Genomic DNA, 143,924 nt, shown 5'->3' on the forward strand with positions numbered 1-143,924 from the left:
AATTTTAACATTTCTGCCTTTTTTATAATTTTTAGTTTGGTTCCTAAATTGGAAAAAAAAAAAAAAATAATAAACGAGTGAACCATAAAAAGAGGGAGGGATGCCCCCTTGACCCCCCCCCCGAATCGCCGCCACAATTTTTAACTGTTCCACTAATGTTTATTGAAAGAAAACAAGAACTCCTAAAGTATTGTATAATTATCAAAAATTATAAACTGATAAAAATAACTTCCAGTTAAAACAAATTAATAACAAGGTTTTAAATTATTTTGCCAGCACTTTTTTTAAGTGTAGCTTTGAACCAAAAAAGTAAAAAAAAAAAAGAAAAAAAGAAAGAAACTTAAGAACCCCGCATTTTTTATTTCTCAAATGTCTATAACTTATGGGGTTCAGTAGAATATTTCGCATAAGAAGAGATTTTTCAACTATTTAATATCAGCATTCAAGAGTAGCTTCTAAACGGTAGCTTCAGAATGATTCGATAATACTGTGCAGAGTGTTGCCAACTTATTTTGTAAAATAAAGAGTAGAAAACCGATATTTTAGCTCTACCAGAGCAGAATGCGGCATTATTCTGCCATGGGCAGGTAAAGGGCAGTAACTGCAAATCTTTTTTTTTTTTTTTTTTTTTTGCCATCAATTGTACGTTTGTTTTATTGGACACAAGCTTCTTGTTTGGTTTCCTCTGAAAAAGACCTGTAATCCTATATTTACCAACAAACAAAAATACAAAACGAGTTTCTTCAACTATCGCAAAAACCCATTTTTGTAGATACTGCCGTTTACCTGCCCACGGCAGTATTCTCTTTGCAGTACATAAACTAAAGTTGGAACAATACAGAATGAAGCATTGGGTTTACGACAGTTTCTCTTGGAGTCAAGTGTTCTAAAAAATGTGAAATTGTGCAAAGCTAACCCCATAGTTTGCAAGTTACAGTCAATAACAGCACACACTCGTGTTCCAGGAGACCCCAAACTTTGCATTTCATTTGGATGTGCTTGAATTTATTTTACGGATGTTTTCGAAATTTAAATTTTGTCTTCAGTTTTATTTTATCTTTACTCTTCGTCACATTTTATGTCGGCAGCCTTGTCAAGTGATCAGAGAAGTCTGATTACGGACGGTCTTGGGTTCCAATCCCGGCTCGGGCGTGGATGTACATTCTCTCTCCTGTCCCTGTGAATGTACTGTTATGCTGTGAATGGTTACCTACCCTATAAACTAGTCTTAGGGTATGTTTGTACTTTTGGAGTCGGACTTTACAAAAAATAAAGAAAAAATGAAGTGGCGCACCCCTAATTGCCAGCCTAGCTGTCACAAGACAACAGCAACGTATTTTACATTTTGTAAGGTTTCTCTTGATTCAAGTCGTGAATTTAAAGCTTTTTTTCACCATATTCTTGTCATTACTTTAGACATAAATAATTACACCAGATATAAGTTGTTCTTTTAATTGCAATCTCATCGCAACACGATAGATCTGTAATTGCATGACTTAAATGTGCCAGTAGAAAACGAGCGATTCTCTGAATGTTTTAAGATCAATTCTTTTTATGTTATCGATAGTGAAAATGATTATTTGTTTCTAATTCTAGATCTGTTTCTGTCTAAAGAATCAATGAGAAGTAGGTTTCGCAAAAAGGAAATTTATAGTTCTTTTAAGACAATAAGTGGCTCATGATAGATTCTTTCGTTTCTTTCTTTCTTTCTTTTTTTTTTTTTCAATTATTGCACGAATGCTTTATTACGGTCGTCTTTAAACTGAATCTTTGCAATGGAGAGACATAATTAATTAGAATGCTTTAAATGTAGTAATGAGACTCAAATTAAAAGTTAATAATTTTGTTAAGTTAAGTTAATTCTGTATATATTTCAAGAATACAATTACAGAGTAAAATAATGCCTTGGCAAATACCAATTGCATAAGTTCACAATTTTACTACCGAAAGATTAACTGCAAGGCCGCTGAAACTTATTTATACGTACAATGTTTTCTTGAGTGAAAGTCGTATTCTTTCTTTCGATTTCTTTGTTTTTTTTTTTTTTTTTGCAAAGTTGTTGAACTTGGAACAGTAAATTTATTCCTATAATCACTATGTATAACAAAACTTGTGGTACCTATACATATAATAAAAGGCGGAACGCATTATAATGGCGATAAAAAGTCTCAAATTTTCCCGGCAATCAAAATCTTTCCGAATACAATAAGAGAACTATTACTGAGGCGGAAACTTGGTCCCTTATTATATTCAAAAAATGAAATGAAAAAAGAAAAATTAAAGAAATGCCATGACAGTAATGTTCGTCTTACAGTTTTGACAAAGACTCTCATTGCGTAAATGCTGTATGTTGTCTTATATTATTATCTTTTTTTCGAAGAATATATACTGGGAGCTGAAATTTAGCACGGAATTAGGTAGTCATTTATACATAACAGAAATAGCACGCTTTAACAGTTGCAATACCAACATTTTTTTTTTCACATAAGACACTTAATCGACTTATTACATCATACGATGAGCATTTTGAAGACGGTTTTGATCTAAAAGCAGAAAGTTTCAACTCTTTATTTCATGAATGCAAACAGCAAAAATAATTAGTAGGATGTTTCGGAAGAAATACCAATGTTAAAATATGAAAAATAAATAATAAATAAAATTAATTTCAATGCTGTCGTCTTGTGTTTAAATCATGCTTTTCGCAATCACGGATTGCGATAGGACCCTACTCGATGGGCTTATTGTCTGTAAACGGCTCCTGTCTCCCATTGGACAACTTCGGAACGGCGGCCATCTTATGTCCAAAGATGCTCACTCCCCGTAGACCATAATGCATCTTCTGCCCCAAATATCACTGTACATTGTATCAAAAAACTGGAAGTTAGTTATGATATTATGAAATGCAATGTGCAGATCGCAAATATCCGTTTGTTTTTCATCTTAATGAACAAGTTTTTGAGAAACTTTTTTTTCTTTGTAAGCGCTATGACGATACGAAACGATTTGTGCCGCTCAGTCCGTTTAATGAAAATACGAGAAGAAAAAAAATCAGTCTATTCTTTGAAGATTTCATGTCCTATATTCCGTGGAAAAGCTAAAAATTCACACGGCGCAGCATTTCGAGCTGACAGCACTTGGACTAAACATGGCGGTGATCGGCGCGCCGTTGTCCAATCTCTCCGTATATAGGATCTCTACCCTCTACCCAGAAGGAGTGGATTCCGGTGGACAGTGCTGCAGGGCCGTAGAGAGCCAAGGCAGGCCCCTTGTCAGTTATATCGCCAGGTCCCCATAAGAAAGAAAAAAAAAGAAGAAAAAGAAAATAAATGGAGGGAAAGAGGGGAAAAAAGAGGGAGGGGGAGAAGAAAATAAAAGGAAAAAAAAGAAGAAAAAAATGGGGGGGGGGGGACTTCTTACTAGAAAACAATTAACTCTATTTTAAGTGCCACAACATCAAAAGAGTAAATTTTACTTAATCTTTGCGTTTTCTCTTATTCGGAGTGTCCCCCCCCCCCCCTTTTCTTTCTTCCTTTTTTGAGCAATCACGATTGCTTATTGCTTTCATTTGACTGTTTTTGGCGTGCTATCATTTTATTTCCCACCGGCGCCACCCTCTGCCAGCACCACCCGTCGGCCGGCCTCACGATGCTGCCCTCTAGCGAAAACCGTCTCCAGGCTGCGTCCATATCCTACACATACATGCATACATACACGCACCTACACACACACAAACACATACACAAAAACCACCATACACTCGCATACCCCTACACACATACACAAACACATACACACACGCATACATACAAACACCTACACATACACACAACTACCCACACATTCATGCCTGCACACAGACACAAACACATATGCTTACATACATATACACATACCCCGCCCCCACGCACACAAACACTCATACACACAACTACCCACACACTCATGCCTGCACACAGACACAAACACACATGCCTACACACATACTCATACCCCCCCCCCCCCACACACACACTCGTGATTGCGAAAAACATAATTTGAATTCATGATGACAAAACACAAATTAATTTTTTTTTTTTTTTTGAGCAATCACGATTGCTTATTGTTCTCATTTGACAGTCCTTGACGTTGGGATTATTTTTCAGCTTGGGCCAGCAGCAACACCGCCCACCGGCGCGGCGGCGGCACGGCTGCTCTGTTCCTGAGCACTGTCCCCCGGAATCCACTTCTGCTGGGTGGTGGCGTCCATGTCCTTCACACGCATGCTCATACACACTCGCCAACGCGTGAGCGCCTTTACACACATACACAGGCCTACGTGCACACACTTAAGCCTACACACACACAACTATACACACATAACCACCCAGGAGGAGGGACATGCTTGGGGGGCGGAGCCATTTCTAGAAACAATAACTCTAATGAGTAGGGTCTTGTCGCAACTCGTGATTGCGAAAAACATAATTTGAATTCCAAGTTTCAGAATTCAAATTAGATTTTTTTTTCTTTTTTCTTCTTTCTTTCTTTCTTTTATTTGTGTCAGTATCACCGGGTCCCTAGTTTTCCGACTAGGCTGACAGGGCTAGCAGTGCTGCTGGTGGAGGCCCAGGACCACAGGAGTAGCACCTGCAGGGCGGACCTGCTCACAGATGATCCGGTCCCAAAAATTGTAGGAAAAGAAAAGAGAAAGCCATTCTCCGCCAAATCGTAGAAACCCAACCGAAAACCAAGAAAAGAGAAAAGCGTTCCAAGAAAATTATTTTGTTTATTCCAAGAAAAAAAATAATAATTTGTTTCAGCTACATACGTATAGTTCAACGATCTTGTAGGAAATATCGATGCCATATTTTCTTAAATCCATTGCAGAATTTTTTTTTTCTTCCACATACTCTTTTCTTATAGAAGACAAACACTGGAATAAACCAACTTCGTTGGAAGTAATGGGCAAATCATGGATAGCTCTCACAATCGTTTACAAGACTACATAATGCATAAAACATGGGAGTTACTAAATCGGTAATCAATCAAAGCGGTCATTCCAAATGCTATCGGATACTGTAAAGGAGGAATGCTCAAATATATTGCTATAAGGGAATTTGTATGTAAGTAATCATCTGTGAGAAACTGCTGGACAAATTTCTTTGAAGAAGAAGTGTAACGACTCTCAAACGATGAGCAATTCATTTTCTGCTCTGTTCAACCGTTTCGTAACTCTGGCCAGTATCAGGAAAAGAAATTAAGAAGTAAAGTAAGATACGCTTTCAGAACTGAATTTCTTTCTTTTTTTTTTCATCTGATCAATGGTCAGTCTGAAGCAAAACAGAAACTTAGGGATGTAAAACTGCTTTTTTTTCTGATGCCATGCAACGTTTCTTAATTCGTTTAATAAGTGAAACCCTTTTTAGTGTCCACTTTTATCGTGGCACCCATGTTTTTTCCCCCAATAGTATAATTGGAAAGCAATGTTCTGAAAATGGTTTATTTGCTAAGGAAACAAAAATTATCTTTAATACTCGTACATGCAATGCACCGACAGCCCGGTTACCCATCCAGAGACTACAGTTTCGACCCTGTTAAAGACTCATCAATCTGGATCAGGGCATAACCGAGCTAGAGCGAGACCCGGCTAGAGGCAGATGTCATCTCATTGAAGCTGGGAGTTCCAACAAACTAGTAGATGAAGTAAATTTATCTCACCAGCAAGAGCCGCAGACATGATGCGGTTTAACTCGTAAATTGAATTTTAATTTTGTTGATCTTTAACAAAATAATTTCTTAAAAAGTTTTTAAACATGTCATCTTAAACATAATTTTTAACTTCAAATTTTGATAAGATGAGGGGTATTTACACTTAATATAAGGGTTAATGAATGAAAGCTGATTTCTCATGTCGGGTCTAGCAAGACTGTTGTGGTATTGATTTTCTGTTGACCCATTAGTTTAAAATTCCGTTTCGTGCTGATATAGATTATTCTTCAAAAAGTAACTTTTCTGTCACACGCCTTTTACAGTAAAAACTTTAAGGGACAATTCATTCAACGATGCTTTTTAATTTCATCAAAAATGTATCCATTTAAACCTTCCAACAATTTTTTAATAAGATTTTTTATTTTAGTACATTTTTGGTCCACAACATGTGATTTCTCACCTCCGTGGCATGTCACACACCTTCTGTGACTGTTTATGTTGCTTAATAATGTGTTTAATTAAAAGTATATAACTATTTATTTATTATTTCTTTCACAAGTATCTCAAATACTAATTGTTTAAGCATATTTAATTTTTTAATAGTGTGTTAAAACACAATATTAAAAAATTAAATTTTTTAATATTGTTCGTTTTAGTAGGATCAGGAGTCATATCACACAATTTATTCTCATCTCCGTTACCTAAACACAAAATGCAATTCCTCATTAACACGTGGCAATAATGACATCAAATTTTATTTTCCATGATACAAGGGAGCCCCTTCATTTATTTTTTGCCATAAAGAGGTTGTGAGATTTTTGTCAAAAAACAAGAAGATAGATTTTGTTTTGAAAACTTAGTGTGGTTATTGTGACTTCTAACCTCCATGAACTTGAATTTCAGGGATTTAAATTGATGTACAAAAAAAAAGGAGTGAACATGTTTTCATATGCTTAACATCTGCAGGTTGTAGCAAAGAAGAAAAAAAAAATGTTTCTCCCAAAAAGTATTCATTTAGGCCTATATTAATGGAAAATTCCTCACCTCCGTGACAGATCTTATCAATGTCATTATTTCTGAGGTGAAAATAAATGATGAAGGGGGAAAACATCAATCTTAGGCATTCTACCAAAATTATTAATTGCCAGTATATTCTCAAATTTACTAAATACTATTTTTTAACACACATTTGAACTAAAAGGATAACTACTAATTAAGCCTTACTTTTATTCAGAGAGTTTAATATTAGATTCCCACTTATCATCAAAATAGCTCATTGAACCAATCAACAAAATTACTAATTTGATATTAAATTGGCCTCGATTTTTAAACATTTAAAGTTTTTTTCTTTCTTTTTAATTTCCGTCAACAAGGCATTTATATATATATATATATATATATATATATATTTTATTTATAAGTAAAATAATTGAAACTTAGCTGGACCATTGTTTAAGGTTGCTTCTGGTAGGTAACACTTTCATGTAAGAATGAAAAAAAAAGAAAACAAAAGATTTCGAAATTGAAAAATATTTGCATTCAAAAAGTTACATTTTCTGGAGAATGACCCATATGTTGTTGCAAATGGTAGACAACAAAATACCACTTTTCATGACAATTGTGAAGTACATTTATCGTTTAAACTGCACCAGAATTCCACTAAAGGAAACAATTAAAATTTACGCTGCAAGGACGAATCAAATATTATTTCGATAAAAGTTTTGTTCCCTTGTACTATTGTAATTGAAAATCGTTCGTTGACGATCAGTTTTCAATCCACAGTTGAGACAGTGAGAAGCAAAGGGATGTTAGTGGACATTTTCAAGTTTAGAGTAAAACGTGCTTAAAGTTCTAATCCCAGATAGGCTCTCATTGGAAAGGTTTTATAAATCATCATGATGTATGACATCAACTACCGGGTTACTGGTACTATCTCTTTCACCAAAACAGAGAAGAGAGTGTTTCAGATAAAATATTCTACTCAAAAAAAAAAAAATAATAATTTGAATTTTGTCATCTTGAATTCAAATTATGTTTTTCGCAATCACGAGTGTGTGTTTGTATGTGTGTGTGTGTGGGGGGGTATGTGTATGTGTGTAGGCATGTGTGCTTGTGTCTGTGTGCAGTCATGAGTGTGTGGGTAGTTGTGTGTATGAGTGTTTGTGTGCGTGGGGGCGGGGTATGTGTATGTGTGTGTAAGCATATGTGTTTGTGTCTGTGTGCAGGCATGAATGTGTGGGCAGTTGTGTGTATTTGTGTGTATGTGTAGGTGTCTGTATGCACGCGTGTGTGTATGTGTGTAGGGGTATGTGTGTGTATGGTGGTGTTTGTGTATGTGTTTGTGTGTGTGTTGGTGCGTGTATGTATGCGTGTGTGTGTAGGATATGGACGCAACCCGGAGACGGTTTTCGCTAGAGGAGCAGCATCGTGAGGCCGGCCGACGCGACGGGTGGTGCTGGCAGAGGGTGGTGCCGCGCCGGTGGGAAAAATGATAGCACGCCAAAAACAGTCAAATGAAAGCAATAAGCAATCGTGATTGCTCAAAAAAAAAAAAAAAAAAACACAAGAGTGACTTTGGTTACTCAGAAAATTTTGGTTTACCTCCCATTTCGCCGACACTAAAATTCTTTCCCCCTCTCTCTGAGAAGTCCCCCAAAATAGGAGAAAGTAATGAGTTACTCTCCCGGTTCACCGACATTATTTTTAAGAAAATGAGAAATGAAATAAATAATTAAATATATTTATTATTATAAAGATAATTTTATACTGTATATAATGATTTTACAGTCGGATATAATGTAAATACGAAAACAAATCCTTAATAACTTGACATAGTACTGATATCTTTAATTCTATTTGATTTTACTAGACGGCTCAGTATTTTACTGTATTTTGTACCATTTTTTCGGAGGGAGTTTAGTATTTTTTGTTTCAAAATCTGGCAACTCTTAAAAACGAGCTCGTATCAACACACCTGTAATACTAAAAAGGGCAGTTAATGATTAATATAGTTGATCTTCCGCAATATTTACATGTCTGTCTGAAAATATGATATTTATATCCGTTAACAAAAAGAAAAATAAATAAATTAAAAGACACACATCACTTAAAATAAGAAAAAATATTTTCGGCTCTTTTGTCGACGCAATATCCCTAACCCCTAACCCAAAATCCCTAAACATTTCAAAAAGTAATATTGAAAAAGAAAAACAAAGGAAGATGGAAATTTCGTGTCGAAGAAAAGTAAATATATATAGAAAAAGCACCACATTTTTTTTTTTGGAAAAAATAGTTTTATGTTTTCTGGTTGTTTTGCATTCATTAAGCAGGGCTACCAAATACCGTTTTAGAACAGAAGATTTTGTTTAATTTTCAGAAATTTTAAGCAGTATTAAGGACGTTTTCTGGATTATAATTGGACACTAGATGCTACCAAAAGAAGTTTTATGAAACAACGAACGACAAATTTATTCAATAACTTGTTCGCATGAGTAAGTACGCACGGGAGCAGAAAGCACCGATAAGCTTACAAATTGTCATTTTTCACCATAATTCCAAGCATAATCAGTAGTCATAAAGAATTGTAGAAAATTTTTATTACAGTTTTGTGCTGCTAAAAATATTTGGTTTTACTTTCTGCCTCACACAGTAGTAGAGTAGGTGGTTATGTTGTCAGGATGCGTAAAAATTACTTAGAAGTTTGATATTTACGAAAAGTATTTTCAAAGGTGATTATAAATACTTGAATACTTGGAATTAGTTTACTTTAACATAAATCAAAATTTACGTAAATTTAAATTAAAAGAAAAATAGCTAGCAAAGGAACGAAAATAAATCGATAATTTGTTGTCAGATATATTTTTGTTGATGAGACACGTTAAATAAATCTCTCTCTCTCTCTTTTCTTTCTTTCTTTTTTTTTTTGAAGTCATGCATATTTTTAATGGTTTTGTGACTTTGATAACTCTTCTGGTTAATCGTACCTATTCTTGAGAGTTGGAGACCTTTCAGCTTAAAAATTAAAATAGGAAATACCAACGTTTTTGCACTAAGTTGTAGATTACTGTAGACACGTGTTTCGGCGTTACAAGAAACGCCTTTTTCATTGCAAAAGAAATGAGCTTATGGATGAAAATATATCTGACAAAGGAGTATAATCTGTGAAGTATGTGCGGGATAAAGAGATTAAATTAGAAAAAAAACATGACGGGGGGGGGGGTCCAAAAAAGAAGTTGACGTTTTATTCTAATGTAAAGAATAAATATTTAATTTACTAATTTTTTTCTTGCACATTACACAGTCCTTAATTATCCTCTCCTTCACTATGTACTTGAGTGGATGTTTTAATGTAAAGTTAGTATTTTTAATAGTGCACAACAGATTGAAATGAGTACCTATGTATTTAAAAAAATCTTATGTAACTTAAGTTTTTTTTTCTAATTAATTTCTATCCCAAAAGTTTAAACAAAATTCTTTACAATTTTCTTTGTTCTTTCTTTTTCTAAATCGTATTTTAAATTTTCATCTGTACTTTTTTCATCCCTTTCATTTTAACGTTCCTCAAAATTTGTATCTTTATCGTTATTTTTTTTTTTTATAAATTTTTATGCAATGCAACAAAACGTATATCTTGCAAAGTAAAACCTTGTCAATCAGTACAGATCGAACAGTTTAAAACTGTTCCAGAATCAAATGGAAAACATTATTTTAAACGTATTTCCTGCACCCAACTAATCTTATGAAGTGTAATTACAGGGCTCTAAAGCTTAACATGTGCGATGACTTCATACTGAAGAGAAAAAAAGACTGCCATTTGCCGTTTTTGCAATGCATAAATCGATTTTTTCTGCCAATATTTTTAATTATCAAAATTTAACTACGAATTATACGCGCGAAAAAACTTTGTGGTAGGGGAGTGTGGGGTAAAGTCCTATCGCAAGTCCTGATCTCGGAAAACATAATTTGAATTCAAGACGTCAGAATTCAAATGGCTGCTGGATGTTTTAAATTTATTTTAGTTATTAATTCACTGTAAAAAAATTTCGCAACGTTACTGAGTATTTTCATGTAACGTTTCAGGATTTCAATGGTTTTTATCCACTTTTTGGAAATATCAAGTATCTTTGTCAAAAAGTTTCCTGAATTGCTACAAGTTGCAGGAATGCAGACTTTTCACTGTTGTGAAAAATATTTTTAGCTCCCAGTTTAAAGATTAACAGAGAGTATTTATAGGGTGTATCGGCTTCAGTTCAGCTGCGGCTCGTCCATGCTGATTAAACTGAGCGAATAAATATGGACTACGTAGCTTTGCAAGAATTGCAACCAAGTGAGATGCTTGATACGTACTTGCAATTCTGGCTTAGCTTTGGCCATGGCTGCAATACTGTTTTTGGAACGGTCTTGATAAACCAGGAAGGAGCCAAGCTGTTATATTATCTCTACTAAGTTGACTCTAATGTTACAGAGACACGACTGGCTTTAAACGAGAAGATTTCTGGATTTTTCAGGAAGGTTACTGAAATTCAGTGAAAAACGTTCCTGGTTTTTGTGCGATATGTTACTGGCAGAAATTGGGCACATCAGCTGCCTATTATTTTTCAGGAATGTTTCTGAATCGTATTTACAGTGTTTATTTTTATTACATGTATTATTATTATTATTAATGGCTAACTCCATTTGCCACATTTTTGAAGCAAAACAATACGTAACGCAAAATATATGTTGTGCAAGCGATCTTTTGCCCTGGAATATTGTATTTTGTAACCGGAATTTCATGGTATAATTGAATTCTCGAAATACATTTTGAATGATGTTTAAATATTTATTTAAAATAAGGTAATTGACTGACATTTTAAAAACAATTACGTCTGTTTACCATGCTTTTAACAATTCTTTTTAAATCGTCAAAATTGTATGTTAAGAATGTAATTATACCATTGAGCTTAGCCGAAACAATACAATATTCCACGGGAAAAGATTGTTTTTACAATGTATATTTTGCGTTAAATATTACGAAATACTTTTTTTTTTTTTTTTTTGCTTCCAAAATGTTAGTCCGTTACCCGTGGAATTATCCTCTTATTATTATTATTATTATTATTATTATTATTATTATTATTATTATTATTATTATTATTATATTATTATTATAATTTAAAGATTTGATACTATTGCCGCGGATGGGCGATATTTTGACTAATTTTTCTGCTTTAAAACAGAATCAGACTATATGACAGGTCGACTCTTTCGCGAGTAAACTAGTAAACGCAGCATAATTTTAGCAGTTTTTACAAAACTTGACTCACTTGAAATAAAATAGTGGTTTAGTTGAGGCGATCAAACCATTTGAATCGTCATTCGAGTAATGGAAACCCTGCGCTAAATGTCCGACTCCTTTTCCTGGCAACCCTGTTCCAATGATGCGGCTGGAAAATGATGTCAAAAACGAGGCGCTTTCAAATGCTAACGCCGCTCTTCGAAGAAAGGGGATAACCACGAGACAGACAAAAAAAGCTGGAACTCACCTTCTTTTTTCCGATTTTGATGAGGCTTTTCGCTCACAATCAGGGATGGATGAGCTGATGAATATTCTTCTGCAAAGAAATAATAATAGCATAGAATGGGGATTTCAACTTGCTGTAGACTCGGAGAATCAATTGGTCATTGACAGAGTAAGTGAGCTTTTCCTTTAATTCATTTTTTTCATCATTAATCTGATAAACTGATAAGCGCTATCAACAGTCCACTTCCGTTGAAATTTATGAATAGCCACTGAATTTTTCTTTTCTCTCTCTCTTTCTTTTTTTTTTTCATTTCCCGCAAAGCGTTAATCAGACACACACACTCCATGCTTTCTCGGTTTCATAAAATATTCTACTTACAAGATTTGTGTAGCCAATTCGCACGGTATATATGAACACAATACACTTTTGAAAATATTAAAAGTGCCCTGGTTTTGTCCTGGTATTTTTGTAATATTGTGTCCTGATTTATTTTAAAGTCACTACGAAGTCTGCTTTTTGTAGTCACTTTTACAATATTTACTTTTTATAAGAACCGTTTCTTCATCGAATTGGAGAGACGGTTCTTTTTTAAGATGATAAAGAAATGAAGGGGATGCTGCTGTCATACGATTCTGATTTTGATCCTTATATACATAATAGCGAATGATCGCGCAACGCTCCTGACGTCACAACAATGAAACTCGCACCACGACATGATAATTTGAAAATATTTTTCGGCTATGTTTTACATGGCAGGGAAATGCTCTATTTTGACAAGGTTGAACTGAATCCGGTAACTTAAATGTTTTACTGGTAAGACTGTCATTATAGGAAAGTTGTCAAGAATAAATGCTATGTACTGGAGTTTAGGGTTTATCCACTGGAGTTAAGATTAAAATTTCCATTGTAAATATATCTCCTAACTGGCAATTCCTTCGTTCAAACAAAGAAGCAATTTTCACCCGTCTTATCTTGACGGGCGATTTTCTAGTAATAAACTAAAAGTCGACCATTACTGTTTTGTAAAAATTCAGGGGGGGGGGGATTTCATTTGGGGAATCAGGTAAGGGCAATCACCCCGGCCGCCCGTTAGAAACAATGTACGTGTTTGCATCTAGTCATCTAGTACTCAGCTGATTTTCCCGGTGATACGTTTTGAGCCTAATTGAAATAATTGTTTTTTTATTGCCAAAATAATGCAAATTGGTTTCTTTTGGTGAGTACCTAGAAACATCATTTTCCTAACTACAGCACTGGTAAAAGGAAATAACCGACGTTTTTAAACTTCTCTGCACAAAGGTAACTATTTTATTTTTTACAGCACTGGTGTTGAGTACATACTCAACTCATTGACCTCCTCTTCCCTGGAAAAGTGAAATTCCGAGCCTACGAACGATACAAATTTTTCATAAATGATCTCAGAAACAAACCTCGCCATCATTTTCTAGAAAAATTGTAATCGATTGATTTACTTTTTCATAAGATAAAGTACTGATATCTTCTGCTTTTAGAAGCTAAACTCGGTTATCGACATTGAGTATTCCTTCTCAAATAAAAGTTAGTATCCCAATCTTTTATTAACATTGCGCATATTTATAAAAATATTTGCATTTTTTGTAGAGGAAAATTTATTAATTTGTCTTGTAAAAATCACTGAAGGCAAGCACCTTATTGTCGAAAGAGTATAAAAAGGTGAACGAGACCTTGTTCCACACAATTTTTAACTTGACTAGAGATGATCTCGAAGGTAGTAACTACTTTTTATTCATTTTTGTGAATAAATTTTGATTATTTTGCTTGCTATGTAAAAATTGTTAGTATTTTTAAAATTATTTTGCATGTTTTTCATTTTAATTGGAAACTAATTTTTTTTTAAATGTACAAGAAAATCGCCCGTCAAGATATGACGGGTGAAAATTGCTACTACATTTGAACGATGCTCTTTCCTGTTTGGTGATATTTTGATAGATGAGATTTTAATCATAACTTCAGTGGATGAACCCTAAACTCCAGTAGATAGTGTTCATTGTTGACCCTTTTTTCGTTTCTTTAGTAACACAGTTCTTTTCAGCTGAAATGACAGTTTTACCAGTAAAACAGTTCAGTTACCGGATCCAGTTCTGCCTTGTCACAATCAAGTCTTTCCCTGTATGTTAGAAATTATCAAAACATTTTTTCAAATTATCATGCCGTGGCACGAGTTTCATTGTTGATGACGTCAGGAGCGTTACTAGATTATTGGCCAAATAGGATTTTATGAGTGTATGTTGTTATAAGGGAATATACGCTTTTGGGTGCAGCCATTTTGGGTAACTTCAAATTTTTAAACATAGTTGATATTTTTAAAAGAATTCGATGGTCCAGTACTGAGCTTTTCTAGTAAGGTTACAAAATAAGGTTCTGATTCTTTTTCAAAAATAAAAGTTGGCTACATTGTACACAATTGATGGCATCAATTCTGATTATACTTTGAAAGTTATTTTTGAAGTTGTTGAAATTTCTGTTCCTACGTCGTAATAGTCTATGCAATATTAAAAGTGATAAAAATCTTAAGAGGTTGTGAAGTACAATAGGGGAGTTTTTAAACATTTTGAAATTTTATTTTTCTGCTGTAAATTGGAATACTTTTATTAAAATAATTTATTTTGCATTTCATTTCTGACGTGGCTCAAAGTGGCCATAAATGGCCGGATGACTTTGAATTAGGTTAATAATTCGTTTTATATGCTTTTATTATTATTTCTAAATTTTGCATAAATATACGGCACTTGGGGGTTTTTCTTCCGTTTCATACCAAAAAACCACAATAAAACTATTGAAATGAGTGGGGGAGTTTAAAGTACAGAAACGGTGACATAAATTTAATCTGAATGACTGTACGCTATTCGTCGCCGACTAAACATATTCTAATTAATTACATTTTTTCTGGTATACTAATGATCGTCTTCAACAAACCACTTCCGCTGAACTCAAAGAACCACAAAACTTGTTTCCCTTTCCTTTCTCGCAAAGTATTGGATTTACACACATGTGCTCTTATCTTAGAGTGCTTAGAAAATTAAAATTTGAGATAGTTGTCGACCTAAAAACGAAACGTTATAACGAGCGCCAAGGGAACAGATATTTACTCGTTATAACCGATTGCTCGTAAAAATGGGCTCATGAAAAAAATCATAAACATTTATTCCTGCTTGCTTTGTTGTTTTTATACTTCTGTATGGTACCAAAGAGGTTGGTTATTTGCTTTTAATTGTCCTGGTTGTCTCTTTCATGTTGTTGTTTTCGAGGAACGCGTAGCACAAAAAACGTCGTCATTTGCATCCATGTCTTCAAAATAGTTTGAAGTTTTTTTGCACTTCAGAAGCCATTGAATATGTCAGTTGAACTTCAAATTCTTTACTATTGTTGCTATCGTAGTCGCTTTTTTTTTTAAATATGCATTAGCTTGATTTTAAGCTACAATATCCTCCCCCGGAAGCATGTCTGAGAAAAGATAACATTCGCTTCAACAAGCATACATAATTTTTAAATGCTCCTCTACTCCACGAATTTCAAAAAAAAAAAAAAAAAAAATGTGCCGTGTCATCACATGTTCTTACCGTTATTTATGTCTTATCTCAAACTTTCAATTTAATTCACAATAATAATGAAATTTTTCCAAAAATAGAAAAAAAAAAAAAAAAAAAACTGTCTGAGGTGGAAATTTACAGAAATTTTATACAAAAATATTGCTCGCTTTAAGCGGGGTTTGCTCGTTAAAAGTGAGTTATGTTTTCATACACTTAACATTGTACCAACCAAAACTTTTTGATTTCCTCGCTAAATCCAAGTTCTCGTTAAAACAGGGCTCGTTATGACGAAGTTCGACTGTATTTAAAAACAGTATTTTTGATTTTGCTTGTAAACACGTCCAATAAAATAACGCAATCACATGGGATTAACTTGTGTTAGAGATAGTGCTACAATGTTTTCAATTCCTGAAATACTCGTTGACATTTTTTAGAGGAGTGATTTTGAAAGAGTGAAATGCATCAAAACTGTGAAGAAAGATCACACTTGTAATCAATTCCATAAGACTAACTTTCTAAACGCGACACGGAAGGTGGTAAAGAAAAAAAAATGTATTATTTTGATTTTTTAATCTTTAGAATGGTTTAACTTAGAAAAATTTAAAAAGTTCAAATGCAATGTTTTTAAAATTCAAATTGCTTATCCCTCCCTTATCTACGATGCTAATTTTTTATTTAAGGGGAGTCAACTCCCTGTATAAGTGTAATGTTAAATTGATAAACTATATGTACCTTTTTCTCAAAAAGTTTTAATGATGGAAAATTTTTTAATAACACAATGGAACAATTTTTATTTTCAAAGGCTGTCTAAGAGTCTAATGAAGCGAAGTTTTAAGGCAATTCTGTTTATTTCATAATTTATTAAATTTTAGCGAATAGTCACTTTTAAAATGAAGAATTAAGAAGAAAAAAGAATGTTTTTGACCACAAAAACATTTTTGTAGGAAAAGGTGTGTGAGTCTTTAAAGCAAAAGTTCAACTTCAGTACAATTATGAACATATGAAGAAAATGTGATAAAAATTTCAAAGTGATATGTAAAGAAGTTTTCTAGTAAAAGGAACGTGAGTTTTTTAAATTCACGTTTTGAAAATATTGCGTTTCGCACATTTTAATACATTCTTCCCCCATCAATATTTAAACTGAGTTACTTTTACTCCACACAGGAATTAGGTGTCGCTTGAAAGCTCTTGATTTGAATATTTTGAACTTAAAACTGAAAATTTTTTTTAAGGGTTCCAACTTCCTTTAAAATACAAAACGTAGAAATTCGCTTGACTCAATTTTTGATGCGTATTCTCTGTAATCGATTTGCATGGATGTGATGTTTTTTTTTGTTATAGTTTTGTTCTTTATTACTGAAATTTTAAAATTTGGATTAAAATACCAAATGATGTAAGATCGGATCATACATCACTTGCCCCTGTCTAAAAAGGGGCAATTGTGAATAATCTACCCTTCAAACAATCGACGACTTGACACAGAACGATGGGATTGAAGTAACTTTCAATCTGTTATTGAAGTCAGCTGAAGAAACTGCATTCTATGAAAAAGCGGTCAAGTTACAGATATTTCTAGAAATGCAGTAAAACCAACATCCAAGATAATCCAAAGAAAAGAGTTTACCACAAATCCCTCTCTCAAACATTTCTTCACCACTGGAAACACTACGAAGGATTATTTTTATCCCATTTTTTCTGCTAAGTCATTAATGCCTGTTGTGTCTGCAGAGTCCAGAGACCTTCCCGCTCACCCCTGGTTTCTAAAAATAAAACTACAGCCCTGTATCCAGTTGAACCCCAACAGAATGAGTGCTTTCCGTAAGTTTTATCTTCGTCTTGAAATCGGGTTCTGTTTTTTCGGGGGATAATGATAGCCATTTATGGTGAGGTCTTTGTAACATAATCCTTCTCTCGACTCAGGATGCTTGCTGCATTTTAAAACTTGGATTTATATCTTCTCAGAATATTATTCAAAGCGCTACTGTTTAGCATAAAACTGTTTGCTGGAGTATTTGCAACTGAAGATTTTTATAGCACTTGAAGTCCAGCCACAGTTCATTGCTTCTTATTTATTCGTGGAGTAAAAGATATCCATCCTTTAAATAATTACGGTTAGCGTCATTTTGGGTAATCTTAAACTATGCGGGTTAATTTTTCGCCACTTCACATTTTTATTATATACGAACAAACGAACAAGGGGGGGGGGGGGGGCACCGTTGGCCCGGGCCCGAGCCTGAAGGGGACCCGAGATTTTTAAAGTGAGGGGTGAAATATATGTAGGGACGTAGGGGTGAACAATATGCATAAAAGTCATTTGTGACGGGTCCAAAATTTCGGTGCACGCCCCTGATACCAATTGCGTCGCCCGGCGTTACACGGTCTACATCGAAAATAAAAGTTGTGTCAAGTGATGCATGTTCAACAATCAGGCTTAAATTTAAAAAAAAAAAGGAAAAAGTAACATTTCCCCCGATGGTAGGTCACTGTGACCTCCCGAAAATTTTCTTATTTGGAAGATTTTGTTTGACGACTCGGAAAATTTGGAGACATAATTACAATTTTTAAGTGACTGAATCTAACTTTTCATCAGATGTACGTATGTGTGCATACAGGTATTTTATCATTCGGAAAAATTTGGTGTTCCATTCGGCATACATGAGAATCCGCCCTCCCTCCCAAATTTAAGTTTGGGGCTTCCCTGAAAACTGATAGGGTGTGATAAGAATTTCACACGAAAATTTGCTTTGCATAATATGTAGTTTTTGTAGCTACTCTGAACTATCAAGTACGCCTTACCCACTAATAAGTGAATAAATCTATAGATTCTCTGTTGGCTTGCGTGCAAGCGACTTTAGAAACATATCAACTTCAGTCGCAGAAAAAAATAAATAAACATCAGTTAAGGGAAGCCGCTGTTTCTTTTCAGATTTCAAGTTACGCCTGTGATAAGTGACACTACCAATCTGTGCGAGGAACAGAATCCTATCGAAATCAGTTCTAAATTATGTAACGCAATTCGGCGCCTCGCTCAAGAGCACCCCGATGATGGACACAGCTGGAATTTTCGACTTATTTAAGCTAATTATTGAACGGGCTAGGCTTTCGTTTCACGTTAGGCTTTCGTTTCACGTTTAAATGACTGCATTTAAGATCGAGCTCTGATTTCACGGAAAATAAAATAGTTTAAAAAATTTCGGGCATTGCAATTACCGTGTTCTTCACTCAGTATGCATTATGCAATTTATAGATTATAGACTAGAGTTCCTGACTCTAGGGTTGGCAAGCATCCCGGATACATAGGGAAGTTTTTAGACATTGTTCCGCATTTAGGACGGAATTATTTTTTCCGTCCCTAATAGATATTTTACGCATTGGAAGTTTGAAAATAAGCTCAAAAATTTAACAAATAATTTCACGCTTTGTGGGGGAAGGGGTTTTTGGAAATTATGAGTTTCTAACAAGGAGAGGGAGGGGTTCTAAGAAGTGTGACATCACTAATTCTTTAGGAGAATGAATATGAAAAATATATGACAAGAGGAGGGGGGGGGGGAAATGATGTGGGACACTTAGTGAGAACAAAAGGAGAGGGGTCAAAACTTTTGAAAAGAAAGTGTGACATAATTTATGGACCGCCCCTGAGTGAATTTTAACGCTTTGTATTTTAAATAAAAATTAGGATGTGCAAAATATTGCATTTGAATATTTTTTAAAAATATATTTAAATTAAAAGTAGCGAAAGTTCTGAATGCTAAAATGAAACCAGTGCACGTTTTTTGAAAGCTGTTTTTTTTTTTTTTTTTTAAAAGAAGGCATTGATCGTTGTCATACTATTCTTCACTGTGTTCGTTTAACTTTTCCAGACTGAATTTCATCCCTCTAAAAAAATGTCAAGGAGAATTTTCACGCCTTGAAGGGAGAGAGGGGGGACCCAGATATATCCATGATTCCGGAGAACTACGATACGGGATGGCAAAAGTTTCGTATTGTTGTCCAGAGAAATGGTTTACCCCGAGTTTCGCCGACTTTTTAAATTTCCTCCCTCCTTAATGTATCAAAACATATGAATGAAGCTAAAAAACAAAGGGGAGGAAATTTCGTGTTGGCGAAACTGGGGGGGGGGGGGGGCACCAAAGAAGTAGGGTAGACCGGGGCACGTTTACGCAGTGCCCTTTTTAAAAAACGAGTTGTGACTGGAGAGCCAACAGTCATCCCAGATTGATGCTGCTCCCTAGCAAATATTCTCACAAGAGTTTGAGCATCAGTCGAGCTTCTGTTCAGCATGCGGGTAGGAAAACCAGTTTTCTAAAAGGTTGAGTAAATGTTGTATTGAAAGTTTTGAAGCTTTTTGTAAAATAAATAGTACTTAGTTAAGGACAAATAAATATGTGAAAATTAGCAGAATTTATCCTTTTTTTGAGAATTGTATTTGTATGGACAGAAAAGTAATTACATTTTGTTGCACGTTAAAAATAAATCCAAACTTGCCGACGGGGCACGTTTACGCATTTTCATCGGGACACATTTACGCACGTTTTTACTGTGTCTTACTACTCTGTCTTACTTTTAAACGGGTCCCGGACGCTGTTTTCGCTCTGCACTGTCTCAAACCTTTAGTATTTTCTGGTTATTTAGTTTTGAAAATCACCATTCATTTTTAATTAAGTAACAGATTCGTATCGTATAGCTTACAATCATATAGTGTTGTATTCATGCCTGATCAGCTTTAACTTTATACAATATTCAGCCTGTAATATATTTTCTTTATTTTAAAGACGGTAAGACATTACGTTCAAAACACTAACAGAACCACGTTAGATGTTAAAATAATGAAAAGGCTAATCTATAATCCAAGTATTTCTCACAGTAAACCTTCCACATCGTCACATATGGATCACCCCAACTAAGACCATTTGAAAGAATAGGACCAAAGCTTAGGAACCAGGAAAGGAAAAAAAGAAAAAAAGAGGATGCTTTCCATCCTAAGTGATACTCCGGTTAAAGAAGCCCTCAGACAAGAGCAGTTATAGAAGCTACAAAGAAAAAATCATAATGGGCAGAACAAAGCAAAAAGAAGAAATTACTTTAAAATTTACAAGTTTCTATTGGAACAGAACTAGAAGAGAGCAAAGACAAAAGTATAAAACCAAAACCTGCGACAGGGAAAAAGTTGGTACACTCTGTAAAAATGAAATTAGCGAACAATTCTGTTTATGATGTAGAAAATTGTGCTTACATCTATTTTTTGAAAGCACACAACCAATCGAAAAAAAGACAAGACAGGGTTCAATGTCTTAGATGTCAAAACGAAGTCCCATGACAAGTATGCGAAAAGAAATACTGTTACGAGTTCAGTGCAACTTCAAACTTTCTTTAAATGACGACACAGTTATTGAGAAAACAAAGGAGATTTATTTACAACTATGTACAAGAAATATCGTTAGCAACTGCTAAATTAACCATAGCAATTAGGCAAATATCAATTAACACCGTAAACTCAACGGTCACACACGTATTTACATCAAAATACTGAAAAGTACAGCGCAAAGGCTAATACACACTTCCAGTGGACCGCTGAAAACGAGACTTCACAGTTAGAAAGCAAACTGACTGACTCTCCTCCATTCACAAGACGCCCGGCGTTTTATACCAGCAAAGAAAGATCCAGAAATTCCTACAACGTTCTACGAATTTCTCATATTTTCTTTTTATTCCATTCACAGATCTTATCATTCAGAAATGGGGGGCCCATGTACTTCATTCGAATGTAAGGGGCTTGTATATTTAGTACAAGAAACTATTTACAGGTTACGTTACTAAGATAATTTTAGATGAAAGATAATGGCATAAACGCCAAATTTAGCCAGATTACAACAAATTAATCATGTAAATAATTACTATTTGCAGAATTTGTATCAATACTTTATTTTTGATAGTAAAATCTAACAGTGATGAAGAAGATGACTAAATAGTGTCTGTTTTTAATTAGCAGTAAGCCTTATGATTTTAGCTTAGCCTATAAATGTTCTTTAATTAATTATTTGTGATTTTCTTGTTTTTAAAGTGTTTTAAGGGACATAAAACATTCAAATTTGGTTAAATATTTATTTTACTTATTCCTTGGTATCATTTTTAATATGCGTAAACGTGCCCCACTCGATGCGTAAACTTGCCCATGTTCGGGGCAAGTTTGCGCAATCGACTTGGACTCAAAAAACATTTTTTTACGCTTAAAAACACAACTTGAGCAACAACTGAATATACAAATTTTGAATGTCTAAAATTTCCTAGGTTCAAACATAAAAATTAGAAAATTCATTGAAAAAAATCCGCGTAAACGTGGCCCGGTCTACCCTACTATTTCCCCTTTAGAAAGGTCTCTAACTTCATTTTATGTGTTAGACTTGCTTATATTATGTATTATTGGAGATATAAAATTTCCGGAAATTTTGAAGTGGTGGAAAAAAAACGTTTTTTTTTCCGGGTTTTTTTCTGAAAAAATTGGAAAAAAATGGAAAATATGATTTTTTTAATAAATAAAATTTTTTGAATAAAAATAGGGTTTCCTATTTTATCTAGGAACATATAAATGGTTAAGCATTAAAAAACATATGCCTGTGCTTTTGAGATTTTATGTTCAAACCACATCGTATCATTGAAAAATGTTCAGCAAAGTTTCAAGAAGTATACTGACTTTTGGATCACTCTGCACGTCGACATTTTCGTTAAAATATCGCTTGGTGTTGGAGTCGGGATGATGAACATCGACATTTTATGTTTGATGTTCTTAAGTTGATTTTTTTTTGTTTTTTTTTTTTTTTTTTTTGTTTTTGAAGGAAAACGATCCTCAGAAACAAATTCTACCACATTTAAATTGTGTGCATTTGATTATATTTTTTCGATTATAGGTTATACCGCGGTACATAGATTTTACGTATGAATATTCAGTAACGAGGAAAATTGTAGTGAAGCATTAATTAGTGCTGGAGATATCAAGTTCAGCGGTTTTGTACCTTCTATACATCTGTACTATCCTACCACTGTTCGAGTGGAAAACTGATCAGCTGCCAGTAACAGGTAAACCAAAATGAATGGACTCAACCAAGAGGAAGGTTGAGGAGGGGGGGGGGGGGGTCTTAGTTATTTTGATATGCTTATATTTGCAAAATGGTTTTGTGAAAATAGTATTTATAACAGGAATAAAATGTCTTATATTACCAAGAACAAGCTGCTTTGAAAAATAGTTATAAGCAATTAATTTATAACTCGATTAAAACTTGCGAGGAAGAAGTGAGGGGCATTCAACCCATAAACTCATAAGCTTCCACCTTACGACCGGACGTTGAATTTTGCCTCTAATTAATCAGTAGTAGAACAGTAAGGCATAGTGTTGTAACAGGAATAGGATAAATCAGATCAGTATCTAAATTCAAGCGGTTATTTAACATGTTTTGTTTTCACCAATTTAATTTACACATAAACCCTAAGAAAAATTAAGAGGCTACTGAGACTGTTCTGATTTACACAGACGCAGTGGCGTAGCGAGAAAAAATTCTTGGGAGGGGTTAATTTTTTCTTAAGTTTAAAGTAAAGCTATGCCCTCGAGTTTATACACACGCACACACACACACACACACACACACACACACACACATATATATATATATATATATATATATATATATATATATATATATATATATATATATATATATATATATATATATATATAATTTTTCGGGGCTCACAGGGGGGGTCTAACCCCCCTATCCCCCCCATGGCTACGCCACTGCACAGACGGCAGCAGAATTGAAGGGAACACTGGAAGTGGAGTTGTTGTTTAGTCTGGAGATGAAGAAATATCTCTTAAACGTAGAAATACTGATTACTGCTCCGTGTTCTGCTCTGAATTGATCGCCATTCACATGGCTCTGGATTATATTGCTAAGCAACGTTTCCCTAGAGAAACATGGATCCTATCAGACAGCCGCAGTACAATCTAATACTTGCAAAATTGGAGATTCATTGCAGATCAAAAGGGAATAAGAATTGTTAAAGAAACTCAAGAGTCTGTCCGGTTCTTGTGACCTCCATTTACAATGGATTCCATCTCATGTGAATTCGAGATATAACGATATTGCGGATGGACTGGCGAAAGAGGGCTCTACTATGACTCAGAATAGTGGGGATACTCTGACGTACCTTGAACTATACTCCAGATGTAAGGCTACTATAAACAACTCTTGGAGATGTCCTCCTGAGCATCCATGGTATTTTTGCGAGGGTCCTGGTGTTTCCCTTGGATTTGAGGGGGAGAAGAAAGATCAAACTGCTTAGACTCGCCTGAGCACAGGTCATCTAAAAACCCTCAGATTTTTCCATGGTAATAGGATTATCTCAATTTGCACCAAATGTCATACTGAAGAGGCCACTGCACAACATATGATTTTTTGTGTTGGTTTGGTACGCGAGGATCTACTGAAGAGACCTGCTTCTGTCTTGAAGTTGATTAAGGCGAACAACCTCATGGAGCTGATCTGATTCAGAACAAAGAGATAAGTAAGAATAAGAAGAAGAAAAATTAAAGTATAAGTTTCTTATACACTGCTGTCTTATTTTTCCAACCAGCGTGTCTTCACGCTGGTTGGAAAAATAAATAAATGAATAAGAATAATAATAAAAACCTCTCAAAATGCTTCTGACACTATTCTTGCTGTTTCGTATGAAAAATGACCCTCTGAACCCAAATATGATCACCGTTTTCCACCATCATGTCGCACTTTTTGGAGATAGCGCTTTCCCTCATTTTTTTCAGTAAAAATTTTACAAGCATAAACATTTGTAGCAAGCAGGGAAATTATGCAATGGAGGCATTCCTCTCACAAATATTTTAAAATCTTCAAAAATGTTTTTGTTTCCCATTTTTTTCATTTATTTTTCGGTGCAAAACTAGAGTATCACACTCATTATTATGAGCACAATGCCCGAAAAAACTTTTACGCAGCTTTTTTTTTTTTTTAATCTTGGAGAATTTTTTAAATGTTGCATACGAGTTGCTTCGCAGATATTCAGAACCTTAACAAATTAATTACTCAAGTTACATTTACAGATAAAATTAAGATTAAAAATGAAATTAAGTATGCTGTCATGCTAAGCATAGAAGTCGTATATGCATCTGAGCTCAAAATGAGAAACTGCAAAATAAGTCTTACTCCACATGTTTGGTTCTGATTCCACTTTTTCAGAAATTTTTTAAAAATATTTCGCATCACAAATTACCGTAAAATATTGTATATAGGTAAAATATGATGCAAAAAACCACCTCGTGACAATAACTCAATTTTGACAAAAAGTATAGATACGACTTGTGTGCTTATTGTACAAAACTCAGTGGCGCAGCAGCTCATGGGAGACAAGGTCACATATACCAATCTGTTTTCTTGATCGATGGCTCTGGGGTTCAAAGAGCAGATGTTCAGCCGCACGCGGAACCCCCAGTGTCAAGTTTCCAAGCATGCTTGGTATTCATTTTATCGATCCACCGAAGGGATGAAAGGCTTAATCAACAGAGCCAAACCCGGGAATCGAACCTGAGTCTGCAACGTGGAAGCGTGAAAAGCTACCACTAAAGCCCTGGTTTCCTAGAAGCGGAATCGCATATCTTCGGCGTCGCTCCTCGCCGTTATAAAGCTCTCGATCCGTCGTGACGCTGAAATCAAAGTCAAGTGATTCCGGCGTGGCCATTCGCGACGTCGATTTAGCTCGGGCGCGCATGCGCAGAAGAATCAAGTTTTCCCCTCGGCGAGGAGCGACGCCGATGATCGACGATTCGCTCTTAGGAAACCAAGGCTTATGCCACTGGGCTATAACGTTAATGTTATTTATATTTCTGGGGCTGGATCGCCCGCATTGTTTAGTACTTTTTGAGACAGTGTTAGGGATATGTGTGCAGGTATTTCTAAAGAAGTAGGTAGGTATTTATATAATCGTAATCCGCAACTCTTTCCTACTTTTGACTCAATTAAAGCGGTAGTTGAATAACTCTTCAAGGGGATCTTTTTTTTCTCTGTCTTTATTAGGAACATTGCAACTTTTTTTCTTTGCGTTTTTCGCACACAGAATCCTTGACTTAATAGTTGCTTTGTTTTTGCTAATTCAAAACAGCCAAAATACCAATAGGGAAAACATTTTTATTTCTCTTTTCCTCGAAGTGTTCAGGCCGACTGAACTTTCACGCAAGGGTGCCCTTCCCTCTAAGAGCAAGGGCGCACTCCTCCTAAATATGAAAAAGAGCGACCCCCCTAAGCAAAAGCCCCCATCAAAAAAGTGATAAATACCCCTCAAAACACCTATTCCCCTAAAAATTTTAATGGCACAGTATGCGCCATGACCCCTGCTACGTGGGCACTCCTGCTTTCCTGAAACTACTGAATCTAAACTATAACCTCCTCAAAGACGGATATTCCGTTTCATACGTCCTCCAGTTTCCTATCCCTCCTCCGACTCAACACCGCACCCTCTAGTGACCAAATTATAAATTTTTGTAAATGTTAGGGTCTAGGCGCAACAGTACACAGTCCTCTTTTGATTTTTGAGCTGGTAGCTCACACACACACACACACACACATTGGATAGAAGATAGACGATAGAAGTCCTTCAGTTGAGGCCTCATTGGCCAAGCGGTCTGCTGTATTAGCTTGGTACGCTTGAGGTGGCGGGTGCGACTCCAATCCTCACTTTGGATGAACTTACCTTCTTTGTAAAGTTTCGATATCTGTAAATTCTTCCATATATTGTATATATGTGTTCTGTACTGTAAGGAAGGAGACCGTAATTTGGCCTGATTGGTAAGGCGTCGGTACTGTACTTCGAGCTTTGTTCTATACATCAATTGTATAAACCAGTGATTCCTAAACTTTTTTGAATCAAGGGGTGGAATTAAAATTTTCCGATAGGACCCCTCCCCAAATAATGTATATGACCAATTATAACTAGCAGAAGAAAATACAATATAGTATACTTATCCCGGATTCGATGCCAGTCGGTCGAAGATCCTTCGTGTTCATTAATGGTGACTGGGGCACGTTAATTATGTCGCGGTCACAAATTCCTCCAAGTGAATCAATACCTGGGGTGCTGGACCGGGGATTGCTCGGTTTCTGGTCTTGATAAAAAAATCAGAGCTGTTTTCAGTGGTCCCTCCAACCGGTTAACCACAAAAAGTGGTAAGTACGGAGGACCCTAGAGTGTGATATACTATAAGGAATAAAATTTTATCAGCACAAGAATGGCGAAACACGGTGCTTGTAGTCCTCAACAAACAAACCTGAGCAACAAGCTCTAATAATGAACTCTTTTAGCTGGAAGATAAATCTTAACAAATTAGAAAGTCAGCTCCAAGGAAGTCTTTCAGTTTCTTAAGAGCTTTTGGCATGACGTCTTAAAGCCTCCGTGGCCTAGTGGTCATGATTGCCTGTAAGGTGTGCGGTACAGGAGATCGTGGGTTCGATACCCACCGATGCTCTAGATGTGATTACCTCTCTTTGTGCTGTAAATCTTTCTTGTGTTGCCTTGCCTCTCAATAAAAAACTTGGAAAATGGTCGTAGTAATTAAATGGAGCAGAGGCAAGGCGCAAAGTACGCAGTGCTCCTATAATTGAGTGAGTGAATTAATAACTACTTCACTTATGTGAATTGAAGAGTAGGGACTCTATATACATTTCTTTCATCTGATCATTGCCTATTAGTTCCTATAGTGAAGTGAAATGAAATGGGGTTCTCTGAACGCACTGTCTCCAAGATTGATCAGAACTGGACCTGAAATTCTGTAAGTTTTTCCTGTTTAAGTTTATATGTGTGAAATTTTGCACAAATCATGAATATGGGGTATCATTGCTTTTTCTTTTGGTTATTACTGTAAGTAAGTACCCATTCAAATTTTAGATATTAAAATAAGACAAAATAGACAAAGCATGGGTTTTTCTTTTATGAAGGTAACCACCTCGATGAAAATGGCTTTTCGAATAATGGAAGAATACGTTTTCTGACGTTTTAATGAAAAAAATATTTTTACACGCACACATACTAATTTGAGTAGATAGTGATATTTCAAGGAAAAAACTTTGCGGAAACTGGAGTTGTATTGGTCATCGTGTCTGTTGATATGAATTGGTTACAATTATAAAACTTCTGGTAATAATTTTTGACCAAGTGCCAGTCAAATTATTGCTAGGTGCCAGTTAACTGAAAGTCATTTTTAAGCACAGTTTATTTATTTAATAATTTATTTTGAAATTAGAGCACGTAAGTTTAAATAATAAACTTTTAAAGCACACCTGGATTATTATTATTTTAACTATTAAGAATTTAAGTTCATAAAGACTGGAACAACTAAGGATTGCACACAATTAATCATTTGTTAATTTTTTTACTGCAACAGGTAAAATTTGGTTCCATGTCCAGCAATTTTATTAATGCTGGTGATGCTGTCCTTCAAATAGCCGGTCGCAGCACGAAAGCAATGTCTGCGGAAAAAGCTCGACATTTAGTGAAGCAGTGTGGAAATGCCGTAGAAATGATCCTTCGAAAGTAAGTTTTCATTCAAAGTCTTATCCGTTACTTCTTCTAAATCAATCTTAAATTGAAACTAATGTGTTTGCTTACTAATGAAACAATTCAAAAGATCACGGTAATTTTCGGTAAAAGTGTTTCAAAGTCAGGCCCGGCAATTCACATTTTTCTGGGAGGGGGAAGGGTCATGACTCCCCTCCCCCCTAAACTGTCGACAATAGTATCTGTCCACATTGTGTTCAGACACTTAATGAATAAAATGTAAGCAATTTCAGTAGTGTTTTCAATTTATTCATTATTTTTGAAAATAATTATTAGAAATACGTATCACCTTTCTTCATTGCTTATGAAATTATTGCGTAACGTTTAATGCCCTACTAGATGCCTTGTTCTTGGCCGATTTGGTGCTTTTTATTGACACTCTAGCAGTTGTAGACATTTTTCGTACCCAAAACTGTAGGTTCGTTCAGGGGGGAGAGGCATTCTTTAGTATGACCCTCGCTCCCTGAAATGATAGTCTGTTATCTGCCCCTAGTCAAATGGTATGCATTCAATGCAGCTTATATTAAAAAGCGACAAATATCATGCCTATATAAAATGCTTTTTTTTCTCTCTAAACCGGGGTTGGGGGGCATGCTCCCCCTCATAACCTCTCCCGAAACGAAGGTCCTGTTTGCAGACGTGCTTGCCGCAGAAAGTGAAAAATGAATTTAAATAAAATTGAAGCAGCTTCCGTCCGAAACATTTTTATGCATAAGATAGGTATTCATGGCTCATCGAATAAAAGAAGATAGGAAATAGGTACATTCACATTCAGTTTCGGAAAGAACTAAAACATTGCGTAGAATTCCAACACTATAACTTTAATTGTATAACGGGTCATTGGATCGATATAAAAAAAAAAGCGTAACTTTTTTTTTCGATGCAATTTTCTTCTCTAAATTTGTTGTTCTCGATGGAATAACACTGTGAGAATCCTCAATATCTATGCGATGCAAACGAAATTTTCATGGCGGCAAACGGCTTAAGCCATCTTCTAAGAATAGAAAAAAGTTCCTAAACATTCACCCTGTTAATCGAACATGAAAGTTAAGGAAATCAATTTTCAGAGGGATATGGAATTTTCACTTTATAACCATATTTAAATATATTTTTATGTTTCTATGAGCTATTAGCTCATAGAATTTCTATGAGCCCCCCCTTCTATTAATAAAAATGGAAAAATTTAAACTTAGCGTAAAATTCGATGCATTTCTTCTAGTTTTTATTTTAATGTCAAGATAAATAAGGCTAATTGAAAAAAGAAAAAAAAAAGTATGCCATGGGCTGAACTTATATATTTTAGATGTCGCCGATATAAATCAGCTTTTAATCATCGCTTTAAACTACTGAAAATTACGGTGTTTAAAAATTTTCGCAATTTTTAAAAATTTTAGTTCTTTGTACTGGAAAGTTACTGGATTCAGTAAAATGGTGTTGCTCAACAATAGAAGCGAAAGTTGAGGTCCTGTTTAGAAAAACTTAGTGTATGTGCAATAGAAATGACATCGACCATTTACAGGTGAATATCATTCTTATGCTAGATGGTAAGTTTTATTTTTTATGTTTTCTTTTTCTTAATCTCGGCGCTATTAGCGTTATATTGTTCAAATACACTGCCCTTGAATACATTTATTTTCATTGCACATTTATGCACTAACTAGCGTTGAATAATAAACTAAATTTTGGAAAGAAGTTAATGCTTTGCACTTCTTAGGAGTCATTCTACCATGGGCAGGTAAACAGAAGTATCTGTAGAAATGAATTTTCAAGGTAATAAAAAAAAAAAAACGCATTTCGGATTCAATACTAAGAATATGGAAATTTTGGAATTAGACGTTTTTTTGCGCCTTTGTTTCAGCGAAAACCAAATAAGCAAGATTGTATAAATAAAGCTAACGTACAACAGATGACAAAAATGCAATAAATAAATAAATAAATAGATAAAAAAAATAAATAAATAAAAATATAGTTAAAAAAATTAAAAAAAAATAAATAGTAATAAATTTTTTTTTTACAAAAATGAAAACTTTGCAGTTACTGCCCTTAATATAGCCACAGCAGCATATTGCCCCAAATGTCCCTTTAATGTCCACAAAAACAACGAAAGCAATTTCCACAAAAATTAACATGCATGTTATGTCACTATCTATAGTTTCATGAATAAAAACCACAAACCCCGTTAAGTGTTAAAGCCGGCCGTTCTAATAATCGCAATAATCATAAAGATAAAATTGAATAATAAATGACCAAGAATAAACATCATTTCACCTTGCACGAAGAAGCATATTTTTGCATGTGTAACAATGAAGCGAGCATAAGTCTGCTGAATTAACGTAGGGAGTTCGCCTTGATGCCTAATTAGATCTCGTGCTGCCACAGTCCTTAACCTCTTCGACTTCCAGCATCAAATTCGCCATCTCTTCCTCCATCTTAATTGGACAGCGACTGTTGATTGACGGTTGTTGATTTGTTAAGTTGTTCCGCCTCCTTCAGAAACGGTATTGAACCTAAACGGGAGCGTCCTCGGGGGGGGGGGGGGGCTGGTGTAGACTGCGACATAGAAATTTTAGGGGGGATTTAAAAGCTTTTTTTTTAATCACACTTTGGGATGTTGCATTTGAGAGGCTGCACCATCTATCTTGGTGGGGAGGGGGGGGGGAGGCTAGTCTTTTCAAAAAAATTCAGGAGAAGGGATAAGTGCACGTACTTAATGCGTATAAACTCGATAAATAACAAAAACCAGCCCTATATAAATATATGGAGATTGATTTCCTAAAGCCAGGAGGGTCAATTGCCCCCTTCTGACCTCTTAAATGAGGCCTAAGGAGTGGAGGGGGGGGGGGGCTTCTTGGCTAAATACAATATCATTTCAACTCTCCCTCTCCGAAACGTAAACATTTCCATCCATTTATTTATTCTTTCATTTTGATCTCAACGGATATGATTTCATTTTTGTCATGTATTTCTAACTACATTTCGTCTGCTTTTGCCAAGTGTAGTAGACCAATGTCCCACTAAGCTTGACCTACCCTCATCGAGTAGCCAAAAATTGTTACCATAAGCGAAGAGTGAAAGTTGTAAATAAAACGCGAAAGTAAGAATTTCTACTTCTCTCATGTGAACTAATCAGAGTTGCCAGGGGTTTAAAGGTGCTTAAAAATGAGTAATTTACCCTCATCGAGTTTCCAAAAATTGTTATCATAAACGGAACGCTAAAGTAAGGTTGCCTACCTATCGCGTGTGAAATAATTAGGGTTTCCAGGGGCTAAAGGTACCTAAAAATGAGTAAGTTACCCTCATCGAGTTTCCAAAAATTGTCATAAATAACGAGTAAATGCTGTAAAGAAAACGTTGGTTAAAGTAAGGTTGCCTACCTTTTTCCGGTCCCTAATCAGAGTTGTCAGGGGCTGAAAGGTGCTCAAAAAATGAGTAACTTACCCTCATCGAGTTTCCACATAAGTTATACAAAAAATTTGAAGGTAAAAATATTACAGAACCGATGGTATAGGATTGCCCAAGCAAAAGTGGTCCAATCATAGGGTTGTCGCTATTCGAAGTTTCAATCATTGAAACCTAATAGCGGAAACTTAAGCTTGTACAATAAAATCAACGTACAGTAGATGAACAAAAATTAAAAAAAATAAAAATTACCGTTACTGTCCTTTATCTGCCCACGGCGCACAGACGGGTATTTGAGACAAAAAGCTGGCCAAAACGCGAAATTTTCAACTTTACTGGTTATTGTCGGTCCTAGTATCAAAACAGATAAATAAACATGACAGTATGTGAAAGCGTTCTTTTTTCATTCAAACTAACCATAAAAATTACCAGCAGTCGGAACTTAACGCTTTCATGATTCGGTTGTCCTTGTTTGGGACATTAAAGTTTTTCAGCAAACCATCACTGTCGTATTTTTCGCGTTAAAAGTGATATTAGAAAAAACATTTACCTATGGAAGGACTCAAACAAGGTTTGTACTCCATTATTCATCATTTATATGTATTATTTTTATTATTTCTTTTAATGACTTTCTTCAGGCCTCACAAAGACACATTCCCCTCTTTTTTCCTTTTTGTAAGTGAATATTTATAAATATTCTGCTCTCATTCGCACTACTTCCAAGTTTTCCTATAATACTATCTATTTTGACAATCTGCAGCAAAAGTTTGCACAGGAAAATAATAAAGCTATGAATAGAGCAGACTATTGGTTTCATAAATTTTCATTTTTCCGGTTATTTTTGGGTTCACAAGTATCAGTCAGGTACATAAATTGAAAATAACTACAGGATATTATAAATTAGACTATAAAAAGACAATTTGATGCTACGGACTGACTTCAAAGTCAGACCCAGAAATAAAACGTGGTGGTAGTTTTCAATTTCGATATTTTCTTATAAGAGAAATACATAATTTCAGCTAGTTTCATTTCTGTTTGCTTGAACTTTGCATCAAACAGCCTTTGTACTGTTTTTTATTATATTTTGTAGTTGCTTTTGAGTCGTACACGTGACTGAAGCCATAGAACCTAAAAGTAATCGAAAAAGCTCAAAATTATGAAAATAATAATGTGCTCTATTTATAGCTTTATTATTTTTTCGGGAAAACTTTGTCTGCAGCCTATCAAAGCAGATATTCTAAAGTAACATAGGGTATAACTTAGAAGTAGTACAAAGGATAGCATTTTTGTGAGGCTTCAAAAATTGCATTGAAAAAATACTAACAGTCTTAAAAAGTAAAAATTGATAAATAATAGACTACAAACCTTCCCCAAGCCAAACCATAATAATTTTTTCTTGTAATATTATTTTAACGCGAAAAATAAGACGGTGAAGATTTACTGAAAATCTCGAATGTCGTAAACAAAGACAAACGAATCATCAAAGTGCTAAGTTCCGACTGCTGGCATATTTTTATGGATAGTTTCACTGAAAAAAGAACACTTTCCACATAATGGCATGTTTAACCACTTGTTTTGAGACTTAAGGCCAACACCAATCGCTAAAGTTGAAATTTCGACTTTTGGGCCAGCTTTTTGGCTCAAATACCCCTCTGTGCGGCGCACAGTGACCGATTTGCCCGATTTAGGTGGACAAAATTGAAGTTCTAATTTCAGATTTTTTTGTGTTGGATCTTGTTCTGACATGTCTGGAAGAACCGAAAATGACAATAAAAAGTTTCGGAGTTCGTTCGTTACTCGTGGAGGAACGCGTGAATGAGAGTTTTCGACGATTTTAAAGGCGATTTTGACAATTTTATACTTATAAAAGCTCATCTCCAGGCAGACCATGGTTTAATGTACGTTTGTGGTGAATTTTCTTGGGTTATGTAGACTCTGAAGAAGCTATTCCAATTGTTTATTATTTTTTTTAACCATCTACTTGAAATCGGCTCATTTTTTTCAGTCAAGTTTTTAGCGAAAAATTTTCACATCTGCGACTTTAATTGCCTCGAATCGACGAAAACCAGAAAAAACCAGAATGATTTTGCCACCAAAATTACCACTGAAACCTCCTCTTTCCATCCATTCTAAACTTTTTTGCGCATTTTTGCACTAGGTAAGCCCTTTTTTTATTATTATTTAAAAGAAATTTCTTCATCTAAATTTTTAATTCTTTATTCAATTTTCCACATTTTAAATAGATTTGTGAGAACTGTTTATTTTTACTACATCAAATAAATCAGAGAAAATGTTGTAATAAAAAAAACAGTCAGTCATGCAGCATAACTAAATATGCGAATTTTCACCATTTTCCTTGTCTATCAAGTAAGTCGTTTCTGAGTAAATGTAGGGACTAATTTCTTCATCATGTGGGGTATCATGTTACATGTATTTTTCTACGCTCGCTGAATCGATTGAGACCATCCCCGTCTTCGTAGCTTGCTTCTGGACCGAGATAGAGCCAAAAACGTACGAAAAACAACGTTTTTCGACCTGTAGCGTGCTCTAGCTCCACCGCTATTGGACCTAGAGGGCCCATCTTCGAACTTAGCCTGTTCAATTACCTAAAGAATACGTGTAATTTTTTTCAGACTTTTAAATGCAAAATTGCGACCTGTAGAACGCAAAGCTACATATATACATATATAGAGGTTTTGACAGAGAAAATTGACAAAATGGATCGACTTACAAAAATTGGATATTTCGGTTTCAACCGTGCGTCTTCAGCAAAGTGACGTCATACATATATACATATATATACGTGTATACATATATATATATATATACATACGACAAAATCGTCAAAATTCACCATTCGATTCTTTAAAGTCTGAAACACATTTTGAGTGGGTCCGCTGACCAGGTGCACCCCTTTTTGCAAACTCGATCAAACGCAATAAGTGAATTTTCTGTGAAAATTCGCTAAAAAAAACACGAGTTTTAGTGATTTTGGGGGAAAAAACAAGATTTTTAGTGGTTTTTTTTTGGAGAAAAACAAAGGAAGGAATCATTTTAGACCTATGAACTAGGGTATATTCGTGATCAGCGTAAAATTTCCTGTAAGGTAGGCTCATTAAATAACTTTGTTCACCTAAATCGGGCAAATCGGCCACTGTGCGGCGGTAGAAAAGCCAAGAAAAAGGAACGATTAACCTGGGTCGAATTTATCCAGCCACTTAGAGTATTTTTGAGCACTCTTGGTTTACATAAGCCAAATCCAGACACCTTTTATTGAAAGGGGGGGGGGGGGAGTATGACGTTTCGGCTTTTTTTTTTTTTGAGTTTTGGCTAGACAACTTTTGGATAATTTTGCATTTAGTAAGGATTAGTAAATTTTTTTAACAGTGCATTTATATTTTGATCAACAAATGCAAACATCCCGATACTTAAAAAAATAGTTACATTTTAAAAAACAATGAATATTGTAATGAAAATCATTTAAAAACTCTTCGTGGTACGAATATGTTATAAGTTGGCCGTTATTCCTTAGTGCAGAATAAAAACTCCTTATCTCTTTTCTGTGCACCACTGATCCTTACATTTGACATTCACGTAAGGCTATTGTAAAGAATTAAATGATGGTACTATTGAGCTGTAATGCAAAAATATGAGTATTTCATTTATATTTAACTTTTGAAATATCCTTTTGGAAGGAAAAAAAACTAATGGAGAAATTATAGTATTAAAAAGCATTAGGATCATTTATCGGTCACGATTAATCCGTAATCGGCCAATTTTCTTATCGGCGCATCCCTAATATTTACGAAATTACGATGCATTAGTATCATTTTCAATATATGATATTTAGTATGAAAGGAAAATCTGAAAAGCGAAAGTGAACTTTATGGAAAGAGAGCTTTTAGAAACTCGGAGTAATTAACTGTAGAGCAAAGAAATTTGAAAATAAAAAAGAAAGTTTCCAAAAAAAAAAAATCATGTCTCAAAACCTGACGGCAATCTTCAATTGCGAAAATTTTAATTTCTCGGAAATAAATTATTTTCTTTTCTTATTTCGTTTTTTGCCGCAATTGGGAAAAATTTAACTGCTTTTAACCGAATATGAGAAACGTTCTGCGCAGCGTGCGGCAAGAAATCGGAAGCCGTCCAAGTAACGAACTTGTTTTGATTTGTAACATTCCGCGTGTGTTGCCAGATTTTGCAACGCATTTTTCCCTTCGTTTTTCGCATAAGAAAATCAGGGACAAGGTGAACAACAGCTGAGACAATCCTGGCTTAACTAAAATTAAACGCGTTCGAATTCACTGTTTCTCGGAACAGCAACAGACTGTATTTGATAGTTCTTTGAAAATGATGCACATAAAAGTGACCATTCGACCACCAGATAATATGGGGTGAGTCTTTTTTTTCCTTTTCGTGGCTATTATCTTCTTTTTCTTTGTTCCTTTTTTTTTTTTTAAATGCTTTTACCTAACCTGGACAATAAACAGTTTTCAGGAAGCGATAGTTCTTCATTTTAGTTATTTGTTGGAAAATCTATGCATTTAAAAAAGGCAGTATATGTGGCTGTGTGTATGTTCCTAGTAAAAATCCAGTTTGGCCAGATCTTGACCAAAATTGGTACAGAGTCCTTTAATGCTCAGGAATTCATAAGTGCGTGTGTCGGTGGGGATGGGGGGGGGGGGATACGTAAAAAAAAGGAATGTTTACGACTATTTAGCAATGGCTGAATTTTTGTAATTAAAAAAATAGATAGTTAAAGAGGTTTAAATTTTGAGTCATAAAATTGCTCTTTTACACTCGCTGACGGGAAATTTTACACATTTTTTTTTTTTTTTTTGGAACCTGACTTTTGAACATCAGCCCTTTTGTTTTCGAGGTAGATCATGCAATGCTTGGCAACGCAGAGAGTTTGAAATTAAAACAACATACGTGAAAAAAAGTTTGCGGTCACGAATTTCCACGGAAAATGCTTTGTTCATTTTGGTAAACTATCGATGAAGGGGATATTTTTTTTATGCGACGTAAAAGATGGCAAGGCTTCTATTAGGCGTTTTAGAAGCATTTGGTTACGTGTATTATTTTTTGTTTATTTTTTGTGAGACTTTAGTATGAAAAATTTGTCATTTTAAGAAATGTTTGGAAATGGTCAAGATGGCCGTCCCTCATGTTCTATGACACAAATGACACTTTTTGCAAGATTTTTTTCCACAATTTTCTCTACCCTGATTTAGATTAACCACTAGCGCTATACAAAACCTCGAATTTCCAACTAAATAGAAAGCTGCGCATCTTGCATTTTCCAAACCAGTCATAAACAAAGTCAGACATCAACTTGCATGAGGACGACAAAAACGACAAGTAAGAGCTGATATTTACTACAGAATTTTGAAGTAAAAATAATGATATTGATTCAATAACAACCATAACAACATGGTGTAAACTAAAACAATGGTAAATATAATTTTTACATTACCCTTTGCAACATGAAGAAAGCTATAACGAACTAAGAAAAAAATTGCATTGTATGAAAAGAAAAAAAAAAAAAAAAGACAAAACATTATCTTTTTTGTTCGGGATGGAAAAGTCTTTTCAAGAAAAAGATAGTCAATTTGTTATTATAAAATTGCAGGAGTTTTGTAACTGCAACGCCACAACAAAAGATCACGCTTGTACACACACGCACAGAGAGAGAAAGAGAGACATATCTTTAAAAAAGTGGTCAAAATAGATTCAACACACCTTAAAACGTGTAAGTCCGTCGAGATTCGAAAATTTCACGAATTCTATAAACCTATACTTTTTTTCTCTTCACCTACTAGGCATTGGGTAAGGTGCACCAATTGAGGCCAGTTTAAGGCCAAGAGAAAGTTCTAAGGGGCCAAGTTTCTCTTGTAGACGCACTGTAATAATAAAATGTGCGTCAGCCTCTTTAGCATACATATAAACTTATAAGAAATTAAATAAACAAAAAGAACGTAAGTCAATGCAACTAAAAAAGTGTAGTTTTCACCAGTCGTGGCTACCTATGAGCTAGTTGTGGCCACCGAATGTTCCAATTGTGGTCAATGAAAAATTTTATCGTAAGAATTAAAATCTAAATCCAAAATTAGACACTCAATTAGTATAGAATATTTAATAAAGAATAGCAATGTGGGAATAGCAACTTCAAAGCTTATTGAACTAGCTTTTGTAATGTTATTGGAAAATTTACTGTAAATATTGTAAATGTAGACCATAAACTAATGAAACATTGCCATTACAATTAACATTTTGGTATATCTCTTAGCAATTAGTATAAAGTCAAAGTCTGCAAAGTGTCACAAAATTAGGAGATTTTGAAGCCCGTCAATTCTCGCAGAAACTCATTTCGAAAGAATGCCTCTTTAGTTTAAACCTTCATATTCTTACAATATATTATGCACATACAAAGTTCTCATATAATTAGAACGATAATATTTTGAGTTTTCACTTGTGAAAGCGCGCAAATGTACATAAAAAATAATTTCAAAAAAATGCATTTTGATTTTATTTTTACTAAATTATACTTATGTAAAAGCCATTGTCTCTGTTTCTAATAGAACGTGAACAAAAATTAATCGGTTTAGTAAAGCTAAAAAAAAGATGAATCTAATAAGTTTATCAAAACAAAAATGTGTAATCGATAAAAAAAATCCTTATCGATCCCTTCATGATCCCACTTTGAACTTTTTTCTTTAAATTAGAAGTAAATCCAAATTTCCCACAAATGATGCTTATTCAGCCCAAAGCTCGGCAGTTTCGCATAGTAAAAAAATATAATGCTTTTTCAAAATTTTATATTTCGAACTAGCAAGAGTACGCGTGATTTAAGGAAGATCACGGATGCAAGTAAGTTCACCCTCCCCCCCCCCCGCACAACCCCTTCAGGACGTGCTAATTAAGCAAATTATATATGTGTAATGCTATTCAATATTAATTTTTCATTACATTTTTCGCTGTATTCAACGAAATAAATTAAAAATCACGTACTTTTTCATAACTTTCAAAGGACGTCGTCTCTGAAAATTTTAGAAATTCGAAATTTAAAATTTGGAAAAATAATTTTAAAAAGTTACGCATCATATTAAAGTATTATCCGTTTTCCAAGATAAGGCACTTCGCCCCGCCTTCTCGAATGCAGGGTTTAATTTTACGCGGGGGTGATTGGTAAACATTCCCCATGCTTGTAAATGAGACAACCAAACAACCTTAACTTAGGCGTGCATTTTAATGTGCAAACAAAATCTTAGTGTCCTTTACATCACTTGCCTGTTGCTACTTCCGTTATTCTTACATTTTAAAAACTGCTTCTTTTACGACAAAATGCTATGATCTGAATGTGCCTTCTGCCGAAAACAACGAAATAGAATCATCGGATACCATGTGACGAAGGCGGAGCCAAGTTTTTTCTCGTACACAGTAGTACAACTCTGTAGCTCCCATAAAACTTGAGTTGTAACAATTTAAAGCAAAAATTGTAGAACTGTTAACACTATATTAACCGTAACTGCTGATCCATTCGTAGTCCTACTTTAAATTTTTTTGTATTTATTCATTAAGATACATTAAAAATTATATATATATATATAAATATATATATATATATATATATATATATATATATATATATATATATATATATATAATTTTTTTTTTTTCAAAATTTTTAATAGACACTATTATACAAATTTTAAAATTTTGTGAGATTTTTTTTCTTAAACTCTTTGAGCTACTGATCAAATTGAGGTTTATTTCATTCTCTTTAAAATGAGTTATTGTATAACTCTGTAGCTCCTACAGAGTTATAAACATTTTAAAACACGGCCGGCAAGTAAAAAAATCTACTCAACACTAATGAATGGTTAGTTATTTTTAAAAATCGCACTTATATTTAATATGTCAAAGAGTAATATTTTTGTATAGTAGGTTTCTCGAAAATCTGAGATGGTCAGATCAGATTAAGTGGCTTGTTCATTTGTTATGAAGTGTTACAATAATGGAAAAGCAGTTGCTTTTGCCACTGTAGTATAGATGGCAGCACCACATCTCAAACTTTCTTAGAACAAAGAGGGAAGAGAAGGATTTTTAAATTACAAAGAGATCCACCCCCTTCACAATTCCTTATTTGTAAAAGAGTATTTCACTATAGATTAGCGATTTTTTTTGTTATTATTTTTTTAACTCTGAGTCTACAAAAGAAATTTGTATTTTTACTTTCACTCAAGGATTGACAGTTTTCAAAATTTCCATTTTGGACTGATGATTATGACTATTTTTTTGGCAGAAATAATTTCTAACAATTTCGTATTCAGTATTTAGAAAGCGTTTATTAAAAGGAAAAGAAATAAATTTTAAAATGTAAAAGAGCTCTTTGGATTTTTTTAAAATGCCAAGACTTTAGTTATCTTAATGCAGTTTTACCACGTTGACAGCTGCGTGTAATGATTATAAATAAGTTTTGAAGATTTCAGAAATATATTTTAAGACTTAGATTAAAACTAATTTAAAATCTAACGAACATCAACTTATCAGAATGTTGTCAATGTAATGTGTTCCGCAAAAGCCACTAAAACTGTCAGAAAGCGAAAGCGTAGACAATATTTAAAAAATATATATATAATTTGAATTTTTGGCATCTTGAATTCAAATTATGTTTTTCGCAATCATGAGTGTGTGTATGTATGCACGTGTGGGTTTGTGTACGCGCATGTGTGCGGGTGCGTGTTTGTGTGAATGTATATATGCATGTGTGTGAGTGTTTTGTATGCAGTGCTGTGCGTGTACGCGCGTGTGCGTGTAGGAGTTCGTGTGTGTTTGTAGGCGGTGGTGTGTGTGTGTAATGTAGGCATGTGTGTTTGTGTCTGTGTGCAGGCATGAGTGTATGTATGTGTGTGTGTAGGAGTGAGTGTATGTGTAGGTGTGTGTGTATGCGTGTGTGTGTGTAGGATATGGACGCAACCTGGACATGGTTTTCGCAAGAGGAGCAGCATCGTTAGACGGCCGGACGACGGTGATGCTGCAGAGGGTGCTGGCGGGGAAATAAAATCAGCGTAACGCCAAAAACAGTCAAATGAGAACAATAAGCAATCGTGATTGCTCAAAAAGAAAAAAATCAAAAACCTATAAAACTAAACCAACCCATTGTTCTTTTTGAACACACACACAAAAAAAAGTTTTTACCCATTTTTCACAAATGAATATAATTACAAAACAGACGATATCTTATTCTGAGGGGTAATCTTCATTTTTTTTTGAGCAATCACAATGCTTATTGTTCTCATTTGACTGTTTTGAATTCCTATGATTTTATTTTCCCACCACCTCCCTCTGCAGCACCACCGTCGGCCGGCCACACGATGCTGCTCCTCTTGCGAAAACCGTCTCCAGGTTGCGTCCATATCCAACATACACGCGCATACATACACAACTACACACACACACCCACACAAACACATACGCTACTACACACACACACACATACACACACATTCCCATACACTCATGCCTGGATATAAACACAAAAGCCTACATAGATACACATACTCGTAATTGCGAAAAACATAACACACATACGTATGCATACCTATACACACACATACCCACGCACTCATGCCTGAACACAAACACACAAGCCTACACACACACACTCGTGATTGCGAAAACATAATTTGAATTCAAGAAGTCAACATTCAAATTAATTTTATTTTATTTATTTATTTATTTATTTTTGAATTCTGCATGCTTTGATATTTACCTTTCTTCACAAAAATACCATCTGCCACGAATCAGAAGTTCAACTTCAATTTATTTCAATTTCGTGACCAGAAATCGAAGACGATGAAGATAAGCCTTATTTTAAAATAAGAAATCAACTTAAAATAAAGAAATAAGGGGTGTGGTTTAATTATCCCTCGAACTTCTGGTCAAGTTCACATTGTGCATCTTTTAAGGGCTTTAACATGCAGCAAAAATCGAAAAAAATGACATTTTCCGATGATATACTACTCTCAAATTTATGATTCTTTCAAAATTGAAATAAAAATCTTGGAATAATTTTCTCTGGACGAAAGGTACCATATGAGGCAGTGAAAAGCAAAGAGATGTAAGTGACAAAATTAAAAATTTGGAGATACCCCGTACAATTGGTAGGTGAACCTCTCCTCTGTCTTGGAGCAAGAGATAGTACTAGTAGTCCTGTTAGGTGCTGTTATACAGGTAGGCTTTTATAGAAGAACATTCTATAGAAGTCTACCTAGATCCTTACTTTCAAATGCGTTTTACTCAAAACTTGAAAATGTCCTCTGACATCCCCTTTGCTTCTCACTGCCTCATATGTTCTATTCTGAACCCCTGGCAACGCGTATACAAAATTTTATGACGATCGGTTGAGTAGTTAAGGCGTGAAAACATAAACAAACAAACTCACTTTCACATTTATAATATTAGTAATGATAGTTCAACAATTATAAGGTTTTTAAAAGTCAACTAACTTTTCAGTTTTCAGTCAACCCATATATGTTCGTGCTTGTAAGTTTTTTTTTTACAAAAAATATGGGGTGCCAAATGAGTTTTTGCATCCATGCCCCTTGATTGAAAAGTCCTCCTCTGCGTGGGGATTGTGTGGGGAAGTTACAGTATTGGGACCTAGAAGGGAAGTAGGATGAAAAATGTGAGATCAAAACTTATTTTTATACAACTAGGGATGCCCATACCCTAAAGATGGTAATGTATCTCCCTCAAATGTTACAGAGCATTTCCCAAGAGCGAGACCCAGCAAAAAGAGACTAACCCCACCTCCTTAAAAATAGGAGGAGAGGCAAAATGACAACATTAAGCTGAAAAAAAAAAAAAAAAAACTTTTGAATTCTGAAATTTTGAATTCAAATTATGTTTTTCGCAATCACGAGTTGCGAAATTGGTTACTAGCCCACTCGCTTGTTTCTAGAAACGGTTCATGTCCCTCCTCTTAGGCGGTTACGTGTGTATAGTTGTGTATGTGTAGGCTTGTGTGTGTGCGTAGACCTGTGTGTATGTACGTTGGCGTGTGTGTATGTGTGTAAAGGCGCGTGTGTGGATGTGTGTGAGAGTGTACGAGCGTGCGTGTGTGTAGGAGATGGACGCTACCGACCAGGAGCAGCGACTACCGGGAGGAGCTGCGCCTGGGGGGCAGAGGACGGTGGGGTTGAAAAAGGGAAAAAAACATCAAGGATGGTCAAATAAAAACAATTAGCGATCGTGATTGCTCAAAAAAAATAATAATAATAATTGATTTGAATGCTGACACTTTGAATTCAAATTATGTTTTTCGCAATCATGAGTTGAGACAGGACCCTACTCATTGGAGTTACTGTTTCTAGAAACGGCTCCTGTCCCTCTAAGCCTGCCCCTCCTCCTGGGCGGTTACGTGTGTACAGTTGTGCGTGTTGTGTAGGCTCGTATGTGTGCGTAGACCTGTGTGTATGCACGTAGGCGTGTGAGTATGTGTGTAAAGGCGTGCTTGTGTGAGTGTGTAAGTGTGTAAAGGCGTGATTGTGTGAGTGTGTGTATGCGTGCGTGTGTGTAGGACATGGAAGTTATCCCTCAGAAGAAGCAGATTCCGGGGGACAGTGCGCCTGCCGAGGCCGGTGGGCGGTGGTGCTGCTGCAGAGGCCCCTTGTCCATGTTGAAAAAGGAACCAAACATCAAAGATGGTCAAGTGAGAACAATAAGCAATCGTGATTGCTCAAAAAAATTCCCGCTTTAGGATGTGAGTTAAAATTTTGAAACTTATACCTACGACTTCTTTACCGTAATGACGTGCCGTTAGACGTAATGCCCCACTACCTTCTTGGGCTCCTTGCTATTTACAAGCTTGACAACAATGGATGGGTACCAAAGACGTAGCAAGAAATTCCTGAAGAGGACTCTCCTACCAAAAAATTCCGAACTATGATACTTGTAACTGACAATTGTTAATAGAAACAAACATAATTTGATTTTGATTGTACACATACAATGGATATACATACTATTTATCCAACCACAAAAAACCTCTTTTTAACAAAAAGGGTAGACCTTAATTTTCATTAAAGGAATCTAATTTTGAGCAATAAGGGAGGAGTCCGGATCTGTGCATCCCCCTATCCTTCGCTACGGAAGCGCACCATTGATTTCGGAGGAGGGCTATGAGTAGGCTTGCCAGATTTCTGAAATGTTCAACTGGGACACCAAAATCCCCCCCCCCCAGCGTCGCAAGTATTCAAAAGAGTACACATATATAGGTTGGTTTTTAGAATATTTTAGAGTGTAGTTCATTCTCAATGCTATGAGTAAATGATTTTTTTTCTTTTCTTATCCTAAACCAGGGATAGTAACAAATGACACAAGCAGATAAATTTAAACCATTTTATTTCCTACATATTAATATTTATTAATTACTTTAGCAAGCAGAACACTTTGAATGAGGAATAAAATTTGAACAATGTATACATATACTTTTCATTGGCTACGACTTTTTTTAGTATTAATCTTGTTGTAAAAATTCTCACAAGCTAATCCGATATTAATTTTACATAGTCAATTTTTCAAATGAAGAAATAGTTATCTTAAATATTCCTTCACAGTGAAATATTTTTAGCCTTTTTTGATAATCTGTAATCAAATTTATCTTTTACCGGGACGTGAAGTAAACCGGCCGGGACGTCAGGATTTTGTCTGAAAACCGAGAGTGTACCGGTCAAACCGGGACGTCTGGCAAGCCCAGAGTGACCCTAGTGTATATACTCGGAATCTTTAGAAAATAAATTTAATGAATAAAAAATTGCAATGTACTTCCCGCCATCTCAGTGGCAGGTGTACGCGTTTTGGCATTCTTTCTGAAAAAAGAACGTCTGGCTGTGATATTAAACACATTCCGTCTAGTCGCTACTCCACCGAGATATGTTCTAGGAAATGTCTTTCGTCGGTGAATCGGCTGAAAGTTTATACTGTTGTTACTTTAGGGGTTTCTCTTTTTCTCTGAACTATATCTGAATCTTGACGTTGCCTCCCACGCTCGTCACGTGATTCCGTGACGTCACTCGCGGCGTCGAAAATAACCTGCCATATTACAGCCCCTTAAATGCCTAATTTTTTTCCAAGCCCAAAAATATCGTTTCGTTTCCGTGGATTGCCACATCAGTTTGAAATTTTTGACATGTTATGATATTCCCTGCTCTTTGACTGTGAAATAAAGTGTTATATTTTACTACCATCGTATTTTAAGAAGTACGCATTAGATTTGGAAGAAACGATTTGAAATTGATTTTGGAAATCAGATAGAGCGAAAGAGATGAACGCATTTTTCATTCAAGTACCATGGATGCAGTTAATCTTAAATTTCAAATTCAAAGATTGTATTTCGGACTTCATGCCAACTTTTCACCCCCAATTAAAAAAATTCCACTCAAAACAACCCGCCTAAAAATTTAAATATCGCAGTGTACGCAATGACCCCCCCCCCCCCCCCAGGTGGTTACGCCTGAATTATACAAAAAAAAAAAAGAAAGAAAGAAAGAAAGAAAACACTCCGACATATGTATATACACTGATTTCTCAATATCAGGAGCCTTTGACAAAACCAGCCCGACTATGCGTCAGCAGTCCTGTGACTCGGAGATAAAATGACTCCGATTTTTACTTTGGGAATTTTAAAGCCTTCGACTCCCGACTCCGACACCATTACCCCATAACCAATCCGTCCCTGTTGTCCTGCGTTTTTCCACCTTTTAGTGGGCGTAAAAAATGGTGTTATAAAAGCTTGAAAATGATTTAATAATCAGTCACTAGTTCACACACCCTACCAGGGTTAAGAGCACAGAACACTCCTTTAGAGTCTATTTTGGGAATTGTTGATTTGTAGCAAAAGGTTGCATAATTTTTACCATAGTGAAAACTAGCTTTTATTCAAAACAAAAGTACTGCCAAAAAATAGCCTTGCATTGTTATTTCTTTACCCTGAACAATTACCGTTTTGTTCAGCATTTGCTGCACCATTGTTGTTTTTCTTTTTACTCTTTTATTCATCTTGATTAAGAGCTCGTTTGGAATTAGGAAGCTGGCAAGATTCATCAGTCAACTTCTATGTGGTATGCGTTAAACGGCATTGGCATTCTAAAAGAGTCGAAGGTCTTAACAGAGAATGCAAACAAAAAACAATAAAATGTCATTGTCAACAATTTTCTGCCGATGAATGTTTTGAATTAGCTAATGATGATTTCTTGAACGTGTAGTTAAAATAGAATGCAGTCATTGACTTTTGCAAAAGATTTAATTCATAAATTAATCGTAGCGATAGATGCAAGAAATATATCTATAACATTTAAATAGATCTCATTTTAATACACCAATATAAATGTACAGCACTAGTTGTCTGCTTTGGGCTTCCTACTATTTCATACTTAAAATTAATACGAGGCGGACATGTAATGTGGAAATTGAGGCAGAAGTTAGGGGCACAACTGGTTTTATGTATGTAAAATTTCAAATCACGAAAATAAATAAATAAATAAATAAATAAAATCCGAAAGTACTTGCGTTAGTATCTTTGAAAAACTATACAATTCTCCCAAAGAAAATTGTGATTATTCCACATGAGGTCAATATTGGAAAGTCTCATCACAAGGAAATACATACTAGTTTTTCAGTTTCAACGACTTCTAGAGTTTTCAACAGTATAAAATAAAAAAACCTCACATTTTTGACAAATTTTACACCATCTTGAAGCTGAGAAAAAAGTGCTTAAGATGAAAGCTGTTGGAAAATTATGCGATTAACAGAACTGGAACTATCACCGTTATTTATTTTCTACAAACACAAATTTCAAGTATATAGGGAGGGTCAGTTCGGGTAAAAGGAAGCATGGGGTAAATGGATATAAATTCTATTACCACACTTGTGGTCGTTTTAGAAACGAAACTCTTGGTGAGTGAAGATGATGTAATACATAAAGGATTAGATTCTAAGAGTGCCGCTTGTTTTTCAACAATTGTTAAGGCATCATCGTTGTTTGGAGAAGACAACTGAAAAGAGTTTTTTATTTTTTTTCTTTTAGTTCAGTGATCTTACATTTTCCTCTCCAGCAGGTCTACAAATGCGAAGTCGCTGGTTCTAAACTTTAGTCATAAATTTCTTTTTTCTTATTATTTCTAACGTTCAATTCAGTTGTTAATATCTACCCCATACATTCCTTACTCCGAGGTAAATGGAAGCAACAAAGTTTTTCTTTCTTTCTTTTTTCATTTTTGAAGATTAAACTTTGATTTAAATTTCCTTTTTTTGTATGTTTTACATAAATTCAGCGCATAATATAATTTTCGTATGCCTTTTCTTGTAAAATGATTCCAGGTTGCATTTGGAGGATTCAGCAGATCGCATGCGACCAACGGGTTACAGTAGTTAATGCAAAACTTCTTAATGTTCTGAAGTGATTGTGTATAGAGCGATTATTTACCACACTCTCATGCGGAAAAATGGAGACGTTTCCATTTACCCCCAAATGTGTGGGGTGAAAGGAAATCCGACTTCATTCTCTAACAGGGCCATTTCACAGTTTTCTATCAAATGTCGAGTAAACACATTGTTTTATTTTGAGTTTATGTGTTGGTAGGATTAACTCGGAATAAAATTTTGCGCTAATCAAACTGTAAATAAAATAGTTTTGGCAAAAAAAAAAAGTTGTGCTTCGTGCTCGATATTTGGACAAAATACTGTGAAATGGCCCAACAAACAGTGAGAAAGTCTTAATTTTTCGTACCCAGTTATTCTTAGAGAGTGGCTTCTTGGACACAATGCGCAACATTTTATGTCACAATTCATCTAATAAAGAAAGGAGGCAGAATCTAAAGCTGAAACATTGAAATTCTGTCTCCGTTTTCCCCAACTAACAAGTTTCAGAAACATTTGTCTATTTGCAATTTACTCTCCCGTTACGATATCGCTTAGCTACCGGCCCCTATTCGTTCGATGAGTAAAACTTTCAGCTACTTAAAGGAAATTCACCTGCAAACTTATGTATACCTTTAAAAATGATTCCTTTATCAACAATTATTTTTATGGATAAGTTTCATACTAATTTTAAGAACTGTCCGTGCGTACTAATTTTACATTATTAAAAGAATGTAAATGAAGCATTTAGCAGTTACGTAGAGGAACATTGATCCACAATTTCTCTATTATAAACTGCCACACTCAAATTTTAATAATGCAACTAGGGGACGAGGCCTTTGCTATTTTCGTTCTTTAAACTCCCAGGGACGTGCACAAAAATTTTATTGCCCATCAGGAGCATTTTTACGAGCCCCCTTCCATATAGTTTAGCCCTAGGTCCCTACATATATCACCCGTCATTTTAAAAATCTCGGACCCAAGACAACAGGTGTCCCTTCTCTCCCCCCCCCCCCCACTGTGTACACCCCTACAACCCCAGTTAGTAAAAATGTAATAAAAGCCATTCTTTACGCTTACCTGATTTTTTTAGTTTTTATTTCATTTTCATGGATAACGCCCTCAGTATTTGCCATGGGGTGCCACTGGTAAAAAGGAGCGTTTACTTTATTTAATTAATTTTCCTCTTTCCATTGTCAATTTACATAAATCATGCCTTTAGTTGGTTTGGGGTCAAAATGTCGCCACCGAAATGTCGCGGGACAAAATGTCGCGGCCAAAATGTCGCCGGGCCAAAATGTCGCCGGGCCAAAATGTCGCCGGGCCAAAATGTCGCCTGTCCAAAATGTCGCCTGTCCAAAATGTCGCCTGTCCAAAATGTCGCCTGTCCAAAATGTCGCTGGTCCAAAATGTCGCTGGTCCAAAATGTCGCCGGGCCAAAATGTCGCCGGGCCAAAATGTCGCCGGTCCAAAATGTCGCCGGTCCAAAATGTCGCCGGTCCAAAATGTCGCCGGGCCAAAATGTCGCCGGGCCAAAATGTCGCCGGGCCAAAATGTCGTCGGTCCAAAATGTCGTCGGTCCAAAATGTCGTCGGTCCAAAATGTCGCCGGCCCAAAATGTCGCCGGCCCAAAATGTCGCCGGCCCAAAACGTCGCCGGTCCAAAATATTGCCGATCCAAAATGTCGCAGGTCCAAAATGTCGCCGGGCTAAAACGTCGCCTGTCCAAAATGTCGTCGAGCCAAAATGTCGCCGGGCCAAAATGTCGCCTGTCCAAAATGTTGTAGATCCAAAATTCGTTTATTCAGTTGGTAAGAAAAATTTAAATGTACAAAAATGATGTTTAACACCAAATTTGCAGAATAAATGGTTACTGCCTTTAATGAATGTCTCCGTTAAAAATGGGACTGGACTAACTGAGTTTCATGAAAAATTCTAAAAAGATTATTCCGTTTTGATTCTTAACTCGCTGCTGTTTTTCAGCAAACAAATAGAATACAAGCGTTACATTATCTTATTTCTTGTGACTCGCTAACTGTAAAACGTTCTGACGGCGTTCAGTTCTGATGTTCGCTAAATTATTTTAAACTTGTCTTCAAGAATAGTGTGCGTTTGTATGTGACCGATTTTTTGGGGACATTCTACGTCAAAACCTGTAGTAAGAATTCGAACGATATCCGCAAGTACCCATATATGATTTAGGGCTGCGTGGTTTTTTGCGTCAATTCGTTCAAGATAGTGGAGTAACTGAACGTTTTCATCGACATGCGTGACTGTCATTGCTCAAAAAATGATGAACGGAATCAAATAAAATGTTAGGAAGCAGCAGGGGGACAGATTTTGGGCTCAATAACACCAGAGGGTGGAGCAATCGAATGTCTTTTCCTTTCTTTTTTATTATCTGTGATTGATATATCTCAAAAAGTAATACAGTAGACCCTCGTTTTCAGCGGGTTTATTTTACGCGGTTTCGATTATACGCGGTTGAAGATTTGACACCTTTATTTTATTTACGCAGATGAGTTTCGGTTTTACGCAGATGCGGCAATGAAAACAGGTAACATTTTCCTCTCTTCCAAAACCCAAGCTCCTAAAGATTGCAGATTACACGTAACTAACTGCATTTTGTCTTGCTAATAATCGAACTTGGGTCCTTGGAGACATTTTATGCGATTGGTTCCAGAGCTTTTTCCATCAGAAGTAAAGTGATTAAACTCACACAGTTCAGAACTCACTGGAAGAAGAGCTTTTAGGAGTGACAGAGGTCAAAACCAACGCGGATACCGACTCCGGTGACACACAACCAAAAACGCTAGCATTGAAAATTTTCGAATCATCCGTAGACAATAGGAATGATCTTTCTGATTTGTTAGTGAAAGAAGATTCTATCATGGAAATGACGCAAGTGATCATGGATGAGTTAATGCTAAGCAAAGAATTGGAGGAAAAATTCTTAATGACTACCAAAAAACTATCATAGTCAGCTCTTCTTCATAAACAGAACACGAAATTAGTTTGTTTTCTTTATGCATATTGTGCATAAAAATTGATATAAGTACACATTAAACTTATTATACAATTAGTCATCACTAGAATGAAGTATTTTTTTTAATCTACGGAACCTAATTCCTATTTTGACACTAATATTAGGTCTCAATTTACGCGGTTTCGATTTACGCAGCATTTCCGTGGAACATAACCCCCGCGTAAAACGAGGGTCTACTGTACAAGGGTTAAGACAAAATTTGGTCTACAGGTATATCTTAAAGGGCGAGTTGCTCATTTATTTTTGGCTTCAGTCATCCCAAAAGGATGGATCACAGAATAGTTTTTATCGTTTTATGTGACTGCTATATCTCAAGAAGTAATGCGAGGATTCATACAAAAATGTAGTATACAAGTGAAATTAAACGAAAACAAGCCTTATTTTCGTTCTAAGTTGAGTTTCGTAATCGTTTACGTGAGTCAGTGTAATTAAATAAACAATGAAAATAAACTGAATTTATATATGAGAGGTTGAGCATGATATCAATAAAATCTAAATTAGCCGTGTATTCCTCTCATTTTTGTAGCACTTTAACTAGCGTGAGTGTTAAATAAAAACTGAGTTTGCATTCTTATATAATTTGCGTAGTAAAAATTCACTAATTAAAACAGCAATTTTTTCTGAGAGAGAAAAACTTATTTGTTTATTATTATTATTATCAATATTCTTTTCTTTCTGAATTACCAACCTATATTGAGCTGGAACTATTACTTTTTGAAACTCATTTTAAAAATAAGTCTAGGTCAAAATTGATCTGAATAATCTCATTGATATCAGTTATTTCACCCTACATTATGAAATTTTTTCTTTTCTATTTAAAATTGGAAAATGTGATTAGCTGACAAGCGCTACTTCGCATGCATGAAAGTATCCTCTTGAAAACCTTCAATAAAATAGCTGTTCTGAAATTGTCCCTTGATGTTCCATCGAATACATAAATTTCATGAATGTTGAGAATTGAAAATATTTGTCATCGCGTAGAGTCGTTTTTCAAAAATCTGAGTGAAAGATACCTGTTTTAGCAGTTACGGGTTTCATTGATTTCAAAAGATTTGACGGTGAACATTTCGACGTAATTTCAGAATTTTACTCATAAGAGATGGGAGTTCCCACGGCAGTTTTGATCTTACTTTAACCAACGTATATCTCACAGAAAACGTAGTTTTTTTTTTTTTTACAGTTCTTAGGGTAATGTTGATAAATCTATGAGAAAATTAAATTTCATTAAGATACTTTTCTACTTTATTTCCACCCTGGCCCGTGATTTCGAATTTTTCCAGTGAAAGGGGAGAGGGAGGATAACGGGCGTATGTATAACCAATGCAAATTTCATAGGATTGCTATAAAAACCACTCCCACTTGTATATTAAAAAAAATTCAAAGTCGAGGGCCATTCCGCCTGATCCCCTAAATGACTGACCTGTCGCTACCGTAATAATATGCTAGAGTGAAGGAGTTATTTGTTTTTACTTCATTACGCCAAAAAATACAAACCGCCTATTCTCTTGCCATATTCAAATTGCGCCTCACTATTCTTTCATTCGCGTTTAGAACAGTTTAGTTTTACTTCCATGCCAATTTTTTGTCTGAATCCTTGCGTTACATCTTGATCCTTTATGTTACATCTTGAGTGTTATTATTAATCAGGTTAAACGAGAAAGAGAATTCCGTTGCAGCAGCCTTTCACATGTTTACGTTTGTAATAGTATACAGAAAAACGTATGTTTTTCTGAAAACTATTAATTTTCTGGAATTAATCTGATGTTTACGAATTAAGACAGGAGAAAACGTTTGGAATTTTTGAAGGAGCTTACTTTGAAAGGCAATTAATATTCTTTCGCAACTTTTATGCTGGAAAGCATCGACGTACATTTAAATTTTTCGTACAAATTGAACTAGCGAATTTTAGGCCGGCGACATTTTGGACCGGCGACATTTTGGACCGGCGACATTTTGGACCGGCGACATTTTGGACTGGCGACATTTTGGGCCGGCGACATTTTGGGACGGCGACATTTTGGACTGGCGACATTTTGGACCGGCGACATTTTGGACTGGCGACATTTTGGACTGGCGACATTTCGGGCCGGCGACATTTCGGGCCGGCGACATTGTGGACCGGCGACATTTTGGACTGGCGACATTTTGGGTCGGCGACATTTTGGCCACGACATTTTGTCCCGCGACATTTTGGCCGCGACATTTTGGGCGTATACCCTTTAGTTTTGTCAAAAACATTGCCTCTTCCATGGCTAACAAACTCTTTGAGGAAAAAAATTCTCCAAATTCATGACCATCCGTTATCACAAGTTGATAATGACCTCGGCCGTCTAAACCCGATTGCGCTGAGTAATTCAATATTGCTAGCAGTGACGAAGTTCAAAAGCATTCAATGTTAAAAGATCATTCATGGCAACTATAGTAAACGAAAGAGATCTTTCATGGTTGTTCTCTCGCTATCAACTTCAGTTAAAATTAATCGTTTACGGAAAGCTATTAGGTCAATCATTTAGATGATAAAAAGTTACCTTTTATTGAAGGAAATAGCTATTGATATTTTAAAGGAACTTCTCATGTTTGAAGCAGATGGATATTTAATGTCTTTATGCTTGAAATTTACATGATTATGTGTTGCATCTGAAATGCAAAATGATTTAAATTTGTAAACAACAATATTTCATTTAATTCCATAAACATTTGACCAAAAACTTACTTCATACATTAAAACCACGCGAAAAAACTAAAATATAGTGTTAGTGAAGGGGAAATTAATGATAGTAGATCGGTGTAAATTGTTCGGCGTAAAGAGAAAAATGTCTTGTCTTTTTTCCGAATACAGGTTTGAAACATTTACATTGTTTGAATTTTACTTGGTAGTAATAATTAAGGCAACAACTGAATGTAGGGTAGACCAACCATTTAATGAACACAGCTCGGTTTCTTTTTTTTTTTTTTTTAATTGCGAAAGATTTTCATAAATGATTGGCCATAGTAACTTACTTTTATACAGTTGAAAGACAACAAGTAAAAAAGAAAAGGAAATAATGGGGTTGTTTCCTTCAGTCAAAAGTACTACTTTTAGTCACTGAAATTGATAGAATAAGCAAAAAAAAAAAAAAAAAAAACAGACCTAGAAAATGTTTTTATTTTCCCAACAGTTTTTCTTTAGTTTATTTTTTAAATGTCTGTCACAAATGATACATTTTGGCGCATCTTTCTACCACGGTTCCACGTTACGATAATCAAGAAGCGAATTAAAATTGCGCTCTACGCTTACTATCAACCATATGCCAATACACGTGAGTAAAGATGCGAATTAAAAATTTTGGTCTATGAATGGCAACACTGAATGGCATTTCATCATTTGTGATGTCATCGGGCAGAAACATAAACAATGAAAGCGCGCCGATTTAAGTATTTTTTTTAAATATTAAACTTAAACAAATTATTTAAAAAATGGTCATATCCCATGTTTTTAAGCATACTCTTTCAGAAAAAAATACTTTTAAAGTTTCGGAAACGACCCCATTGATCTCAGTGGCCAACTCCGACTCTAGCTCTGGATGAACTTTCCCTTCTTTGTATTGTAAATTATCTCACATACAATAAACTCTCGTTTATCCGCGGAATAGGGTGGCATGGTAACCACGGACGTGCGGATTCGCGGATAATCCGAAAATCAGGAAAAAAAGTTGCTAGAGTATGAAAATAGTGCTTTAAAAGATCAATAACACTCACTCACATTTAAACCACAGCTAAAACGGCAGTAAGTAGCGTCGGTATAAAAATCAGGTTTCAACTAGTCAGGTTTCAGTGACCTTAAAAGGTTTAATGTCGATGGAAAATAGGGGTAAGAAAGCAATAGGAATGTCCAAAAATAAATTTTGCGCTTGCTAAGTTAAAATGTGTGTCTGCTGTCAGTGGATCATCCCCGAAGAATTTTTTTTTCTTGAAAGTGTGAAAGGCCACGGATAATCCGTCTCGCGGATAATCGGAAATTTACTGTATGTAATACGTATCCAAGAATTGATGTTGCCTATACAATGGTGGCAAGACACAAAATTCGTCTAGTCCTCATTGGAAAAAAAAAATACTGAGCCGCAGCTTGAAACCGAGGACTGAGTGTTACAACTATATGTAACTACAAATTTGGCCAAGTAAAATGTTTCATTTTTGTTGAAAATATTTTTTTGAAAGAAGCCGTAAATGCATCTAATTTGAACTACAATTTCTAAATTTTATCTAACATATTTAAATCGAGCTTTCACATTCTCCAAAAATCGTGAAAAAACATGAATTTGTTCAGTTTTTCTCGAAGTAATATGAAAAAAAAATTAATTGTACCTGGTTGTAGCACTCACCACACTAAGCTTGCGTTCAACGAACCTCACCGGTCGACCGATAAGTAACCGGTTACAAACCGCAGCGTTCTATCATCTATCGGTTACCTCACCGGTTACCATTTTAAGCTGTTGATTGGAGCACGTGATTAACTAACCGGTCGCTACCGATCGAGCTCGTCGAACGTAAGCTAAATGTAAAAGGAAAGAACTATACGTAATTATAAAATTAGTAATAAGTAGCGAGTTTAAAGTATAAAATAGAAGATGAGAGAACGAAGTACATGCGAAATAGGAAACCAGGTTAATACTTTATTTAAAATGTTTTTATGATTATTATTTCTTAATTTTGTGTAGTTATATTACACTTAGGGATTTTTCCCTTCTGTTTAATGCCAATAGACGATGTAAGAACTTACCTTACATTACTTAAAATCTCTGTTCAATAACTCTTGCAAGAAACTCTCAATGTTATTTTTAAAAAGCAGTTTTATTACAACGAAGAAAAACTAACTCGCCACAATAATTCTTTAAATCACCCCAGAAAAGAATGAAAGCCTTCAACAACTCATGGCACACTCTCTTTTCAAATTCTAAAAATTAATAACAATTCAAACTATTTCCAAAACATGATCGCAGAATATAGCAAAATTGAGTATAAGCAGACAATAAATTAAAACTAGTATGTTGTGGCCATCACGAAACTTTCTTCTATATCTTTCTTGTGAATTCTGATCAATCCCTATGCTTGAAAAGAATGCAATATTCCCAGCAACAAAAAAAAAAAAAAAAAAAAAAAAAGACGACCGTCCGAATTCCTGAATTTCCGCAAAAGCAAAGCAAAGAACGACTTGAAAGTTATTTTAAAAGCCTTGCTTGAATTAATTAGATGTTTTATTTGTTAACAAACATAAAATGGCAACAGTTATTAATTTTAAATCATTGCGATAACATTTCCGATTATCTCCCGAAAATTAAAATCACGTGAAATAAGCAGACGACAGTATTGCAATTTATCTTTCTTATTGTTGCATTTATAAAGCTATTTTTATTAACACAAAAAAAAAATCAGAACCCCATGGAGCGATTGGCGCCAAAATTGAAACAACGCCTATTTACAAATAGATTCACATTTATTCCAAATTTCATCCAGAACGTAGCATTACTTCTTGAGAAATGGCACTCACAATGAAAAAAAAGAACATTCGATTGCGCCACCCCCTTTTCAGCTTTTGACACCAAAATAAAATCAGCTCTTATACCCACTAAGGTCTACTTGCCGATAAATTTTTCTTTCATTCCGTTCATTATTTCTTGAGATACAGCAGTCACAATTGACGACAAAAAACGTTCTATAGCTTAACCCCCGTTTGAGTTATTGCCACCAAAATTGAATCAGCACCTGTTTCTGTTAATGGCAACATATGGTCCAAATTTTGTTTGATTCCGCCAGTTACTTCCTGAGGAATAGCAAGCACGCGTAACTCAAAAAACGTCCCATTGCTCCACCCCCCTTGGAGGAATTCGCGCCAAAAACCAATGGGCACAAGTTCACATAGGAGCACATATGTGTACCAAATTTCGTTCGATTTCGTGCGGTAGTTTTTGCTGTAGAGCGGCCACAAAAAACTGGTCACAGACAGACGTGACACACACACATACACACACACATACACACACAGAGACAGACAGACATTTTCCAAAAATAGTCGAAATGGACTCAGCACACCTCAAAACGTTCGAATCCGTCGAAATTCGAAAATTTGCACGAATCCAATACTTTCTTCTATATATTAGATATAGAAGAAAGTAAAAACATGATTATATAACAGTTCTAGCTGTTGCCAAACATGATCGCAAAATATCACAAAATTAAATGTAAGCAGACGATAAATTTTAGAAAATATGATTATTGAAAAATTTTATTTTGGTTTCTATGTTTTAATTTTTTTTTTTAAATCCAATATTGCTTTTTGATAACAGACGATATTTTTCAGCATTATTTTAACTTTCAGCGTAGCAGTTAAAAATAGAAAAATTGCAGATCAAAGTACCCTGAAGACTAACATTAATTTTCTCTCATTGTTCTCGCATTAAGGTGAACGTTTTACTATCCATCGCGTCATATTTTCTAAATTCGTATATCTGTTTTCCTCCTTGTCACTCTCCGCCCCCTTTACAGAAATATGTTCACAATTAGTGAACCCGCGGGTTTAAACTTCGCCTTCCGACCGTTCTCTTCATTTTTGAATACCCGTACCGGTGCGTTTAACCTCTAAGTTATTGAGCAATAATAACACAGGCCCAAAATATCCTCACTCTCTCCTTGCGAGAAGTTCTTTTCTGTACCTAACTACGGCGTGAGGGGGTGCGCGGATTCTGTCTCTTTCTCCAACCCCGCGAACAGCTTCTCTGTGGCACTGATTTGCCTTATTACGACACGGAAACGATATGGATAGACCGTACGATGCAAGGTAGGTTATTTTTTAGGCGATGCTGTAATAACGTATCTAATATTGAAGGAAAGGGATGTAAGTGGACTTGTTAAAGTTTTGAGCAAAACGTTTTTAAAGCTCAGATTCTAAAGTAAACTTTCATTGATATTTTTTTCTAAATAATGTTGTTCAGTAGCTATCATTACCGTTTCTTTCCTCAAACATATTAGAGTTTCTCCTACCATTCGTGTTAGTATCTCCAAATTTTTAATTTTGGCACTTACACCTCTTTGCTTCCAGGTCTTTCAATTCTTATTTCCATCAACTGTTCAACTTGATTTTACATTGTGTCTGTGAGACCCCTGACGTTTTTAATTCTTTTTAAGAAGCCGCTTTAATATGTGGATAGTTGTTTAGATAAAAAAATAGTAAAATAATTATAGGTACTAAATTTATATAAATTATATTAGAAACTATTTTTAGTTAGGTATACTTAAAACAAGGTTCAAGGCAAAGATCCATAGTATTCTTAGCACCAAATTCGAGTTTCTTTACAAAAAATGTTCCCCAGTTTCACTTTATCCTTTCTTTGTTTTGTGAGCAGCAAACTGTTGGCGAAATTTTTACTTGACAGATCTAATGGAGTATGTGACTTTCGAAAGTACGAGCTGTCAATCTAAATGCTTCAGAAAATACGTTACTGACACTTCTTTACTAATAATAAAGCAGAAAGTCTCTCTGTCCGGAGGATGTCTGGATGTCTGTAGGATGTCTGTGACGCGCATAGCGCCTAAACCGTTCGGCCGAATTTCATGAAATTTGGCACAAAGTTAGTATGTAGCATGGGGGTGTGCACCTCGAAGCGATTTTTTGAAAATTCGATGTGGTTCTTTTTTTATTCCAATTTTAAGAAAAAAAAACTATCATAAATTACGAAATTATCATAACGTGGAACCGTAACATGGGCACAAGCCAATTGGCGAGATACGAAATTATCATAACGTGGAACTGTAACGTCGGTACAAGCCAATTGGCGAGAAAATTCACCATACATTATTTGTAAATATACAAGTGAACCAAAAAACCTTTAATTTTTCTATTACGGGCGAAGCCGTGCGGGTGCCACTAGTAAACCATAAAAGAGTGGGATAAGTTTTTAAATATACGCAAAAATTTCACTCGCACGGAAATCTTGAGGTGAACAACTTTCGCTCCGAAAACGTTGCCCGTGGAAATCGTTGAATGAGCAGCCAGGGGTTTAACTACCTATCTCGTTTTTATGAGATGTATGATAAACGAGCTGATGTGTGTGCATCACATGACTTCCTTTTACGCCAGTTTAATCATAATAGTGCCTTGGAGTAAGCAAGGAAACGCTTCATATGTCTTCACCCCTAGTTTGTCGCGAACCGAAGCAAAAAAGCGTTTTACAGAGATTAATTTTTCCAATATCGGAAGTTTTAACGTGGTTCAATGGTTAATCCTCTAAATATCGCCAAATTAAAACCAGATTAAAAACTTTAAAAAACCGTCGAATTTATCGCCAACTTGGTCAGCAAAAGCTTATTGATATATCACCAAATAACCGACAAATTATTCCACCACTTGAGTTTGCATTTAAATTAACACTGATTTTATCCCCAAAAAGGTGTAAAAGACTCCTTTTGGAACATCCAAATGCAACCAAAAAGGGAGGTGCACAGCTAGACCCCACTCATAGTCTACATACCAAATTTCAACTTTCTACGGCACATCGATTTTGAGTTATGCGAGATACATACGTACATACGAACGTCACGAGAAAACTCGTAATTATCTCAGGGATCGTCAAAATAAATATTTCGGGCGTCCATACGTTCTTAGATAAACCTATATGGATCATTCTTTAAAGAGTAACTTTTCTGTCACACTTCTTTTACTGTAAAAAATTTAAGGAACAATTCATTTAACAATGCTTTTTAATTTTATCAAAAATATATCTATTTAAACCTGTCAACAATTGCTTAATAATAATTTTTATTTTAAAACATTTTTGGTGCGCTATATGTAAATTCTCACCTCCGTGGCATGTCACACACCTGGTGTGACTGTTTATGGTGCTAATAACTTGTTTAATTAAAAGTATATACTTTTTTATTTATTATTCCTTTCACAAGTGTCTCAAATACTAATTGTTTAAATATATTTAATTGTTTTATATTGTGTTTTAGTTCGTTTTAGTAGGATAAGGAATAATGTCACACAATAAATTCTCACCTCCGTTACCTAAACACAAATTGCCATTTCTCACTAACACGTGGCAGTAATGATATCACATTTTATTTTCCATCATACAAGGGAATCTCCTTGTTTATTTTCCGCCATAAAGAAGTTGTGAGATTTTGGTCGATAAACAAGATTTTGTTTGAAAATTTAAGTGTGGTTATTATGAACTCTCATCTCCGTCAACTTGAATTTCAGAGGTATAAATTAATGTAAAAAAAGAAGTGAACATGTTTTCATATGTTTAACTTGTACAGATTGTAGGAACGAATAAAAAAAATATTTCATCATCAATCTTAATCATTCTACCAGTCCTATAAATTGCCAGTATATTCGCAAATTTACTAAATACTATTTTTAACACACGTTTGAACTAAAAGGATAAGTAAAAATTAATCCGTACTTTAATTAAGAGAACTTAATATCAGATTCCCACTAATCCTATTCACTCAATCCTTAATTTTATTTATTTATTCATTCATTAATTCATTTACAGAAAATACTTTAACATTCAAATAAATATGTTTCATTAAAAAAAAAAATTTTTTTTCATTCTTTCCCATGCATGAGGCAAAGTGATAATTTTTCACGTGCATTTGGAAGTACAAATTTACTGCTGAAAATGAAAAGTTCTGTTACAAATACATTGTTTCCTCTTTATATGCTGCAACTTCAAAAATACATTTCCTACTAGTTCTTTTTAAAAGTATAAGAAATCATATCTATTTTAGTGTGCCCACATTTCCATACTTCTAAAACCATCTGCTTTAAAAGTAGTCTCTCTTCTCTAAACTCACATAAAATACAAAAAATAAATAAATAAATAAAGGGAAAACTTGAAAAACTAATAGCAACTATAACACAAAATTGAAAAAAACATGTGCCTTTGAATGTATTTCCATAAAGTATTAATAAATCGTGAAAACAAACAAAAATCTTAGGCATTTTGTCACTGCAAGCGTTTTAGCAGTTTCTAATCCCAAAATGATTTTCTTTTAAACTTTCGATGAAATATTTCTTCCGACAAAAGAAACAAAACCTACCCGCACCATAACAAAAAGTATTCGAAAACTTTCCAAACGTGTAATAAATTTTACAGAAAAGAGGACAGCGACACCGCTTAGGGAAATATTTCAGTTATCTTATACTTTCTTATCAAACAAAAACCACACTCGGACGAAATCGCCGCTGACTCACAAACCACCCAATGATGTCACGATCCATTCAATTTCGCCAGTAGATATTACTACGAAAATTCGAAATACTACCAGACTGTCAGTGTCAGTTGAAACCGAATGATGATGGTTGGGAATACTTTTCGGTAAGTTCTCGCATTTTCGAGCTCTTTTTATCAATCTAAAATGTTTTCAAGTGCTTCCAAAATACCCTTATGGTTTATTAGTTTAAAAAAAAAAATGGCTGATTTTTCTCACAAATTAATAAATGTTAATAAATATGGCTACGTTTTTCCACTCTTGTTACTATTTACGCAGGGGTGCCCACCTAGGAGGGGTCATGGCACGGTTTGCGCCATTGAAATTTTTAGGGTTTTTTTTTTTTTTTTTTGGTGGGTATTTTTCACTTTTTTTAGGAGGTGGAGAGGTCTTTGCGATTTTTAGAGGGGATGCGCCTTTGCTCTCAGGGGGTGGGACACCCCTGATTTAAGTTAGCGTTTCTTAATTTCCTTGATAAACGGAACCCCCCCCCCCTTTTTTTTGTCTATTTTTGTCATGAAACCCTCCGTTTTTTTCAGTAGTATAGTTTGAATGCAACAACCTATGCATGTTTTACTCGCAACAGAATGGAAAATCATTGTAAAGATTTATTTCGTCCTCAAAAAGTAACTTCAAACATTAGCAATAAATAAATAAATGAATAAATAAATAAATAAAATTCTTGAAATTCGTTTAAACGATTTGTTTGAAACAAAATTTTAAAGTTCAAAATTAATGAGATGAGTGGTATTTATTTGCTAATCACAAATTTAGAGGAATGTGAGATAAAAGTGAAATAGCGAAGCAATTTGAAATTTTAAAATATTTTACTCAGTTTGCAGCTCCATCTATCTGGTAATATTTTAAAAAACTGTATCATTAAATGTGTAGTTATTTACTTCTTTCCTCTCAACCAATGGTTACCTCTGCGGATTAAGGTGAATGATAATACAAGTCATTTTCGAAATTCGATGCTCAAATTGTAATATTTTGCAGTTAATCAAAAATAATTTTTGTTATTACGAACGTTTCTCATGTTGAGATCTACCGATGTTCAATGCATTTGTTATGTATATACATAAATGACTACTTCTGTATGTAAGGATGTCCAGGGTAAAATTCAAAACTACTGGACAGATTTTAACCATTTTTTCACCACAGATAGCTAGCTACATTATCAGGAAGTAACATAGGCTATAATTTATTTCTAAAAAACGAAGTTTAAAAAGTTATGATGGACAACAGTAAATTTCATGTAATTTCCCCATTAAATGATTAAATATAAAATCCATTGTTACAAAAATTCGTTGCCTTACAATAACAATGTTAATAGTAATCATAATGTAAGTTTTTAATCGAGGCTTCTCCGGAGCAAATATGAGTTTAAAGTCATTAAAGCATTTGAAAATTCTACTTTTTGCACACTTAAGGAAGCATAGTAGAGAGCCTTTTTTTTCTTTCTTTCTTGTGTGTGTGTGAGTGTACTATTTAATTAAATAAAGCACACGGTTTTTTTTTTAGTGATATTTGTTTTTGTTACTTTATATTTTGAAAATTATTCAAATTTTTATATGCTTAAATCTCGTGCTTTCGTTTCTAACAGAATGTTATGTCTATTTCGTTCTTTATACTTATTGATAGTTTACTTTAATGGGTACGGAAGATGCTCAATTTTTAATCACGTCAAAGTGGTGTTTTGACTTTTTCATACTACAGAAAACAAATGAAAGTAGCGATTGTTTCTCACAATTATTACTGAACTAGGAAACGCCGGGTGTTTTTGCTAGTTTATTTGATAAAAGATATGTTTTGATTTTTTTTTTTTACATTGAGTCAAAGCCATACGGGGCTAAGTAAAAGGCCAAAGCGAAATGGTTTATTTAATTTGTTTAATCATTCAATTATTAATTGATTTACTTATTCAATGATTCATTGGTGCTTACACATTAGTTCATACAATTTATTCATTTATTTATTCAAATATTTATTCATCATTCACTAATTTTACTCACAGATTAGTTTAATCCTTCATTAATTTCTTTTATCTTTTTCATTCATCAATCATTTATTCGTTAAAAATAATTAGTGATCAAAAGGAAAATAATTCATTAGAAATAAATTGCAGTGTATTAATATATTCATTTTTAAACTGCACCAGAATTCCAATAACGGCATTAATTTAAACTTCTGGGAGGATGAAGAAGATGTTATTGAAATTTCGTATTCCTTGCACTAATATACTCGAAGGTCATACATTTAAGAATAAAAAATGGGTTTTTAATCCACAATTGGTTTTGATATTTACTCTGTTGTTCATTTTGAAAATACTGCTTAAAAACGCCAACCCAAAACTTATTTTAACGAGAGTAATTTGAATAAAAAGAAACTGCACATTTTACAGAACTCTTGAGTGATCTTCATGAAACCCTGGGGTTCTACGAAGCACAATTTAAAAAATGTTTTCCTTTGGAATATAAAATGCTGATTTTCATGTTCCAATTTTCCATTGGTATGCGGTTAGTAAAAAAAAATTGCTAAATACACAAACTTTCTCAATTTTTAACTGTACGATTATTTTTTCTAACTATATTTTGACATTTGAGACGTTTATGCGATGGCTATCAAGGGAGGATCCAGCTTCTGGGTTAAAACACGAGCTTCCCAATCAGAAAGGTGGAGGGTCATATGTGTAACATTCGGGCACAAATAGGAAATAACTGCCAACCGATAAGTTCTAAAAGTCACTCAAACGCAGTTTTAGGCTCTCTTTGGTACCATTATGAAGGGGGGGGGGGGGAATTATGCTCTCGCATCTCTCTATCCAGCCGAGTTTGATAGCCATCCTGTACTTAGGGGTAGTCCTCAAATGACGTCAAAATTTGAGGGGCAGGAAATGTGACGAGTGACCAACCGTGAAATTGTGACGGCTTGTGACAAGAAAGAGTAGGGGGTAACAAGAAGTATGACATCACACATTTTGGTTGAAATTAAAAAAAAAAAAAAACTACAACAATATGTCTGAACAATATTGCGTGACATTTGACAGGGGGAGAGTAGGGTGAAGTAGGGTGAAGTGTAACCTTTTGGGACAAAGGGGCGGTAGCAGGCTCAAATGTATTGAAAACTAGCTGATGTGTGCATCACATGACTCCCTTTTACTCCAATTTAATGTCATTTCCCCATTACTGGCAATTTTAATGTGATTCAATAGTTTACTCTCTAAATATCACCAACAGTGGCCAAATTGAAACAGATTAAAAAAAAATAAAAGATAAAAATCTCAAAGTTTGTCGCCAAGTTGGCGACAAAACTTGGTGAACAAAAGACTGGCGATGTATCACCAAGTGTCCGCCAAATTATAACACCACTTGTGATTACATCGAAATTAACAATGATTTCCCCCCAAAAAGGGGGCAAAAGACCCCTTTAGAAACACACCAATGCAAAAAAAGGGGGAGGTGCACAACTAGACCCCACTAAGAGTCCAAATTTCAACTTTCTAGGACTTACCGTTCTTGAGTTATGCGACATACATACGCACATACGTGCATACAGACGTAATGAGAAAATTCGTTGTAATTAACTCGGGAATCGTCATTATAGATATTTTGCGTGTCTATGCATTCTTAAGCACTAATCCATGTGTGGTCGAGTCGAAAAAAACTCAATATTCATTCGGGGGTGAATAAAATGGAAATTAAGGTCAAATTTTGAGTGAAATGTTTTTCGCGAATACAATACTTTTTTGTAAAAGGAAGTAAAAAGTGTAACATTATTTATAAACAGCCTTTTACGCGATTTTCACATAGAGAACAATTTGATTATTGCGATCCATGAGGAAATTTCTGCAAACTTCGCTTTATGTTCTTAGTGATCAATAAAAATTTAAAATCAAGCTTTGAAGCTACGAATTTTTGTGCATTCATTCAATCGTTGTATAACCAGGTTTAGGAAGCAATGAAATCGTTTATAAAATAACTAAGCAATGTAGTTTTGTTTGAAAACAGGGTTGATTTGGTTCCGGAATAGACCGGAAGGCCATTCTGTTGCTTTTCTGGGAAAATAAATATATTTTTCACACTAAATGGATCACGATTCTGTTTTTAATTAGCGTACCGGTACTGGAAAGTTTACGAATTCACCCCTGTTTAAAAAAACTGTTTTATTTTCTTTGGTCCAAACCTTTGAAATTTCTTGGCCAAAATATATCAATATGTAAAAAAACAGACAGAACCCTTTGTACAATGATATGAGTAAAATTACAACAACGTGGTATACGTGTACAAAAAAAAAAAAAAAAAAAAAACAATTAAAAAGAGTTAAAAAAGTTTTTCTTTAAAACTCTTTTTAATTGTTTTTACTTGTATAAGTATACACGTTGTTGTAATTTTACTCAAAATATAGCAATGCTATGTAATAATTGTACGCTACTTCTCTTTACAGATTAAGTTAAAATACAAACATAAACTCTGAGATTCACAACGTATTGAAAAACATAATGCATTTTATTCAGTATCTACCTGTAATACAATTTCACTCAACTGCTCATCCGTAATTTTGAAAAAAAAAAAAAAAAAACGAAATATTTTTTTTGCAAAATTTTATTTTATTTTTTTTATTTATTGACTTGCTTAACAAAATAAATTACATACATACAACATAAGTTTCAGTTAGTCAATTTTTTCTCCGGACAATAATTCTGGAATATTTGGATATATAATGCACTTATGAGTTTTGTTTCGAAGTTATTTTTAGTTGTCAAATTTATACAACAAATTACAAGCGTTCTGAAAAGAAATAAATATCAGGCTACAAAAATGAAATAGTACTAGATAAATAGATTTAAATCTGGAATCTTAATTTTTCTAACGGGAAAAGAAAACTTGATTTTCATGTAGATAAGACTAAAAGTATTTGACACGTTTGACTAGTTTATAGCAAATAAGCTTCAAATATAACACCTAACCAAGCCTATCTAGAGAAATTTATGAACTTGACTGACATTGTTATAAAGTACTTTTTTTAACTTTTTTTTTAACTTTGAAGAAAAAAATTACAAATGTAGAGCCATTTAAGGAAATGTGAGGATAAATGAAATAGCGTTTCAAAGTAATTCCTTAAAGTATTATATTTTACACGGTTTGTAGTACCACCTATCTGGCAATACTTTAAACTAGGTTATTAAACATGTAGTTGATTCAAATCAAAACTAGATACCTTTAAAAATCAAGGTATATGATAATAGGAGTCTTTTTCAAAATTAAGTACTCATACTGCAATATTTTGTGTTATATGCAAAACAACTGTTGTTATAATACAAGTTCTGGTTATCAACATATCAAATACTGATTGAGATCTCTTGATATTCAGTGCAGGCTATTTTACTTAATATTAGCATGTTTTGGTTTTAAACTTTCAAGTACAATTTGTGAAGTGCATGCGGGGCAAATGAAAATAGTTATTTAATTTATTTACTCATTCATTTATTAAATCATATGCGTATTTATTAATTTTTTGATTCATTCACATTCATTCACTCATTCCTTAACTGTCTTTATCCCATGTCTCCATTCTGTCTTTCGTTCGCTTGCTTTTTTGTTCATACACTGTTTTAATCATTCCTTTATTTACTAATTAATTCGTTTATTAGTTTATTTGAAGGTACAAAATTACTAACAAAAGTGATAAATAATGATTTGATACAAACTTTATTACAAAACACATTATTCTCTCTTTATATACTATGATTTTCAAAACAAATTTTCAATTTGTTTGGAAAATTCATGCTATCACAAAATTCTTTGCGCTACATTACTCTACTTGTAAAAGGTAACTTTATTTCACGCAGCTTTTGACTGAAATTTTCTTTTTCTTTCAGGAGACCTCAGGGTGTGTCATGGACCGCTATTACGCCTTCTACGCCAACTTTCAGCCCATCTAAATTTACTCCAAACGGTGAACAAAGTACATGGAAGCCATCATTTCAAAGTGCAAGGAATGACTATCAGGACAATGTTATACAAGGATCTGTAAAACAAGATCCTTCAGGAGGTTATGTGCACACATTCGGTGCACCCAGAAAAGAATCTTTTCCACAATCGAACAACGCACCCGTTCATCAAACATTTCAAAATTCACAGAGCCCTATGTCTCGTCAAGAGTCTATTTCGTCTCCAAGATATTGTCAAGAAATTGTTATACCGACAGGTGAAGCAAACAATCAGTACAGATCGCCTGCAAGACAGACTAGTTTCCAAAATAATTCCAGTCAAGCTTCACCTGTGAGATTCTCGCCTCAAGTATCAGTATCGGAAACACCTGCTTATTTTCAACCACACAGGAACAGTGTCAATGAAACCAATGGAAACTCTGGGACATACTACCAACCAAACACGCCATCCTATCCGCCATCGCGCCAAGATTCTGTGCCTTGGAGACAAAACTCATATACAGCTCAGAGACAAGATTCGATAAACAGTCAGCCAAATTCTTGGTCCAGCCCTTCACGACAGGATTCGTTTCAAAATTCAAGTCAAGTCTTTTGGAATCCACCTTCTAAGCAAGATTCTTTTACACCTTGTGCACCACGACAAGTGTGCTCGCCTCAACCAAACCAGGTTGATTCAAATTCGTTTCAACCCAGATCACAAGAGTCATGGTCCAGTAGTCCTGTTCGACAAAATTCTGTGAATACTTCTCCAAACCGGCAAGAACCTTGGGCACATCCTTCAGCTCAGCAAGGGTTATTTCAACCCTCTACAGGATTATTTTCACAACAAAATTCTGTTTCTCCGCCATCACCTGAAAGCATAGTGCGATATGAGCCAGTATCTTCAAATGCTCCAAGTGGATTTCAAAGACAGTCTTCAGTTCAATATCAACCATCACCAAAACCGTATTCTCCAACGAATCACAGTCCAGGAAGGGGGAAACAAAATGACACAAATAACACCAATTCACCATACACATACGGTAGCGTTCCTGGACCTTTTTCTCGCCAACAATCGTCTGCGGGGCCTAAGCCATGGTCCCCGTCAACACCAGTTGACTCTTTTTCAACTCCCCCGCCATTTTCTCCATCGCGTGAAATGCCTGGTGCCAATTGGCCTTGTTCCTCAGATCTACCATCACCGCCTCCACCACCTTTACCTCAACAAATGCCTTCACCTGTAGGAATGGTACCACCACCACCCCCCCTCCTCCACCACCAATGCAATCGGCACCCCCACCTGTTGGTGCGGTTCCACCACCACCCCCACCACCGCCACCCCCCTCCTCCTCCCCCAATGCCATCGGCCACAGGAAGTCATGAATCTGTAATTCCGGATTGGAAGAAACAAATTAAGGTGAGTAATGCTCTTTCTGTATTATTTTCATGGCGTAAATGCATAAGACTTGAAGCTTAATTAACCTTTGAATGGTTGAGGTGATTTTTTTTGCAACGTAAACGGTGAAGTAGGGTTTATGTCACTCTAGTGATGTAAAATACCCGGGTATTTATTTTTAGGGGTAAATACCCAAGGTATATACCTGGGTAAATACCCAAAATGGGTATTTACCCGGGTATTTATTTCAAAAATTTATATTCAACTAAAATACTTTTCTGTTTGTATTCCACTATGTATATGCAACTAACCATATACAAAACAATAAATTTTTGCCTAGAAATTGTATTTTGATCACATATATTTAAAAAATTATTGTGTGAAACAACTTAGCAATCTAATATGATATTCACATTAAATGTGTTGGATATGCCTACTCAGCGTTGCTAGCCAAATTTCGGATATAAAAAGTCATTCTACAAAATGTAAAAAGCTTAACTGGTTACAAAAAAAGCAAATATCCTATTTAAGTTTTAGAATAGTTTATTCTGAATTCTGACAGTTTTTTTTTTTTTTTGGTAAGATTTAATTAAGCCTTTAATAAAAAAAATTATAATGCATAAATTTTTATATATTTTATCTTTCATTTTATGGTTTATGTTTTAAAAAGAAAATCATCACTTTTTGATACCACCCAAATTTTTTTTTTCAAAATGCGCAACTACTAGGGGATTTACCCTTCCTTCGGATGAATACCCAAAAAAATATTTACCTTCCCACCCTACATCAATAATTGCGTGTATTAAAAATAGTTTGAATGAATCTTCATCATGAAGTACCCGGGAGCAAATGCAAATGAGCAAGGCAACAGAAAACGATATTTTGATTTTTTTTTGCTTATTAATGTGAAAACTGTTTCTATATTTGCCACGTTATCACTTAATCAACAATAAAATAAATAAATAACATCAGTCTTAATAACTTATCAGTTTGTTCTTCCAAACATCCCTCATGCTTCCTTTTTTTTTTTTTTTCATTTTGGCTATGACGTTTGTGATTTTGAAATTCTGAAGTTCATCGTTGAACTGCTTATACTTCTCCAATTATGACATTGAAAAGAAAGATTCTTTGTTTCATGATGTGTTTCTTTCATAATTTTATCAAGTCTTTCAATAAAAAATATTATAAATTGTGTAATACATATGTATGTATCAGTTTTACCAATTATTTCATATTTAGATTTATAAAAAAAAAATTCACATTCACTTTTTGCATTTTTTTGTAAAATACCCAGTTTTGAGGTATTTACCCAAAAAATATTTACCTACCCGCTGGGTATTTACCCAATCCACATCACTATGTCACTCCGACATTATACGTATTTCTTGTGCTCACCGCAAAATTCAGCTACTTAAATTACCATCGATATTTTATTTTCTCACATAAATTCTACTGACACAACACTCACTGTGAGTAAATAGCGCAATGAAATTTCCTTAAATGCTGAAATTTGTAATTTTATCATTTTTAAATTGCTTAAAAGGGGTTCATATTTGTTTTAAATTTTTATTTACTTCTATTTTTCATTACAGTTTTTTTTTTTTTTTTGCTCATCCCAAACTGTGGCAAAAAAAAAAAAAAACACCATTGAGGTTTTTTAAAATATATTTAACTATTTGTGTTGTCCGTCGTTGCACGGTCTACCTCGAAAATAAACAGTACGTCAAGTGACGCATGTTCAACAATCTGGCTTAAATTAAAGAAAAAAAAAAGGCGTAAAATTTTCCGCCAACGTTTGGAAAAGAGCAATTTTATGACTCAAATTTTACATTTAGACTTTGAATTTTTTTTAAGTTCCAAAAGTTTAGTCATTGTAATAATTAGGTATAAACATTCCATCTGTCGTTTCTCTCTTTCTCTCCCCCCCCCCCCCCACCCCCACTATGTGAATTCCTGAACATCGAAGGAACTCTGCCAAATTTGGCTAGCATACGAGGCAATCTGTGGATTTGTAGTCAAGCTTCGAAATGTATTACAATAGTTTCAACAAATGTTTGGCATGATATGCTTATCACCCATATCTACAATCTCCAGTCTTTCGTGATGTACAATTTTTTTCGATCAGTATTACAGGTTGTTCATAAAGTCTTGCACTGATAAAAAAAACCTTCATTAAAAAACTACTTCAGAGACATAAAATATAATTCTTATTTTATTTTGATCCTCATATATAAATGTTTTTTTTTCCCCGCAACGTTAATTATGACATTTCTACGTGTGTACTCCTTGAGTTCCGATAGGATTTAGACAAATTTCGAAATTGCTTTGAGGCACTACCACAGCTAAAATTAACCCTATGAGGAGTTAAAGTTTGGTCCTAACAATCATTGTATGGATATAAACTGTCTTATTAGAGCTAGCAATATGTGTTAAAACTAAATGTTCTGGGGTGTTGACCCTCAAAACCCTTCTCGCGGCACCCCTAGGAGTTTTTTCTTTTAAAGATAACCAATTTCAGATTTTGATGTTAGGGTCTACATACTTTTTAGCTTATATTGTTCTACATAATTGAAAAAACTTCATGAAATAAGGATCGAAATTTTAAAAGAATACACATAAATCTTAAATATTTTTTTTATCAGTGCAGTTTATAAACACTTGTATATCAGTTATGGGAAAGTTGCCTTGATTATTTTTTTTTTTTTTTTTAAGGCGTGAATTTAGCCATGTAAAAGCATGCATTCTAGTTGTAAAAAACCTTCTTTTTAATGGGACAGAGAGGAATACTTAAACTTCCTGCTTATGATACATATGATTTTTTTTTATTTTATTTGTATTTCCTTGTTTTAACTTTATGTTTATATAATATCTATAAGTGCTTCACAATTTGTCGTTGCACCAATTTTTAAACCCTTAACCACACCTTTTTTTCTCCCCCCCCCCCCCCATGGCAAAAAATTTTTTTTCGAGCCTTCGACTTTGTGATCATACAACAGTTCATACTTATTATATTTAAAATCGATAGATATTGAATAAGAGTTCAATATGGAAACACTGAGTGTTCATGGAGTAGAATTTGTTGAACGCTATTTAAGCTGCTAAGAAAGGAGAAGGACGAAGGCAAATAAATCAGTCAAAAGGTTACAGTATAACGAAGAAACCCTGGGGTTCAGAACTTTTAAAACGTAAATTTCTGGAATGAAGTTTCGCCTCTCTTCCCCGTACTCTTCAAATATCTAAATTAAGTACCACTTTGATTGCCAGTAAACTTAAAACTTATGACAGTTACTTTCTTACCATAGAACGTTTTTAAAGCATAATGTGTTAAAAGCAGTGCTTCGCAGTCTGAGTTGAACTGATGTTTGGGGTTAAGAAGTCGGGAGTCGAAGGCTTTAAAATTTCAAGAGTCGGAGTCAGAGTATGTTCTTTTCCCTTAGAATCCGCAACTCTGTCAAGACTGCGGAGTCAGAGTCGAAGTTGGAATGATTTTGGGGTCAAGGAGTCGGCGTCGGAAGCTTAGAAACTCTCGGAGTCTTAAGGGCTGTTCACTTATCGTCCGTCCGTCCCGTCCATCCCGTTTTTGACGTGACGGACTGCCGACGAAAACAGAGTAGCATTCACACGCGGACGCCATCATCAATCACGTGACTCACCCACCAGAGAGAAGAGCACGCTGCTTGGCGAAAACCAATGAAATACAGTCCTACATTTGACGGCCGTCAGATATCAAAGTTCTTCTGATCGAAACCGGTCCCGTCCATGACGGCTTGCTGTTATGGCAACCAGCAAGGAAAACCTGTTTCGGGTGCAAAAAATCGGTGCGGACGTGACGGATGGCCGATAAGTGAACAGCCCTTTAGCCGGACTCTGCCGTTTTCGCTCCGACTTCGCAACCCTGTTAAAAAGAAGTCACAGTGAAAACAAGTCTCTGCGGGAGCTTATTCTTAGCCAAAGCAATAACAAAATTTTCCCCAAATCAATTTGATGTTAAGTAACAGCTTAAGAGGATTCATGAGAAAGGCCCGCAAAAGAAAAGTCAAATTGCAAAAGGGAACTATTTCATCCTCCGCGTCTGATGAAAACATGTTGAAAACTTTCCAAGAAAGAGGCTTTGCCTCCAAGTCGTTATTACCTCATGAGTGATGCGTTATTTTCGTTGTTCCAAATTTAGAATTTTAAAGCGATAGCAGCTTTGGCAACTGCTCTCGAGTAGTGGCTTCTGTTCGAAATTCCCATCAAGCGTTTTCTAGGTCTCCATCGCCCCACTAACCCCATATCCTGTTTTTCTGAAGATTATGTTTGTTTTTGTGCATATATAAACCAACTAAACAGTGCCGACTAACAGTTTAGAAGTGAAGCTGACAAATTGCTTGGATTTGTCAGCGAATATGAAATATGTGAATGTAAGCAACAAATTTCATTCTAAGACTGATAACTTGTGATTAAAAATTGCACTGACTCACGCGGTGTTTATGAAGTATTTTACTGATGGACGGAAATTCACAAAAAAGAAAAAAAAAAAACTACAAATTTAAGCAGAATTGTTTTTCTTTTGATACTTTTGTTACTCGACGCTAATACTCGTCTACCTGAGCACCTTTCGCAGTTCTAAGAAGATTTATCCGGTTTATCCTACCGGTAGAGATCAGCGATTCTCAACCGGTGGTTTACAGGAAATTTTGACGGGTCCTCAGACTTTTCCTTGTCTACGTTAAAAAATGTTCCTTACTCAAAAGAAGAAAGCACCATAATAATAATTATTACTATGACCTTTACTACTTTAATAATAAAGCTGAAAGTCTCTCTGTCCGGATCTCTCTGTCAGGATCTCTGTGACGCGCATAGCGCCTAGACTGTTCGGCCGATTTTTATGAAATTTGGCTCAAAGTTAGTTTGTAGCATGGGGGTGTGCACCTTGAAGCGATTTTTTGAAAATTCGATGTGGTTTTTTCTCTATTCAAATTTTAAGAACATTTTCCCGAGCAAAATTATCATAAGATGGACGAGTAAATTACGAAATTATAACGTAGAACCGTAACATGGGCACAAGCCAATTGGCGAGAAAATTCACCATACATTATTTGTAAATATACAGGCGAACCAAAAGACCTTTTAATTTTCTATTACGAGCAAAGTCGTGCGGGTACCACTAGTATCCTATAAAACATCTTTTACGCGAATTTTGCGATTAATTTTCGTACTTTTCTATGATGTTTCCGCAATATTTATTATTTATGTATAATTATTGCACTAATTATTTACACTAAAATGCACTAATGCACTAATTATTTACATTAGTAATGTTTAACAAAAAAAATCTAACAATTATTTAATACTAAGTAAAGTTTTATTTATGTTTTATCGATTCATTTCTTATTATTACTAGTGTATAAAAAAGAAAAAACACTCAGCCGTTCTTAAAATGTTTGACGAAACAGAGTCCAAATTTTTTATTTTTCTTTTTATTTATTTGCAAAGGAGAAAGGGAAAAAAAAACCCTCAGCAGTTTGTAAAAATCACATGTTTTTAACGCTTCACAAATGCAAGGGGTTTTTTTTTTTTCGTGTGTGAGGTTTTTTTTAATCAAAAAAAAAGAAAAAAGAGAGAGAGAAGAAAGAAAGAAATGAAAAAATGGGGGAGGGGGAAACATTGCCGTCGCCGAAATATTTTCAAAAGCACTAGCCGTTCCGCAAATAAAAAGGTTGAGAAATGCTAATTTAGATGATTTTCAGCTTTTCACCAGGCACTATACTAGTGTAGCCAGAGTTTTCCTTCTGGGGAGCGAAGGTTTGGTCATAACAGTCCTCACATGGATATAAACTGTCACATCAGAATTTGCAATATATGTGAAACCTAAAAGTTCTGGGTGACTGACCCTCAAAGTCCCCCCCCCCCCTTCTCCAGTCGCGCCCAGGGGAGTTTTTTTCTTTCTCAGATACCATTTTTAGTTTTCGATTTCAGCACCACCTTAATGCATTCAGCTATAATATTGTACCAATGAGTGGAAACAGTTTGATAAAATAAGGATCAAAATAAAAAAGGATTATGTGTAGTTCTTAGTTTTATTAAAATGAATTTTCTTTATTAGTGCAAGAGTTTATAAACACCTTGTAGATCTTTATTTAAGCTAGTGTTCCTACTCTTATTAATTCCTGGGAAGTTCTTCCTCCTATTAATTCCTGGGTAACTGACTGACATTTTTAAAGCTTAACAGTATGCATTTTGTAATATTCAATGCAAAATATGTATTGTCAAAATGGTAAAGAATAAGGCACTTACAGGGCATAAACATTACTACTTAACTTCATAAGCAATTTAAGGAGTTAGAGTTTTAAATATTTATTTGAAAAATATTTAATGAATTAAAAGAAAAAAAATTCTGCAAACGTTTCCATTCTATTCATGAAGTATTAGAACACAATGTGGATGGATAGTATTGTCGACGGTCCCCATAACCCTCCCCTTGTCTCTGCCCGTGGGTGTTGAGTTACTGGTCCTACAACCCCATATAACTCGAAACTGGACGCCTCTGTCCGTTGTCCATTCGGACGAATCAATCTCCTCCTTTCTTAAGTACCAGAGTCATATGTTTTGTAATAAATACTTTTAAATAATTTATTTATTTTTAAAAGTTTATAAACTAAATATTTTTCGTCTATCGTGAAAAACAAACAAATACGGGGCTTCATTTCCCAAAAAAGAAGTGGGAGAGCCCTCTAATCTTCAGAACTTATTTTAATACAGAAGAATATCAAAACTCCGAGCTGATTGGAACCATAGGTAGTTCGGATTTTCAAATTTTCGGATTTTTGAAAATAACCAAAAAAAGCTCTATTTAGGGAAATAGTAAGCCATTGGTACATATATTATAAAATATATGTACATCAGGGTCCCCCCCCCCCCCACAAAAAAGGAGTCAATTTTTCACGTCGCATATCCTCCTATATTTTTCCTTTTGTGTCAAAATAATTGTAAAAACAGTTTCATATAATTTGAACAACGGCAACCGGTGCCGACTTGCGTCTGAAAGTGAAAACCAAGACTTGTATACTAGGCCGAATTGATTTTTTTTAAACATGAAATTTAATTTTAATAAAACGTTGCCTTTATACCCTGCTTGCACTACAAAAACATTTATTCAAATTGAAAAAATATTTAGGAATTCCACACCAGGCCTAAAATTTGTAATTTTCTTCAAAAAAAAAATGATTATTTTCTATATATTTATTTTAAGAAAATGTTAGGTAAATTTTAAATTATCAAGTTGAAAACATTAGCAGTAAAGTAGCTAATTAGCGTTAAATACAAATGTTTGCTCTCCTGCAATATTTAAGTCACCCACAAATTACTCAAAAAGATACAGAGTTTTTCAACTTTAAGTTAAATTTTTCATTTCAAATCTACTATTTTTTTTTTAGTATTCATTTGCTAATATTGATCTGAAAATGTTTTCGCAAAAATTTTTTATACGTATTTTTTTTTAAATTAACTGAAAAAAATCAATTTTTTTGAAAAAAAGTATAAATTTTAGGGCTCCTGCTAGACACATAAATATTTTTTAATTTGGATAAATATTTTTGTGGTACATATGGCTTCCAAAAAAAAGGTTTGTTTCGATTCGAACTTGTACATTGCTAGTTCACACTTTCGGACGCAAGTTTGCACGGGTTGCCGTTCAAATTATATGACACTTTTTCACGATTGTTTTGAAAAATGTAAGAGGGTGTGCGACATAAAAAAAAATCGACTTTAATTTTTTTGGGACACCAAAATGTACATAATATACAACGCACGTCATAACGCTACAATATATATATATATATATATATATATATATAATTACCTTTTTTTAACAAAAGTTACCCCTCATTGTTTACTGAACATAAAGGAAAAATTAAAATTATTTACGGTACCGCGTGTGCTCTGTGAGTATCATGCAGTAATTGAACAATGGAATTTGTATGAATCTTCTAGAAAATGCACCGTCTTCATGGAGCGAAAGTCGATGTAATTTCTGTGAGGAAAAATCGACTTAAACTCATTTTAAAAAATCAGTTTTTTTTTTCAGCTGAGAGAGCTTTAAAAAGTTCTTTCGGATTTGAGTTGTAAATAACCTGGGCTTTGTGTGAAATGGAAATATGGGAGGTCACGGGAGGTCACCGTGACCTCCCAAACTCTCCTTATTCGACAAATTTTGTCTGACGATTCGGCAAATTTTGGAGTTGTAATCGGCAAAATGATCATCATTCGGCGAAACTTGGAGTTCCATTCGGCAAAATTATCATCATTCGCGAAATTTGGAGTTCCATTCGGCAAAACTATCATCATTCGGCAAAATTTGTAGTTTCATTCGGCAAATTGATAATTTCTGCCCTCACAAAAATTTGAGATCGAGGCTCCCCTGAAATTCACGTAAAATGGAAAAAAGTATTGGAGCTGAACTCATGTGAGCGCCCATGGAAGTTAAGCCCTGATCACATGCAGATGTAAAAACCTAAAAATCTTTGCTCTCATAAGACAGCCACATTTATCTTTTCTTTTTAGATTTATACTTGATTGCATTAAAAATTCATTTTAATTGCATTTCTACGCAAGTGATTTTTTCGTACTTTCCTGTTATCGCATTATGCACAATCAAATGAATGAGAGGATTTCAGGTTTTATATTTTGTTAAGCTTCCTATTCACTGAATAAGAAAATACACAAATATTCTTTTCGTCATAATAAATATCCAAAACTCCAGTTCTGATAGTTTAGTCTTTTTTAATAAAAGAATTTTTATCTGCTCCTTAAAGCATTTTATAAGAAAAATATTTTCCAATGCTGTGGAATAATGATAAGGCTGCTCTCCCGCCTTATGCCTGGGAGGAATTTTGATAAGGCAAAACTTGATGTATTTATCTCCTCATAAACTTAAAATTTATGACTGGGAAAAATGCATTAGGCAGTTTTTTTTTTTTTTTTTTTTTTGACTTTGCTCATGACACAATACCATTATTTTCGTGATATCGTAAATAAACTGGTTAGTCAGGCATTGTTCCGACTTATGTTAACTAGAACTGTATTTTTCATAAATTTAAATTAACATAGAATTTTCTTTACGTATTATGAGATCGTTCTTAATGGACTCGCAATTTCCTGAATGATTAACAAAATCCGTCACCCCGCCATCGCATTTGTAGAGGGGGTGTAGCTGCTCAATCCTTTAAAACACTTTTATGGGTTATTCTTCTAAAAGTGTAACATTGCTGTCACATGCAATTTACAGAAAAAAATTGAACCTTTTAGAAATGAATCATTTAACAGTATTTTTTAATTTCATCAAAAATATATCCATTTGAATCTGCAAACGGGTTTTTTTGAAATAATTTTTATTTTAATATCGTTTTGGTTCACATCATGTGAAACCATCTCCATGGCTTGTCACACACCTTGTGCGACTGTTAATGTTGCTTAATTTACTTGTTTGATTAAAAGTATTTATATTCTTATTTATCATTTCTTCCACAAGTGTCGCAAATACAAAATGTTTAAGTATATTTAATTTTTTTATATTGTGATTTAGTTTGTTTTAGTAGGATAATGGATTACGTCACAAAAAAAATTCTTACCTCCATTACCCAAACACAAAATGCCATTTCTCATTGACAGAAAGCAGTAATGGCATCACATTTTATTTCCCGTGATACAAGTGAGTCACCTTGTTCATTTTGAGCCAAGAAGAAGTTTTGAGATTTTCTTTCAGAAAAAAGAAGACAGATTTTGTTTCAAAAACCAAGTGTGGGTATTTGGAATTCTGACTTCCATGAATTGGAAGTTCAGGCACGTAAATTGATGCAAAAAAAAAGTTTACATGTTTGATATGCTTTACATGTGCAGATTGTAGCAACGAAGAAAAAATTTCTTTCCCTGAAAAATGCACCCATTACGCCTTACAAGGAGACCTTATGGTCTCGGAAATTCAGATCGAGATGAAATTCAGCAGATTAGTAGTAACCCTTGAGAGTATTCACACAGTAAAGTAATAAAGCGCATTAAGCAGAACATTCCGAGAAAACACCCGTTTTAGCCGCAGCTTATATACTGGTAAATTTTTGCCAGCAGCTGTTCGGTGGCTATGTGGTCAGCGTACTGGATTCCCGTGCAATCCATCTCGGGTTCGATACCTCTTGCTTGAATAATTCTCTTTTTCAGCAAAATGTACCTCACTTGTTCAACTTTGCGACGTCTATTTTTATAGACAGTTTCAAGAATCTAATATAGCGTATACAAAATTGTGCGTGTCTCGTTGAAAATAATAGAAAAATAAATACCCGTGAAGAATATAAAAATACAATCAATAGTCCATCATCAACTGTCACCGCCAATTTTTAATAAAATGATTCGGTGTGCTTTCTGACAAAAGAAAAATTTTAATGAATGTTATTGAAGTATGTTTTCCTATGAATCTTTTACAAAAAGGTTGCTCCTGTAAATAATCTTCCTTTATACATTGTGCAAGATGTCAAAACAATTTTTTGTCTCCGTGTTTTTATGATAATCATCATTCTGGTGTATGTATATAAATAAATAATTCATAAATAAAAACTATATTTCTAAATTTTTTACATAAATTAACAAGTCTTACCCTAATTTTGTTGCCGTGGTAATTCAAATTATAATTTATAATCGATTGAATTTATCTCTATTTTCTCGATTAAAAATACATTTAGTGTTTAAAAATAGAGTATTATCTTCAATTCAAATCTCAATTAGTTGTAACAATCGCTTTATAAATTTATATAAAAAAAAATATTTCGTGAGGAATCGAAACCGGATCGACAGCACCGTGAATGCTGCTCGCTGACCACACAGCCATCGAGCTGTTACTGATGAGCAATCTCTACTAGTATATACTAGTATATATAGGCTGCGCGTAAAACTTAAGAGGCTGTTTTCTCGGAATATTCTGGATAGTGCGCTTAATTGCTTTACCATGTGGATACTCTCAAGGGGTACTACTAATCTGCTGAATATCACCCCGATCTGAATTTCCGAGACCGTAAGGTCTTCTTGTTAGAAAATTCCTCACCTCCGTGACTCTCACCTCAACGATAACCCTTGTCAATGTTATTGTCACGAAAGTGAGACTAAATAATAGGGGTGAAATACATAAATTTTAGACATGGTACCAAAATTATAAATTATCAGTATGTTCTCAAATTTACTAATTTGGATGTATATTTATGTTATGCTATTTTTAACACAAACTTTAAGTTAACTAAGAGGATAATTAAAATTAAGTTGTACTTCAATCAAGAAAACTTGTGCACTGTTTAAACTAGCTCATTGTTTGCTCAATTAACATGATTACTTCCTTGATATTAAATAAGCCTCTTCAAACTGATTTTTTTCCCCCAGAGAACAAGGTTTTTTTGAGTAAAATAATTGCAATTTAGCTGGGCCAGTGTTTCTGGTTGCTTCCAGTATGAAACAGTTTCATGTAAGAATGAATGAAACAAAAGAAGAAAGGTTTTGATATTTAACATTATTTTTGTTCAAAAGTTATATTCTGGAGAATGACCCTTATGTTTTTTTATTTGAGTTGTCCTGTCAAACACTCATAAAAATTGTTAAAAACCTAAAAGTTCATCCGTAAATAAAGTTTACATTCTTGAGATGTGAAGCATCAATGCTATTCTAACACAGGTAAAATTTTGCTTAACTGTGTTTTTTCTTTACGCCATTTAAAATCTCACCAGCCAAGAATATTTTTAACCAGTCATTAATATTTGATGTAAAATCATTGATTTTATATTTAAAAAAAAAAACCGCAATTTACAAAGGTATTTAAGTAATTACTATCAAAACGTAAGTTGTAAAAAGTAAGTTGTAAATGCACTTCTATTTTAGGTCAACAAATGTTTTCATTTATGGGATGATCTGAACAAATGAAATATCTGATGCCCTAAAAAAAAAAAAAGCCCCCGCTATTTAACTAAAACTAAACTTGCATAGCAAGAGAAATTATGATGCAAACATTAAGTTTAAAATGCTCGTTGCATTACAAAGAACATTACAAAGTTGCATTGTAAGAAAAGAATCCACAGTAAATGGCCCAGTACCAAAAAAAGCGGGAAAAAAAGTCTAAAACGAAAAACTAATAATAACAATGATCAAATATTTAAACGCACAAGTCAAATGAATCGAATGGTTTGGGTTTCAAAACAAAATGCTAGTTTTAATTCTGTTGTTTCTAAATTACTATTTTTGGTTTAATTCATCTAAGTTAAATACTGCTATTTTTGTTTTATACTACCGAACATAGCAATTACGATTCATATGTCGATGTGACTTTATACGGTAAAACGTTAATTGACTCATTTAAAATACACTCGCAACGTCAGAAAACCTACTCACCAGGAAGGAGAAAATCTTACAGTTTCATACCCCTGACCATACAGCCTGAGTAAAAACTTTAAGGCCAGTACAATTTTCTTTGAAAAAAGGAAAATAAAATTAAAGGGGTTTTAATGTTATTGTATTATTAATGTTCATTGGTAAGAAATAACGCAACAGACAGGATTTGTAAAGCATGCAATAACCAGAATAGCACTGGTTTATTCAAAGTTAGCATTTCAGCTTGAGTAAAAACTTTAAGGCCACTAGTATTTTTAAAAAACTGCAAGTACTTATAATGTAATAAATATCACCTCAGTTAACAAGATTGTGGAAACCCTTCAACTTGCAGTTTTGTGATTAATTTCTTCAAAGTTTTTGTCCTACTTGTAACGATATCGTAAGGTAAAACGTTAAGTGTTCAAGAAAGAGGGCAGATTGAAGCTTTTTCTTCAATAAGGATAAGTAGGCGTACTATTGCGAAAAAATAGGAAGATCGAAGACTGAATTCAACATTTTTGTTTGATTTAAACACAATTAGGGTAAAAAGAAAACACGGGAAAACTTAAAGCTTTGTACTCGCTTCATGAGAGAAGAGTTTGGAAATTATTACATTACCTGAAAAGTACTCAACCAGGAAACATATTCAGGCGATAGGTTTAAATGTTTGTCAAAAACAATATGTAACACAATTAGAAGTTATGGAATTCTTATTAATGCTGCAAAATTGCTTAAACCTCATTCATTGAAAATGCACAATATAGAGCGTTTCAACTTTAGCTAGGAAATCATGACCTGGGATAACCAATGAATACAAATAACTTTTCTAACAAAAAGAAGCGGAGTTTGGATGGACCGAACGTACGGATTATGCTTTACGAAAAGAAAAAGAAATATTCTACAAGCGCCAATTAGATGGAGGCTCTGTCAGAACTTGAGAGTGCTTTGCTTACAATGGTGCGTGCTCAGTTGCGTTTGTTTCAGGCAAAATGAACTCACAAGCATATCAAAATGTCCCTCCAAGTCATCTTTTACCAAATGCTGAATTTATTGCTGGAGAATATTGAAAATATCATCAAAACAATGCATCTATCCATCCGAGTAACAGGGAAAAAAATAGGCTCCAAGTAAACAATGTTGAAACTTTGAAATGACCAACTAAGTCTCCAGATCTTAACCCAACAGAGAACTTAGTGGGTGACTTAGCAAGAAGAGTTGATGCAAAGGAGAGACATTTTACTTTATCAATAGAGCTGAAATCTACCATCGAAGATGAATGGTAAAAAATACATCCCGAATTTTGTCAAAAACTAGTTTCATTCATGAAAACAAGAATATTTGAAGTAATTTAAAGGAATGGCTCCCACACAAGCTTATAAATATTTGAATTTTTGTCCTCATAGGCTTTTTTCTATGTTGGCCTTAAAGATTTTACTCAGGTTCAAATATTGATCTGTACTGTTTTATGATAATGAAACACTTACAATTAAATTTTTTGTCTTTTTTACTTGTATTTAAGGTTAATAATTATCACTCATATGACTTTTTGATCCTAAGATTAAGGTGTGTCCAATTTCTCAAAAAAGTGCACTGGACTTAAAGTTTTTACTCAGACTGTACTGTTATTTTTGTATGACATTTAGAATGAATAGCAAATCTGAAAGGATGAATTGAAATTGATACAAAATTATAACGTTTGCAAACAGACTAAACTCCTGACTGCAATTCTTGATTGAGAAAACTTTTAACCTGTCAGAAAGTTATTATTTTTGTCATGCATTAATTATAATTATTATTCTTACGTATTTTATTATTATTATATATTAATAATAATAATTATTATTCTTATTGTTTTATTATTAACTAGAAAATCGCCCGTCAAGGTATGACGGGGGAAATTTTGCTTCTACATATGAACGAAGCCATTGCCTGTTTGGTGATATTTCGATAGTTGAAATTGTAACCGTAACTCCAGTGGATTAACCCTAAACTCTAGTAGATACCATTCATTACTAACCATTTTTTTTTTCGTTTCTTCATTCTCCTGAAATGATACAGTCTTACCACTATAACAGTTAAGTTACCGGATCCAGTTCAGCCTTGTCACAATAAAGACTTTTCCTGCATGTCAAACATTACCCAAAACATAAATTATTATGCCGTGGCGGGAGTTTTATTGTTGAAACACGCACGTTACACGACCATCGGCTATTATTTATCAAAGGATTATCATTTGGGTTGTTATTTTACGTATTATTATTTCGGAATTTCGTGTAATATGTATAGACATTACGCCTCCGGCCCCATATTTTTAGACATAGATAAAGGGGTTCCTTGTAAGTCCAAAACATCTGCATGCAATCGATTTTTCAAACTTGTATATTGCAAAACTTTGTGTACAAAGGGAATTAGTAACAGATGCTAAATTTAACTTTTCCACTAAACATAAAACACAGTCTCCCCGCAGCGTAGTCGCAGTTGTCTCCCCCGGAACCCCAAACTGGCGGGATTTTTTAATCTCTAAAATATAGCATGTTGTTTACATGTATACTGCCCTGCCAAGCACAGAAGTCGTATCTGCACTTTTTGTCAAAATTGAGTTACTGTCACCAGGTAGTTCTTTGTCACATATCATGGGCGCCCAAATGCAAAATTTTAAGGGGGTGGAGGGGGGCTGAGATATTTTACCCATAGTTTAGCAGGATATTTTCCCCATAGAAACCGATTTCAGTACAGATTTAGAGTTATTAAAGTTTGACACCTTTAATAAATTATTCATTAATAGCTGGAGAAGAAATGTTTTTAAACATTTTTGCAAAGAAAAAAGTACTAAAAGCAAGGAATTTCTAATTTCTAAAGGGGGGGGGCTTGAGCCCCTACTTGCCCCCTTATATAGACGCCCTTGTCACATATTTTACCCAAATAAAATAATTTATAGTCATTTGCCGATCGAAAATATCTTTTAAAAAATTCTGAAAAAGTGACATCTGAATCAAAACATGGATGCATACAACTTTAAGCGGGAATTTCTCATTTTGAACTCAGCTGCAGATACTATTTTTGTGCTTAGCATGGCAGTATCATGCTTTCGTATTTACAAAGCAAATGAAGAATAAATCTTTCTTTTCAGGCAACGAAGGAAGCAAAAGCTGCAGCCGGTATCTCAGCCCCGAGTCCAGCGACACCTGGTGGCGGACCTGAATTGCCAGCCGCACTCGCTGGCAGCATGAAGAAAGACAAGAAACCCTTTACATACCTCCCAGGGGGGCTGGATCTGTCAGAGATCAGGTCTCCGAAAATGCAGAGGAGGATTATGGCTAACCAGCAACAAGCCCCGCCACCTCCTTCTTGCACGGGTCAACAAGTCCTGTTGCAGCCCCAACTCAACAACCAATTCGAACGGTTAGTTGATTTAAAATTAAGTCCAAAATCAAAGTACGAGCCATGACTAGGCGACGTATTGAACAGCCAACACTGTCCGACCACGTTTTCCGTGGAAAATTGGCAAGCGGCCAGTTAGGACGATTCTACCTCAAGTCTAACAGAGTAAATAGAGAAATGTGCAAGAGATTTTTGATGCACGTGCTTCGTTCATTTCAATTTGACTCTGCTAAACTTAGAAGTAAATGCAAATCCGTTTGGGCAAACTAAAAGATCAATAGATGCTACCATTTCCGCCTATAAACCGGATATTCACCTTTACATCAAATCAGAGGTTAAACAGAAACAAATAGTTCGCAAAACGGATCTAATCACATATCGCTTGACCTTGGAAAAGTTTATTTCTGTCTGGAGAATATGAGGAGGAATTCTTACATTGGCATCAGGCCATTAATCGCAGCATAACGTATTGGCAAAACACGCCGCCTATTCTCACTCCTAAATCAACAAATATAATAATTGAATCCTTCGTTCTTGGGAAGTCATCTTATCAAACCAGACTGTACTAATGAATCGTCATCTCAAAATTTTTTTGACACAGTGGTATTGTAGGCTACCAGAAACCAGAACTGTGTTGTAAAAGTAACAAAGGCAATATTAATGTTAATATTCATTTCTACACCATTAATGAGAACCCTCTCTTTTTTCGCGGCGTCATTGCAAGACATTCTCGAAATATGAGAAATAATTTCATACCTGTTACCAAAAAACAAATGTATCTTCAAAGAAAAGAATGAATAAATAAAAAATAAGTAATTAACAAAATCTTCAAGGAATTATGCATTTTTACACCATTTGTAAAAAATATCCCGTTTAGAGTTCTTTATCAAGTAAAAATGCATTAAGTTACTGTTTGACAAACTGATGCTAGAAATAACTTTTTCAAATGCTTCTTTTTTCTTCTTCTTTTGGCACATTTGAATTGTTTCAATGAAGAAATTTTTCTAATCCAAAAAAACCATTTACATTTCACCTAAAAAATCGCAATAATTTATTCAGAAAATGAGCAAAAACGCGCACATAACCTCCTTTGCTGATTAAAATTACTGTTTTTAAAAATTTGAACCTTCCATCGGGATAGCGATAAAATTCTGCATGTATCTTAACGGATAACTCTCTATTGAGACACAGATTTGTTTTTGTTTTCCTCTTGACCAAATAGGGGAACTGGGTCTCTGTGAATCGCGTCTGTGTACTTGCAAAAGTCGTCTGCGATCGAATAACGAAACCTCCTCTACGAAACCAAAACAAGGGAATGCGCATTCCGACATTTTTGGCCAGCGAATGAAAGAAAAAAGATCGATCTGCTCAGCGCGAAAATATATATATATATATATATATATATATATATATATATATATATATATATATATATATAAAATAAATAAATAAATAAAATAAATTCTTGTTCAACGAATCGTTTCATATGGAGTGCAGTTATTAAGAGTAACTTTAAATTACATGGATTAAATTTGTCGCACTTCATATTTTTCGATACAACTTTGACTTCAAGCAAAACTGTAGAACAACCATTGCTGTTTTTTTTTCGGACAAGGTTTTTTTCAGTTTCCTATTTCCCATTTAAAAAGATAAGTTGACAACACTGTTCATCACTTGATTCATGAAAAAAAAAAAAAAAAAACAGGACTGCGGAGTCGGACGCTTTGAGGGGAGGGGGTTCATGAAATGTGACAGTTGGTGACAAGTAGAGTGGAGGGGTAGCAAGAAGTGTGATACTACGTATATTTTATAAGAGTATATTTATGGAAAATAGGGTGACACGTGACAAAGAAGAGAGGTGTTATAGTCAAGTGTGACACTTTGTGACAAGGAGGTAGGGATTGGGGTCGGGAGTCGGAAAGTTGAAAAAAGTGTGACATCATTAAAATGGACAGCCCTTAGTTGAAAAATAAAGCTTAAATCCCCAAATGGCGCCACATCGTGGTTTGTCGTTTCGTCTTGTTACTTTCTCCCTGACCTTTTTTCAAGAGTACGATGACGACGGAGCGGTGAAAGAATTCTTTCTTATTTATTCATGTCAGGCTCTCCCTCTTGTGGCTAGGTTGAACATTGCTGATGGACAGCAGAGCGGTGATAGAATGGCCGCAGCCGTGGAGCCCCAGCGCCGGCCCTCCTCCGACAACCAAGACCCCAAGACCTATGGTCAGTCCAGATCTTTCCGCATCCTGCAGATGATGACCGGCGGCGATGATCAAACAGGTGAGTTAATAATAAAGTACAAATATGTATGTGTCAACCATTTTGATTACTCACAAACTTTTAGTTACGAGTTCATCTTCTTTTCCACTTTTCCTAACCACCAAAGAACACTCATATGATGTAAAGTAAACATAAACAACGTCAAAAAAGCACAAATTTGCAGAATTACAGCATACACGTGTTTCGGCGTTTTAGGGAACGCCTTTTTCAATGCAAAAACTAAAGAGCTTATGGATGAAAAGACATCCGACAATGCTTTTGTCGGATGGCTTGTGTGTGCGTGCGTGCACAACACGTGTATGCTTTAATTCTGCAAATTTGTGCTTTTTTTGACGTTGTTTATGCTTACTTTACTGTTCAGCACTCATATGATGTTCGCTTGTAAGCTCCGTAACTTACTATCGCTTCAAAGCAACAGTAGGGTATCTTAGTGTTATTCCTGGGATTAGATGTCTTACTGTTGATCTGAGGCGGCGATATATCTAAAAATTAAATTGACATCAAAGCAGCACAGTTTCGTTCGGGGTAGTACCGAATTTTGATGTCTTCTCCTGAACTCCTTAATGAATTAAGTAATCTCCCAACTTGTCATCGAACCGACAAAACTCCTAAAAAAGGAATTTTTCAGTGATTGGAATCACTAGAAAAATCCTTACTAAAAAACGATTGATATCGGAAAAAGGTAGAGTTTAAACACACTTTTCATACCCGAGTAAGGAAATTGTATATGTCTTAACAAATATTGAAACATGTTGACTTCCTTTTGCTTCTTTTTAAAACTTTTATTTCCCAAAAAACGCTGCAAAATGCACTCGATTTTTCTCTGAGCTTCCTAAATTTTTACCTGCTGTGAAACTTGTGCCTTTTTAAAACATTTTTTTCTTCAAACCTTAAAATTGTAGGTTTCTTTATTTATTTTTCACTTCAAAAGAGTAAAAATAACTATACATTTAATTTCTAATTTTAGAGTTATGTCGAACTTTAAATTTCAGTCATATACAGGTTCAATTTAAGAAATCCCCAATTATGTTTTAAAAATCCCCTTTACATTATTAAACCTTTGACGCTAAGTTATTTTTGCAAAATCTCTCTAATTTTACGCATAAGTCTCTCTAGCTTTCATCTTTCAATGTTGGTAGCTATGAAGTAGATTTTCCTTAAATTTGTATTAGTTTTACTTTTGAAAGTTTTGCAACATAGCAAAGTATAGGTAGGTATACACTCAGCATATTTTTTTTCCCTCCAAATTCCAACCGATCATCAAAAATGCTCTGAAAGAAAGAGTGATCGCTATCAAAATTGACATTTTGATAAACTTCATTGAGAATATCGATTGAATTACTTATCTATTGCTTACTATGTTTTTATTTTCTTCAAAAAAAAAAAAAAAAAACCAAAAAACCGAGAGAAAAAAAAAACATCGTGATTGCGTCGCGTTATAGGGCAAACAGTCAAATAAAGAACTAAGCCTATTAAGGATCTCGTCACAAGGTAAAATCTACACATTTTTACTCCTTTTATTCATAACTTTTCACTTTTAACTAATAATAATTTAATGATTTTTTGCATTAGTTATTTATTACAATATGTGTTTTTAATTGTAATGGAGAAGTGGCTGCAAGTTTGAACTCGTCCTATCCGTTTTTTTTTTTCTTTTTTGAGCAATCACGATTGCTTATTGTTCTCACTTGACTGTTTTTGATGTTACGCTGATTTTTTTTTCCCACCAGCACCCTCTGCCAGCATCACCGTCGACCGGCTCCTCACGATGCTGCTCCTCTTGCGAAAACCGTCTCCAGGTTGCGTCCATATCCTACACACTCACACATACACACACTCATGCCTGCACACAAACACATATGCCTACATACACACACTCATGCCTGCACACAAACACATATGCCTACATACACACACACGAACGCATATACACACACTGCACTGCATACACAACACGCACACAAACACACATGCATACATACACACATATACACGCACCCACATACATGCGCCTGGACAAACACACGCGCATTCATAAACACACACGCTCGTGATTGCGAAAAACATAATTTGAATTCAAGATGCCAAAAATTCAAATTAATATTTTATTTTTCATCCGACCTACTTTTCTGCCACATGAGGCCTAACAGTTTAGTTTACTGTATCAGTCTTTTAAGACTTTACTTTTCGAAGCAAGAAAAAGGATTTCCTCGTCTTGTAAAAATTAATACCGACATCGGCCCGTCTTTTTCTGTGCAGTAAATAAACTTTTGTATCTTACGATGCTATGAAACAAAATTGGAAAGTTTTTACACATTAATATGAAAAAAAAAAAGTTCAAAGTTGCGCTGCTTTCATTAAAGTAATTTACTTTCCCTTTCTCACGCGGTTCAAAATGACCTTAATTGGCAATATTACCTTGAACCAAGCAAATAATTGATTTTACAAGAGTTTTATGATTATTATATTAACTTTTAATAACTATCGAACATTTTAGAGATGTTTCTGAAATTGTATGCCAATAGATACAATAATACTATTAAAATGAGTGGGGTAGTTAAAAATAAAGATAGTGTGGATCAAAGTTACCTTGAGCAATTGTAATAGGGCAAAATAAGGTAATTGTTCTTGTTTGAGAATGATGCAGTTATTCTTGTAAAAGTGCGTTTCTTATTGGGTCTTGGTCAAATTCTAACCATCATTGCTTGTAGGTCACGGTTATAATGTAACTGACGCCGTAAAACGAATTAGGCGCATTTTGAATGGAGCTGTTTCTACAAAAGGGAATTAATATTCATTTATTCATTTATTTTATTGTTAAAATGACATTGTTGTGGGATATCTATTTTATTAATTTATACTGTTTCCAAGCCGTTGAAATAAAACTCCCAGGAAGTATAATAAAAATCCATGAACTATTTTTTTTGTTTTAATCTTTTTTAAAATTCAAATGAAAAATGTTTCAAAATCACAAATAACTGCTTCGATGTGCACAAATTTTGAAAAGAAAAAAGGATTAAAAACGCAGGTTGCCTATGGTTGTTGGTTTTAAACTACGGAATCTGAAAACATTTTATTTTTCCCTCTTTAAAAAGATTCATATACATTTTACTAACTGCTTATAAAGAGACTAGGGTCACGCCGTCCCTATGTGTAAGGTCGTGCGAAGCACGACGGCGCCAGAGTCAAAAAGGCGCCAAACTCCACCGAGCAAAAATGCTCAAAATAAAGGAAAAAAATCTTCAACCGGAAAAAGAAAATAAGTTTTTCATTATATCTAATGATTGCAGTAAAATTATACTGCTCAACTGCTAATAGAAACGAGCAATCCGTCTCGATGTCTATCTAAGAAAAATTATTCCCTTTTTTGTGTCTAAACATACTATTCAAAAGTACAATATTTTACACTGAAACATGTAATGCTGAATAATGCATACTCCTGAGGGCACGGCAGTGCCCGCGCCAAGTCGAGCAATAAGCATTTTTCTTCCTGATAATAAGGAACCGTGAATGCTATTGTGGTATGTCTATAGCACATAAGACTGAGCATACGAGACGCAGCAAATTTGCTAGTCCCCATTTTGGCTCTTGCAATGGATATGTTGTATTATAATTTATGCAATATGTCTTTTTGTGATTTTAACGATTGTTCTGGATAAATCGACTGTTTCATGTTATACATAAAAAATACGTTAAGCGCATTTGCCTATTGTTTACTTGTGCATGAAAAAAATTAGGTTAATTTTTTAGTTTTGCGATTTGACTACAGTTACTCGATTCTCCCCCCCCCCCCCTTTCTTTCACTATTTGTGCATAAAATAGTTAAAGAGCTTTGGACAATGTATTTATCTTTCTTTCATTTCATTTTTTTTTCACTCTTTTTAGTTCGTGTTCAAATTAGAAAATCTTAAAAATGACAAGCCTTGGATGCCTCCCCCCTCCAAAAAATTTGTTTTCTGACTGTCCCCAATTTGAGGAGAGCCCTCAAACGCCTTGTGTATTAATAACATTGAAGATAGTCTAAAAATACTTTTTCAGAGCTTCAATTTCGAAAAATTGCCGGGCCAATAACGTTATCAAAAAATTCGTCTATAGTTGCATTTTTAAGGCTTCAATTTTGAAAATGTTTGAAGGAGGGGGTTCTCGGAGAAAGGATGCCCCCTTTCGAGGAGGTTCCTTCCTCTAGCATTTCCAAAGAACGACAAAAATTGAGTTTTTTAAAACAACAATTTCAAAAAAATAATAATAATAAAATAAATAAGAGGAAGAACGTCTGATTCTTTCTTTCTAATACCATTATGAACATCTGAAATCTTTGGTTTTTTGGACTTTAATTCCGAATCAAGGAGAGGAGGGGGGTGTTCAGAATCAGCCTCTGAGCCCTATTATTTTTCCAAACAGTAGCAAATATAGTCTATAATCTTGTTTTTGACATCAATTTTGAAAAATGTTGAAGAGGTTCTGGGAACTTTTTCTTCGCCTTTCATCTCCAAAGATAATTTAAAGCTGCGTTTTTAAAACTAAAATTTCAAAAAATTTCCGCGGGAGAACCCCCGAACACCCATATTTCAACCTGCTCGTATTCAAGTAATCACTGACTCCATGCTAAACCAAAGGTTTTTATTTGCTTTCAATGCTCTTTAAAAAAAAAAAAAAAAACCTTTGTTCCAATAAATGTATTTAAGTGTATATTTGGCAAAGCACAAAATGTTTACACATTGATTTTTTAAAGAAATTAAGTGCGAAACGTATTTTTTTCCACATTATATTTGTCTACAAAACCTCACTCCGGGTGTTAACGGTATTTTCCCCGTACGCCACTGCATAAAGGCGCTGAAAAGACAGTTGCACGACGGCGCCGATCAGGCTTGGCGTGGGCCTGAAAGAGACACAGTTGAAGTATGAAATATCCACAATTAAAATGAGCTACAGAATCATGTATTTTTAAAAGAATAGATATTTCAAAGAACGTGGCTCGAAATATCCATTTTGACTCCTGGAGATGAATTGGGTGATTGAGTAATGAGTTTGGTGTAGATACCTAAAATGACGTATGAACTTTGACTTGATACAAAATACTTTTCAAGTGTCCTTTTAGGACATTGCCGCCAAAAAATGATGTAGAGAATTAAAAAAAAAAGATTTTAAAATAAAAAAAAATTTTTGCTAGCAAAACTTCCGTAGTTTTGTACATTATGTCAACAAATTTGAAGTTCGAATTTTTCAAATCTTAAATTCAATGTAAATATTTTCTCAAAATTTGTCAAGAAGAAAAAGAAACATGCTATATTCAAAACAATTATTTAAATTCATATGCTGACAGTATGTTTCTTTTTCTTAGTGAATATTTGCTAGAGAAGTTTAAAAATAAACTCAAGATTATAGAAATTAAAATTTCGGATTCATGTCCTTTTCCTCTGACATGAGATACTTTTATAAGCAAACTTTGATGCTTGTATAATTAAGATGATTTTGTTACCACATTTTAACAGGAGAAGATTCTTCTGAAGGAAAAAGAAAATGCTGAAGAATTTTCCGTTTGATTACCCGAAACTTTTTACGGAATGAAGGAGGGAGGGGGTTACATATTAATAACTATTTTAAAACTTAATTCATGCCATTGATGTATATTACTTATTAACTCAAGACTCTAGTTTTGTATAACTTGCATCTCTGCTGATTAATGTTTTACATATACCCAATATATTTTTAAATAATTAGCATGGAAAATAATTTATCTCAAAAAGTAGTAGAACTCTTTAAAAATAATCGTGAACAATTTCGCAGTGCTAAAAACTATTTTCAGTATTATTATCCGAAGTACTTGTAAGTAAAATAAATAATATTGAATAATTAAGTTAGTAAGTAATCAAGGAAAATATACAAATTTAAAAATACTTTTCATTTAATTGAATATTTGTATAAGTAGAGAAAATTCTTATAGAGTTTATCAATTGCATTATTATAATGTATTTACTAACTCTTCTAATATCTATAAAATAAATAAAAAAAAAATAGTTCCTTTAGCATTTTAATCTTTCACGCAATTCATTCAAATAACTTGCAGAGAAAATGTGCTATATTTTTAATCTCTAAAATTTGAAATTTATTTGTAATATATTTTTGAAAAGGACTCTATATTCGATCATTTTACCCTTGTTTAATTTTAATAACCCTATGTTTTAATAACTATAAATTCACATTAATATAAAACATATTTTATAAGATATACTATTAACATTTTATCGCCGAGTGAAAATGAAGCAAACTCAAGCTTTTTACGTGATGAGTTTATTATTCAATCAGACGTTGGATTCAGTTTTCATTTATTTTTCCACCCAGTGAAATTAGTTTAAAATTGCAAAAACCTAAATAATTCTCCGGAAACTGAAAAATAAACTTGAGACACCAAACTCTTCAAAAGCGCTTACTCTTTAGTGTGGTGCTTTCCAGACAAAGCAAGTGTGTTGTGATACAATCGTGTTATTATGTCTTACTTGTGTTTTTTTCCTTTTCTTATGACGTCAGCAACTTATTAAAAATTATTCTTGCGCACTTGCAGATTCTAAGATAAAAAGAAACTGAAGTTAGGTTCTCAAGTTTTTCAGTAGCTAGGGCTGTTTATTTATAGTCTTCTGGTATAAATGTTTATTTTTGAAATATTACAAAACTGTGCTGTGTGCTACTCTACATTCCCCAATCACATATAAATGATGTAGCATTTCTCAGTTTCGTTCGACGGAAGAACATAATCATAATCGATGCTCATTAATAGTTTCGAACCTTACATTTGAGGAGCTAGAGTTAAAAAATAAAGGATTGTGATGATGTATTGTGAAAATATTTGTCCATTCATTTCAGCGGAAAACTACATTCAATGAGCAATGATTTCGAACATGAGTAAGTCATTATTAGTCATTAAAACGAGTTTTTAATGACGAAAAAAAAAAAACGATTTCCGTTGAAATCGAAAGCCGAGACCTTTCGCAGTTATAAAACTTCTGAAACTAATAATCTATCTAAATAAAACCGAGAACATGAGTGTTTTGTGTTTATTCTTTCAATTTTATTTGTATTTGAAATGCATCTCATGTCTTGTATGTGTCTATATAAATGTATGTTCCCTGTACAAATCTACAGTTTACGTCCCATCTCGACCAAATTTGGCTGGGACCTACTTGGGCACCCTAGAAGCAACGTAGGAGGGTTTTCGAACGCAAAAAAAGAACCGAATCGTTAGAATTTTAATTTTAGGACCCGAAAATAGCATTAAATGGCTCTTTTTAGCCTACTTTCCCAGTAAAAGTCAGAGAAAGGTGGAAAAAAGCATAAAAGAAGGCTTAATGCATCTTGACAAAGACCACCCTAAACCATCACGTTCCCACCAATCACCAACAGAAAAGTTATAAACTTTTTTAAGTAAAGGGAAGTCAATTTTAAATCGGAAATTTATCGTCTGCCGCTAGCTCAGTTTTAATTACCATGAATGAAATCATTGATAAGAAAAATCTTTTGCCTTTTTTTCTCGAGTATGGACAAATAAACTCTCTCTCACTTTTTTTTTTGCTTTGGTGGTTTTACTGTATTCGGGAGATTTAAATTTTGTTCCATTTGGTTACTTTTCCAAGATTTATAGGAAAATTTTAGTTGCTTTTTTTTTTTGCTCAAGCCTTATCGTTGAACACGCGTCACTTGGCATAAATTTTATTTTCGAGGCACACCGTGCAAAGCCGGGCGACGCAGCTAGTATTGTAATAAAATTAATATTGTAATTAAATGCAAAGGTCTGGACAGTCAACACTCGCTAAATGCTCGAAATATCCATTTTGACTACAGGAGATGAATTGGGTAATGCATTTTAGAAGATAACTTGCGAAAAACAATGTACGAATTTTGACGTAGTACAAAAAAATTTTCAAGTGACGTTTTGGAACATCCGATTGCTTCCCTTTTTAAGTTATGTCATATATGTTCGTACAGAATCACGGCAAAACATGCCAAAATCAATTCATCTATAACTAAAATGGCTATTTTCAAAAGTGCAGAAAAAAAAATATTGGATCAGAATCATGCGTACTAAGTTAGCGCAGCAAAAGTTTTTCTTTGTTCTTTTACTCTCCCATTAAAGTGCCATTTCACACCAAAAGTTTTACGTTCTTCAAAAAGAACAAAGCCTAAAATTCAAGTAATTTTACTAATATAAATAAGTCAAGTGCAATCAGAGAGTATACGTGTTTCTTTTCTTTTCTTTTTTTTTATTTTTATAGTCTGCTCTTAAAATAGTTAATGTTTGTTTCATTAGCTTATATTTTACAGTTGATAATTACCCATTTAAATGTGATTAACGCTATCAAAAAGTCTCTATAAATGCTTATTTTGTTTTTATCATTAATTAGACTCAGTTGCACCGCCGCCATCCTCAGCTTCTAATAGACAGGATGAAGAGATGCGATTTACCGGACTTCGACGTCCAGATAATCCCATACCTTCTCGCGCCTTTCATGCACTACAAAAGATGACGACTGGAGCTGAAGAAGCCCCATCCGGCACACCCATAGGTAAAAACGTGATTTCTATAGTATAAAAACATTTTCCCTGCGCCCTGACTCAACAAATCAATCTTATTCTTCCTTGGGATGGATTAAGAAAATAAATCTACAGGTACACTATGTTAACAAAAGTATTGGGACATTTTCAAAAATATACATTTTACTGATTTCTCGAGAAATGGGAGACCGATTGTTTTGTAATTTTTGTCACGTAAATGGTATTTTGCTGCTGTCATTTTTGAATAAAAATTGAATCACCTATGCATTTAGGGGACCAGCAACAAATTGAGAAAAGAAAAAAGGGTTTTTGATCATCCTTCATCGTAAATAGTTGGGAATAAGCTATGAATTTCAGAAATAAGTTTACTTACCATGTAGAATTAATTTTTATATCTTCATAAAAGTATCACTTACATTCACAAAGCATTTCCTTCAAAAATAAAAATTTATTTAAACGTTTTTGGCTCACAACGCGCAAGAGTTTTTCGATACATCTTAACAAACTCTCAGGACAGTTGACAACATACAAGAGAAACTTAATACTAAATTTGAAACTAAAATATTGAAAATTTGAGGAAACATGGACGTTTAAAGAAAGCAATTAAATTTTCACTAAGCATGCGCAAAATATATTAATTTGCAACCATCATAATTTAAAACTCAAGTAGATCTCCCAACTCGTAATCAAATTCCAGTTCAATATCTTAAAAACTTAGAAATATACAGGGTGTTCCGTTTCAACCTGCAAGACCTTTATTTTCGCAACCGTTAGTCCTAGATGTATACTTCCAGTTGCAAAAGTGTTCAAAATCAGATGCAGAGTTTAGATATTGAAAGTTTGAGGCAAAAATAAAAATGAGTCAAAAAATACAAAGTTTTAACTTTTTATACGGGCCACAGGTCCCCTAACTAATATTTAGAGAAAAATTCTTCATTGAAAACTATTACTAATACAAAAAACTTGACATTTGTGCGACCAAAACTCAAGGAGATATTCCAGTTTAAAGTTCCAGAAGATGAGATTGGAACTTATCGCTCTTTCAGAAGAATGTCGTCAAAGTAAGAAAAAAAAAGTATTTATATTTTTCATTGCTGTTCAAAAATAAATACATATGTTATGCCGTGATACGCAAAAACACAGGACAAAACCTCGATTTTTTTTTTTTTTTTTTTGAAAAATCACACTCTATGCACACAAGCAATTTTAAACACTTGTTAACCACTATATTTTCCCCCAAAACGTGTTATCTACGGCCAGTGAAAAGTGGTGTAGGTCACAAAACGCTGCGCTTCATATCTCGACGAATATTGGTCGTACTAATTTCAAACCTTTTTTGTTGGAATTATTTTTCAATGGAGATTATTTCCCTAAACATAAGTTACGGGACCTGGAGCTTGTATAAAAACTTAAAATTTTGTATTTTTTGACTCATTTTTATTTTTACTTCAAACTTTCAATATCTTAACCCGGCATCTGATTTTGAACTTTTTTGCAATTGGAAGTATATATCTAGGACTAACGGTTGCGAAAATAAAGGTCTTGCAGGTTAAAATGGAACACCCTGTATATTCACCTAATGAGCCGAATTTCAAAAATTCTTGGATAGGTGACGAATTGTAAGGGGTCGTTCACAAATTTGAAGCACTTGCCTGTAAGCGCTCAGTGTGATTCATAATAAAAATAGATTATTTTCATAATAGACTACAATGCGTAACTCAGAGTTAATTAAAATTTTTATAAAGTTTTGCTAAACTTTTAATTGTATTATGATTTATGTTTTTCTGAGGAATAAGACGAAAAGAAATGAGCTATCGAAGTTTTTATTTGATTTATGCTCACAATTTTGTGTTAGGTCAGAAGTTAACAGATGTTTGTTTCAATGAGTCCTGATACCACTCCATGAAATACATACATATTTGAGTACTGTGTTTTATCTCTAAATTAAGCAAAGTAACTCCGTTCTTAATTTAATAAAACTTCATAGGTTTAGTTTATTTTTTGCTGTCACAATTTACCCCCCGTAGCGTAACAACCAACCCTTACGGGGTTGAAAGTTACACAGCTCTTTTCTTAAAATTAATGTCTTTTTTAAAGGGCCTTATAATATATTTTTTAATTAAAAACTTGAATGATTACTTTTTCAAACAAACCTTTATTTACTTAAATCAATCAATTATACAAAATGTTATGACAATTATTTAACAAATCGCTCACTCCTTTCAAAAACGTCATATTTCAAAATTAGCGATTTTGAGTTATGCCTTTTTTTGAGCTGCCATGAATGAGTAGCGTATCTCGACAATAAATGCATTTCTATGATTTAATATTTCGCCGTTGGAGAACAAAAGTGTCCTATTTGCTTTTTCAAGAATTTTCGGTTTTGGAACATTCTTTTCAAGAATGTCACAGCTTAATTCATTAGGCATGAAACATCTGTGTCGTTTAGTGAAAGATGATATTAGTTATTCCGGAAACAGTATTGCAGACAAAAATAGAGTTTTTTTATTATTTTTTAATCAAGAACTCACTATTTGCTTTAATGTCAGTACTAGTGGTTCCCGCACGACTTTGCCCGTAATAGAAAAATTAAAAGGTCTTTTGATTCGCCTGTATATTTACAAATAATATATGTTGAATTTTCTCGTCAATTGGCTTGAACCCATGCTACGGTTCCACGTTATGATAATTTCGTATCTCGCCAATTGGCTTGTGCCCATGTTACGGTTCCACGTTATGATAATTTCGTAATTTACTCGTCCATCTTATGTTAATTTTGTTCTTAAAATTTGAATAGAAATAGAATCACATCGAATTTTTGAAAAATCGTTTCGATGTGCACACCCCCATACTACAAACTAACTTTGTGCCAAATTTCATGAAATTCGGTCGAACGGTCTAGGCGCTATGCGCGTCACAGAGATCCTGACAGACAGAGATCCGGACAGAAAGAGATCCTGACAGAGATCCGAACAGAGAGATTTTCAGCTTCATTATTAAAAATGATAAAGATTGTAAGGAGAACAATTATTACTATTAATGACATATTTTAAGATATTTCAAATAGTTTCTTTGAAATTTTCTGCAAGAACGTCATAAAGAAAACTAAACTTTTTAAAATGTACACTTTTTTACTTTTTCATGAAACAGAGAAGAGACACCAGATTTTCTTGAAAATGACGTTATGCTTAAAAAAAATCCATCAGTGGCTTGAAAAATTGTTTTACTTCATCATTTATACTTTTAATTTTTAAAATCGCTCTCCAGAAAAATCGCATTTTTTCGAGATATGACGTTGTTGAAAGGAGTGAGCGAAATCTCACAACTAGCCCCAGTCTCCCCTACTCAATCTTCTTTTATCGACTTACACCATTTTTGCACTTAACAGCTCGAATGTAAATTAAACGTCATAAATGGACAACGTTGTAAAAAATAAAAAAACGTTGCAGACATCTGCTACGGTCTCAGACAAAGCATTTTTAGTTTGAATGCCAATGTTTGGTAATTCCTATTGTAATCTATTTTTTCTTTGTCAATTATTTATTAATTTCAATGACAAAATATCTCTTGTAGCATCGGAAAAAAATATTTTTTTCTCTTGAGCTACATCAGCATTTTCTCCTTGGTTGGTCATAAAAAGCCAGAGACAGGCCCGTCATTTAGCGGGTCATCCGCCCCCCCCCCCCTCCTCCCTTGGTTTTGAAAAACTAATGTTTTTACATGCGTGGTTTTTGTTGTTTTCCGACAAAAGTTACATTGCTTGCCTCCACCCCCACCCATGGAAAAATTCGAAATAACGGGTCAGGCCAGAGGGTATTTAGTCATACATTTGCAAATATTTGCATATTAAGCATGGCAATGTGGCTTATAACTAAGTCTTCTGAGGGGGATTTCATCGCCTCTCAGCAAGCCTGCTAAAGTCCATTTTGTTCCATTAATAGCTTCTTCCAGGCTGTGCACTTGAACATATTTTTAGCTTTAATATTTAAAACAGTTCTGTACCTCCTTTACTTCAGACTTAGATAATCACTCTTTTGGGTATAATTAAGCACGGCTGAGGAAACGCAATTCATTTTCTCAGGCCGACCAAGAGCCTCGAACTTTTCTATATTTAAATGTCATAACTGCTTCTGATGTATCAAGAAACTGTTTTCAGTTCTAATACACGATTACACATAATGTGTTTCTAAATTGGGACAAATGTGATGGATTTCCGCCGAATTTAAAACTAAATTTGTTTTGTGGTCCGCGGAAGAGAAATTAGTTCTTAAAATGGAAGCAGCGAATTTAGATACTGTCGGGGTTGATCAAAAACACTGCACTATTCTAAGCGCATGGTATCCATTCTGAGATTATTATTGCAGATAGTTCTTTTACTTTCGTTGAAAAAAAGTATTAAAATGCATCTTTGAAAATTTTTTTAAAACAAATCTAATGCATTAGTACTGACACGATTTATGTAGCAACGATCATTTCTGATGTTTTAATTTTTGTTAAAAAAAATTGTGACTTGCATACACGGGCGTAGCCAAAGTTTCCGTTAGGGAGGGCAAGCATAGGCACAACAAGATAGTGTTGGGAAGCAAAAGGCTTCAATATTGAGCATTTGAAGTTGAACGTTTTGCACAATGGTTCCCATTTGCGTAACTGTACTTTAATAATAACTGTACTTTTAACTGTAGTACATTTGAGCAATTGCACTTTATTGGTAAAACAAAACTTGGTATAATATACCAAGTACTCTCTAGATTCATGCATCACTTATTAAAATGTCCTACAGTAGTCTTGAAAATATGATTTTTCGTAGTTGGCTCCATGATTTGTGCTCACCCTGTGTTTGCACAAAGATCAAGTTTTCACTTCTTATTCACACGGTGTTCAAATCTCTATGCTGTAAATAATGAACCATGCACCATTCTAACCGTGAACTAAAACCACATTTTAGATCCCAGATGCAACAACGAGACCAGCCAAGACGGAAACGAAGATGTACCTGTTGATATCCGTTACAAGGGTGGATACATACCAGGAAGATCTTTCAAGATGCTTCAGGAAATGACAGGCATGGACGAAAGTGGAAGTAAGTGTGCTTTTGACGTAATTTGTCTAATTTCCTTTCTTTAAGAAGCTGAAAAATATTCTTGAATAAAGTAATTCTCAGAGTAATTTTCCAAGTAATTTTCAGACTTCTTATCAAGCTGACTTTTTCAAAACTCAAAGATTTCGTTCAACCATTTGATCACTGGAGTATTTATTACATAAAATGTGAATGTCAAACTGTTTATATTGGGCAGACAAGATGGGCTTTAAAACTTAGGTTGAAAGAACATGAAAATTGTGCGAAAAAAACAAGAAATTCCAAGTCGTCAATAATAAAACGGTGTTAGGATATCTGAGAATAGTTGTTAACCTTCCACTATTGGGATGCTGCATTGTTTGGAAGCTTTTTATGTGCACAAAAATCTTAATAATATTTTGCAGTTCCTAGCATTTCTTCGATTTTACCACACTGTTGAAAATTCAAGAAACTTATATGGTAAATATTACTGTAAAATGGAGTGTTTTCAGTACGGAAGAAATTACACTGAAGTGTACCGAAAAAAATTGACGATTGCATCACCAATCGATACTCCATATGACTTACAGTGCAAAGCACATAACATATTTCCCCTCACTCGATGTGCTCCAACTGGTATGTTGGTCGGCATAGCCGCCTGCCAATACAAAAGTCCGTGGTTTCGCACCTGCTGCTCGCATTTTGCATTTTTCAACTCTCGTTTATTCTGCTGTAAAATTTTACTGTAAAATTGAATTTTACGGTTAAGTTTACTGACAACATGGATACAAGTAACTTTTACCGTAAAATTTTAGGATCTTTTTTTAACACTGCAAATGGTTTCGAATTTGCATATTCTAATATCTCTACAGCTAATCAATGCCAAGCAAATACTGAAACTTGATTAGTTTTTGAACCGGTTCAAGTATTTCAACACGCACTCTTACAAGGTTCTCAAATTCTCTGCTACGCATTGACGAAGAGGGCGATTGGCTTCGAAACCGATTCGCCTATTATGTATTTTTATTTGCACATAGTGCATCTTGACGTTGCATTTATTTTAACTGCAGGATGTCCTAAAATAGACTGACTGTTTTCAAAAATTTATAACAAGAAAACGGTTAAGGATAAAGAAATAATTCTTGCAGAAAACTCATGTGCTGGACCGTAAGTTTTGTTCCCCAGAGTTCCAAATTTTAGTTCAAGAATTCTCCGACAGATGGTGCTGCAGATCGCAAGACTTTAAATCAAAGAGAGATAAAAAATTACATCATAGTTTTTCGAAAAATGTTTTTAGTAAACAAAATTACACAACAATATTTTCAAAGTGTCTACCTCCGGCTGCAACCACGTGTCGTAATCGGAATAAAAGCGGTGGATTTCAATAATTCTTTTTTGACTAAAAGGCTTACTATCTGCAGCGCCATCTATTGAAAAATTTTTGAGCTAAAATTTAGAACTCTGAGGGTGAAAAAAAAATATGGCCCACCACATGAATTTTCTGCAAGAATTGGTTTTTCATTAACGGTTTTCCTGTTATAAATTTTTAAAGTTAGTCAGTCTGTTTCAGGACAACCTGTAAGTATTGTTACGTCTGAACAAGGCAAAATAGTTTCGATTATTACATTCACTCTGTGGCTTTTCTAGATCCAACGGGAACCGTTGTACCTTCTGTTCTACAAGAGAAACGCCAACAGAAGAAACCTCCGCCCCACTTGCACCTGAACATCAACCAACCACCCCCTCCAAAGCAATTTCCCCAACCCAACGTGCCAGCATCCCAGCAATCTTTAGAAGAGGCCCCCAAAATGTACAGGGGTGGCCGCATCCCTTCGCAGTCTTTCCGCATCCTGCAAGCTATGACTGGAGAAAGCCAAGACTCTCAAGGTATTATTTAAGAACTTTTGATTAAAAAGTTAAAAACACTGTTACAGCTTTCCTTGTAGTGCTTGATTAACTGATATCAAATCTTTATATAAATAAAACACAAACTCCGAATTTGTATGTCCGGGGTAAACCTCGTCGATTTCGTTGAAATTTTCTGTTTGTTTAGGCTAGTAGTGGGAAGGTTTATGGACCAAAACGAATATTCTGTACCTCAGAGCCAGATTGATGTAAGTCCAAAAATTGCGATTTTCCGGTCATTAGTGCATTGTATGTAGATGCCTATTCCGCATCCAGCCATGCGAACGAAATTCTAAAAAAAAAAAAAACTTTCAGTTTTATACCAGGGTTAAAAGAGCGTGCGTCCCGTCCTTTGCATGAGCCAGAGTAAAATTTTTCTTCTCTTCTAAAAAATTATCGTAATGTGACTTAGGCTACGTCCTTTGGCTCTGAGGTACAGAATTATTCGATGAACAGTTTTTTTAATAGAAATTTAGTTTTTGACCCAAAAACTAATCTTTCTTCTCGAAATACGAGGCGTGTTTTTAAAGTAAGTTCCGTTTTTATATAAAAAAGGAACGAGTACAGATAGAGCTAAGTAATTTAGTGCACAAAAATCTACCACCCTTACGCTATTTTTCGACATTGCTCCCGTGATTTTCCAAGCATTTGTCATAGCGTGGTACAGGTTTTTGTATACCTATTCGTACAAAGTTACCGCCCGTTTAGTCAACCATGAGGACTCTTACAGGGCTTTGGCTGGGGCGTTTTTGAACATCCTCTGGTCTGCCCTCACCTCGCTCGCAGCATCTTTCATTTGTTTCGGCATCTAAAGTCTTTCCAAGGTGGTCTGTGGCACAACAACAATAATGAGCTCAGAGAACATGTTATCCCTTGGCTGACTACACAGGCGGCAATTTTCTATGAATAGGTATACAAAAACCTGTACCACGCTATGACAAATGTTTGGAAAATCACGGGAGCAATGTCAAAAAATAGCGTAAGGATGGTAGATTTTTGTGCAATAAATTTCTTTGCTCTATCTGTACTCGTTCTTTTTTTTATATCAAAACGGAACTTACTTTAAAAATACGCCTTGTAGTTATCGTATCGTTTCGATTTTGATTTCATTCTAACAAGCAAAAAAAAAAAAGTACACTTTTAGAACTTTTTTTATGTACGGTAAAAAAGAACGGAAGTGATTAACTTACGGGGGGGGGGGGAGTTATAAGCAGTTTAAGTAAGGAAAAATCTTTTTTTTTTTTTTCGACATTTGCATCGCTGCATTTCGCAACTCCAGAGCTTGAATACGCTACCTTGCAGTGATTAATAATACTAAAGAAAAGGGTAAAACATTCCATTCCATGTGTTTGCTTTGGAGTAAATCACAGGATTCCAGCAGTTTGGTGTAATGTAATGTCAGAAGAACAGAAGACTTCCCACAAACAGGATGAAAAATTACTGTCATTCACTAAGCGTCAAAGCAAGTTATAAGTTACGGCATTTGTTTGTTTTACCTTTTTCATCCGCCATTAGACAGTGGCAGCGCCACCTATAGTTCATTGGAATTGCGAATTTCGCACAAATGTGAACAAATAAAATTCTTCAACTTGTTCTTAGGCTTCTCTGATATACGACTAATTTGTTTGTTAGGCCTGTGGTAGCTATGGTTACTATTCCTTTTGTTTCGTTTCGTTTGAAAACTCTTTCATCATAATAGATCAGATTGTCAAATGTTGATCACGTGTTATGAATTGTATAGTCCCATGCGTTCAAATTCCTTAAAAGCGAGAAACAGAATGATAGCCATCTATTCTTGGTGTTTTTATTTTGTGTATTGATTTGTGCATTTTAAAACTACAGTAGACCCTTGTTTTACGCGGGTTTATTTTACGCGGTTTCGGTTATACGCGGTTTAAAATTTGGCACCTTTATTTTATTTTACGTGGATGAGTTTCGGTTTTACGCGGATGCGGCAATGCAAACAGATAAAAATTTCCACTCTTTCAAAATCCAAACTCCCAAAGATTGTAGATTACACGTAATAAACTGCATTTTGGCGGTCTAATAATCGAGCTTGGGCCAGGAGACATTTTATGCGATTAAATCCAAAGCTCTTTCCAGAAGTAAAGTTATTAAACTCACACAGTTCAGAACTCACTGGAAGAAGAGCCTTTAGGAGCGACATAGGAGGCTAAAACCAACGAGGATACCGACATTGGTGACACACAACCAAAAACGTTCACATTGAAAATTTTGAGCCATTCCTAGACAGTAGAAATGATCTGATTTGTTAGTGAAGAAAGATTCTATCATGGAAATGACGCAAGTGATCATGGATGCGTTAATGCTCTGCAAAGAATTACAGAGAAAAATTCTTAATGACTGCCAAAAGACGATCTTCTGTTTATAAACAGAACACGAAATTAATTTGTTTTATTTATGCATGCTGTGCATGAAAATCGATATAAGAACACATTAAACTTATAATACAATTAGTCATCATAAAAATGAAGTATTTTGTTATCTACGGAACCAAACCCCTATTTTAACACTACTATTAGATCTCAATTTACGCGGTATTTCCGTGGAATGTAACCCCGCGTAAACTGAAGGTCTACTGTACTATCAATCGTAAAACTTTCGTCGTTTCTTTACCATCTCATAGATAGTTGCCCCACTATCCGAGTAAAAAAAACCATGGTTGTTTATCATCGTGCTATCAAGGTTTTCAGGCCAATCATTTTAAAACTTTCCAGGGGGAGGGGGGAATGTATGTAACAAATTCATTGCTCATGGGTAGGCTTTCCAGACATCCCGGTTTTCAAACAAAATTCCGGTCTAACTGCCAGTTTACTTCACTTCCCGAAAAATAATAAATTTGATTATAGATGACAAAAAGTCTAAAAATAATTAACAGTTAAGGACTATGAAGGAAATTTTTTTTTTCATTTGTAACATTAATATGTAAAATTAATATTGAATCAGCTTGTGAAGGTTTTTACAACAATATTAAAACCAAAAGAGTTCTTGTCAATGAAAAGTCCATGCAAATATTGTTCATTTCTTTTCTTTATTCCAAGTGTTTCTACTTACTTAAGTAACTTAAAAATATTAACATGTAAGAAATAAAATGTATAAATTTATCTGCTTGGGTCATGTATTATTACTCCTGATTTTGGTTCATAATTTAGTAACCATTTATTTATAGCATTGAGAATGAACTACCCTCTAAAACACTCTAAAAACCCGTGACACTGGGGTGGGGGGGGGAGGTTCTCTTCCGGTGTTCCGGTTGAATCTTTCAGAAATCTGGCAAGCCAGATATACCACCAATAGATAGATTTTCTTTAGGATATATTAGGTTATCCATATAGATCGCATTCCATAGATAGGTCATCCATTAGGTTCCAATCTATAGATAGATTAGGTTTTTTATCTGGCAAGCCAGATAAAAGACCACCATATGGTAAGCTTTTTCCGAAAAAGGTTTTTTTCTTCACAGACTGGAAAAAGCTTAATTTTTATACAGTGGTAGTTTAATTGCATTGTAGACTTACTTTTTTTTTTCGTTTTAGGTGAAGATGGCACAGACATGTAGATAGAAATCCAGAGCTGCAAAATAAAAATTGAACTTCTAGCGCAAAAATAGATCTGTTCATGCTTTTGTACAATAATTGCTTGATCAAGGTTTCAACAAACAAAGTCAAGAGATTCTTACGTACAGTTCAAAGCTTATAGAAATAAGTATTGCATTTTTGATGAAATAGAGTCTGTATAGTCTAGTCTGCACGACCATTGATTTTGTTTTTTATTTCATGTTTATAGATATCTTTTAAAGAATATCTCAAACTCATCTAGAGAAAAACAATATGCGAAAAAGACGACTTTATAAAAGAAGTATGACAACTGTTTTTAGTATTTCCAGTCGTTAGTTTTAGATTTTTTAAATAATATGTAATATCTATGTATGTTCACCTTTTCGGTATGTTTGAAATATTTTATCTGCCAGTAAATTTCACATAATGTGTAAGAAATTTTTTATAATGTAGAGCATATGATGTATTTTCTGAACAATTGGGCATTCATTTATATTTTTTAAAATGAATTGAAAATTTTAATAAAACTTTAAGTATTTTAAATAAATATATAAGTGAAACGAATTTTGAAGAAATTTTTGTAAAAGTTTCAATTATTGATTTTTCTTTTAAAATTTTATCATGTTCACAATAAAGATTGAAAAATAAAGTTTTTAAAAAGCCATTGATCCATGTTTCATGTTCAGTTAGTGTTTATTATTTGTTACACGTTATTTGATATGCGTTAAAATTTATTATTTGATGAAACTACTGTCACTTTCATAAGATGTCTACTAAGTTCCCTTTTTAGAATATTGTACACTGATCAAAGCCATGATAGGATGTTGAGGTTATGGAAGGACATTGTTGCTGGGGGATTTTCAATGTGATTGATGGATAATCGACAATAAAAAGTAACTCATGTTTTGAGGAAAAGATGCATATTATTGAGTATTTGAGTGTAATATGAAAAAAACCAATTGTGCATAGGAAAAAAAGGAAATAAAAAAGAGTTGTCTTGAAAGAAAATAGTTTTTAGTTATGATTTCTCCCAGATGACGTCATGGACGCCCATATACAAAATTGTAAGGGGGGGGGAGGCTCAGATATGTTAACCATGGTTTAGCATGATATTTTCCCCATGAAAACCAATTTCAGGACAGATTCGAGTCATTAAAATTTGACATTTTTAAAAACTTATTCATTACTGGCTGGAGAAGAAATATTTTTACATTTTTGCAAACAAAAAAGTACTTAAAGGAAGGAAGTTCTAATTTCTAAGGGGAGGGGGGGCTCGAGCCCCCTTGCCCCCTATATGGACGCCCTTGGATGACGTTCAGTGTTAAACATTTTTGAAGAGTGGAATCAATGAGGCTATTGCTGAGCAACTAAGGTACTTTCTCCCCTCCTCCAAAAAAGCTTTCTCCAGTTCTTAAAGAGTTAATACGGGGCCAGTAACTAGTCTGCTTCTAACAAAGACAAACCTAATCTGGCAGCATTGTAAAGGCTACGGAGATCCTAGTCGCAGCGTTGCGACACTTCCAGGTTAGGTTGGCCCCCTACTACAGAATGCCCAAGATTTTGTATCCAGTTCATGTTCGGCTGGCCATTCTATTCGTATGATTCCAAGATGAACCAAAATGTCAAGATGTGACCTGCAATTGTCGTCCATTATTGAATGCCCATTGCTTCAGCGGAATGTTATCTACAATATATCTTAGAATCTCAAACATACATTACTGGCAAGGCAGATTTACATTTTGAATGATCTGGAGATCCGAGATTCAAACAGTGGAAATGCCAGCAAAGACTTACTTTTCCAACACGAAATTTTACACTTACCGTTAAGAACGATAGGTTAGTTCTAGTTCCTGGCTCCGTCTATATGAAAATAAGCTTTAAGTGAAGCAGAGAAACAGGAAGTGTTTATAGAAAAGAATATTGCGACATTAGTTTTCTTGCACGAAGTTTAATTTCTTCGCTAGTTCGTATGGTCCATTGTCCACTGCCTGGGGGTGCTACAGTGCCTTGCTGTTAACCTACATATACCGTTGTTCTGCGAGCATGTGGGTTTACACAGCATGAAATAGATAAATTTGTTAATTATCGATCTTCATTAGGCGTTTATCATATACAATCTCATTGGCCTACTTTTCTATTCTCTAAAAATCAGTTCCAGTGCCTGGACACCCTACGTAATAAAACTCTGCATCTGCTACTTCGGCTCCTTTTAGAGCCCCTGTAGCTGATCAACAGCTCTCCAATTTCTGAGTTGGCAAAATGACTTGATTCAGACATCGAACTCATAGAAACACTGCACTCATTTCATATCGTTCACGGTTTTCCACCTTTGGCTTTCACTAAGTAAAAATTTGAACTGCAGGAGCAGGAGCGTCGTTTTAGATGTCAAGTTGAAAATTTAGATGCTCTAAAGTTTGAAAATCGGAAAAACTTGTATTTGCGACCATATCCATTTATTTTCTCTTAAAAAACTTAAAAAAAAAAAAAAAAAAAAGAATTTCGCTTCTTATCGGTATACTAACTGTAACAAAACTAAAATATCCCTTAACTGTTTTGAGTTGTGTATAGTCTCAAATCAAAATTATATGTACAGTACCTTTGAAAAGTACAGTTTATTTCCTTGCACTGACGAAAAGAATCCTTGTAATGGGGTCGTTTCCAAAATTTTAAAAGTATTTTTTTCTGAAAGAGCATTTTTAAAACAAAGAATTTGACTATTTTTTAAATAACTTGACAAAGTTTATAATTTTTTAACACTTATTTTAATCGGTGCGCAGATTCAGTTTAATTTTTTACGCTTCTGTTCATGACATCACAAGTGCTGAAATACCCTTCATCGATGCCATCAGCATAGAGTACAATATTTAATTTGCTTCTTTACTCACATATACTGGCAACGATACGGTTGATAGCAAGCGTAGAGCGCAATGTTTAATTCGCTTCTGAATTATCATATCCTGGAAACGCGGTAGACAGCAAGCGTAAGCATTCAGTGCGCCAGTGAAATGCGCGCCAAAGTGCATCACTTGTGACGCCATAAAAACCACGCTTGATTTGGAAAAACCAGACATTTAAAAAAAGTTACTTAAAAATCAAACGTTTTGCAAAATAAAAAAATTTCCTCGCTCCATGTTATATTTTTGCTCATTCTATCCACTTCAGTGGCTAAAAGTAGTACTTTTGACTGATGGGAACAACCTCATTTGAAAACACATTTATTATTAATGTTCTTTACCAAGTCGGGTTCGGATTGGATTACCGTAACGTGGTCGCTTGGCGAGATAGGCAATAAATAATGTAGTAATAATTCAGTTGCCGGAGAATTTTAGGTTTTGATGGAACTTTTAATGTGTTTTAATGGCTCGTTTTAGTTAGTAAATTTTAATAGTTTTGGTTGCCTAATTTACTTATTTGGCAGATTGTCTTCATTTTAATGGAACTTTTGGAATGTGTGTACCGTGTACCGAAAATCTTTTAAAAAATACCAATACCACGTTAGCTTAATTCTCGCACATTTTACTTAAATAGTTAATAATTAAATCGCACTGAAAAGTGAATTACATGCGTTTGAGAAATTTTTTTTACCATACGCACGTATATTCAACCAGGGGCGTGCACAGAAATTTTGGGCCCCGTCACAAATGACTCTTACGGGGCCCTCTCCACATTGTTTACCACTAAGTCTCTATATATATATATATATATCAATCTTCATTTAAAAAATCTCGGGCCCCAACAAGTGTCCCTTATCCCCCCCCCCATGTGAACGCCCCTGTATTCGACTATTACTTAACCAAAATTTAAAAATCGGAAACTTTGAAAAAAAAAAAAAAAACAGTCAAAATGATATAATTTCAGTACTTTTTTATTTTATATTCAATAATCATTGTTACTTTTTACAAAACAATTGTCCTGTAACACACAAAAATACAAAATAACAAAACATATATTTAAACAATTACAAAAAATATTAAACACATTTTATAATGTTTATGTACTATTGGAGTTGAAAGAATAACACATCTTTAGAGTAAATAATACCGAACGTTCTGGAATATTTTTAAGTCGTACATAGCAAATCTTATAATTTAAAATACAAACTAACAATTACCTTTTTTGCCATACTTTTTTTCCCCCAAAAAATAAAGCACTAATGTAACAATGGATTCTTTCGTTATAACTTTTATCTAGTTATCAATTCAAAACTTTTCAAATTCACTTGCAAATTTAAGTGCAAGATAAAATTTATCAACATTGAATTATGATTCACTACACAATTTTGAAAATGCTTACGCTACTTAAATTTGAATAGATAGAGCATTTCTTTGATATTTAGCCAAGTAAAAGTGTGTAACAAGACGTTTTTAAAAAGGTAAATTTTTGTTACATTTATACTAGAATTCCTAGCCTTTTTTTTTTTCTCTGAGCTAATATAGTGTAAAATATAAATCACAAAATGAAGTATAACTTATCTATATAAAAAGTTAGAAAGAGGAGTGAAAGACTTTGATCGACTATGGTCGGTTTACCAGAATGCCTACTTGTTCAAAATATTTCAAGATCCAATTATTTATACGTTGTGTGCACATTTATTAGCTTGTCTACTAAAAGACTCACCCCGTTCTTCCAAATCTACATTTGTTTATTACCATAGTAACAAACAGAGATACATTTTATTGCCTCCACAAGCGCATCGAAAGCCAGAAATATGCCTAAAAAGTTTTAGCCAGGCATATCCCCCCCCCCTCCTTTTGTATTTTAACTAAAAGTTTAGTATCGTAGAAAATAAGGATAAAAATAAAGACAATGGTATTTTTTTAAATATTGTTCTTGAATGTTTTGTCATTTTTAAAAAAATACAAAATAATAAACATTTTACATGATAATAATCTGCTTTGTATAATTTTGGTGTCTGTATCATCTATTGTCTGTATCTGCTGCCTGTACTATATTACACAATTTTTCCAGTGTTGAACAAACTCAAAATTCTTCTAGCTGCTAAGGCAATTATATTATATAGACGTCGCAGGGAGGCTTTTTTCAGTAGACAAGCTATTTTAGAGATAAGAAAGAAAACTTGTGTACACATATCACCATACTTTACAGTGTCAACTATATTACAGCGGCAAGTCCGTCATTTTTAGATGATTGAAGTGGAGGGGGACAATGTATTGGCTGTATAACCTTCGTACCCCCTTCTCCGGAAAACTTTGAAATGCCGGGCTTGCTTAGTGGAAAAATCTTTTAGCAAAGATCCTTTCTGATTGGTTTTAACATCTTTGTATTGATCCTTACTCTTAACGTACTGGAAGTCCCAATGTAAATTGCAGCATCTACCGCACATTTCAAGTATGTTAGGTGTTCCTGTTTTAAGAAGTGGCATTTATATGCAAAAGAAGGGCAAAATTGTACGAATTGGAAAATCTCATATTCTCCATACGTCATCAAAAAAGTATGAATTTCCTCTCTACACTCTATAGAGTGTCTTCATACGTGTGACACATGCATAGACGCATTCATACCAAGAAAAAATAATTCGTTTCGATAAAGCTATGTTTCTGCAAAGAAGAAAAGCAAAAATCCTTTGATTGTAGGCATTCTAGATTTGGAGTGAAAATTTTCTTTGCACACTTTCCATTTTCCTAGTGAGAGTGGTACCAGATTTCGTGCAGTTTAAATTCATTTACATATTTAGAATTTCTGATTAGGTGCACTTTGAAAGATGTTCTCTAAGTAGTAAAGACGACTTAGTTTGTAAATACAAATTGAAACATCTTGTGAAAAAGCGCAGCTTATCATTAGTTTAATAAGTTTATATGAAAACACAAATTAGCTACGTGTCTTCTTCAAAGAATATTTATTTCTAAGTTAATATTTTTTTACAAAATTAATCTTCTTTCCCTTGCTGTACAATTTTCTTCTGTACTGGTTTTAATAATTTATGAGAGCCTTTAAGAGTGGGACAGTGAAAGGAAGGAGACAACTAAACTTGTACCGAAATTAAATGTGAAAAATTATTTCTAACTTCTCCGGTGGCTGCAGCAGATTGGAGTCAAGCATTTGTCTAAAATTGCTGCATCTAGCGGACAGGCTAGATTTCTCTCCCTTATTTATATCGTCACATTTGGCATAAATGCAGCAATATCATTCACTCCGATTCTCCCCAGCAGCAGATTTTTTTTGTAAAAAAAAACTGAATATTAATGAGTTAAGGGCATGCAAAATTTCTGCGTGTACTTAATAGCGAGACAAAATTATTGCAATTATAGTGCCACAGTTACAACGGCTACTTAATTGTGATGAAGATTATTAGAGATAATAAATAATGATTGCTATTCATATTCCATTAAATAAAATTTCATTATTTTTTAGGAGTTTTTATAACTTTTTAATTAGATTACATTTTTAGTTTCGTTTAGAGTAACTATATTTAGCAACAGAATTTTTTGAGCATATTCACTCAATTTATTTGTAGTCATAAAAAGTCCAAAAGCAATTTTAGATTAATTGCTTTTTTTCAATACAACTGCAATAGTATTGATCATAATGATTTCTACAGTAAAAAAATATTCAATTAAACCGTTACTTCTACAGAAAGGTAAGATAAAGGAATTATGATTTACATTTAAGAATAAAGAATATTTTGAATACTAATTAAAAAGAAATACACTCAAATTTAATCAGAACGATAATGATTACGCAGAGTCTGGTCAAAAGTCAAAAAGAGATGGATGGAAAATAATATATAAATAATATATAAACCCAAAATGATCACAGAAAACGATTATAGCATGTGCTCAATGCTTTTCACATTTGAGTAAGTATTTATTGAAAAGCATTTCCACATTTTAATGCTCAAAAGGCACTGTAGTAAAGTATATAATCATATCAACAGAAATTTATGTTCAACCTTCAATAAATAGAAATATCTTCTTTTTAACAATATAAGTGCTTAGACAGTGTTTTTTTTTGTTCCATAACACGAAATGGAACGTGTTGTTTTCTCATTAACACACCCTGAAATAACACGCGTCAAGCGGTTTTTGGAACCACATTTTCTTTTCAGGATGCATTATAATAACTGTTGATTAATGTAACAACGAGTATAATATATATATATATATATATATATTAAATACTTTCATCATGGTATACTACACAAGTAATAAAAAACCCCAAAATATTTAATAAGCTTTTGCTGATGCAATTTCAATGGTATAATCTAGAGAAGACGTTGGAGGGTTCAGTTGTTCAGTTTCCTATTTTACCTCTAGCGTCTTCTTTTGTTTTAGACAAAATGTACTTTCTTCCAGTAACTCTTCTGTTTGCATCCCAAAATGTCCAGTCAATCTAAATCCTTCACCACGACTACATTACTAATATATTTTCTGACAATTGCTCACTCCAAGACACAATATAGCAAGATTTTATTTTCTTCAATTTGATTTTCAGCTCTACAGAAAAACGTAGTTTGAAGCATAAAATGATATGAATCAAAATGCGCGTACGCAGCATTTCTATTTTATTCTAAAATTCTCATAACATACAGTATGAAAGCAAAATCGTTTTAAATAAAAGTCTTCAACAAAGTCATTAAAAAAAAAACATGTTTTTTCCCCTAAAAAGACAAACGATTTCACCGTTGTAAAAATAATTTAATGTACATAATTAATATGCACGTGCGTAATTATGTGTTCGTTGAGTCTTTTCATATACTACATTCACGAAAAACTCCCGATACAAGATTTACGAACGCGTACTATAATGTACGTTTGTGGGAAACCTCCTATACACTATACAAGATATATGAACACTACGATTGTGTGTGTTCTCCCTTTATGCAAGATTCATGAAGACTTACTGCAACAATATCAAGACCTTCCAAATATAAGATTCCAAAAACGCATATATACGACATTATTTTGTTCAGAGAAAACATTTGAAGTACAACATTTACGAATACATTCTGCAGAATATCTTTTTAATGACAAATAATCCCTGGTATGCTACGTACTACGCAGAATAACTGAAAATTAGTTCAGTGTTTGCTTTTCCTCTAGCGACAGACGTTGAAACTAGAAATATTCTGTTGATAAGAAGCATACTGTTTTTTTTTCTTTTTTTTTTCTTTTTTCCTTCCAACTGAACAAAACGATAAATTTTATAGAATTTAAATTACAAGTACAGGAGAAAAAATATGAAATATGTTTATTATTTTTAAAAAAATGGAAACACTACACCAACTTTAAAAAAATGTTTTGATAAAAATAATAATGAGTTACAAATTACTTAATTATAATATAAATGAAGTGTGTTTTACTTGATTCACATATACATATATTGCTGTGATTTTTTTAACTTGAAATAACAAGTGAAGAGGAATGTAAAAATAGTACTCTCTAAGATTTAAATATAGTCAATAATCAATAATTTGTAACATTTTCTCTAATCTACTTAACAATGTACAAGTTATTGACAAAACACGAAATTTTACACAAAATGGCAGTGAAACAGGCAAAGATTTAATCAAGAACTATTAAACTGCAAAAAATGTCAATAACATTTTGCAAGCCAATGCCACTTTTCGAACGTTTTTGAGAGAGCTTTTTTGTGCTGTATCACTAAAGCAGTACTTGTGCACAAACTGAAATGTGCAGAAAGATAAGAAAATAATATTAATGATTGCCATAAGATGTTTCCTCACTTTTCACAACCCAGGTAGTAAGTACACTTCGTTTCATAAACGTTTTAGGTTGGTTGTGAACGTTGTGACAACCTTTTAAAACGTTTATGAAACGTTAAGTGCGCTAACAGGGAAGATTGGTGATCGTCTACACACCATGTGACGTCCTTTTTAAAAGAACAAGTCTAGATGAAAATTCGTTATCAATAAAGCATCAGCTCGTGAACTTTCGGTTAGGACGTGCAGAATTTGCAAGAAGCAAGTATTAGAAGTTTTTTTTTTAATACAATAAATCTCTTCATTTTGAGATAATGAGTCTCAATTTTGTAACTTAACCCATCTGTTATCAAGACCAATTAATTCGCATAGTTATCATTAAAAATAAGAAAGAAGAAAGAGCTTTCATAGAAGATTCGAAATCCACACGCTCCAAAAAGCGTGCGCAAGCTGGAATGATACTAATTACTTGTAAATGAATAAAGTTATCCTGGGTATCTTTGAGAAAATCTGGGTAAATTTGCAGCACTTCATATTTTTTTTTTATATTAAAATACATTTTCAAGTCATAAAGAGCAGAAATCTTATTTTATGACCTCGCCAGCAAGAAAGAACTTCTAGTTTTTTCTTTCTACCTCAAATTAATTAAAAAATATGAAACGGCGCAAAGTTATCTGGACTGGCCAAAGATACCCTGTTTGACTGTTTTCTAATGTACATGGAAAAACCCACTTTTAAAAACAAAAAAGGATTAACGTGTTTTTTATATGCTTTTTAAAGAATATATCTTTTAAACAAATTGGTTTTGCCATTTTTGTATTGTAATAAATACTTTAATAATTTGTTATGTCCTTATTTTAGATTCATGAAAAATCCCCTGAAACCGGTGTACCACGTGATTTGCACGCTGTTTGTTTAATCCGAGCACAGATAATCGGGAGTTCAGTGTAAAGTTCATCAGGGACTTCTATACCAGAAACACTCTAAACTATGCCTCACAGGTTCAATCTCAAGCAAAACAAGTTGTACGACCTTAGGACACTTGCTCATCCTCACTTTTTCGAGGAAACAAACGAACAAAGTGAAAATAAAACAAAAGTAATCAAAGATCACTGTTACGGTGTATCAAAGCTCCATTCCGCTCTCAAAGATCACTTTCTGCCCACGTCCCCGGAAGTTCACAATAGGCAGACGATCCCGAACAATTTTCAGGAGAGAAAACAGCCCATTAAGGCCATCAAGGATAAGACGATGAGGAATCCCGACAGGGGGCGCAGCGCGCCGGTCTTGTTGCATCCGTCTCCCGAGCACTGGCAGTACTCCGTGAATACCAAGTGGGTTCCGGCTTTGTTGTAGCATGTTCCGGCCTCTTGAGGATCAATGTAGCCACAGCTCCTTATAATCCGCGTTTCGCCTTGCACTGGAAAAAAAAAACGTAACAGGAGATTTAATTCTGTGAAACTTTGGCAAAACGAATCGATTGTGAGTTTCGCAAAATAATAGCAATTTTGTTTGTGTTATGGTTAGAATCCGGACTACATGTAAGATTAAATTATCAAAATATGCATGCAAATATTCACTAAAAATTCCCCAAAAAAAGGTACTAAAAATTTAAAAAATATGAACTAAAATTGAGAAAAATATTCACTAAAAATAAAGAAAAATATGCACAAAAAATTAAAAAATATGCAATAAAAACTAAGAAAAATATGCACTAAAAATTTAAAAATATGCACTAAATATTTTTAAAAATATACACTAAAAACTAAAAAATATACACTAAAAAATTCAAAAATATACACTAAAAATTTAAATAATATGCACTAAAAACTGAAAAAATATACTAAAAATTAAAAAAATATGCACTAAAAATTTAAAAAATATGCTCAATTTTTTTTTTTTTTTTTTTTTTTTGTTCACTCAAAAAAAAAAAGTTTTCACATCTGAATAAAAACACGATTGCACTTTCTATTTTTACATTTTTTATACTTTTGGAAATAAATTTCAATTTTAGGCAACAATCCGCACCAAAAAAGTATGCACAAAAAATCGACTGACAAGAGAAAAAAACCACAGGTTGCCCATTTTTTTGTTTTTTGTAAAGAACAAAATAGTTTTGTTTAAGCTTTTTTTATGAGGAAAAAACTAAAAGTTGATGAAAAATGTAGTTATTTTGAAAATGTTATATGCGATGATATGAGATGAAGCTAAAATACGCTACAACATATGCATTGTATATAATCCTAGCTATTGTTTTGATTGAAAATAACATAGTAGTGTGACTTCAAACGATATACAACTATGGCATTCCCAAACAATACGACTAAATTTTCTTTTAAATGATAAATTGAATGATCAGCTGAAACAACGTTGGATATTAAGGGTGAGTTACTTTTATACGGGTGAGCGTTGTTTCTGAGAGCAAAATAAAATTGGGAAAAGCTGCCAAGAAAATCTCACAACCAACGCTACTCCACTGTAATAAACGCTTTCCTCTCAAAAATTCGTTTCTCAACGAACCAACCAACATTATTCCACCGGAAAACGAATTTTGAAAAAAAAAAAGAAAGAAATCAAATCCAATGTTGCTTAAGCCAACCGTTCAAATAAGAACATTGTAACAACTTGCAAACTTTATTTAACAAAAGTCGATAATAAGTGTGGGCCCTTGTTTTATAGTAACAATGAAAAATGAGAACCCTGTCTCCCAAAAGTCAAAACTGAAGCCTGTAAATGATATTCGTAAAACCTCAACTTCCAGCACTTTCTTATAAAATCATTCCTTATGGGGGTCCGGGACATATTTTGAAAAACAAAATTATTAAACAATTTAGAGCTTTGAAATTTTTTGCACTGATTCACCACCTATTTAATAAGCAAAATCATAACATAAGTATTAAAAAAATATTTAAATTTAATTAATTATTTTTTTAAATAGGGTTGCTTTAAATCGCTAAAATTCAAACTGGTCTTGTGGTCAGTTTTCAATTTTTTTTCAAAAAATAATGCACAATTATCTAAGCTTTAATTTTTATTCGGCGATTTAAAAAATATTAATTCAATAAAAAATTAAAAATATTAGAAGGAAAAAATTGGAAGATATTTTTTTAATCAGATTTTTTGCAGTAATTTTTTTTTCCAAATTTGCCGAATAAAAATTAAAGTAAACTGAAAAAGATACGCTCCAAATTTCATTGCTGTATCTTTATTAGTTCTTGACTTATAAGAATTTGAATGCAAAAATTCGAGAAAAATTGCATCTGAGAGAAAAACGCGATTGTAGTTTTAAGGTTAAATGTAATATTAGTGAAATGTATGCAACAAAAATAATTATATCTTTCGATCTGATTAAAATAGAAATAAGATCCAAACGCCCTCTTAAGCAGAAAAAGACGGAGAAGTTTTTTAAATAATTAAAAAAAAATTGAAATTTGACGATGTTTGTGTCTTGGACACCCCCCCCCCCCTCCTTTAAGCTCCTTAGCTTGGAAAAATAACAGGAGCAACATAAACTGTCGACAAAATTCCTGAGTATGAACATAATAATAAGCTTTGTATTGCAATTGATACTAGTTAGTTACCAGGAACGAAAATTTTGAAAGGTCATCTCCAACGGAAACTGTGCGAGAAAACTCTGCATTGTAGAATGGCGCATTGCCAGGAAGTATCTAGAAAGATAAGCCACGCTCTGAAAAACATATCCCCCACCTAGATTTTGAAACTGGAACGAATGTCATGACTTGACGACAGCTAAAATATATTTTCTCAATCAAAGCTCCCGTAAACCAACTTTCAGACTATTTGTCCAACCCTTTTGACTATATCTACCACAGTTCTCCATCTTTTATTGAAAATGAAGTGATTGAAATTACTGGGGTACAGTGGGAAGAGAATTTCATATCTAAAATTTGATACTTTTTATCAACTACACAATGCCATCTGAAGAGTCTTATTTATATGTCGTGTAAAGAGATTTGGTGTCACAAATACTCGGAAAATAACATACGAGGGACGTTTTTAAAGTAAGGTTCATTTTGAAATAAAAAAAGAACGAGTACAGATAGAGCAAAAAGAAATTTATTGCACAAAAATCTACCACCCTTACGCTATTTTTCGACATTGCTCCCGTGATTTTCCAAGCACTTGTCATAGCGTGGCACAGGTTTTTGAATAACTATTCGTAGAAAATTGCCGCCTGTGTAGTCAACCATGCGGTAACATGTTCTCTGACCTCATTATTGCTGTTGTGCCACAGACCACCTAGAAAATGCTTTAGATTCCTAAACAAATGAAAGTTACTGCGAGCGAGGTGGGGGCAGACCAGAGGATGTTCAAAAACTTCCCAGCCAAAGCCCCCCAAGAGTTCTCTATGTTGACTACACAAGCGGCAACTTTGTACGAATAGGTATACAAAAACCTGTACCATGCTATGACAAATACTTGAAAAATCACGGAGCAATGTCGGAAAATAGCGTTAGGGTGGTAGATTTCTGTGCAATAAATTTCTTTGCTTTATCTGTACTCGTTCTTTTTTTTAATTTCAAAACGGACCTTACTTTAAAAACATGCCTCGTAAAATAAATTTCACTTTATTATTTGGTTAGTTAAACAGAGCTTGTTGTCATCAGTATCAACTATGTTATTGCAAGCTATTATTTTAAATAAGTCATGTGACTTTCTTTGTGTGAAGTTAGTTACCACATTCCTCCTTTACAAAAATTAATCCTTTTTCACTCTTAGAAAAATGAGCTCTCATAAAGTATTTTTTTATCAGAACCACGTTTTTGATCAATTGAGCTAAAACGTATTCCTTTGTTCAATGAGTTACAAAGAATAACAAAGTTAATTGCACAAAAAGCTGTTAGAGTAACAGACACGAGTTTTGACTAAGCAAGAATTCTAACTAAACTGACAGCCCACCGAATCCTGAATTAAACATTAATTTAAGTATACGCGAAATTAGTCTTTAAAACTAAACCTACTCAGTTACGTCAGGTAGTAGTTTACAGGAGGCTCCGACTTCAAAAGGTTATTAAAAATTAAGAGATCGTATATAATTAGTTAGGTATTTAAAATAATTCATAGTATAGTAATTTAAATCAGTGTTGATTTTAAAATTCGGTGTTTAGTTTAGTTGATTTTTGTGCTGGAATTGTAAAATAAATTTCATTTCTATGTTTGGGTAGGAAATAGAATGTAAGTGTAATCAGTTATTTTTTGCTTTTTAGTTCCTGGGTATTTTTTGAAGGCGGTTTTTTTTTATTTAAAAGTAATTTTTAAAAACCGTTTGTGTTTCAATAGAAATATAGAAAAAGCTTCAGATTATGTTAAAAAAAAATCTGATAAATCTTTATAAACAAGTGAATTTTCATGTTTTAGAAATGCTTCACTTTTTTTTTTTTTTTGCATAAATGTCGTGTTTTCGTTTTTAACTGAATACTATTTCGGTCTTTATACTTATTGCTATTTTACTTTTATGGGTGAATCACATCAAAGCGGGGTGTTTTGAGTTCTTTCAGTTAAAACAGAAAACGGATGAAAGTAGCGATTGTTTCTCACAATTATTACTGACCCAGGCAACGCCGGGTATTTTTGCTAGTTAAGTTCATAAGCAATGAAACGAAGTAGTAGCACAAATATTTTCTTTCAAAAATAATGAATTGAAAAGATACTGTATTCGCTTGCATTTCATGCATAAAGTGTTTGAACGAAATGTGGACGGATACTGATGTCGACGGTTTAGGGGGGGGGGGGTTATGACCCCCATGACCCTCCCCTTGTGTCCACCACTGGCTGAAACGGTTTGAATGCAATTTACCTTTCTGAGAAAGCTTTCTACATATTGTGGCAGAAGTAGCAAGGTCCTGCTTGAGGAACCTCTGGCCGCAGTCCACCAGAGCCATGCTGTACGGTTTGAAAGGTTCTCCGCAGTTAGGATCATACTTCGAGTTGCATTCCCAACAATGAATGCTTTCGCCTAAGGAAGAGAAAAAGAAATCAATTAGTTTGATAGCTAATGTGTGTGTTTCATGAGTGCACATTTAAAGAGGAAAAGTGGGTAGTACAGAGAGACACGAAAATTAATTACATTGTTTGTTATACGAAAACACAAAATCAATTTCTTTCAAATCGTACAATATTTGCCACAGTTTTTAGTTTACAGTTATAAAAGTGGATCTAGAAAGATTATGAATGGGATAACTTCCGAAATTTTAAAAGTATTTTTTTCCTGAAAGAGCATGCTTAAAAACATAGGATCTGACCATTTTTTAAATAATTTGACTAAGTTTAGTATTTTAAAAAAATATTTGAATCGGAGCGCTTTCATTGCTTACGCTTCTGCCGATGAAATCAAAAATGATGAAATATCATTCACTTATGCCATTCACAGAGCACAATATTTAATTCACTTCTTTACTCACATGTGTTGGCAACGATATGGTTCATAAGTGAGCGTAGAATGCAATATTTAATTCGCTTCTTGATTATCGTAACGTGGAAACGCGGTAGACAGATGCACCAAAGTACGTCATTTACGATGGCATAAAGACCACGCCTTATTTTCAAAATCGAACATTTAAAAAAATATATTTAAAAATTAAGCGTTGGGAAAACTAAAGTGTTTTCTCGCTCCACGTTGTTATATCATTTTATTTTAATTTTTTTATTATTATTTTATTATTTTTTTATTTTATTTATTTATTTTATTTTATTTTATTTTTTTATTAATTTTTTTTTTTTTTTTTTGCTTATTCTTTCACTTTTAGTGACTTCAAGTGGTACTTTTGACTTAAAGAAAATACCCCATTCTCACAAGTGGAAAAATAATTAAAAAAGAAAAGCAATTTTGTCCCACTGTTCCTCCAGTAAGTGGGAACCCTGAGACACATATTTTTTGAATTAGCGAGTGTTCTGACAACAATTCACGCAATATAATTTTGTGGGCTTAGTTTCTGTAGCAAAACATTTATATTCATAGTTTATGAAAGGTTGGCTTCGAAGATCACAAATTTTGCAAAAAATTCCATTATAGAATTCAACAAAACCATTAAAAAGAGCCTGCAAGAGAAAAACATCATAACTACGTTGCGATCGTTTTAGCAAAGTAAATTAATAACACAATTTTTTGCTAAATAACTATAAATATTTAAATTACACTTTTGAGATTATTTTAATCAAATCAAACAGAATTATTCATTACACAGTGCTTAAAAAAGAAAAAAAAAATTACAGCACAATGCACCATTTAACTTTTGAGGCGCGCGGTGACTTTGATTGAGGGCATCTTTTTTTCTTCCTTTTTTTCAGCCAATTGACACAGTGACTTCAAAAATTGGCTGAAAAAAATTTAAAAATGGTGGCCTCAAATGAAGTCACCGTACCTCAAACGGTAGCATACTTCTTTATTATGTTTAGACTTCTTTCGGAGAATTCTCACCATAAACTATGTATGTTACACAGACGATTCCGTCAATATGCATTTAGTGTAAATAAATTCATCATCCTCTTTTGGATAAGATCCAGGGAGTTTGAGCTCGGTTATGAAACGGTTGAGCAAGCTGCTGTTTTCATCTCTTTGATGTTGATGAATGCTCTAGCTCAAACTAAGAAATTTATGGTTGCGCACATTGATAAACTTGAGAGTAGAGATGGCCAACCCGCGGCGCGCGTGTACAGTGCGGCACAGAGTGGAAAGCGAAGATTTATTGAGAAATTTTAAAACTTGAGTAAGTGATGTCGTTTTTCAGAATTTCGTCAAACTCTATGCTCATATTTGACGAAAAACTTTAGTTTTAGGATTAACTTACATTTAAATATGAATACACCGATATCAAAAAAATATGATCAATATAATATAACCTAGAACTATAGTTAGGCGTCGCAGAGATGACATGAGCAAGGAGGCTGGCACAGAAAGCAGGAGTGCTCACCCCCCTAAAATCAAAGGTGAACCCCCTAAATATCGTGAATACCCCTCTCCCCCCCCCCCCCAAGAAAGAGCCATCCTAAAAATGAGAAAAATATCCCTCAAAAGACCCATCGCTCCCTAAAAATTTCAATGGCGCAGTCTGCGCAATGATCCTTCCTAGGTAAGCATCCCTGCAGAAAGTGTCTGAACTGCAACATTATAAGTACAGTTGAACTTTCATATAACGAGCGCGAAGGGACCTTGATATTTGCTTAAAAAACGAGTTCGTGAAAGAGAATTATACTAATTCATCATAGTTGCTTTTTTTTTTTTTTTGAGCAATCACGATTATTGCTTTCATTTGACTGTTTTGATGTGCTATCATTTTATTTTCCCGTCAAAACCTCTGCAGCATCACCGTCGACAGCTCCTCACGATGCTGCTTCTCTAGCAAAAACCGTCTCCAGGTTACATCCATATGCTACACACACGCGCATACATACACAACTACACACACACACAAGCGCACACACAAATACGTACACCTACACACATACACAAACACATACACACACGCATACATACAGACACCTACACACACACACAAACACATACACACACATACACACCACTACCCACATATTCATGCATGCTCACAGATACAAACACATATGCCTACACACACATACACATACCCGCCCCCACGCACACAAACACTCATACACACAACTACCCACACACTCAAGCCTGCATGCAGACACAAACACACATGCCTACACACACATACACATACCCCCTACACACAAACACACATACCCCCACACACAAGCACACACGCCCACAACAGACACACACTCGTGATTGCGAAAAACATAATTTGAATTCAAGATGTCAAAATTCAAATTATTATTTTTTCTTTTTTTTAATCTATGTACTGTACCAAAGTAGTTGATTAATTTGCTTTGAACTGTCTCTGAATGGTTCTTGTGTCATTGTTCTGTGGTCCTGGTGGCCTGATCGGTAAGGCCTTGGTTCCGGGCGATACCTCTGGGGGTGCTGAACCAGGGATCAGCTTCCGGTATGGATCAAAAAATCAGAGCCGTCTTCAGGGTCCCATTCAACTGGTTAAATCATAAATAGTGGTAGAGATCCTGAGGACTTTGGAGTGAAAAGTATTTTAATGCGCAAAAAAAGTCTTAGTGTCTTTGCATCACTTGCTTCACTCGTCTGTTGTCATTTTAGTTATTCTTACATTTTAACAAGAAGTTCTGTCTAGAACTAAACGAGCCTACTTTCCCATATACCCATACTACTTTCTAGTACCTGATCAATATTCTCAAAAATAGCTAAAATCGCAAATTGTTTCAAAAATATTTTTTAAATATTTTAAGCTGATTTCTAGGAATAAAATATTCCTCACTCATCTTAAAAAAAAAAAAAAAAAAAAAAAAAAAAAAAAAAAAAAAAGCAGCACCTTTTAAACAAAGCAGCTAATACACTTTTTCCCATTAAAAAATTCTTTAACAGCTTTCAAAACGAAAAAATAATTAAAATTAATAAGCTTATTAAAATAAATACATCATATCAAAAAAAAATCGTTTTTTCCCCTGTTGCCAAAAATAATTTTTTTAATGAATTAATGCAATTACCAAAATAAATAAAAACAATAAAATGTCAACTTAAAGAAATAATTTTCATTGTCAAAAAAAAAAGAAAGAAAAAGAAAAGAAAAAAAATCGTCTGCGTATACCTTTATGTAGAAACATGAATGACTTCGAGTTTATTCGCCGAAAACTGAATGCCTAAATTAAAACTTTAGCGTTAAAATAAAAACAAGTCATATCAACAATAATTATTTTACAGTTAAAACCATAGATGCGGAGTCGGAGTCAATCTCATTTTAGGATAAAGGAGTCGGAGTCAAATATCCAAAAATCGGAGTCAGTCATCTGTCCTCCGTGTATAAATTTTTGCCAAAGCTACGAAGTCAGAGTCGAAGTCGGGGAGTCGGAGTCCGATTAATTATCGGGCACAGGAGTCGAGTCGGAGTCAGGCGCCCCTACATTCTCGGAGTCGGAGTCTGGAGTTTGGCCTCAAGAGCTGTTTCCAACAAAATTTGTTCGAAGTAAATCCGCCTTCAAGTGCAGAATCTACATTGACTTTCAGTTTCCCCGTAGGTGCTAATGTTAAGGGATTTGAACTGTTCAAAATTGAGCGGAAAATTGTTCAAATCAAAAAGATATTTTATATACAAGTTTTTCATCAAAAGTTTTTTCCTAGAAAGTTTGTCTGAAGCAAATTCGCCTCACAGTTCGGAATTGCCTTGAATTTCCCCGTAGGCGCTAACGTTAAGTTTTTTTGAACTGTTCAAAATTGAACAAAAAATAGTTCAAATCAAAAAGTGAAATATGGGAATGAGGTGTACTCGCCGAGATCTTTCGAACAAAAAAAAGTTTGTTCGAATCGGACTATTCATTCGAAAGTTATTAGGGGGGGGGGGGGACAGACAGACAGACCGACAGACAGACAGACAGACCGACAGACATTTTCCCCCATCTCAATACCCTACTTTCCAATTTTTAATTTTTCAATATTTATTTAATTATTTTACTTATTTTTGATTTTTTTTTTTTTTGTTTTTCGCGATATTTTTAAGATGCATTGAGCCTTCTTTCATGCTTTTTTCTTCTTTTTCTGACTTTTACTGGGAAAGTAGGCTAAAAACTGCTGCTTTTACAACAAAATGCTGTGATCCGAGTATACTTTCTGCTGAAAACAGCGAAATAGAATCATCGGATACTACGTGACGAGGGAAGAGTCAAGTGCCTTCTTATGAAAAGCGGACAATACTTTACAATCGACTACCGCTACAACGCGATCCGACTTACGCGAAATGGTTATTACGCGATTTTTTCACCAGTTAAGAGTTTTACATTTAACGCGAATTCTTCACCCGCAACGCGAGAAATTCACGTGTGGATTTTCGGAAGAGAATCGTGGTGTGTGTTATTAGCTGCAAAAAAAAAGTTTTTTTTTTTCGTGAATAAACCTTCATCCCTTAGCATCGATGTGAGAGCGGAAGTTCCCACACCGCACAGTGGTTCAAAGGCGGAAAAAATAGCCATTTTTAAGTTTTAAGATAAAAAATAGTTCATGCCGTAATTACTTAGCCCTTGAGTTGTAGTAACTTACTCCAAAAGAGTTTTTTGAAAAAAAAAAATCGTTTTTGCAAAAAAAAGCAGAGATTGTTGAACAATTGCGTTTTTACTTTTTTCGGACGTACGACGTATACTTCAGTTTTAATTCATTCGTTCAATAAGGAGGACTAAAATTTAATAAAAGTCATTTCTGATTGGTTTTTCACACTTATAGGATGCATATTACGCATGCATATTATTATGGTTAAAAATTAAAAATTCATCAAAATTAAAAACTACCTGAAATAAAAAAAAACATTATTTTTTTAAAAATATAATGAAAAGTATTGTGGAATATACTTTTATCGGCGGCTTCCCGTGGGCTAAAATTTACATACATCAATAGTTTAATCCTTCCTGTAAATAAAGAACAACATTTTAGCTGCGACCACCTGCGACTGCAGTCGTGGCAGATGTTTTTGTTCGATCTACGCTATTTACGAATACCAATATAGTAAGTTAGAAAATAACCCGTAACGGTATGACGGGGGTAAATTGCTTTTTAGCCTACTTTCCCAGTAAAAATCAGAGAAAGAAGAAAAAAGCATGAAAGAAGGCTTAATACATCTTTAAAATATCCCGAAAAACAAAAAAAAAGTCAAAAATAAATAAAATAGTTAGATAAATATTGAAAAATTAAAAATTGGAAAGTAGGGTATTGAGATGGGGAAAAATGTCTGTCGGTCTGTCTGTCTGTCCCCCCCCCTAATAACTTTTGAATGAATAGTCCGATTCGAACAAATTTTTTTTTGTTAGAAAGATCTCGGCGAGGACATCTCATTCCCATATTTCACTTTTTGATTTGAACTATTTTTTGTTCAATTTTGAACAGTTCAAAAAAACTTAACGTTAGCGCCTACGGGGAAATTCAAATCAAAAATAAATCTTGAACTTAGAAGCGAAGTGGCTTCAAACAAACTTTGTAGGGAAAAACTTTTGATAAAAAACATGTATCGAAAATATCTTTTTGATTTGAACAAGTTTTCGTTCAATTTTGAACAGTTCAAATCTCTTAACATTAGCGCCTAAGGGGAAACTGAAAGTCAATATAGATTCCGAACTTAAAGGCGGATTTACTTCAAACAAACTTTGTTGGAAATAGCTCTTGACGACCTACTCCCGACTCCGACTCCGAGAATTTAGGGGCACCTGACACCGACTCTGACTCCTGTTCCCGACAATTAATCGGACTCCGACTCCCCGACTTCGACTCTGACTTCGTAGCTTTGGCAAACATTTATACACGTAGGACAAATGACTGACTCCGATTCTTGGATATTCGACTCCGACTCTTTTATCCCAAAATGAGATTGACTCCGACTCCGACTCCGCTGCTGTGGTTTTAACTGTGAAATAATTATTGTTGATATAATTTGTTTTTATTTTCACGCTAAAGTTTTAATTTAGGTATTTAGTTTTCGGTGAATAAACTCGAAAAATATGCGCAGACGATTTTTTTTTTTTTTTTTTTTGACAATGAAAATTATTTCTTTAAGTTGACATTTTATTGTTTTTTTTTTTTTTTTTTTTTGGTAAGTGCATTAATTCGTTTAAAAAATTATTTTTGGCAACAGGGGAAAAAGAAACGATTTTTTTTACATGATGTATTTATTTTAATAAACTTATTATTATTATTTTTTCGTTTTGAAAGCTGTTAAAAAAATTTTTTAATGGAAAGAAGTGTATTAGCTGCTTTGTTTAAAAGGTGCTGCTATTTTATTTGTTCGTTTTTTTGAAGAAAAGTAATCAATATTTTATTCCTAGAAATCAGCTTAAAATATTTAAAAAAAATATGTTTGAAAAAATTTGCGATTTTAAGCTATTTTTGAGAATATTGATCAGGTACTAAAGTAGTATGGGTATACGGGAAAGTAGGCTCGTCTAGTTCTAGACGGAACTTCTTGTTATCAAAGAAATTGGTCATAAAATTTGACATGCTCCATACTAACGTATGTCACAGTTTCACTACTTTGCAGGAGAGTCTAAAAACGTTTGTTTACTGTTTCCGAAAGTTGGGGCTATTGAAACATTCATCTATAAATATAGAGGATTTTTTTAAACAGATTTACGTTGTTATGGCTTAATGCGGCGCATTATTCTACATGTAATGTAGTAGTAACCTGAAAATAACAATTTTCGGAACTGTTTGGCTTTAAAGAAGATACATATGAGAAAGAAATTTTTAAAACTCATACAGAAATCTATATAAAAAGTTAAATAACCATTCTGTTCATAAAACAATGAAATTAAAAAATCATTAAACGTTTGAAATTTCTGATTTCTTTTTCGAAATCATTCTAGAATAAAGCTGTTCTCAGTTTGTCAACATTGCCAGAAAATATTGTTCGAGGGTATCAATTGCAATAAATAAACCTTGCATGTGGTATACGACTGATTTAATTTATATTTTTCACTGAAAACACAGAAATGAATTTGAACTACAGAGAAACCCCGATTTCACGTTCTCAGAGGCCTGAATCAAACATAAAATACATAAAATGTGGAAAAACGTCAATTCAAATCCAAAAACATGGGAAAACGTTACATACAGGAAATGTATAAAAAGCAAAAATCAGATAAGGAAACAAAAATAGTAATAAAGGTTGCTACGATGACACTTATAAAATGTAAAAATAAGATATTTTACGAAAAGAACATTTTTGTACACACCAGTTTAGATCATTCTAACACATTAAGTAACGATTCCGAGTGTTTAGGTTGAAAATAGTCAGTAATTATGAGTCATTGAATCCAAAGTAAATACAGCATCTTCCAGGATTGGAACATTTTGCGAAGTTTTTTTCCTGGTCTTTATGATAAAGAAAATAGTCTTTCACTATTATTAAGCTCTTAAATGCAGTACTGAAAGAAGAGACAAGTTGTGTTTCCTCTTCTTCTTGTTCATCTTCAGTCCATAAAGTCAGATACGGACGGAGCCGAAACGCTTCTGTTTTCATGGATTAACTTTATGTTTAAAAATGCACAGAGGGAATTTTCTTGATTTTAAAACATTTTTTCTCTTTTTTTTTAACTAACGAGGGAAAACGTAAAATACGGGAAATTCATAAATAACAAACTTTCCATCCGTGTTAAATTAGTATTATTAGTGTACGGAAAAACTGGGACCTGATGATAAAAAACGTAAAATGTGGGGAAAACGTAGATTCGAGGGACGTAAAATCGGGGTTTCTCAGTGTATACGATCAGCAAGCATGAAGATAAATATTACCATGCAACAATTTCAACAATTTTCCAAAGCATTTTTTGAGAATATTCAAAGTTATTGAATTTTTTCCGCTTTTTTGTCGTTTTGAACCACTGTGCACCGTACTAGTGTGAACATCGCTTACACAAATAACTACGTACTCCTCATTTTCCATTTATTTTTTTCATTCTAAATGCAAAAGATGATGAAATATAATGACATCTAAGAGCGCTGTTTCATCTCAAGTTTGTGAAGATAGAAAGAAAAAGAGAAAGTTTTTCTGACAATTAAAGAAAAGCTAAAGCTTCTTGAAAAGCTGAAACTAAATTAAAAATTGCGTCGAAGGTAGCACGACAGTAAGGTATGAATTAATCTTCCATACAAACAAGTAAAAGTCAAGAAAGGGAAATCCATAAAAGTTCACCGAGTAGTGTCTTAGTAAAATGCGAAAAATTATGAAAATGGAAGCTGCTCTTGTATTGTTAATTAAAGAAACCAGGAAGAGGGGTGTTGCTATAGATGAAAACATTGTAAAAGAACTAGTGAAGCCACTGTATTTAAAAATATATTAGAATAAAGGTTTGATCACGCAGCATAAATCATCATCCTCTTCACTTTTTAAAATTATAAATATCATTACTGGATCTATTGTACAGTACAAGTATAGTGCATTTACATTTCTTACTACATACTGAAGCACGTACTGCTGTTGGTATGTCTTTCTTTCCAATTGACCATTGATTTTGTGCATCGTAGCAGTAATTTGTGATAAATAAAACTTTTTATTTTAAATATAAGTAAAAATTCGGTTCCATACGTAATAAACAGTGATGTATAGTTGAGAAATAGTTTTCAACAGTTTGAAGGGGTGTTTACAAGTGTCTAAAATAATTGGCTACGTTTATAAAAACTTTTACACGTACCTTTTTCCACAAAGCGAAATTTCGACTTACGCGAGGGGTCTTGGAACGCATCCCTCGCGTAAGTCGGGACTCGACTGTAGTTTAAAAAAAAAAAGAATTTGGCAGTCACATCAGACTGCCGACAGAAGTGAAAACTTAAAACTACAAAATAAATTTGGTGCGTTTTGTGCGCACGTGTGTGTGTGTGTATCTGTGTGTGGGTAGGTGTGTGGTGTATGTTTAATCTTCATTTAAAATTAATTATAGTTTCAAAAATCAAACTTTTATCATTTGTAAATTTAAAATATTAGCTGCAGTCTAATTTTTACACTTATCAGCAATCCGAGCATCCATTATATACATTTTGGTGTGGTCTATTTCAGTTCGTTTATAAAGTAAATAGTGATACAAATATAGGAAATATTTGAAAATAAATTCCTAATTGGTGTTATTCAGTTTTCCATGCACAAAATGATAAACAATACACATACTGAACTTTCCACGTAATCAATTTACTGTATTACCCCTCTTTAGCCAACATGCCGGAAAGAGCCGACATGCCCGTGAGATTGATCAGCATGCCGGGAAATTCGAATTTTGAGACATAGCAGATAAAAAATTCTTAATTCATTTCGAAAAAAAAGGGGAAGGGAGGAATGAGCTAATGGATAAAAAGGCAATTGTCAAAAGCCAAATGCCAATTTGTTCTTCCTGTTTTTATCCATTTATATGAACAATTATGCAATCTATTTTGATTGATTTGAATGATATGCAGCTGCATCAAACTAGTTTTGCATGACGATATGAAAACATTTTAGTAACGTGTTAAAAAAATTCAATTGCTTTTAAATTTTTAAGCATCGATTTTAAGTTTAATTATATTTAAAAGTATAAATTAATCAATTATGAAAGTTCTAAAAGCCTTTTTTTAAAAAATCAAGAAAATCTGATTTAATAGAAAATTTTTTATTTAAATCAAAATATTTCCAACTTTTTTTTTTATTTTTTCAAAATAATAATCATTTTTAGCACCCTGATCAATATTATATACTCATTATATTCCAAACGTGATACTATAGGCTTATGGTTACTAAATAGGAATATATAATTGGCAATAAATAACAATTGAGGCAGTGAGAAGCAAAGGGATGTAAAAGGCAAAATTGAAAATTTGTAGATAACCAGTACACAAATGGCAGTGGAACCTCTCCTCTGTCTTGAAACAAGAAATAGTACTAGTAGCCCTGGTAGGTGATGCTGTACTGCATGATTTAGAAAAAAAAATCAATGGAACCCCACCTAGGACGTTATCTTTAAACGCGTTTTACTCAAAACTTTGAAAAACCCACTTACATCCCTTTGTTTCTCACTGCCTCAATTGTAGTTTTATATCTCGTTGTGCTAAGATCGCGATCATTGGACGCATCGTTGAATTAAATTCTCTATTTAAAAATTCAACTAATGGTAGATTTTTATCATCTGCAAAGTTGATGTTGAAATCCCTCTAAATATCATTGGCAAATCATCAAAGCTCTCCCCAATTTTATTTTGAAGTAATGCAGAAGCGTCTTTAGAAAAAACAAATATATTTTCATTCAAAAATTCTTGTTTTGCGTTAATAGGCTTAGCCGGTGAAATATAACCAGAAACCCCATTACAATTAGCTGTCCATTTGCAGAGTGGCAACGACAAACACATGAATCACCGATATCAGAAACATTATTGTTTTTCCCATCTCAAAAAATGCCCGAAGCGTCAAAAGAAGTTTTCAGCTCAAAAATATTATCTAAGCTTAAAAATGTTTTCCTTTGGAGATAATTGGTGTGGATCGAACTCACGCTCCTTGAGATTACTTGTATTCAGGAATCGGATTAGGAGACTCACTCGCTGCTGACAGCGCTACAGAGGTTCTCAGTTCCCAACGAAAGCAACGTTATAAAGGAACTGGGAGAAGTCGCGCATGTGCTGTATTCCAAATGTCGGTGAGGTGACGATGTTGCGAAATGAATGGTTTTACTTACCTCAAAAAAATGCTCCATGCACCTAAAGAAGTTTTCACTTCAAAAAGATATTTAATGAAAATCTCACCTTGGGTTTTGGGGGGACTGAAAAGGTGACTCGAAACCAATTAACACCACATTTGCATTACTACTAAAAAAGCAAAAAATAAAATAAAAACAAATATTTCAGGGAGACGGCTTCCTTCGATTTCCAACCTAACTAAAGCATTGACTCTAGCTTGTATTTTGTTAGAGTACTAATTCGGTGAGCGCTTTCTGTACTAAGCTTCTCCATTACTCACACTTTTGAAAAAGCAGGTTATTTGAGTAAAATCATATAATCAGTACATGTAAAACATTTTTTTTTTAAATTTTTTTTTGTATTTTTCAGTAGGTTGAAAAATATTGAAAGCGGCTCGTAGAACTTTTTTTTTTCTTTAGAAAGTGGCACTCTTTTCAAAAAAGTTGGTGGTCACCCCTGCTTTTGAGTATCGGAGTTTTGGACATTTAATAAATCTTTGCACAATAAATTCATAGTTTTAAACTTAAAAAAGGTTTGTATTTTTGGTTTTTAAAGTGTTTTTTGAAGTTTCTCGAGAAAAGCACATGAAGTGAAACTAAGCAGACGAAATTTTCCTTTTAACACGAATTCTAATCACTGTGAATGTATTTCTTTAAATCAAAACTGATTTGTAAACACCGACAGATGGCAGCACTACCAATCTTCATCTACATTTCGAAGATGCTTTGCTCCAGTGGCGCCGTGGAGCAATTACCTGTTCACTTTAACATTTATATTGAGATTTATGATCCATTCGAAGATTGGTATTCTTCAACAACTCCGACTTTCCTTTGCTCAATATAGTTTGAAACAAGACGTTCGTCCAAAACAAAACAATTCTACTTTCCCGTATACCAATATCGACTTTCTAGCAGGAGCCATGTCTCTCTCTCTCTCTTAGTGCTCTTGGGCTTCACCATCAGGGGCACCCCGATGGGACATCATGGAAGGTCACTGTGACCTCCCAAAAATTCCCTCATTCGGAAAATTTCGCTATCGATTCGGAAAATTCGGGGACAAAAATGCAACATTGATTTTTTTTTTCTTTTAATTTTTTTTTTTAATTTTTCAAAATTTTTCTCCTCAATAAATGTAAAAGGTATTTATGACATGCAGAGTCAGATTAAAGCATCCGCACATGGGACACAGACCCAGGGCACCAATATTTGGCGAGCACCAAATCTTTGTCAAAATCAATCCAATTGAAACTTAGGTAAAGTTTCAATTGGACTCATTTCATATCGCACTATATTGGATCCAGGAAAAAAAATCCCCTTAAAACTTAGTCGTTTTCGCAAATCCGAAAACCACTACAAGTGTAGTAAACATATACATTATTAAATTTTATATCATAGATAATTTTGATATTCACGGCTTACTACAAAGGGCAAAGTTTGACAACATTTTTGTACTGGATGTACTCGTACATACATATATATAAACTAGAAAGTCGCCTGTCAAGGTATGACGGGTGAAAATTGCTTCTACATTTGAACGAAGTCATTGCCAGCTTGGTGATATTTTGATAGTTGAAATTGTAAACCTCACTCCAGTGCATGAACCCTAAACTTCGGTAGGTAGCGTTCATTGTTGACCATTTTTTCGTTCTTCTTTCCCCTGAAATGATACAGTCCTACCAGTAAAACAGTTACGTTACCGGATCGAGTTCAGCCTCGTTATAGTGCCTAAAAAGAGTAGTGTGCCGATCGACGGGGAAAAAGTGAGGTCAGATCTGAGGAAAAACCAGATGGCGCTGCGCTCGAGGTGTACGTTATGCTCCTCAATCAGACTCGTTTTAAATCAGCGATTGCATGCTCATTTCGCAGTTTAAAAGCCCCGTTTTTCGGATTGAACTTATTTCTGCACAAAAGACAAATTCTGTAATAAGTGCTATTTGTTACATGGGTGTTCATTTATTTTTTGAAGAATATAAAATTACCTTATGCTAATTTATCTTCAATGAAAATAGTAGACTATAAGGGGCCATTCATTAAATATGTAAGGGTACCGAGGGGGAGGGGGTTGGAAAAGCCTCTACGTCCCTTTGGGGGGGGGGGTCAAACTCATTCTTACGTAATATTTTCCAAGTCGGTATTTCACATTAGAAATTGCGCGATCAACAAGTGATTTGGCAGAGATTATGTTCCATTTGCGTATGGAAGTTAAAAAACGTGTTAGGATAAGATGTTTTTTTATTTGTTTTACAAAGAATGAATAGTGTAAAATATAATAAAAGAGTCGCATTATGTATGGCATGTTTTATTTTTAATTAATATTACATTTTAAAAAAATCGAAAAAACATTCAGTTTAGATTCCAACTTTTCAGTAACTATTTATTTACGCAAAAAGTTAAATTTAATATTGTGAATTTAATAACGATTCCAGTGATGTAACGATTCCAAGATTTGTTATTTTCTCATTTTGAAAAACGAAATGGAATCTTACGTAAGAATAGGGGGGGGGGGGGTGAAAAATCTTACGTACCCTTACATGGGGGGAGGGGGATTAAAAATTGCCAAAATCATACTTACGTAATTAAAGAATGGCCCCTAAGTATTCAATAACTACGCGTCTCTTATTTCTCTACTAATAATAAAGCTGGTACCTTCTATCCCTCGCCAAGTGTTTAAATTTGCCACTTTTCTTAAAATTTCGGGAGACTTAAATACCTTTTATCTCGATAACGGGGGACGATAACAAAAATAATTATCAATTTCGTACAGGATTTTAAAAGGCTAAAATTTAAAAAAAAAAAAAATTTAATATAACTTACGTGCTTATTGATTCCGTTTGTCCGAAAGTCGAATGGTCGGTCGCTAACAGTTACCAAGCGTAGCGTTGCTGGAGATTTCCAACCTATTCTCCAGACCCATAAACTGTAGAGGTGATGCTACCATATACCGTGCCCAAGTCGGGCTCTTTCTCATTTAGGGGCCTCATTGACTTAGGAGTCGCTCCATTCTGCTTTAAACTCATGCTGGCTACATGAATGGGGCTTGAGTCTCCCAAGTGGCATTAAAAACAACAACAAACTCCGCCCTAAGCCATCTCGATTGATAATACATTTGTCTTAAAATATAAGTATCAAATTTTCAGTCAATTGTGTAAAATTTTGTTTTGAAAACATCCTTGTCTTTGTGTCTACTTCAATAATGATCTTTTTATCGTCAATATTATTTTCCACATAATTTTCATTACATACAAAAACTACAATATTTGGAGATTTTTTAAATTTCATACAAACCCAATATTCGTTAGGCAAATTAATATGAACAATTTCATTTATAATAGATTTATACGTGGTTATTTCAGTTTCATCTGTAGAAAGATCAAGTTTTATTTTTTTCAAACAGGGAACATTTTTCTTAACTGCATAATTCCTGATGGACCTTTTCTTTGGTAATTTTTTAGTAAAGTATGTTGGCAGACTTGGGAAAATTGTCGGAATTGCCTCATCTTTAAAAAAAGTTTTTCCGCGAGGAATCAAAACTTCCTCACCATTTATAATATGCTTAAAATGCGCTTCAATAAAATGTTTTTCGAAATGCAGAGCACAAATTGAGCTATATTTATCAAAAACTTTATCTAACCTGGGAATTAACGAGTTCCACTTTAGTTTTTCTTCATCTGCTGGAGCTTTAAAAAGCGCAACTTTTTCCTTGCATGTTTTGTACCCACTTTTGCACCCTGGTACGAAACAAGGTAAAGCTTTATTTCTTCCAATGTTCAACTTTGATGTCTCCATTAAAAGCCTTAAATGCTGTTTCATGAAATATTCACGAAATATAGGTAAAAAAGAGAAACGCGGAACTAAATTGTAACAAAATCCCACGTGTACTAATGTAAATACCGCGAAATTGAACGTACATCTCGACCGCACTGCCATCTAGCGGTTTTCATACAATTTGTCTTCAAGAATCGTGGGGAAAAAAGCGCCGGTCGGCACACTACTCTTTCTAGGCACTATAGCCTCGTCACAATAAAGACTTTCCCTTTCTTGTTAAACATTAACAAAACATATTATCAAATCATCATGCCTTGACGCGAGTTTCATTGTTGAAACACGCGGGTTACTCAATCATCGCCTATTATTTATATGAGGATATCGTAATAACCTATCAAATTATTTTATTGCTTCACTATATTGAATAAAAGAAGGGAGGGGGAGTACCAAATAATGTGTCTTGCTTCAAAAATCATATTCGGTTCCAGATGACGTAAGTGCATTCTCGTATTTCATCATTTGGCAAAATTGAAATTTCATTCGGGAAAGAGAGGATTTTTCTTCTTCCAAAAATTTTAGTTCGAGTGCCCCTGTTCACTGTATGCCTTACCAAAATACATCTTTATAAACAAGAAGAGATCCAGGCGTGCAGGAATTCAGAAGCTAGATCCGCCTTTGTTTGCGAGAGTCAAAGCAATTTTCAAAAGAACAAAATACGACTTATGTGAAAAGAAAGCTTGTTAATGCAAAAACAATAACAAATTCACTCTCTCAATTTGTTAGGTGTTAGGTTTCAATAAATTCTAGTTACTATTTTTCTTATTATTATTTGACAGGAATATTTAAAATTAAAGATTTTTTTTTTTTTTTTTTTGTGATGCGTAAGTGGATAGAAATACGGAAATAATTTACAGCAAAAATTGCTCCAAAATAAACAGGGATCAAAAATCAAAATAAACAGAATCAAATGCAGTAAATTCCATTAGGACATTTGTAAAACAAATGTACACAACTTTAATGAACTTATGATGCTTTTGATCAGTTACTTACTCTCCATTACGTACAACTGTATTGGAACAGTTGTGAACAATATACGGTCAATTCGCGATAACTCGAATCTAAAGGGACCGATGGAAACTTATTGGAAGTTCGACTTATTGCTGGTTTCGGTTTTCGACATTTTAATACTAAAAACCATCGAATATTTTAATTAATATGTTCATATAACAAATAAAATTACAGAACTTAAAAGTTTTTAAGTACAATATGCTCTGTTTAATCAGAAGTATTTAGAGAAAAAAAATCAAAAGCATGGTTTTGATTTCGATACTGCTGGAACCAATTGAATAGAGCTGATTCTACTTCAGGAAAAGGTGTACATCTTCATTCGTTTCAAATTCGAATTCATGGATTCTACCGCTTTAGAAATTTCTCTTTTCCTTTTAATATCATTGACCGAGTACTTGCTTAGATATCTTTAATAGTAAAGAAAACTCACTCTGTCTCTCAGAAACTTATCAGCAAATGATCGAACTAAAGAATGAAGTGGAACGCATATTAACTTAAGTCAGCCTTTGAATAAAGGTACAGTCAGTTGACTTGACAATTTGACAACTTAAAAGCAAATTCGTAGTCCAGTCGAAGTGTAAACAGTAAAACAGTACAGTACAACAAAAGGAAACAAACTAACTCATTTCCGCACATATAACTCTTTTATCGCACATTGGCTCAACAGGTGCTCTTCTTGCTTTAAAGGTCTATTGGGCAGGAATTGTAAGTGAAGGTTAGTTAATTTTTCTCTCATAGTCACTTGTTTCTTTCTGTCTTTCTTCGTTCTTCGGAAATAAATTTCGAGTAATCTTTAAAAAAAACTTCGAGTTAAAGGAAGTTAACTTCGAGATATTGAGAAAAATTAGCATGGAATTAAAGACGAAGGGGTCGGGACTTAATTGAAACTTTGAGTTATAGTAATGTTTGAATTATCGGACTTCGAGTTATCGCGAATTGACTGTATTTTATTAAAAAAAACTAACAATTTTTTAAAGCAGAATAATGAAGCTAAAATTACAAATAAAAAAAATAGGATGACAAGCGCAAAAATCAAGCAATTTTATTGCTGCCATGCAATAATAAAATTAAGAGTCTTATCAATTGAATTAATTTTCAAAAAGAGGAAAGAAAAATGTGTATTTATAAAAAAGAAAAGAAATCCTAGCATATGTTTTCAGAACCTGAAATGTCAAATGCAAACGATTAGTTTGTTGTAGTTCTTAAAGTTCCACTCAACCCAACTGGATGTGTGCAGCTTAACACATTTCGTCAATTTTTCAGCAAAAATAGATTGAATAAGCATATTATCGTTTCGCTTTAGAAAACTTATTTCAAACTCTAGAAATCGAACTTTGCATTCTACTCGCTAATGGGTTTAAATAATGAGCAACTCATTTTTTTGTTATAAATCTAACTATAGCAAAATCACTTTTTTTTTTCATTCAAACAAGGATTTGACATCTATTTCAACTTGTTCAAGTTCATTTGACTGATCAAAAAATAATTCATCAGTCGAGTCGGTTAATGTTTAGATGTTTCAGGTGTTATGTGGGTTACACAAGTGCGAACTGATATTTTAACTGTTTAGCTTATTTACTGCAGTGATTGTTTAAATCCATCACTCATACTATGATAAATTTTATTATGTTAACACTAGCCTGCGTGCCCGGCGTTGCACGGGCTACTTAAAAAATGAAAGAGCTGTTCAATTGATGTTTTTGTATTATTCTGACATCAGTTTCTAAAACGCTAAGGAGTAAATAATTACGCGTAATGCAAGGTTTGCAAAACACCAGTAGAGCATATTTTTGGCAAAAACCTCTTTAACGTTTATCATATTTATCAATAATAAAAGTTATTGAGTATTTTCAATTAGCACAAAAGATGAAAATATATGCATTCTCAACTATAATATGTGCTCACTTTAAACTGAATTAAATCTGATAGAATATATCTGAAATATTTATGTACAATTACAATCAGCTTTTTACATAAAATGACACACACTTATTGACACACACAATTACGTGAAACTAAAGCACCAAGACTTATTAAATACCAATAAGCATTAATTTAATATCAAGCCATCAGATTCCAATTAAGCTTTAGTTAAAATCCTTAACAACAATCTTTTTTGTTCAACTCTGTTTCACTTAAAGAAATCCAAACAATCTTAATTTAACGTGTTCTTTTAACGATACAAACTGTATTGCAAAAATCGAAACAGGAAGGAAAAAGAGATTTATTACAATTCGAAAACTCACCCATGTGATGGAAAAAAGTCCAACAAAATAAACATAATTAGTCGCACATCCTAAATGTACCCAAATATGAGGCCGGTGAATGATAAACTTACACTTCAATCAATAAACATTACTAAAGAAACATTTTTCATATGCTGAAAAGAGTTAAGAACGTTGAATGTGAAAAAATAAGAAAAGACAGACGATAAATGTCCGAATAGAGCATTCAATTTTAAACTAATTAAAAATGAAATTCTAGATGGAAACGTTGTTTTAAGATTTGGACAGCAGCCAAAAAAATCTCTTTTAAAACAATTATTAGAATTTTATTTGCTCATACGCAAAATGGCAACAGGAAAGAAATAAAAATTCCTGAATAACGTTATGTTAATTAACGTTTTAATTAATATCTCCGCTAATTAAAGTCGTACAATTACGAGATTGGGTCTATTGTTTTCTTTGGAAAATTTCGAATTGATCGGTATCTCGTTCGACTCTCGATTCGCAGCGGTTCTCGAGGAGATCGATCTTCAGACAGACAGACAGACAGACAGACAGACGGACGCGAACAGATTTTAATATTATAGTGGATGGTTCTGAATGTTTAAAGTTAATGTAAACTAAGTAAACAACAATTATATTGTTTTCAGTGTGTTTATATTGTCATGTGAATACTTGATCCCTGGGATCATGTATCCCTCTAAACCAGCGGTTCCCAACCGATGGTTCGCGAACACCTGGGGGTTCGCGAGAGGTTTTCAGGGGGTTCGCGAGAAAAATATTGTAATGGCGCAGTTTTAACATGCCTGTTTCTGATGAAGTCTCATGCTCAAGCGGTTTCAAGTAATTTCTGCTCCTTTTTTATTTATTTGTCTCTTGAACATCCGATACTCTTACGATTAAAATATTTGCGTACCTCCTGACATATTTTACATTTAAATAATTTAGTTTGTTATTTCAATGCGCCGGTTTTGGTGCTTCCATTGAGAATGACAGCCCTGAAGCTATGCTGAAAAAGTTCTATTTATGAATACAATGTCTTTAGATGAAATAATTTGAAAGCGTTCGTTTCCTCAGAAGCTTTTGATCGGAAAGATTGATTAAACTTGGTGAAAATATTAAATAGAGCATATGCGAGCGTCTAAAATATTTTGATGGTAAGTTTCTTTACCATTAATTTGAGACCGAGGTAGATCTAGCTATCGCTCAGCTCTTGTGTTGAGTCAAATATGTATAGAAGTGAGATCACGTTGCTGCTTAATACTATAATTTCTGCACGCTACATATTCTAAATTTAGTTCGAGCTTTATTGCCGAAAAAGGGAAAGAATAGCTAATAACCCAAAAATACCACACAAGTATTAAAAATTAATTACTATGAAAAGTTTTCGTAGGTGAAAGTTTTGCAGTGGGAAGTTTACCCAGTAAAAAAAAGAAAGAAAGAAAAAAAATCAGCAGAATTTAACCATGCATATTAATTTGCGCTCTATGCAAACAAGGAATTTGAAATTTGTGAAGAAAATGTCTAATATGTGGTAAGCGAGCAAAAAAATATTTGTTTTGTTAAAAATTACCTTTGTGGGTGTAAAAAATTAGTGCATATGAGCATTTTGAACATAGACGCTTCTATTATTTTTCAATAAACGCATTTTAGTCCGCCCATTATAGCATAATGACAAGGAAATTCTTTAGCAATCAAACGATTAATGCACGCAATATATCTTTATCAAAAGCTAGGCCTAGTCCTTGTTAAGAAGACTTAAACCTACAGATCTTTCTCATTTTACTGTAAGAAAAAATTTCATTTACTTAATCAGAGACAGTTCCCTGAAAGGTATTTTAAAGATCATATATTATAAATGTATATTATAAATATATTATAAATCTGCGTATATATCATATATTATAAATCTTCGTTTTCAAATGTTTTTAAAAGTTAATTGAAACTCAACGCAGAGAAATCGCTGCGTTTATTTTTTGTAAATTAGTTTTGCATTCATTCTTTAGCGATCATTTTAATTCGTAGTAATATATGTAATTTTATATTTTGCAATTATGTTTTGCTCTTGTTATAAACTATGGAGAAGCATCAAACTAAAAAAAAACACAAATTTTACTATCTATGTGTGCGGGCATTTTTTTTTTTTTTTTTTTCACCGCTGACTCTAAACGAAGGCATCAAGTATCCCTAATATGCCTAATATGCGATTTTTACAAACGTACTTGTTCTATTATTAACAATCAGTGACAACTTAACTAAAAATGTCTCTCAATTATTAAAGACTGTCTATACTTTATCATTACACTTCGGCATTTTTTTAAATCGTATGTAACGGATGATATAAACTTCAGAATGTTTTCCTAAAAAAATTTTCCCTTGACACATTCAGACAATCATTTCCTGAGTTAAAACAAAATGGCTGAAAAAAAAAACGAAGTTTTTATGTACAAGTATAACTTGAACATAATTGCCAGGTTTCAATCTCTACTTAATGATTTTGGTACATTTTTGGCTGTAGGATCATATATCCCCAGGGATCAAGTATCTCTAGTCTCCCCTACAAAAAAATAAATAAATAAATAAATAAATAAAATAAAATGGTTATCAATTTACACGTGTTTTGAATTCACTCGACTTAGATTTCGAAACTTGCAAATGAAATTTTCTCCTAACGTCCTACGAGAAATTGCATTTCAGTTTTCATTTTTAGTTCATTTCATTTTATTTATTTGCTTATTAGTTTTTTTGAGGCGCAGAAAAGTACGAACATACTAAGAATCCTTATAATTTTCTTCATTTTTCGCTAGTAATTATTCGTGTTGTTATTACTATATATATATATATATAATAAAACTCAAAAATATTTAACATTATTGCGTGCGGAAGAAGTTAAAACCTTTTTATCTAAAAAAAAACCCAGCAGCATTTAAAAAAGTATTTTTCGCACTGATAAATAAAAAAATCTGCAGAAGTTTTTTAGAAAAAAAAAACTTATCTAAAAATTGTTTTGAATTGAAATAGAGTTACTAATAAAAATCCGAAATGCATTTTTCCCTAGATTTAATATTAATCAAAGTGAGAATATTTAAATTTAATTCAAGTTTAATTAATTAAATTTAATATTGATCAAAGGGAGAAATTGGTTGAATCAAAATGATTAAATTGAAGTATCTTTTATTTTTCATACAGCAGAAATAGATGCAAATAATTTTATTTTTCAGTATAAATGATTATTGAGATTTAAATATGGTATATTCATTCTTAGTTTTCAATCTTGATATGTTTGTTATTTTGTTTCGAAACGATTAAAAAACAAAACATTCTCTCTCTCTTTTAAAGGATGAAATGATGCAAGCTTAAAATGAAGAGTTGAATATCAAACCGTGTTCATTTCATATTTTTAAATTTTACAGAGAGACAAAAAAAAAAAGTATCACGCTCTGTCCACTAAATGTTTCCAGAAGATTTTTTCCCCATAAAAAAGACTTGGTATACGACTTCATTCTTATTAAAAGAAAGTGGGGTAAGATGACTATATTAAGCTTTAAAAAAAAATTCTCGATTTAGGATGTAAATTAAAATTTTGAAATTTATACCTATGACTTCTTCAAATTGTTAAATTCAACAAAAAATACTGCAACTCTCGTTGCCAAGTTCAGAAATATGAAAATATGTCATGGAAAACAAAAAGTGTTATTCGTCATCTTGCTTCGCCTATGGGGTAAGATGACGAACAGCTTAAAGTAAATATTAAGAAGGGAAAATTATACTTTAAAAATACACAAACTGGTTAAATTGGTAGAAATAGTATGTTTTTCCATCCCAAACATCTGTTCTGAGCATGTTGTTTCCCTATCTCCCACGCAAATAGATCCCCAGTTGGAAAGAGCTCGCCTGGATGGTTCTGAGAACATATTCTGAGCATGTTGTTTCCCTATCTCCCTCGCAAATAGATCCCCAGTAGGAAAGAGCTTGCCTGGATGGTTCTGATAGAATCCTCATATAAATAATAGCCGATGATCGAGTAACCCACGTGTTTCAACAATGAAACTCGCACCACGGCATGATATTTTGATAATATGTTTTGGAAACGTTTAACATGCAGGGAAAGGCTTTATTGTGACAAGGCTGAACTAGATCCGGTAACTTAACTGTTTTACTGATAAGACTGTCATTTCAGGGGAATAAAAAACCGATAAAATGGTCAACAATGAACACTACCTACTGGAGAGTTAATCCACTGGAGTTAGGGTTACAATTTCAACTATCAAAATATTACCAAACAGGAAATGGCTTCGTTCAAATGTAGAAGCAGTTTTCACCCGTCATACTTTGACGGGCGACTTTCTAAAAAATTCTTAATGAGTAATTTCCAATGATAGACTTCATGCGCCTGAAAGATTCCCTAAATATTCTATGATGTTGCTACCCCTTCAAAGAATAAACAAAAAAGACGAAGGGTAAAAGTTAGGGAATTCTTTCGGCGCCAGTGTAAGGTAGTAAAAAATTTCATTCGGAGTCAATTTTTTGAAATATATTGGCCTATTTTATTATTATTATTTTAAAACTCAGAGTACTAAATGGTGTTTTTTTAGTTGGTTAAAACTACTAATCTTAAATATACGAATTAATTTTTGCTAATATATTTATAATAAACTAGTAAATAAAATCTGCATCTTGATTTTGTGGGAAAATATTTTACAATCTTCTTAACAACTTGTTTACACTTTAAGGTCATCAATTTATTTTTTAAAGTGGCGATCAGGTGGTTGTTGACAGACTTTTTAATTGCCATTACAAAAAATTTGGTCGCCCCGTGGCTGGTGGTGACCCCTTATTTTTTCTTTAAAAATTTATCATCTTCCTGTAGATCATATATTCATTTTAGAGAAATCTCAAAATTAACTCCAATTTCGCATTACACCAATCATATCAGTCATGCTAATTAAATTTATTTATCGTGTGCTGCGCTTAACATTTATATTTCTTTGCAATATTTAATTTAATTATCGTTTGAGATATTTATTAGTTTTTTGCAATGGCAATGATAAAAGAAATTAGATAGAACAATTAAAATATTTTGATAGAATGTGATTGTTGTTTTTCGGGCCCGTTGATTGTGGTGAATATTATTTATGTAGTTAATAACATGTATTATTTATGGTATTTTTAGATGAGTATTATTTAAGTAGTCACATATTTAGTTAAAAGTATTTTACTTAAATCTAAGAATTTGATTGTTTATACTTAAGAGCTGAAATTCATTTATTTTAAAATTCCAAAGGAGTGGAAGAAACGTTTTTGAATGCACCTAGGCAAGATAAGTGGTTTATTCTATTTATAAGATTTTTACAAAAAAAAAAAAAAAAAAAAAAAAGAACGTTATGCGAAGTTTTAAAGAATGAAATTTTATTTATTTTCTTGCATAAGAACATTTTCTAGTGTCTCACAAAAATATTATTATTTAAAATTATTCAAACTGCGTTATGGAAACTTCAATACTTCGGTAAATACTTACTGATGGTTAAATTTTAATTTTTGAAGTAATTTGCTGGTATTTTGATATTGGTTTACGCGATATCTATCATTCCATTCCGATGAAGAATTTTTTTTTTAAATTCGATTACGATTGGCTTATTATTATGGAGGAGTCAAATTAGAACTCAAATAATAGCTTTTAGGGGAAGAAATAAAGCTTTTTTTTTACTAGGCTTGAAAATGCATTTAATGATACAGATACGAAAAATGAAATTTTGATACATATTAAAAGATTGGAAACTTTATTTACAGAATTTGAAAACTTATTGGGTAATAAAGATTCTGAAATCGCAAAATTTGAAAAAACGTATTTCAAATGTAAAGCTCAGAATCAAAATAATCGAAAGTTTAGATGTACTGTCTCAGATTGCGGAAGAACAAAGCAATCATCAAATTTGTTCCACCGGTGTAGCCTAAAACTAACAAAGTTCTCTACTTAAAATTATCTCTTTGGGTTCCATCTGTACCCATATCCGATCT

The 143,924-nt window shown here is 33.8% G+C and overlaps 2 protein-coding genes across 4 annotated transcripts in view; one reads left to right on the plus strand and one right to left on the minus strand.

Annotated features, from left to right (window-relative positions):
* The first annotated feature begins 36,139 nt into the window (after positions 1-36,139).
* LOC129227219 (uncharacterized) lies at positions 36,140-105,602 on the plus strand. Of its 3 annotated transcripts, none has more exons than XM_054861723.1 (8): positions 36,140-36,159; positions 66,363-67,830; positions 83,318-83,589; positions 85,691-85,848; positions 94,245-94,406; positions 99,341-99,475; positions 101,099-101,338; positions 104,914-105,602. In XM_054861723.1, the coding sequence occupies exons 1-8, from the start codon at positions 36,155-36,157 to the stop codon at positions 104,934-104,936; spliced, it is 2,463 nt and encodes an 820-aa protein (XP_054717698.1). In that variant the 5' UTR covers positions 36,140-36,154; the 3' UTR covers positions 104,937-105,602. The 3 variants fall into 3 exon arrangements, with proteins under 3 accessions (XP_054717698.1, XP_054717699.1, XP_054717700.1); XM_054861724.1 differs by lacking the exon at positions 36,140-36,159 and adding an exon at positions 56,928-57,047; XM_054861725.1 differs by lacking the exons at positions 36,140-36,159; positions 66,363-67,830 and adding an exon at positions 72,183-72,212.
* A 3,198-nt stretch (positions 105,603-108,800) lies between these two features.
* LOC129227371 (uncharacterized) overlaps positions 108,801-143,924 on the minus strand; it is a 51,893-nt gene continuing 16,769 nt past the window's right edge. The window contains exons 2-3 of the mRNA XM_054861921.1: positions 119,433-119,591; positions 108,801-115,034 (exon numbers count right to left, since the gene is read on the minus strand). Coding sequence (XP_054717896.1) covers positions 114,823-115,034; positions 119,433-119,591 — 371 coding nt within the window. The 3' untranslated portion in view covers positions 108,801-114,822. The remainder of the gene's footprint in view (positions 115,035-119,432; positions 119,592-143,924) is intronic.

The sequence above is a fragment of the Uloborus diversus genome, chromosome 8 (genome assembly GCF_026930045.1).
Source record: "Uloborus diversus isolate 005 chromosome 8, Udiv.v.3.1, whole genome shotgun sequence".
NCBI classification, from domain to species: Eukaryota; Metazoa; Arthropoda; class Arachnida; order Araneae; family Uloboridae; genus Uloborus; species Uloborus diversus.

Bases quoted from the DNA above. Each gene is read 5' to 3' on its own strand.
- LOC129227219 (XM_054861724.1), top strand. From the start codon at position 57,025: ATGGATAGACCGTACGATGCAAG. The intron at 57,048-66,362 runs GTAGGTTATTTT...TTTTTCTTTCAG, and splicing joins GATAGACCGTACGATGCAAG to GAGACCTCAGGGTGTGTCAT. The intron at 67,831-83,317 runs GTGAGTAATGCT...CTTTCTTTTCAG, and splicing joins ATTGGAAGAAACAAATTAAG to GCAACGAAGGAAGCAAAAGC.